The sequence below is a fragment of the Microcaecilia unicolor genome, chromosome 4 (genome assembly GCF_901765095.1).
Source record: "Microcaecilia unicolor chromosome 4, aMicUni1.1, whole genome shotgun sequence".
NCBI classification, from domain to species: Eukaryota; Metazoa; Chordata; class Amphibia; order Gymnophiona; family Siphonopidae; genus Microcaecilia; species Microcaecilia unicolor.
In genome coordinates, this window is record NC_044034.1 from 215,304,403 (window position 1) to 215,448,581 (window position 144,179).

General features: G+C 44.1%; 2 protein-coding genes and 1 long non-coding RNA gene across 3 annotated transcripts in view; 2 read left to right on the plus strand and 1 right to left on the minus strand.

Annotated features, from left to right (window-relative positions):
- Positions 1–1,038: 1,038 nt before the first annotated feature.
- On the minus strand, positions 1,039–77,312 carry LOC115469001 (synaptotagmin-2-like). The gene is made up of 9 exons (XM_030201234.1): positions 77,131–77,312; positions 34,333–34,491; positions 20,235–20,395; positions 19,380–19,475; positions 13,763–13,930; positions 12,114–12,281; positions 6,346–6,463; positions 4,811–4,944; positions 1,039–4,481 (listed from the first exon to the last, which is right to left on the minus strand). Exons 2-9 carry the CDS (start codon positions 34,442–34,444, stop codon positions 4,248–4,250), a joined length of 1,191 nt encoding a protein of 396 aa, XP_030057094.1. The 5' UTR covers positions 34,445–34,491; positions 77,131–77,312; the 3' UTR covers positions 1,039–4,247.
- A 15,804-nt stretch (positions 77,313–93,116) lies between these two features.
- Positions 93,117–129,077, plus strand: LOC115469002 (cytosolic 5'-nucleotidase 1A-like). Its single transcript, XM_030201235.1, has 8 exons — positions 93,117–93,220; positions 96,595–96,657; positions 96,693–96,831; positions 107,845–108,012; positions 108,597–108,726; positions 108,871–108,993; positions 112,042–112,223; positions 127,679–129,077. Exons 3-8 carry the CDS (start codon positions 96,754–96,756, stop codon positions 127,979–127,981), a joined length of 984 nt encoding a protein of 327 aa, XP_030057095.1. The 5' UTR covers positions 93,117–93,220; positions 96,595–96,657; positions 96,693–96,753; the 3' UTR covers positions 127,982–129,077.
- Positions 129,078–129,818: 741 nt separating this feature from the next.
- Positions 129,819–144,179, plus strand: part of LOC115469004 — a 21,476-nt gene continuing 7,115 nt past the window's right edge. Inside the window, exons 1-2 of the long non-coding RNA XR_003941946.1 lie at positions 129,819–129,986; positions 135,659–135,664. This is a non-coding gene — a long non-coding RNA (uncharacterized LOC115469004). The remainder of the gene's footprint in view (positions 129,987–135,658; positions 135,665–144,179) is intronic.

Below are 144,179 nucleotides of genomic sequence, written 5' to 3' on the forward strand. Positions count from 1 at the left end.
TTTAGAACTACATCAAGATGGAAGAAGCCCCTACTTTGGATCTCCTAGTGATTTAAAAAAAAAAAAAAAGTCAGACCTAAAATAAAAATGTAGTGTCTCTCTGATTAAAAGCAGAGATTGTTTCTGTGCCCAGAAAGAAAGAAAGCACAGATCAGCAGGTATTAGCCTGGAATTAACCTTAAAATGTAGTTTTAAACTCCATTATCAGATCAACACCCTTACTTTCATGACTGCTAAAGTCCTTCTTATAGAGCTTGGTTTCTCCTGTCTCAGCTATTCCTGCTTTTTACTACAGAAACATAGAATTATGTGAATTTTGTTGTCTGTTTTCAAGGGAAATGTTTATCCTATAAACAAAGGAGTGGAAGATGGAAAAATCCTATAGAGAGATGGAGTTAGTACAGGGCACTGTGAGGCTGAACAGGATGGGTGGGAACAACAGTGACAGGGAACAGGGTCAAGTGTGGAGAGGCAGATGAGTACTATGAAGAAGTGCCAGATTACTATGAAAGGATACAGTTTAGGAGGACACCAGAGAAGTTAATGGTTCTTTCATTATGGATAGTTATATTTTATGAAGCACTAATAATCATCCTTCACATCCAAACTCTTTGAAGGTGCTGTTCATGTACAGCATGCTGTCTTGATTTATTGACATCTCAAACTTCTCTTACTGTGCTCCACTCTGGCCTTTGTCCTCTTCCTTCTGTGGAGATACCACTGCCAAAGTTTCCCATGACCTCTTCGTGGCCAATGTCAACAGCCAGTACTAAATCCTTATCATAAGAACATAAGAATAGCCATACTGGGTCAGACCAATGGTCCATCTAGTCCAGTATCCTGCTCCCAACAGTGGCCAATCCAGGTCACAAGTACCTGGCAGAAACCCAATTTATAGCAACATTACATGTAGAATCTCAAACGGTAGCAACATTCTATGTTACTAATCCCAGGGCAAGCAGTGGCTTCCCCCATATCCATCTCAATAACAGACTATGGACTTTTCCTCCATGAACTTGTCCAAACCTTTTTTTTAAACCTAGATACACTAACCGCTGTTACCACAATACTCAAGGTGAGGTTGCACCATGTAGCTATACAGAGGCATTATAACCTGTATGCAACCTTTTGCATTCTTGATCACCACCTGCTTTTAAACATGCTTCCCCAATCTTTAACCATCACATTCTGTGTTAATTCAAATGCTGACTGTGACATTTAAATCTAAACTCAAATATTCAGCCCCAGGCCTTACCTGGATACTGGCACTGAATTTCCAAGTCTAAGGCAGCTGCTGGAAGTTATCTGAGTACTGTCATGAGGAGGAAGGCACAGATGACAGTTTTCTGGATACCAGTACTGAATAACTTCCAGCTCTGCTTTAACACAACTCCTGGACTGTCCCAGTGCTATCTTAGACAGTGCGAGGCGGTCGAACATGATTATCAATGGCATCCAGATAATGCCATTGAAATCACTGATTGCACCCAGTGAACACTAAGTTATCTGAATTGCAGGTGTTGCTCGCTTTGAATGTCAGGCTGACTGTTCTGACTTGGGTTCGTTGACTCTGTTCTGTCCTCGTTGTCTTTTTACCTTTCTATTGCATTTTCAGTGTTGCTTCTGGGGGAATTTCTTCCACACCTATCCCACTTTATCAGTATCACTTAGGCTCAATTCATGGCCCTTTTCTCTCTCTCTACACTTATCCCTTAAGGTTATCTTATCTCCCACTACCACTTTCGTGTTGACACTGTCCAGATCTACTTCTCTGCACCTGAATTCTCATTCACTGTCTCAGCTTGCCTGTGTAATAATGCTGCTTGAACATCTAGCAACCACAACTTGAAACTTGCCAGGGAAGAACTTTTCATAGCCCCCCCCCCCCTCAATCCTTCTTCCCCCTACCCTCTTTCTGCATCTCTGTGGATAACACTACTGTCCATCTTATTCATTCTGTTCCCTCAGCCCATAACCTTGTTTATCTTTGGCAACTCTCTGTCCTCTGCATAGATCCAATACAGTGCAAAATCATGTTTGCTCTTTCTTTCTAAGATTTTCAAAATCTCTCACTTCTCTCTGTGCACACTATGAGAACCCTCTTTCATTCCTCCTGTGCATACTACTGCAACTTGTTCTTTATAGGGCTCCCACTGAACCATTTCTCACCACGTCAGTCTATTCAAAAGTCAGCAGGACTCTGTGCATACAAAGCCCACTTCCCCAATATGTACCACAGTTCCAAATGTGGTCTGGCAAAGAAGACTTGTAGTCATGCTTTTTGGCAGCGTTCCACGATTGGAACGTTTTGGCTTGGGGTCACTAGATACATGGGACACATGTTGGGATGCTGTACAATGGTCTCACCAGTGGGGGTCCTATTGGGTAACATAGAAGCTGGTGGTATATGGTACAGAAGTGTGGTGGGGAAAAAGTATATCTTACAGGTTTGGTTGCAAGATGAAGCTCCTACACATTGACAATGGCATAGTGTTGGTGACATGTGTTGGTGACAATGGAGGCTAGGGATGCAGGGCTCACTTACAAATGCTGGAGAGTGTTTTTGCCAATTTGGAATTCCTATTTGACGCTCCTGGACCCCAGGGTGCATAGTTTGATCTTAAACACATTGGAAGGGGGAAGAAATAGTTAAGTTCATAGACAATCTGGTGCGTATAAGGGGGGTTGAGAGGGGTAACAGTGGGAAGAGGGTAAGTGCATTGTGACTTTTTTTTTCTACAATGGCATGGGAGGTCATAAGAACACAGACCTTACATGCCCACTGGATATGACTGACTTGACAGATTGGGGGGGAGGATATAATAATGATATGAAAAAGGTGAACTGTTATGTTTTGTATTTGTTCATATTCATAATTTTTCTGGAGGATTATTGTTTGCTCGTGGCAATGTTTCTTATCTAGTATGTAAACACTGGTTTTTGAATTCACTAATAAAAACTGTTTAAACATAAAAGTAAGCAGCACTGCTTAGATTTTGCCTGAATTGCTGTGACCATGTAATCCCTCTTCTCAAGTCACTAGGTTGGCTCCCTACTCCTTTCCACATCCCATTCAAGCTTCTTGTACTCATCTATAAATCTCTTTACTGTGCAACTCCCCAATTACCTGTCATCGTGCCCTATGCTCCTTCTCCTGAAGTTCATTCATCAGGTGAGTTGCTTTTATCTGTATCCTTCTCCATCATCAAATCCTTGCTCCTTGCCTTCCATTTTACTTCTACAAATGCCTGCAACAACCTTTCTGAATCAATGCATCTGGTTCCCTCCCTAGTCATATTCAAATCATGCCTAAAGCCCCATCTTTTACATACGGCTTTAAATTCCTAATCTGATTCTCCTCATCAATCCAAACAATTCCATGGCTGACACAGTTCATCTGTCTCATGGCCAAACGATGGGCTCCACAGGATGAAGGATGCTTCCTGACTGCAGATGATGATTAGCTACAATAATAATAGAGGGCAGCTAACTGTAGCTGGTTTGTTTTAATAAACTGTCCTATTACAGTTCTGTAAGGCTTCCGTTGCTGGTGCATGATTGTTGCAGGTGTCCAGGTCTTGCTACGTCTAAGTAAGTGGAACCAACGTTTCAGCCATCTTGCTGAATTGTTGGTTCCACTTACTCAGACGAGGCAAGATCTGGACACCTGCAACGATCATTCCTATTACAGATTCTACTACAACCAGCTAATTGTCAATGTGAGAAAGGGAAGAAACAGAATGCAGTCTTAACATCCGGGCTACACCTAGGAGTTCTATTTACTCCTCATTACCCATCTGTTGAGTAAACTATAAACTCCGCAGAGCAGGGACAGTCTCTTCCATTTGTCTGTACAGCATTGTGTAGAACTTGTAGTACTAAATAAATGTTTAGTAGTAGTTGGTGATTTTCTTATGAGCTGGCCTCGTTTCCACTCTGTTCAGGGTAAGAGTGATTTTCCCTCTGCTCTAATTCAGTCCTGAGTATTCCTTCACTCCCCCCCCCCCCCCCCCCATAGCTACAACACTCAGTAAGAGCACCTGACTATGTAGGGTCCTTAACACTCCAAATATCTACTGCGAAGGAAAACACTTATCTTTGTGCCGCTACCCCATGAAATCATATTCCAGGCGACTGAATGCCAATACATTCCATAGTTCTCGTATTCAACAAAGTCAGAAAGATAAGGACTTCTTCCCTTTTAGTTGGGGACTTGCATGTAGTCAGGCAGAAGAGAGAGCCTTGTGTTAGCTAGTTGGTAAAGGTAATTTGAAGCGAGTTTTCAGAGCCAGAGCTTGGTCAACTTCCTCCACAGGTTGAAGGCTGTGCCACTGGGCTATGGGTCTTCGGGGATTTGCCAGCATATCTGACCAGTGGCGCAGCTGGTTACCTGTGGCTCGGCAGCTCAGGAACACCTTGCCAATCTGTTCATTCTTTGAAACTTTGTCATGGTCCCATACCGAGATTACTAGGTCCACATTCTGTGAAGAGAAATGGAAAAAAGAAAGGAAACAAAGAAGAAGAAGAGGAAAAGACAAAGGAAGGGAAGATAGATGAACTCAAATGGCACAATAAAGGGTAATAACAAGGAAGAATGAACAGTGAGAGCAGAGGGCAGAAAGAAATGAATCATAGATAGACCAATATGTTACATTTACCTATCCTTTTGTTTTATATTTACTGTTTCTTTTTCGCTGTGGGCACTTCTATTCAGTTACCATGGCAATGATGCAGATAAAATCAACCTTTAAAACCAATCATGTGAATGTTAAATATAGTACAAAAATCTGAGCCTGGCTGAAATACTCACCTGGATCTGCTCAAAAGCCACATCAAAAGTGAAGACCTCATTGAAATATGGGCTCAAGGTATTCTTCTTAACACCTGTCCTCTTCTTCTTCCACTTCTTCTTATTCAAGATAAGCTGCACTTTAACATAGGGATCTGAAAAACACAAAGAAAGGAAGAGAAGGAAGGATGCAGATGACAGAAACAGTGAGGAGAAGAGGAACAAAAAAGGAATGTGGCATGCACACAGAGCAACAATGAGAAGGAGGAAGGATGGAGGTGATAGAAGGAATGTGACAAAGCAACAGAAAAAGGATGGAGATGACAGAACAGGGAAGACAAAGGGAGATAAACATAAGACACAGAGTGAAGTTAGAATGATTAAAAATCAAGACAGATACATAGTGAAATAAATAGGAGGAGGAAGGGAGACAGAAAATAAAAGAAAAAAGGATACAGGAGAAATGAAGACCAAGAAACAGAATGAAACCCAATAGCAAAAGTTACACAATCAGAGGAAAAATTGAAAGGGAGAATAGACGGATGGTAAAGGAAGTATTAAAGGCATGAAATATAGAACAGGAAAAAAGATCTCAGAATGCCTTAATCATGACAACTGGCTCATTGAATCTCTTTTATTGGTCTTCAAAATGAAACTCTTCTTCCAACTGAAAAGAGTTTATTCAATCATATGAAGTTGGGAGTTCATATATAAAAAAAAATTACTGTCAAACTGTAGTTGTCTCAAGAATAAGCTTCAAATTATTAAACAAAACAAGTAAATTACACAAGGCAACTTTACTGAAAAAGATGCATTGTGTGATTTACTGTCTAAATCATTTGAAATTTATGATTGGGATGACTACAGTCTGACAGTCAACATTTTTTTTCAAATGAACTCTCAGCTTCATACAATTGAATACACTTTTTTCAGTTGGCAGAGGCATTTTTTTGAAGATCATTAAGGGCCCTGTTTATTAAGGTGCGTTAACATTTTTAACGCGCCTACAGTTAGCGCGCACGCTAACCGTGTAGGTGCCTATAGGGATATTGTAGGTGCATACATGATTACCGTGCATTAACGATGTTAACACACCTATAGCGTGGCTTAGTAAACAGGGCCCTAAATGTTCTGAGGTCTTTTTTTTTCTTCTCTTTTTCTACTTCAGGAAAATGGTACTGTTGTCTGATTTTGGCAGTCTATTTATTGAAAAACAGTTTCTTTGTGATTGCTTGCTGTCCTCAATATTACAGACACAAAGTAGAACATTAGCTGACAGGATGTGCAAATCCTTCCTATAGCAATTCATGTATGCAAAACACAGTCTGTAACGAGACAGCTGCCATGTCTTCAGTATAGTGTCCTGGTAAGGAAGCACATTCTCTGCTATCAACAAATTAAGAACATCTTCAGTTCCCAGCTAGAGATTTTGAGACTTTTATTTCTTGTCTTCAAACCACAGATACCACTGCCGAGCTGAAAGGTCAGTCTCTGCACATGATAACTTCTTTTTTCCCCATCCCAGGCCCCTCCAGTGAACCCTTGCTTAATCTCACCTGATAATCCACCAGTGTCCATTCTCTTGAGCTTTTTGGCCTCCAGGATGACAACAGTTAACTTGCCAGTGCTGGGAACATACCTTAGCGAGAAACAGATCTCTCCTAAGCGATCTTGCTGAAATAAGAGAGAAAAATGTTTGCAGTGAAGCCCTCTTAATTCTTAACTCCCTGCCCCCCCCCCCCCCTTAAAAATTGCACTCTCTCAATCTGGGCCTTATAACCTAAAAATATTTTGTAATCATTTTGTGCTAACGTGAACGAGGGTGGGCCGGAGCCCAGGTAAGACAGCACCACACAGCAGTTGCAGGTGAAAGGAAATATGGTTTTATTACAAATATGAGGTATAGATCCTGTTCCATTCACAGGTAGGGGGAAGCAAATAAGCACAAAAATGTTCTTTAAATGTAAAACACAAAAGGGTTCTTAAATCTCACCGACCTTATTCAACTTAATGATGATACCCTTGGCCAAACTATTATCAAACCAAAACCTCAACCCACACATATACACAGACGACATAACAATCTACATACCATTTAAACAAGATCTAAAGGAAATTTCTAATGACATTAACCAGAGTCTACAAATCATGCATTAATGGGCGGATGCATTTCAGCTGAAACTCAAAGCAGAAAAAACCCATTGCCTAATACTCACCTCTCAACATAACACGAACAAATTCACCACCATTAACACACCAAAACTGAATCTTCCAATTTCGGAAACCCTAAAAATTCTCGGAGTTACCATTGATCGACACCTAACACCTGAGAATCACGCAAAAACCACAACCAAGAAGATGTTCCACTCAATGTGGAAATTAAAAAGAGTAAGACCTTTCTTCCCAAGGATCGTCTTCCGTAACCTGGTAAAATCAATGGTACTTAGCCATCTAGACTATTGCAACACACTCTATGCTGGCTGCAAAAAGCAAATAATCAAGAAACTTCAGACAGCCCAGAACACCGCAGCTAGACTCACATTCGGGAAAACAAAATATGAAAGTGCCAAACCCCTACGAGAAAAGCTACATTGGCTTCCACTCAAACCAAGGCGTCGCGTTCAAAATATGTACCCTAGTTCACAAAATCATTCACGGAAATGCCCCAGCCTACATGTCAGACCTGATAGACTTACCATCCAGGAATGCTAAAAAATCGTCCCGCACATTCCTCAATCTTCACTTCCCCAACTGCAAAGGCCTAAAATATAAACTAATGCATGCGTCAACCTTCTCCTACTTGAGCACACAATTCTGGAACGCTGTACCACGCAACTTAAAAATGATCTATGAACTAACTAACTTCCGCAAACTATTGAAGACCCATCTCTTTAACAAGGCATACCACAAAGAGTAACAAATGTGAACCCCTACACATATATCCAGAATTATCTTACGATATTTGCTTGTCAAACCACTATCATGCTTTATCATTATCATGTTAACCAAGATCATTATGTAATACTAAATGTCTATTTTCTTATATATTTCCATTATTCATGCTGTATTGTAAGCCACATTGAGCCTGCAAAGAGGTGGGAAAATGTGGGATACAAATGCAATAAATAAATAAATACATAAAATGTAGCAAGGTGGCCTGCGCCTGCAGGGCCACAGTGTACAATACTGTTTCTCAGCACAACAGTACACTTTACTTGTCTCTGGCCTGGTTCCCCAGAGTTACTAATATAGTCTCAAGCAGTTACTTGAGTCAAAGTCCAAAGTTGCACAGGTCCAAGTGGAATTTGGCCTACCTGACTGTAGCAGTTGCAGTTCACACATAGGTGGTGAAGGCAAATGCAGCGGGTCCTTGCTGCTTTCCTCTGGGACTCCTTAACCTAGCTATGGCCTCAGCTTATACACTTCCTGGACTATGCCCTCCTAGCTCCACCCCTCCCGTGTCACTACCCCCTTGAGTGGGGCTATGGCTTTTAAGGTGGCTCTGACACTGTGAGGGTGTGCTATTAAGGAAGAGGGGCAAAATCCTATAGACCTCCTCACATACCCTTCCCTTCAACTCAACCATACCCAGTTGAGCACCTGCCACTCCTAGTGACCTTCCAACTAAGGCAAGGGCTGCCATTGACACCCAGTGCTCCCAAATTGTTCAAGAAACTCAGAAGCCCCTCCCTTCCTCCAGACAGGCAAGGCTTCCAAGCACTAGGTGGGGCAATTAACCTGTAGTAGCTACTTGGCCCTGCCATACCAATGGCCTTGAACTAGCTGAATTCTAGGCATGTGACATTAGCTACAGTGGTAGGCAATGGGGTACAGGATTGTTATGCACCAAGTGGCAAAATGTCCCTTCGTCCTCTCTGACTACGAACTGGGTATCATCCAGGGCAGCCACTTCTCCCATGTCATCATCATCTGTTTCACCCTCTTCTCCAGTTCCATCATATCTAACATCCAGCTCCTGGGCCTGAATTCAGGACTTCCTGATCATCTGCATTGAATTCATCACCAGTGGCATCCTCATCCAACTCCTCTTCGTCTGTGACAGTTCCTTATCCTAAGGCTAAATGCAGCAACTCATGAAGGTCACAGGTATTTGAAGCTCAGCTCTAGGGTCTTGACATATTACCTGTGAGACATTAGGGTCCACAGCTGGCTCATTCTGTAACCTCCAGAAAACTCCTCACAAGTCAACCTGGATTTGCAATCCAAAAGGGATAGGATCTGACCACTGTGTGAATTGAGGCCACCCTGCTACTACTACTACTTATCACTTCTATAGCGCTTGGGGTAATGGCAGCACCCCCATCCGGGCTTTTAGGGCATCTGGGCTCATTACACTTGCGAGGGTCTCTCGTAGTCATTTGCAAATCTATGTGATCCACCAACCAGTTGGTTAAGCTTTCTGGCAGATCTGTTGTAAGTACCTCAGGGCATGCTCTGGACACTGACAGTCTGCCTAGGCTTTCTGGCAGTGATTATGCCTTTACTGCAGTATCTGCCCTTGACGCTCCTATCGATGGGTTCCTGTAATCGCTCAACTTGATTTGTCTTCCATGCTGCTCGCTTAGAAGTGTTTTCCCCATAAGAAAGTTGTCTGCAAGATGTCTTCAGACCACTGGGTTGGATGAACTTTTAGCAATAGGCAAAGTTTCTCCATAAGACTGACATTCTCAGAAACCAGGAATAGACTCACAGAACTGGTGGCAACCAGGACGTGACAGGTGTCCCACACACCTGCCCTCTTTAAAGGTGAGTACTCTTTCTGCTCCCAAGCAGTGGACCTCAAGTATTTCACTTCACACTCCAGGGTTTGCATTTCCATGCTGCAGCTCCATTCACCCAATATGTCCCTCCTCTGGGAAGCCTCCTTGAGCTGGGTAACTAAACCTTCCAGTTCCTTGTACATCTCTTGCTGGGACACTTCTGTTTGGGCCAGCTGAGCTTGGACCTTCTCCAGCTGTTTTCTCAGAACTCAGGTGGTATGGTCCAGGGCTGCTGCTTCCCCCAGTGTTCTTGCACTTGAAGTTGTAGTGCAGTATTCATGCTGGCCAGCATTTGGATTTGCACTAGCACCATATCATAACTCCACTTGGTTCCCATCAGTTGCCCTTGCAACTCAAAGTACTGCCATTGGGATACTACAAATGCCAGCTTTTGTTGCAGTTACTTGAGTCAAAGTCCAAAGTTGCAAGGGTCCAAGTTAAACTTGGCCTATCTGACTGTAGCAGTTGCAATTCACACATAGGCGGTGGAGGCAAATGCAGTGGGGCATCGCTGCTTCCCTTAGGGCCTCCTTAACCTAGCTATGTCCTCAGCTTAGATGTTATATGCCCTCCTGGCTCCACCCCTCCCGTGTCACTTCCCCCTTGGGTGGGACTATGGATTTTAAGGTGGCTCTGACACTGTGAGGGAGTGCTATTATTGGAAGAGGTGCAGTGTCCTACAGATTCCCTAACATCTTTCATTTTCTGGCCCAATGACCACTAGTCAGGCAATGCCGAGTCAAGCTGTGTTACTGTTTTCTTTAGCTAAAGTCACTAATGGTTACAGAAATTGGCAATTTTTCATCACTGGGGCAATGATAGAACACAATATTGACAATTCTCCCAGTTTTGAACATTGTATCTTGTGCCCTTCACTTCTATTAGCAATTTCTGGAAGGGAAAACATTCTGCAAGTGAAAACATGTGCAAAGAGCACTGGGTGTGGAGGGGTGGGGGGGGGGGGGGGTAGAATCATGCTCAGTCCTTAAGTTCAGGCATTCAAAGCAGAAGTCCTGCAGCTCTTTTAGTTCTGTACTTGTGTCTGTGGAACAGTTTCTCTGTTAGGCATTGCAGAAAATGAAATCCTTGGGCAAAATCTGAGCTGTTTCAGACTTATGCAGGAAGGGCCAGTACAAGAGTATTGAGTGTCCAGCCTTGTGTACCCACCCACCCTCCATCCCTATGCCAGTAGTTCACAAACCTGTTCTGGACAACCACCCTCTGTACACCACTGGTAGCCTAAGAATGTTTTATCCATTCCCCATTCTGAGGCACTTCCCTTTCTGCTATACTTATGATGTCCTCTATAGAGACCCAAAATGTACAGCTTAGGCTTTGCAGTAGCTGAGAACTCTCACTGTAGCATTGAGATACTGGCTCTGTTTTCCATATGTGCAGCCAGAACTGGAGGATCTGGATGCTCAGCTCAAGAACGAGAAGAGGGGTTTTCAGAATCAGGATATGCCTCGTGCAGTGATTCTCACACTTTCTAGGTTCATGGTGTCCTTAGCGTTTAAGTAATTTTTTCATGGTACCCCTAGACCATACATTTCCTCTCAGGTCTTCTTCTCCCCCTGCTCTCCACGGTAGCCTAGAGTTCTAACTTTGCTAGCAGGGATGCCCAAGCCCCACCTGTTGAAGCAGTCTGCTGCCTGAGACCCAAGCACCATACTGCCTAAGTAGCAAGGAAATCGGCAGCATGCCCTTGCCACCGATGCTGGCACTCCGTTGCATGCTCAGTTCAACATGAATCATGCCGCCAACCTCAGGCAGCATGGAGCTTGGGGCTTGGGCAGCAGACCGCTTCAGCTGGCGGGACTTGAACATCCCTGCCAGCCATTCCACAGGTGCCACAATTTTGAAGGGGGTCTTAAAATATCCCACAGCTCCCCTGTGATTTTGCTGTGGTGCACAGTTTGGGAAACACTGCCCTAATGAATATGCATTTGACAGATTTGCATATAATGGAGGTGACAGGCATGCAAATCTGTCTCATGCATATTCATTAGTGATAACCTGAAAACCCAAATGGCTGGTGGTCCCCTCAGGACAAGTTTGAGAACAGTTGCCCCAGACAGCCCAACCCCCCCCCCCCTTGTTATTTTTTTAATAACTAAACTCAACAATCAAGATCATATTAATGCCACTCCAAGAGCAATCCTGTAAAATATATAATTAGATATTGCACTTTTAAATCTTAAATTTTATTTCATTATATATAAATAGCGTTGAATATAAATGGTAAGCATTGACCACCGGAACTGCTACTAAACATATTCATTACCCACTTTGCAGTTGAATGTTGCTGCTGTATGGATAATTTTTGGTTGATGCCCTTGCTTTGCTTTCCCTGTGCCCCTTCACTACATGGATAGAGCCAAGGTGGTTAGATGCATTTTCACCTGGCTTTATCCTGGCTTTGAATATCTGTGGGTAAGAAGTTATAGTTTACCAACTGCTGGTGTATAATTTCCTTTGAAAATTAATCCCATAATCAATGTTCTCCCTTGCCCTCTCCCCACCCTTCTGTGTTGGGAACAGACCTCAATCTTGCTGGGGGTGCTAAGTTCTTGCCACTCCTCAATCACATGCTGCAGGTCACAGTCAGCCAGTGGCAGCCGCAGCTCTCCAATGCTGTCATGCTTGGAGAAACGGTTGAAATCATACACCTGAAGAACCACAGCAGTGTCCGCCACATCTGCCTGCGGCATCTGAAAGAGAAAAGGGGTCATGCCTGTGTTTGGTGCTTGAGCTTTAACAAGAAAAGATGGGGCATCGTCCCCAGGCTAGGACATTGTACTACGAGAGTGAAGGAAGCCCGTAGCCTCTGTCTCTCCTCCCTTTTATCCAGTATAGCCCTATCTCTCTATATCAGTCTTTCTCTCTCTCATCCTCCGAACCCATCCAGTCTTGCCTAATTTCTCTCTCGCTCTCTCTTTTCCCTCCTATCCACTGCGGCCCTGCAGCACAGTCTTGCTCCCTCCCCACCCCCAACATGTGCACCTCTGCCGGGCCCGCGCTAATAAACTACCATGGGAGTCACGCGGGACCCGGCTCTCTGCAGTGCCGCTAGTGCTTCCTGCACCAGTCCTAGAAGTTTACATCAGAGGATGCGGGCTTGGCACAGGAAGCACTAGCGGTGCTGCTGAAAGCTGGGCCCCATGCGTCTACCATGGTAGTTTATTAGCGTGAGCCTGGCAGAGGTGCAACAGAAGGGAGGAAGCAAGACTGTGCTGCAGGGCCATGGTGGATGGGAGGGGAGAGAGAGTGGGCCCTGCACACGGTGAAGGTGCAGTTCAGGCTGGGAAGGCAACTGAGCCTGACAACAACAAAGTAATAGCTAATCAACAGCTGTTCTGGGCAGGTGTAGAGGGTGGGGAATAAGGTTTCCAGTTTATGTCAGACCCTGGCTTGCTTCTGAGTGGGCCTGAACTTCTGGCCCCAGCTCAGCTGTTTTTTTGGAACCAGAGGTCGGGCCCAAATAGCCGCAATCCACATCTGACATTGCTTGGAAAGCCTGTAGAGAGGGAGAAGCAGAGAGACAGAAAATACTATTTTTTTAACTACTTTCCAAAATAAGCCCCATAGGCACCTATATATATATTTATAAAATATTAGCATTTGCAGCAGAAATCACATATTATTTTATAATCAACACACATACTTCCCATGCTCCATCCAGGCTACACATACTGGCAAAGTGCATACCTTCTTGCAAGGCAAGTGCATTTAAGCCATTCAGTATTTTATAAAAGGTCTTTGATGTGCATATATGGCCACACATGCTTGAAAAACACCTTATAAAATTATCCCTTTATTGACTATAAACCTCTTCTCTTCCTGCTGAGAGTAATGGAACCTAGATTCTGACCATGATTCCTGAAAAAAAGGGGAATTCATTCTCCATTCTCAGTCCGTCCGGAGGTGCCCCTTTCTACTATTCTTACAAAATAAGAACAGATTCATTTTCAGTGAGGATATACCACTGGGCTTGTTAGTTGCACGCTTGATTGTATCACATCAGCCATTACTGGGTTACTTTGCTCATGCTTCCACCACCATCATGACAGCAGAAGGAGCTGGAAGTTTGTGTGAGGGTCAAGGGACAGAGTTAGAAACACAGAACCAGTTATAACAGCTGTGAGGTCTGCAGAAATCTCTCAGCTCCCTGGTAGGACCATTGAACCCTTACTGAGAAGGTGAAGCTCTCATTGAAGACGGGATTCAGTGTCTTGCGGTAAACCTTTGTCTCATACTTCTTTTTCCTGTCGGACGTCAGGTAAACAATGACATATGGGTCAGACGTCCCCCCACTGTCCATGGCCTTTAGATCTGCAGCTTGCTTCACTCCAACTGTGATCTGGATAAAAACAGAGGAAAGAGACTACGAGTCAAAATTGTATCTTCGGTGTGAACCAAGGCTGCACCCAGCAGTAACATACAGTATCCTCATGGAGCATGGAAGAAAAGGAGGCATCAATAAGACAGAGACACAAACGGGGCAATTCTATAAATTGGTGCCTTGGGTTATGTGCCCTGATGCCTCGCACTTAGCGTCAACTCTATAATGGCACATTGGCGCAAAGATTCCATTATAGAATAATAACATATGTCAACATTGGTGGGTCCATTTTTAGGCATGCCCTAATATACTATGTTAATGGCAGGTATAAGTTGTCACCTATGTGTGCCAAGTGACACGTGTAATTTATAGTATCCTGTAAACTGTCCATAGCTGGGAGACATGCTCATGCTCTGCCCACATTCCATCCATATGTAGCCCCCCCTTGCAGTTAGGTGCTATGGTATTTAGGCGATACCTTATAGAATAGAGAAGGAAAAATTCTAGACCTAGTCCTTAGTGGAGTACATGATCTGGTGCAGGAGGTAGGGGTCTCTTGATAACAGTGATCATAATATGATCAGATTTGATATCGGCTTTTAACTTTCAAAAAGGAGACTATGATAAAAAGAAGAACGGTGAAAAAAAAACTTAGAGGAGCAGCTGTGAAGGTTAAAAATTTACATCATACCTGGATGCTGTTCAAAAATACCATCCTGGAAGCCCAGTTCAAATATATTCCATGTATTAAACAAGGAGGAAGGAAGACCAAACGACAGCCAGCATGATTACAAAGTGAGGTGAAGGAAGAGCTAAAAGAAAATCCTTCAGAAAAAGGAAGAAGGAATGACCGAAAATAATAAGAAACAGCACAAGGAATGGCAAGTCAAATGCAAAGCGCTGATAAAGAAGGCAAAGAGGGACTTTGAAAAAAAGATTGTGTTGGAGGCAAAAACACATAGTAAAACAATTTTTAGGTAAAGCAAGAACCCAGCAAAAAAATCGATTGGACCACTAGACGACCAAGGGGTAAAAGGGGCAATCAGGGATGACAAAGCAATAGCAAAGAAATTAAATGAATTCTTTGCTTCGGTCTTCACCAAGGAAGATTTGGGAGAGATACCAGTGCCAGAAATGGTGTTCAAAGCTGACGAATCAGAGAAACTGAATAAAATTTCTATAAACCTGGAAGATGTAATGGCACAGTTTGACAAATTGAAGAATAGCAAATCGCCTGAACCAGAAGGTGTTCATCCCAAAGTACTGATAGAATTGAAAAATGAACTTGTGGAACTATTGTGAGTAATATGTAATTTATCTTTAAAATCAAGCATGGTACCAGAAGATTGTAGTGTGGCCAATGTAACACCAATTTTTAAAAAGGTTCCAGAGGAGATCTAGGAAATTATAGACCAGTGAGCCTGACATCAGTGCCAGGCAAAATGGTAGAGACTATTATAAAGAACAAAATTATAGAGCATATTCAAAAGTATGGATTAATTAGACAAAAGCCAACATGGATTTAGTGAAGGGAAATCTTGTTTCACCAATCTATTATATTTCTTTGAAAGGGTGAACAAACGTGGATAAAGGTGAGCTGGTCGATATTGTGTATCTGGATTTTCAAAAGGCGTTCAATACAAGGTTCCACGTTAGGAGTCACCGACCAGGAAAGGGATCTAGGTGTCATTGTTGACACGTTGAAACCCTCTGCTCAGAGTGCAGCGGCGGCTAAGAAAGCAAATAGAATGCTACATGTTATTAGGAAGGGAATGGAAACAATGAGGACATTATAAAGCCTTTGTATTGCTCCATGGTGTGACCGCACCTGGAATATTGTGTTCAATTCTGGTCACCGCATCTCCAAAAAGATATAGTAGAATTAGGAAAGGTACAGAGAAGGGTGACAAAAATGATAAAGATGGTGGGATGACTTCCCTGTGAGAAAAGGCTAAAGCAGCTAGGGCTCTTCAGCTTGGAGAAAAGACGGTTAAGGGGAGATATGATAGAGTTCTATAAAATAAGGAGTGGAGTGGAACAGGTAGAAGTGAATCGCTTGTTTACTGTTTTCAAAAATACCAGAACTAGGGGGCATGCAATGAAACTACAAAGTAGTAAATTTAAAACGAATTGGAGACAGTTTTTCTTCACTCAATGTGTAATTAAACTCTGGAATTTGTTGCCAGAGAATGTAGTAGCAGCAGTTAGCTTAGTGGGATTTAAAAAAGGTTTGGATGGCTTCCTAAAGGAAAAGTCCATAGACCATTATTAAAATGGACTTGGGGAAAATCCATTGCTTATTTCTAGGATAAGCAGCATAAAATGTACTTTTTTGGGATCTTGCTAGGTACTTGTGACCTAGATTGGCCACTTTTGGAAACAGGATGCTGGGCTTGATGGACCTTCGGTCTGTCCCAGTATGGAGGTACTTATGTAAGTACTTATGTACACAGAGGCACCTGTCAATTAATGGCACCTTTGATCCACATAAGTGGCACGTTCCTCTAGGTGCTAGTTTACATAATTGCCCCATAAATAATCTAAAAAATGTATATCACCCTTTCATGTAGTAGAGCTGAGATTAATAGAATCATGGAGGGGCATTTTCAATACGACGTCTAAGTCGAGTTTGGACATTTTGCGCTAAACGTCCCAAATCTGAATAGAAAACATGACCATTTTTGAAACCACAAAGGACCAGATTCTATATATGGCACCTAAAAAAATCCACACGGAATTAAGTATATTCTATAAGATTTAGGCGTCATGTATAGAATACGCTTAGTCGATACCATAGCGCCTAAATCTACTTGTGCCCATTTACACCAATAAAAACCTGGTATAAATCCCTGTGCATAGATTTAGGTGCACTGACCTGTATTCTGCAATTACACATGAAAATTTTGGAATGCCCATGAAATGCCCATAAACACGCCCCTTTTAAGCTATGCACATGTATTTTGAACTGCATACTTTGCAATTTAGGCACAATTCTTTATAGAATACGCTTAGTGATTTCCATGCATAAATTGTGATAATTGCTTAGTGCGGTTAAAATTGCTGATTACCTTGTTGCATCAATTAAGATATGCGCATATCTCTGCACGGAATCTAGGCACCATATATAGAATCCAAGGGAAGACGTCTATCTTTTTTTTTTCTTCAAAAATACCATTTGTAACAAGGTTTTGTGCTCTGTGCGTTTATTTTTTCAGGCCATTTCCAAAAAAAGAAAAACATACAAATAAAAAACGTAAAAAAATCAAGCCATTGGGATGTAGGAGGGGCCAGTATTTTTAGCAGACTGGTCCCTCAGAAATCCCAGTAGAGCAATGGGGCATTCTAGGGGGCACTGCTGTGGACTTCATATAAATGCTTCCAGGTACACATCTCACTGTTGCTCCCTTATCTTGTCCACTGAGCTCTCCAAAACCCACTAACCCCCCAACTGTATATATGGGTGAAGGGGGCACCTATATGTGGGTACATTGTATCTAGGGAGTTTTGGAGGGCTCACAGTTTCCACCACAAGTGCAATCGGTAAGGGGAGGTATGGGCCTGGGTCCACCTGTCTACAGTGCACGTAACCACCACTACACTACTCCGGGGACCTGCATGCTGCTCTAATAGACCTGGTACCTCCTATTATATATATATCCCCTATTAGGATTAAGATTTTATAATATCTGAGGTCATAAAAGAGGCTGGTGAGTACTATTTTTATTAACATTTTTGAGGGGTGGAAGGAGGTCAGTGACCACTGGAGGAGTAAGGGGAGGGGTCATCCCTGATTCCTTCCAGTGGTCATGTGGTCATTTATGGCACCTTTTTGTGCCTTATTCACTTTGAAAATAGGTCTAGACCAAAACGTTGAAGTTTTCACCCTAGACATTTTCCTTTTGTTTCATTATGGCAAATGTCGAAGTGTTAGGAACATCCTAAACCCGCCCTTTGAAACACCCCCAACACACCTCTTGTGATTTGGACGCATTGCAGTTGAAAAGCATAGATAAACTCCACCACCAAGAAAATATTCTTCTCTTTATGGAAACTCAAACGTATAAAACCATATTTCCCTAGAGAAATATTTCGATACCTAGTCCAATCACTGGTATTAAGCCACCTAGACTATTGTAATGGAATATACGCAGGATGCAAAGAACAACTTCTAAAGAAACTCCAAACCGCCCAGAATACAGCAGCCAGATTAATATATGGAAAATCAAAATTTGACAGTTCTAAACCCCTTCGAAAGAAACTACATTGGCTTCCAGTAAAGGAACAAATTACTTTAAAATCTGTACCCTAGTCCATAAAATTCTTTATGGTGAAACCCCAGGTTACATGGATACCCTTATCAATCTACCTTCTAGGAATTCTTGCAGATCATCCCATTCATACTTAAACCTCCATCACCCCACCTGCAATGGTCTCAAATATAAGTCCACTTACGCTTCCACCTTTTCCTTTATTGGCACTCAACTATGGAATGCACTACCTAAACCTGTGAAAATTATTCATGATCATCTGAACTTCAGAAAATCCCTTAAGACCAGTTTATTTGGAAAGGCTTATCCTAAAGTCTTAAATCCATAACTCCTGGAATACAATTTATTTATGGACCTCATGGACTCTATTACCCTTCCCCTCTTTTCCCTCTCCCCTTGTAATTACTATCCTTCCCATTCACCTTATTTTACTTTGTTTGTTTGTTTACCGGATTGGCGATTGCCTTTACGGTCTGATGTCAGCCACATTGAGCCTGCCAGTGGGTGGGAATATGTGGGGTATAAATGTTATAAATAATAAATAATAAACCTGTGCAAAACAGGTTTTGAAAATACCAATTTAAACGTTTTTAGAAGAAATCTGTCCAAATGGTGCTTTATGACACTTTTTAGACGTTTTTCTCTTTCAAAAATAAAGTATACAGATGTAAATACACTATTCCTAAATCATTCCATACAGAAATCTGCCTAATTTAACAGATTTTACTATATTCTTAGGGGACATCTTCCACTGCTTAACTGCCCTTGTAGTTCAAAGTTCTTCCTAGTGTGTAGCCTAAAGCACTTCTAACAGTTTAAGCATGTTAAATCTTGTCCAGATCCTGGTGAAAATTGAAAACAACTGATTATCTTCTCCTCTTAACAAAATCCTTAGGTCTTCCAAAACTGGTGGCAATCCACCCTTCTTCTTCTCTACACTGAACAAACCCAGCTTCAATCCTTCCTCAGCGGTCATAGATATCATCCATACTTGTTTTCACTTTTGTTGCTGTCTTGCGACCTTTCCTGCAATGTCTTCATAGTCTTATTAAGTGTGAGAGCCAGAAACTGGACTCAGTAGTCCAGTTAAGTTTGACTGGAGTGTGTGTGGGGGAGAGGGTGAGTTCATGTGGCTTCTCCTATCTCCTCCAGCTCAGTATGGTGGATGACTCCTTGACTGGTAGAGTAGATTGGCTTACCTCCTGTCTGCGGAAGTTGTACTCCAGAGAATACTGCAGCCGCCCCCTCTTCTCTTCCTTGAGCTGAGCATCCAGATCCTCCAGGTCTGGCTGCACCTGTGGAAAACAAAGCCAGTGTCTCAGTACAATAGTGAGAGTTCTCAGCTACTGCCATGCCTAAGCTGTATGTTTTGGGTTTCTATAGAGGACTGGTCATAAGTATAGCAGAGAGGGACATGCATCAGGATGGGGAATCGATACAATTTTCTAGGCTAGCAGTGGCATACAGAGAGTGGGAGACACTTCCCAGACTAGCAGAGATATACAGGGAGAATGACATTTCTTAAGCCCATAGTGGTATATAGAGTGTGCATGATGTTGTTATGTACATAGGCTACGTAAAACATACTAGGTTGGTAAAGATATACAGTGAATGCATGGTAGTGATAAACAGGGGGGGGGAAGTGATAGGTTGGGTGACACTAAGATTTTTGTGATATTCAGAGCATGGGGTGACACTTTGATTTAGTGTTGTTGAGATGTTAATAATAATAAAGTGGGTGACACCAGTCTTGCAGTGATAGGGTGGTGGCTGGAGGACATTTAACAGGCTGACAGTGATAGGGGTGGCTCTGATGTACAGAAGGTAGGTAGCATCAGGCAGGCAGTGATAGGGTGGTGGCTGGAGGACATTTACCAGGCTGGCAGGGATAAGGGTGGTTGTGATGTATAGAAGGTGGGTAGCATCAGGCTGGCAGTGATAGGGTGGTGGCTGGAGGATATTTACCAGATGGCAGTGATAGGGGTGGCTGTGATGTACAGAAAGTGGGTAACATCAGGCTGGCAGTGATAGAGTGGGGGCTGGAGGACACTTACCAAGCTGGCAGTGGTGGAGCCATTGATGTTGCCTAAGGTGATCCTTTCCTTCTTCTTCTGCTTTCTCTTACGGCAGCAGCACTTGACAATGATACAGAGGATGCACAGTAGCAGGAGCAGCCCTGCAGCAGCTGCTATGGCAATTATAGCCCATCTCGGCACTACAGAGTCCGCCGGTGTGGAAAAGACATCGACAAGCAGACCCACAGACAGAGAGAACAAGTTACATTTAAGTCAATGCAAGACTTCTTATCCCACACGATTCAGCTTCTAGTATAATATCTGGTAGATTGTTCAAAACTTGGAATTAAGCCATGAAATAGAGACATGATATTGGATTAAGTATGAGAATCAATGAGGAAGACAGCAGTGCCTGAAACAGCATCTTGGCAGAGGTGGTGAATGCTGGCACTATAAGAGAATTATTATTATTATTATTATTATTTATTGCATTTGTATCCCACATTTTCCCACCTCTTTGCAGGCTCAATGTGGTTTACAATACATCATGGATAATGGAAATAAGAAGAGAATATACATTTGGTGTTACAGAAGGATTTTGGGTTGCATGGTAATGGAATACCTGATAGTGGTATAGCAGAATACATTATAAGACATTCCTGGATATATGTGGAGAATATTACATGTGTTGATCTTTGTGGTATATCTTATCAAAGAGATGGGTCTTCAGTAGTTTGCGGAAGCTGGTCAATTCATAGATTGCTTTTAGGTTGCGTGGTAACGCGTTCCAGAGTTGCGTGCTCATATAGGAAAAGGTAGATGCATGCATTCATTTGTATTTTAGACCTTTACAGTTGGGGAAGTGAAGATTAAGGAATGTGCGAGAAGATTTTTTTGCATTCCTGGGTGGTAGGTCTATTAGGTCTGACATGTAGGCTGGGGTATCACCATGGATGATATGTTTGTGAACTAGGGTGCATACTTTGAACGTGATGCGTTCTTTAAGTGGGAGCCAGTGTAGTTTCTCTCGTAGGGGTTTTGCTCTTTCATATTTTGATTTTCCGAATATGAGTCTGGCTGCCGTGTTCTGGGCTGTTTGGAGTTTTTTGAGTATTTGCTCTTTGCAGCCGGCGTAGAGTGAGTTGCAATAGTCCAGGTGACTGAGTACCAATGATTGTACCAGATTGCGGAAGACGGTCCTTGGGAAAAATGGTTTTACTCTTTTCAGTTTCCACATTGATTTGAACATCTTTTTGGTTACGTTTTTCGCGTGATTCTCAAGTGTTAGGTGCTGATCGATGGTAACTCCAAGAATTTTCAGGGTATCTGAAATTGGTAGATTTAGTTTTGGTGTGTTGATGGTGGTAAATTTGTTCGTGTTGTGTTGCGAGGTGAGTATTAGGCATTGGGTTTTTTCTGCATTAAGTTTCAACTGAAATGCATCTGCCCAGGCATGCATGATATGTAGACTTTGGTTGATGTCGTTGGAAATTTCTTTTAGATCTTGTTTGAATGGGATGAAGATCGTTACATCATCAGCGTATATGTATGGGTTGAGGTTTTGGTTCGATAGTAGTTTGGCCAAGGGTATCATCATTAGGTTGAATATGGTCGGTGAGAGGGGGTTCCCTATGGAACTCCACATTCAGGTGTCCATGTGGCTGATGTAATCGAATTTGATGTCACTTGATATGAGCGTGTAGTTAGGAACCCTTTAAACCACTTGAGAACGTTGCCTCTGATACTGACATGTCGAATTGTAGAAGTAGTATGCTCTTGCCGGTTGCTATCGTTTGTTTGAATTTGGCCATGAGCGTAACTAGTACGGTTTCAGTACTGTGATTAGGCTTGCTTGGGAGAGACATTGAGGGCACCGATAGTGGAAGAAACTTAACTGAAAGATTGTGTAAAGACATGCATGAGGGAGAAGGTGTGGGCTTAAGTGTAAGAGTTTATACACTCATAAGTGGTCCTTGTCTGTCCAATATTGTTCATGTTTCTGTGTTCATGCTGAGAGTTTACAAAGTCAACATTTCGCAACCTGATACAATCAATGGTAATAAGCCACGTGGACTACTGCAATTGAATTTATGCAGGATGCAAAGAACAAACCTTAAAGAAACTCCAAACTGCTCAAAACACGGCAGCTAGGCTTATATTTGGAAAAACGCGATTCGAAAGCGCAAAACCCCTCTGCGAAAAACTACACTGGCTCCCAATCAAAGAACACATTGCTTTCAAAATCTGCACCATGGTTCACAAAATTATCTATGGTGAAGCCCCAGGATACATGACAGACTTAATCGACCTACCAACTAGAAACACATCCAAATCAACACGAACATACCTAAATCTGCACTACCCAAGCTGCAAAGGACTTAAATACAAATCAACCTACGCATCCAGTTTCTCCTACATAAGCACACAACTGTGGAACGCATTACCAAAAGCCTTGAAAACGATGTACGACCACCTAAACTTCCGGAAAACACTAAAAACTAACCTGTTTAAAAAGGCATACCCTACCGATCCAACCTAAATGCCTGATCTCGGCAACACAACAAAACTAAAGTACGTAATGGACATAACACAACTCTTCCGCTGTTCAATTCCCTAATGTGGCTGTGCCACATGAACTTTATCTTACCACAACATCACTTTGTATTTGGTAACACCGGAGTCTGCAAACGCCTCTCCAGTACTATGTAAGCCACATTGAGCCTACAAAACCAACCTGTTCAAAAAGGCATATCCTACCGACCCAACATAAATGCCTACACTCTGCAACACAGCAAAACCAAAGCTCGTAATGGAAGCTATATAACCTCTCCTCTCTTCAATCCCCATTGTGCCTGAACCTTAATCGACCACAACATCACCATGTATTTTTTTCTCTATCGGACTTGGTGAACACCTTTACGATACTATCTAAGCCACATTGAGCCTGCAAATAGGTGGGAAAATGTGGGATACAAATGTAATAAATAAATAAATAAATACATATTGCAGGAAAAAGGAGGCTGGAACCCCTAGACATCCCTCATCTCAATCATGTTGTGTAAGCCTAATTAAAGAGCCAGGTTCTTACTGCAACTTTAAAGTTTTTGATAGAGGGCTCAACACGGATCAATACAGGGAGTGAATTCCAGAGTGTTGGGGCAGTAAAAAAGAAAGCACAGTGTTGTATAGTTTCATAGTGAGCCAAATGCAGACTGGGCAGGATTATTCTATTATCATTGAAAGAGCCCAGTGACCACAGTGGAGTAGAAGGAATGGTCAGATTATGAAAATAAGTAGGTACACCCATATGAAAGGATTTAAATGTAAAAAGTATAATCTTAAATTTAATCCTATATTCAACCAGTAACCACTGACGTATATTAAGTAGAGAGGTCATATGATAAAACTGATTGGCGTGACGTAGGAGTCTTATAGCACAATTCTAAAGGTCTGTAATCATTTCAGGAGAGAGCGAGAGATACCAGCATAAGCAATATTGCAGTAATCCAATCTGGTCATGAACAGAGCAAAAAGCAGAGAATAAAAAGAGTTATGGTCAAACAGATTTCTTACTGTTCTTAGCTGATGCAATATAAAAAAAAATTCTGATTTGCATAAAGCTAAAACCTGAGGCACAAAAGATAACTGAAAATCAAATAAGATGTCCAAGTAGCGAAATGAGTCAACTGGTGTAATTGACAAGCCCAAAAGATGGGGAAAAGAACCTGCAAGCCCTTTTAAGAGTTATTAATGACTGAGATGAGCACTTTTAGGACTCTGGTATATCTGGCACTTCCATCTCATGATGGGAATCTGAGCAAAGTGGCTAGTTCCTATAGAATGGGGAACGATAGGTGAGTATCGATAAGAGGTGTTGGAGCTTTTCCTCTAACTTGCTCTATTGGCATGAAGGTCTCTTGCCTGGGTTTGCTGGAAAGTCAGATTCTAGTTCCACTTCCTATATTTCTCATATAAGACAGCTTTGAAAACTTCTTCAATAGGGAGACTTATTAAGACACAAAAATAGAGGTCTAGGAAATGTTCTTGTTGGCATCCCGCTTCCATGAACAGTCTGCTTGTGATGAAATCCAGCAGCAAGAACCTAGGGAGAGAGCCTGTACCTATCACAGTTCCATAGCCAGAGCAGTTACCAAATGGGGAAGTCAGGGATGGTGATTTAGAATCTCCAGAAATGAAAATGTCTTCCACAAATTTCCAGGAAATTTGGCTGATGGTTATTAAACTGACGTTATAATTGCCCCTCATATTTTCTGATTCAGCTTTTCAGGAGAGGGATGACCAGCAGGAAAAAAAAGAGATGATAGTGCCCTTGTATAAGTCTCTGGAGAGGCCCCATTTAGAGTGCTGTGTGCAATTCTGGAGATTGCACCTATGGAAGGATATAAACACATGGAGTTGGTCCAGAGGGTGGCTACAAAATTGGTAAGTAGTCTCGGTCATAAAATATATAGGGACAGGCTTAGGGACCTCAACATGTATATGCTGGAAGAGAGACGGGAGAGAGGGGATATGATAGAGACGTTTAAATACCTCAGTGGCATTAATGTAGTGGAAGTGAGCCTTTTTCCAATGAAGGAGAACTCTGGAATGAGGGGGCATACAAGGAAGTTAAGAGGAAATAGGCTTAGGAGGAATCTAAGAAAATACTCTTTCACGGAAGGGGTGGTGGATGTGTGAAATGGCCTCCTGGTGGAGGTCATGGAGACGGGGACATGTCAGAGTTTAAGAAAGCATGGGACAGGCATGTGGAATCCCTTAGGAAAGAAAGAGCTGGTGGTTACTCAGGATGGACAGACAGGATGGGCACTTATCTGCCGTCATGTTTCTATGTTTCCTCAGCCCTTTTCATAGTTGTGTGTTAAAATGTTACCTAAATGTGGTAAGACAATGACCCCTAGTGGTCAAATTGGGTTAGTGCCAATTGCTCTTCCTACTTTTCTTCACATCTCTCTACTTTTCTTCAAGAAGTGCCCAATGTCCACTCATCCATCCACTGAATCCCCCTCAATTCTGTGCAGGCCAGATATTCACCCCTAACTTCCGCAGGTTTTTTTTTTGATCTGCCAGTGTCTCAGTTTCGGGTAGGTGAGCCTTGAGCCGCAGTCGGATTACACTGCCTATCCAACCTGAAAGCTAGGTGGGCCCCAGCTGGTGGCAGGCAAGTAGCTCTTAAAAGAACCCTTGGGGGCACCTCAACAAGTCAGGGTGGAGAATGGTTCTTAGGAGAGCCCTTCAGGGCTGGCCCAAAGGAGTAAAGGTCAGGAAGTAGCTGGAACCAGATCAGGAGATCCGAAGACCTGGGGCCAGGAACAACTGTAGACCCAAGGGCCAGATGACCAGGCTAAAACAAGGCAGGAATAAGGCTGAAGATGTAAATTGGAACAAGGCTGGAACAAGATTGAAGACACTAACTGGAACAAAGCTGGGACAAGGCTGAAGACCCAGAATGGAACAAGGCTGAAGATTCCAACTAGAACAGGACTGGAACAAGGCTGAAGACCCAGACTGGAACAAGTGGGGACAAGGCTGAAGACTCAGACTGGAACAGGACTGGAACAAGGCTGAAGACACAGACTGTAGCATGGCTGGGACAAGGCTGAAGACTCCGACTAGAACAGGACTGGAACAAGGCTGAAGACACAGACTAGAACACGGCTGGGACAAGACGGCAACTCCCACTAGACAAGGCTAGGTGACACACTGCAAAAGCAATGAGGAAGTGTTCCCAACTCCCTTATAAGGGCCCCGGCCCCAGACATCATCAGTGGGCAGCTCTTCAATTGTCCCACTGCTGGCCTCTGTAAGAAGAGTCCCTGTGTGTACGTGCCTAGGAATGCCGGAGGGAATGACTTGCAGAACCGTTGGCAGGCCCTAGGATGCCAGAAGCAGCAACGCTGGCAAACCAGTGCACCGGGAGAGCAGCTGGAAGTCCCAGGAGGTGCTCGAGAGCCTTGCCCCGATGCCCACCAGCAGTAAGAGATGAGCCAGGGTTCAGGAGGGCATGACCATAACCATGATTCTCTTGCTTCCATGTATTCAAAAGCTGGGATCTGGTGCCATGAGCAGCTACCTGAGCAATGTTACTGTTTTACTTCCTCCTCCCCCCTCCCCCCACACACTTAGTTTAGTATTATCATTGTAGCAACAGTCCTCAGCTGTAGGAAGGGCAAGAGGCATCATATACCAGGGCTCCTTCTGAAAACCTACATTTATAGGCCTTAAATCCAGTCAAACAATGATTGGTATTTCTTTCCTGCCCCCACCCCCCATTGGCTGTGAATGCTGCCTTCATAGTATCTCCAGACTTGGCCAACCCAGGGACCAGAAAAACTGAGCCAAGAATCAAACTCAAGACAAATCCCTCTAGTTGGCTGTGCATGGCAGTGCCACTGAGTCAGGCCAGGTCCCCCTGCACCTCCACTCCCTGACTTCAATTCTATATAGGCTACATCTTCTCTGACTCCCCTATTCTCTGTTGGCTACACTTCCCTCATGTCCTTCATTCTCTAGGCCACACTTCCACTTAACAACTCTTCCCCATTCTATGCAGGTAGTCAGTACCAGGCACTACCTTCATTCAGATAGTGAAGGATTCCTAATAGAGGCAATGCATGAAGAGCATGTTTGCGTGTCATAGCTCAGGTATAGATTTAGTGATGGATAAATCAAGGAGGAGAGATTTGGCACCACTGAGAAGACCAGAGAGAAATATTTGCCAGCAAAGAGAGAGGCCAGTGTGCATGCCACTGAGACATGATAAAATGTTGGAACTGTAGGCCTCTTCCTGTTCAGTAGGATGGCTTTTCACAACAATCAACACACACAACTGATAGTCCCATTCTAAAACTCAGGGAATGGAGTTAGGATTACCATAGATCCATACCATGAGGAATATAAGAAAAAGTCATACTGGGTCAGACCAAAGGTCTATCAAGCTCTGCATCCTGTTCCCAACAATGTCCAATCCAAGTCATAAGCGTTGCCATACTGGGACAGACTGAAGGTCCATCAAGCCTAGTATCCTGTTTCCAACAGTGGTCAATCCAGGTGCCTAGCAGGATCCCAGAAGATAGATCCAATCCTTCTTGCTCATGTTCAGGAATAAGCACAGACTTTCTCAAGTCTACCTGGCTAATAATGGTTTATGGACTTTCCTCCAGAAACTTGTACAAATCCTTTTTTAAGCCCAGCTATTCCAACTGTTTTCACCATATCCTCTGGCAACAAATCCCACACTTTAACTGTGTACGGAATGAAAAGAATATTTTCTATGGTTTTACCCCAATGCATACAGGGACTTAGAGTTCTGAATTCATGGTGTAGCAGGCTGCCAAAATGTGCTTTCGTAGGCAGTGGTAGGAAAAGCATTCTGGACACCTGCTCAGAAAGGTGCCAATCAAATCTGAATAAGGGATGGTCTATTCCTCAAAAGTAGCTTCAGGGCCAGTGCAAGAGTGCCCTAGGCAAACCTTCATCCTTACATCCCCCTCAATTAATTTTCAGGTTCCTAGCCCGCTGACTTTCCTCTCCAAGATTATGTTAATTAATGTAAGATTAATGTGTAACCCCATTGTCAGCAGAATTTGAATCTGCACTGGGAGACCCCAATGGATTTCAAGTCCATCACCTTAACCACTTGGCCATGATCGCCCTACAATAATTCTATAGAAAGGCTTAATTGGTCCTCATGCTTTTACATATTAAACTTTGTATTGTAGGTAAAGGTAGGTGCTGATGATTCTTTGAGTTTGTGAGACTATCAGAACTTTACTTACTGTTTTCCTTTGACTGCAACTACTTTTTGCTGCCACTCTAGTGAGTGCCAGTCTTGCCTAATAGCATTTAAACTTTAGCTTTTGGAGGGAAGTATGAAGCTCTGAGTTCAGGAAGAATCTTTGTCTCTCTCCCCCAGAGCAGGCCCAGCAAGAGGGGGAGGGGTCTTTATTAGAGGGCTGTCCAGCAAGCGTGGGATACCCACTCTGGGGGCTATCTGAGCCTTGACTCCCTACTCTAGGAGCTAAGGGGAAAGCACAGAGGTAACCAATCTGGTCCACAGGTCTCCCCTGGTAACATAACATAGTAACATAGTAGATGACGGCAGAAAAAGACCTGCATGGTCCATCCAGTCTGCCAAACAAGATAAACTCATATGTGTATACCTTACCTTGATTTGTACCTGCCTTTTTCAGGGCACAGACCGTACAAGTCTGCCCAGCAGTATTTACCGCCTCCCAACCACCAGTCCCGCCTCCCATCACCGGCTCTGGCACAGACCGTATAAGTCTGCCCTCCATTATCCTCGCCTCCCAACCACCAACCCCTCTAAAAGGAACGAGGCTTGTTCCTAAAGGGATTAAACTGATCAGGGGATACCAGTCTGATCTACAGCTGTCCCCTGTGGTACAGAGTGCTGGAGAAAAGAGGAGGAATAGATCTAATCCTGATCCTCAGAAGAAAAAGTAACAGAGTGAAGCTGTGGCTGGCTAGAGTCCTCAACAGGGAAAGGACTGGATGCTGGGGAGCAGTGGAGCTGGTGAGGGCTGGCAACCCTGGAAGACATGGGAGGTAGGGCCCAAGTTTTGAGTTTTGCCTGACTGGCCTGATCTAGAAGAAAGGGAGCACTGGGGAGCACAGAGTCCCAGAGAGATAGAAAGAGGACAGAAGTGTGATTGGAGCACAGAAAAACCTGCTTGCCTACCAAAGAGGTTGAGAGGAGTGAATTACAGGGCTTGTGCCCAGAAGCTAGAATATAACAGTGAAGGACTGATAAAAAGTAGGGATGGGCAGCCACTTGAAATGAACGACATTTGCTGATAACAGTGCGTTCTTTTCTTATAGTGTGCATACTATGTGGAACGAGCGCATGCACACACTGTCAGGAAAAAGGGTGCATTCCATGCACATGGGTAATTAATTCTCTATATATCGCCTAAAGTTACACACTGGGGTGATGTGTGCTAAGCATGCATTCTATAATAGCCATTGTGTGCAACTGCCATTATAGAACACTAGTGGAAGTCTGCATTTATGCATCTAACTTTAGTTGCAAGTACTTATGCTAGTTCAGCGGCTGGCATAAATGCTGTGCCTAACTGTAGACTAATGCATAAATGCAGGTATTCTGTAACCTGTGCCCCTCCCCCTCGGAGTTGCATGCTCTGTAAATTCAGCGCACAACTTATAGAATACAACTAAGGGCAGCTACATGTGTAACGACTAATTGGTGCCATTTAGTACCAATTAAGGCCAATTATTGCCTATTGCTCGTTAACACCAATTATTAGCTAATTATTAAGTTACGCATGCAACTGACCTTATTCTATAACTTGTCTGTGCAGATTTAGGTTTGCAACTCCTATTCACATGTTCAATATTCACTTCTGTTTTATCATTCCTACCTTAAGTAATTCCCTTATTTGTCCTGTTTGTCTGTCTTGATTAGATTGTAAGCTCTGTCGAGCAGGGACTGTCTTTTACATGTTCATTGTACAGTGCTGTGTTCATCTAGTAACACTGTAGAAATGATAAGCAGTAGTAGTAGTAGTCTTTGGGATTCCAGAATCTTGCTACTCTTTGGGATTCTGCATGGAATCTTGCTATTCTTTCTCCTTACCCCTTATTTGTCCTAATAAGATTTTAAGCTCTGTTGAGCGGTGACTGTCTCTTACATGTTCGCTTTACAGCTCTGCATACATCTAGTAGCACTATAGACATGATAAGTAGCAGGGGCGGACAGACCATTCGGGTAACCAGGCAGTGCGCGAGGGCCCAAAGGCTCTGCCTAGATACCCACCGCTCTCCCCACTCCCATCCAATACCCCCCTGCTACAGCCACCGCTGCTGCTGCTACAGAGAAAACAGTTGCGTGGCTGCACTGTTCCTGCTCACAGCTGCTGTTCCCGCATTCTTCTAACATAATTTCCTGTTCTGGGGCAGAGCCGGTCAGCCACAAGCAGGAACATCGCAACCCTGCAATCTTTTTCACTGTTTTTGCCGCCACTGCTGAAACAGAAGCAGCAGCAATGGTGGCCGTGGCAGGGGGGCATTGGGTGGGAGTGGGGTGTGCCTGGTGTGCCAGTGGCAGTGGAGGTGTCCAGTGAGGGGGAGAGAGGGGTTGAGTGTTGGGGGCTGAAAACAACACACACATGATGGAGGGGGACAGATGCTGGATGGAGAATGGAGGGGAAAGGGGGAATAGATGCTGGATGGAAGGGAGGAGAGACAGGACAGATGCTGGATGGAGGGGGAAGGGGGACAGATGCTGGATGGAGGGGGAGGGTGGACAGATGTCGGATGGAAATGAGGAGAGAAGTGACAGGTGCTAGATTAGGGAGAAGAGGAGGGTCAGAGGCTGGATGGAAGGGGAGATGGATGAGGGGTAGAGAGGGGTCAGATGCTGGATGGAAGGGGAGAGAGATGGCAGACAATGGATGTAGGGAGAAGAGGAGGGCCAAACACTAGATGTAGGGAGGAGGGCCAGATTCTGGTTGAGAGGGAGAGAGGGGACAGATATCAGAAGGAAAGTGGGAGAGGAGGGACAGACACTGGATGAGGGGGAGAAATGGGACAAATGCCAGATGGGACCAACACAATTAGAAAAAGTAAACAGCCAGACAACAAAGGTAGGAAAAAATACATTTTATTTATAGTTTAGTATAAAGTAGTGTGGTAACTGTGTTAATAAATACAGAAAATGGAAATAAGGTGACATCTTTATTGGACTAATTTTAATACATTTTTGACTAACATTTGGAGACCCAACACTCTTTTCTCATATCAGCACAGAATACCTTAACAGCAGTATACTATCCTAACCTGAGGAAAGAGGTTTTGGCCTCTGAAATCTAATTGAAAAATGGTATCATCATATTTTCCATTTTTTGTTTTATTGGTATTTGTTAACCTATAGAATAGTGATTGAAATATGTCAGTTTTTGAAATTTGCATCTGCTGTTGAGACCCACGAGACTACCACAGGATGTCACAGCCGCCATTTTGAAAACACAGCGGAGCCGGCTGGCAGGGGAATAGCAGCAGTGCAGCGGGCAGGAAAGAACATGCTCACCCCCGCAGAGGCCAGTAGACCACCAGGGCCCTTAAGGTAGGACCGGGTTGACAGGAGCAATCAGCTGCAGCAGTAAGGGGGACAGCAGCGCAGCGGTGGGGGGTGGGGGGTGTCAGGCAGCAGGGGCCCAGACCACTCTCAGTCCGCCCCTGAGAAGTAGTAGTAGTAGTCTTTGGGATTCCGGAATCTTATTACTCCTTGGGATTCTGCATGGAATTTTGCTACTCTTTGTCGTTATCCCATATTTGTCCTGTTTGTGTTGATTAGATTGTAAACTTTGTTGAGCAGGGACTGTCTCTTACATGTTCAGTGTACAGCACTGCGCAGGTCTAGTAGCACTATAGAAATGATAAGTAGAAGTAGTAGAATTAGGGGAATAATTCATACTCTTTAAGAAAAGTGTGCACTAGTAACAACATTTGTTCCAGAATGGACAAATGACATGAAAATGTCCTGGGTACCCATACCAAAGAAAACGATAGAGATGCTGCTGATCCCTTTAAGAGAAGTCAGGGGTTTCTAAGAGGTGTGAAAGACATAGGGTAAGAGAGAAGACAGCACAGACTAAAGCAGTACAATCACTGCAGTCTGCTTGAATGTGCAATATAGTTTTAGTTGTTCTGGCTGCTGCAGCTCAGGCCACTTCAGGGCCTGTGAGACATGCTGCTCTCTCTCCTTTTACACAGCTCAGTCAGACCACTAGAGAGGAAAGGGCTATTTGCACATTCAAGCAGACTGCATTGATTGTGCAGCTTTAATTGGTTATTAAAGATATGATATCTAAGGAAGCCCGTTCCTATTTGCCTATTTTGAGAAGAAAAACAAGTCTCGTGTCCCGATCCCTTATCCCGTGTTTTCAGAAAAGAGTTGCTGACTTACAGGTGTGAACTGCACAGGCTTGCACTGGTATCGAAAATACTGATGAAGTGATTATGTTGCTTGGACAGAAGAATTGGGATTTAGTGACCCTGATGCAGGCACTGTGTCGGGTCAGTAAGGAGAGATAAGTACATAAGTACATAAGTAGTGCCATACTGGGAAAGACCAAAGGTCCATCTAGCCCAGCATCCTGTCACCGACAGTGGCCAAGTTATACAATTAAAGGAACTGTGTCCCAACTTTCAAGGCTCTTGATGCTTCTTTTTGCTATTTAGACATCTATTACTGCCATTGCATTCCCAGCCAGGGCATATAACTGTATACAGCCCATCCCATGGCACAGGTCTACAACCAGTCATCATTTACTGACAGCATGAAAAAAATGGTTATAAGTCTATAAAATACTTTCATGGGCATAAAAATGGTCTGATGTTCCTTCAGCATTTTCTTCGTTGTGTACACAGTAAAGAAAATGTTTCCTGCAGTATTTGTGAAAATGCAGGCCAATAAACAAGCAGTAGGTGATCCCTTTTTATCTTACAAGCTGCCAGAACCTATCCTCCATTTCCACTGCCCCTTTCATCCTGTCCTTATCCCATAGTATTTGAAACCAACATTTATTTGTCAGGATATGAGAGAGTAGCCAGAGCCCAATCAGTATATCAGGTTTTGATACCAGAACATAAGAATTGCCCAAAATCCTGTTTCCCAACAGTGGCCAAATCCCGGACAAAAGTACCTGGCAGAATCCCCCAAAATAGCAAGATCAATGCTACCTACCCCAGGAATAAGCAGTGGCTTTCTCCATATCTATCTTAATAGCGATTATGGACTTTTCCTCCAGGAACTTGTCTAAACCTTTTTTAAACAAGCTACACTAACTGCTTTTACCATATCTTCTGACAACAAGTTCCAGAGTTTAACTATATATTGATTGAAAGAATATTTTCTATTTGTTAAATGTACTAATTAGAAACTTTATGGGGTGTCCTCTAGTCTTTGTACTTTCTGAAAGAATAACCAATTGATACATGTTTATCTGTTCCACTCCATTCAAGATTTTATAGACCTCTATCATATCCCCCCTCTGCTGTCTCTTATCCAAACTCAAGAGCTTCAATCTCCCCAGCTTTTCCTCATATGAGAATTGTTCCATCCCCTCCAAGATTAACACCCTAGCAGACAAGTCAAAAATGTAGACTCCCAAAGGTTTTATATTATATAGCATGTGAGGTCCATATTCAAAATACTGATGAGCAGGACAATTAACCCAACAACTTTATCCTGATATTCAGCCTGCAAAGTTAGCCGGATAAAGTCGTTGGGTTAATTTTAGGTCAATTGTTGGTGCAACCAAAATTTGTTAGGTAACTTAACTTTGCCCTGGGAGGAATGCCCCCAGTGCAATCTCTTTTTATTTGGGTAAAGCCTGTGTATGCTTTAATTTGCTTGCACAAAGGGGTCCTTTTACTAAGGTGCACCGAAAAATGGCCTGCACTGGTGTAGACACATGTATTGGATGTGCGAAGGTCCATTTTTCGGTGCACCTGCAAAAATGGCCTCTTTTATTTGGCCGAAAATGGACGTGCGGCAAAATAAAAAGTGATGCGCGTCCATTTTGGGCCTGAGACCTTACTGCCACCCATCGATCTAGCGGTAAGGTCTCACACATTAACTGGGCGGTAATGGTCTATGTGCGTACAATGCCGATAACTGCCTGGTTAGCACCGCACGCCGGAAACTTTCTAGCGTTCTTAGTGGACGTGCGTAAAAAATTAAATTACCACCAAGCCACGTGGTAGCCGGGTGGTAGTTCAAAATTGACGCTTGTAGGATGCACATACGCGCCTATGCAGCTTAGTAAAAGGGCCCCCAAATTTACATAAATAACTAGCATGACAGGGGAGGGGTGCAAAATTTTAACTAGCAACATGTGTTCAGCTACCTTACAAACTTAGCCAGAGAGGCCTAAATGAATATTGACTTCTATATGTCAGTAACCAAGTTAGGTTGTTAGAGGGAAAATGGGCATATGACAATGAAAACTAATTGTAATGAGTTGGCAACCATGCCCATGGTAGGGAGAACCTCTCTAGAGCCTGTGTACTGGCAGACAGCTGTCACCCCTCATGGCGTGCACTCCATGAACCTCTCCCCAGTGTAGGTACTCACACGGGATTTTGTTAAGGATGTTATCAATGAACCCTGGTGCAGTGGTGGTTATGGTAACGTTAGCTCTGACCGTGGTGGTAGATACATTGTACGAAGCTTCTTTGTCTGGCATGGCAGGACGGGGAGTAACCAGTTGCTGCCACACCGGGGATAAAAGCTCTACAAAAGAAGAAAAATAAGAGGGGTCATGTATGATCGTCACTGGTCCCATTTCCATTATGATTGTGGTAACTTCCTGTATTGGTTCCTCTGTCCCCAAGATATGTACGTTTATTTCATGCATACTCCTTTAGGTTCGAATGTTGTTCCTGGAGAAGAAGCAAAACCACCAGAGGGTGGAAAAGAACAGCAGTGTCCCACGAAAGATCATTGTACTGTCACAAGTATAAGTTGATTTTCAGTGTCAAATTTTATATAGTTATATTTACATGTTTGTGTATACATATTTTATATTTTATTTTTTATATAGACTCCTGAGGAAGGCATTTGTAGTGCCGAAACAGGGTACCTTGTAGAGTCTTCTTTCAAATAAAACGGCATTTTATACATTGGACGCCTTTGGTCTGCTTGTTGAAGAGCCTAGTTCTGTTCCCACTCCTGTTTCTGGAGGCTATCCCAAATGTATGCAGATTGGCTGTCTGTATTACAGTTGAATATCACTACCATCTGGATAGCTGCAGTGCTGTCCACAACTCCGAATAGCGAGCAGCTGCTATTATCCAGATACTGCTGCTGAATATCCAGAATTTTTTACCCACAGCAGCTGATGTTTCAAAACAATTGGTGACCATTGCAGGCTCAATATTACCCTCATTATTTATTTTTATTTTTTATGTAATTGTTTGATGTGCTTTACAATTAAAATATTAGAATCAACAGCCATAATATATTACCATTTTAACATAAATAATTACAAAAGTATTTCAACATAAAACATTTGTTAAAACTTTTAAAAAAAAAAGGAAAAAAAAAGTCTTACAAAATTTCCTAAATCTCAAATATACTGATTCAAGCCTCACATCTAATGGCAAGAGATTCCACAATATAGGAGCTTAACATTCAAATGTTGTTCTTTGTGTGGTTGCTGACTACATCTGGGTGTATAGGGCTGGATTAAAGTGCCAGCTGTGAGGAATGTAATGGATGGGAAGCAGTACCAAAATGTTACCAGCATTCTACATAATACAACATTTCTGAGTCAAATGATTAAACTAAATATAGGATTCCATTGGAAGCCAATGCAGTCCTAAAAGGGAAGCATGGTTAGATTTGTTTCTTGCCTGTGACTAGGGTTACCATATGGCTCCAGAAAAAGGAGGACGGATTGAGCCAGCCGGGTTTTACTTCCATTGCTTTCCATTGAAAGCAATGGGCAATTACTTCGATTGAAAGCAATTACTTCCATTGAAAGCAATTGCTTTCCATTGAAAGCAATGGAAGTAAAACCCTGCTGGCTCAATCCGTCCTCCTTTTTCTGGAGCCATATGGTAACCCTACCTGTGACCAGTTTTGCAGCCATGTTCTGACTATATTGTAATTGATTCAAAAAAAAAAAATTTTTGGTAGCCCCTAGAGTGGAGGAGTAGCCTAATGATTAGAGCAGTAAGCTAAGAACCAGGGAAACCAGTTTCAATTCCCACTGCAACTTCTTGTGATCTTGGGCAAGTCACTTAACCCTCCATTGCCTCAGATACAAACATAGGCCATGAGCCCTCCAGGGACAGAAGGATACCTACTATAGCTGAATGTACACTGCTTTGATAGCTTTCAGGCTTGCAGGTTGTATAAAAAAAATAGCATACATAAAAAACAGAGTTATAATAATCTGATAAAGTTCTGGAGATTTTAGAGGAAAGATTGTTAGCATTAAGGGGGAAATTTTCAAACTGCCTATGTTGATGTAAGATTCTTTTATTTCCAGACTAGTAAAAAAGCCCTGTTTCTGATGCAAATGAAACAGGGGCTAGCAAGGTTTTCTTCTGTGTGCATGTGGGAGTGTGTGTGTCCCTGCCCTCTGCCCTCTCTCCCTTCCCCTCTGCTCTCTGTCCCTCCCCCCTCGGAGTCGAGTCCTTCAGTGTTAAGTTTCCTGCTGTGCTGTGTTTGTGTTACAGAGATAGTGAGGGCTTCTGCCCTCTCTCCCCTCCCCCCTCTGAGTCCTTCACTGTTACAGAGAGAGCGATTTGATTTCGTGCTTTGCTGTGTTTTCCTTCACTGTTTGTGTTACAGAGAGAGCGAGGGAGGGGCAGACACTCATGGGGAAACCGGATATCTCTCCCCCTTCACACTTCCGGCTGGAGGCTTCATTTAGAACGTTGGTGATGCCTTTTATATATAGAGATGTTTTTTTTCCCTAACTTTAAATATTTGCTCTTGGCAGAGTCCCTAATGCCATAAATACATCTGTATATAAATAATGGCAATGACTACCGCTGCACAGTGCCCAGGGTTTCTTTCAGGGGCAAAGGGTTCAAGTTGTCTTCCACACCACATAGAGGCCACACAATTAGTGGGAAACCTAGAACTTTCTATGCAATCACACTGCTCTGCAGAGTCACCCTGTCAATGAATTTCCCAGAGGTTGGAAGAGGGGCTAAAAGCAATTATTCACCTCCAGGTAGGTTGGAGGGGTAGAATGGTATTAACGTGCAGCCAGGTGAAAGGAATAACTAAAAAAAAAAAGGTTCCTTTCTCTCCTTCCATGGCATCTGAGGTTGATACTCAAGTAGCAGAGATTAAGTATGTAAGGAAATGCTCTCTTTGGTGTTCACAGGGACACAATTCTCCTCTGAGAAGGTATGCAAAAATGGGCATATGGCTTTCTTTTCAGGTTTTAGCACTCAGGACAGGTAAGTCCTTTAGACTTTGCTCCACTAGTAATTCACTTCTAATTCCCTTCTTATCCCTCCTTATTTAGGATCTTGAGAAGCAAGCGTACATATCAGATAAATATCACCATGCTGTTATTGCTTTCACTTGAGACTACAGATCACCAAAGCCACAAGATCCCTTCCCTTAATTCGCTTTATCTTGTATATTATTCAGACATTGCTCCTAGGAAATTCTGTTCTGCTACTGGAACAGGAGTCCTCAACCCAGTCCTTGGGAAACACCCAGTCAGTCAGGTTTTAAGGATATCCACAATGAATATGCATGAGGTAAATTCCATTGTGTGCAAACAGATCTCATGCATATTCATTTTGGTATCCTGAAAACCTGACTGGTGAGGTGTGCGCCGAGGACTGGGTTGAGAACCACGGTACTGGGATCTTCTGAGTATATAAATGTACTCACAGTGCTGTTAAAACCAAGTTAAACTTTTGAAGTTCAAATCCGAATGTGTATGAATTGGTAACCCTTTATGGGGGTAACTTTAGTTGCATGATTTTAGATGGCAGGAACATATGTAAATGGTAGTTTCTAATAATTTGCAGATGTAAGTGGCCATTTACTCATGTAAATGGCCTCTTCTACAATCCCAACTAGCGAAAAAGTATATGCCATGTGTTGATGGCCAGTACTTTGCCTGTCGGCATGTGTCTGGGCAGAGCTTAGGCAGAGCACACAAATACACCAAGAAATTATAGCAATCTATAATTTATGTGTGTTCTTGCTAATATCTAATCAATCCCAAAGAACAGCCCAATGTCTAATGATTTCATTCCAAAACTAGTAAGTGCAACAATTTTCTATATGGTCTAAATTGGACCTCAGTGGCGACTCGTTTCATAAGTGCCAGAATATCTCTTAGCTCACCTTGTCTCTTCACCGGTCCAACATTTTAATCCAATTTTAATTTTATTTAATTATCTATTGCATGACTTTCATAAAGATTTTAGTAAACAAACTTAGCTTTGATTGCAGTTATGAACAGCGGGACCACTGGCCAACATGTGGCATGTTTCGCTAAGTGCTGCATCAGGGTTCGGTCCACACATTGAACGCCATAGTATTATCACTCCTTAATTGATAAGAGTGATAATACTATGATCTCCAAGGGAGAAACCTGCCCTCCACTTCCGCCTATGGGCACCAACATCTTACATCCAGCCTTGAGAACACCTTCCTTTTCTAACACAGTGGGTAATATTTACTTATGTATTAGGATTTATTTACATGCCTTTTTGAAGGAATTCACTCAAGGCGGTGTACAGCAAATGATAGCTTTGTCATCATTGTACCCTATTCAGATGCTCACATGAGACTTTCTTAGCTTGTCAGTCCATTGAGTTCAGCCTTCTATTACCTATCTACCATGGGGCAATTGTTCATGAAAAGCAACAGTCCTGCAGAATTGTAGTCATCATTATCTCTGTCCATTCCCCATCTCTCTTTGTTTATCCATCCATCCATTTCTGTTTCTATCCATTTATTGATCTGTCTCTCTATGAGTCCATATATTCATACTGTTCTCTCTCTCTGTCTCTCTTTTTCTCTCTCACACACACTGGTTAAAGACTCTGGAGATCTGCAACCCAAACATGCCCTAACACTGATCAAGCCAGAGGGGAGTCACTGAGTTCATTTGGTTTTTGCACCCTCAGCTTCTCTGTTGTGCCCATTGCTAAAAGCCTAGAAAGGAAAGTCCTGCCCTTAAGTGCTTGTATTCTGGAAAGTTTTGAAAACCAAGGACTGGGAAGGAGGTGTGGAGGGGCATAATCGAACGGGGCGTCCAAGTTTTCCTGGGGCCGTCCTCATAGGACGGATCCGTGAAGGGGCGGGGAAACCCTACTACTACTACTATTACTATTTAGCATTTCTATAGCGCTACAAGGCATACGCAGCGCTGCACAAACATAGAAGAAAGACAGTCCCTGCTCAAAGAGCTTACAATCTAATAGACAAAAAATAAATAAAGTAAGCAAATCAAATCAATTAATGTGAACGGGAAGGAAGAGAGGAGGGTAGGTGGAGGCGAGTGTTAGGGCATGTTTGGGTTGCAGATCTCCAGAGTCTTTAACCAGTGTGTGTGAGAGAGAAAAAGAGAGACAGAGAGAGAGAACAGTATGAAACCCGTATTATCAAAACAAGATGGGCATCCATCTTTCATTTCGATAATACGGTCGGGGACGCCCAAATCTCAACATTTAGGTCAACCTTAGAGATGGTCGTCCTTAGAGATGGTCGTCCCTGGTTTTCGGCAATAATGGAAACCGAGGACGCCCATCTCAGAAACGACCAAATCCAAGCCATTTGGTCATGGGAGAAGCCAGCATTGGTAGTGCACTGGTCCCCTTCACATGCCAGGACACCAACCAGGCACCCTAGGGGGCACTGCAGTGGACTTCAGAAATTGCTCCCAGGTGCATAGCTCCCTTACCTTGGGTGCTGAGCCCCCTAACCCCCCCCCCAAAAAAAAAACCACTCCCCACAACTGTACACCACCACCATAGCCCTAAAGGGTGAAGGGGGGCACCTACATGTGGGTACAGTGGGTTTCTTGTGGGTTTTGAAGGGCTCACATTTACCACCACGTGTAACAGGTAGTGGGGGATGGGCCTGGGTCTGCCAGCCTGAAGTGCACTGCAGTACCCACTAAAACTGCTCCAGGGACCTGCATACTGCTGTCATGGAGCTGGGTATGACATTTGAGGCTGGCAAAAATATTTTTTTTAAGTTTTTTTTTTTTAGGGTGGGAGGGGGTTGGTGACTACTGGGGGAGTAAGGGGAGGTCATCCCCGATTCCTTCCGGTGGTCATCTGGTCAGTTTGGGCACCTTTTTGTGGCTTGGTCGCAAGAAAAAATGGACCAAGTCGGCCAAATGCTCGTCAGGGACGCCCTTCTTTTTTCCCTTATCGGCCGAGGATGCTCATCTCTTAAGCACGCCCCTGTCCCGCCTTCGCTACGCCTCCGACACGCCCCCGTGAACTTTGGTCATCCCCGCGATGGAAAGCAGTTGAGGGCGCCCAAAATTGGCTTTCGATTATGCCGATTTGAGTGACCCTGAGAAAAGGACGCCCATCTCCCGATTTGTGTCAGAAGATGGGCGCCCTTCTCTTTCGAAAATAAGCCTGAAAGTCATCAGAAGAGACTCACGAGCCAGCAAACCATCTCAAAGTAAACATGCCTTCACTCAAACTTCAGTCTGCAGCACCCCCTCATACTCCAGCACAGAAGCTTTCCCTCAGCACCCCCTACTGTTCCAATACTGAGCCCTGACATGCATCTCTGCTAATACACCTAAGTCCTCAAGTTGTCACACCCAATAGTGTTCAAGCATTTCTCCCACCTCCATGGTGGATGATCAGAAAGTACTAGTATATCATTCATGTCTGACACAGGTCAAACAGAGGCTGAGATTTCTGCTTATACAAATTATTTCAGTGGTTTGTTTATCTTTCCTTTCACACAAGAAATTCACAAACAATAACACCCTCTGCAATGCTCCTGCAGCTGATCTCTCATTTCAAAATATTTTCAAAGCAGGACATTTCAATAAAATTTTAGCAAACCTCCCATTATAAATCATACTCCAAATATATTCCATTACATACATCATTAAGATCAACAAAGATATGAAACAAGCAGTTTTTGCTGCTCTTTGAGATGGAGATTGTGAATCCTTGACTAGTGTGCAGGGGTGTGGATCCTGTATTGCTAAGCCTGGGAGTGTGAACCATGGACTAGAATGCTGGGGGTGTGGATCCTGCAGTACTCAGAATCTGCAAATTTGGATCCTGGCACTAGTTCACTAGGGTGTGGATTTAGGAGTGCCTGAGTCTGGGAGGGTAAATTCCTGGCACTAGTGCACTGGGTATGGATCTTGCATTGCTCTGAGTCTGGGGGTGTAAATCCTGGCACTGGCACACTGGTGTGTTTATCCTGTAGTGTTCTGAGTCTGGAAGTGTGAATCTTGGCACTAGAACAATGGGGTGTCTATCTTGCATGGCTCTGAGTCTGGAAATGTGAATCTTATTTATTTATTTATTACATTTGTATCCCGCGCTTTCCCAAACATGGCAGGCTCAATGCGGCTTACATAGTACTACTACTACTACTTAACATTTCTAGAGCGCTACTAGGGTTACGCAGCGCTGTACAATTTAACAAAAAGGACAGTCCCTGCTCAAAGGAGCTTACAATCTAAAGGACGAAATGTCAAGTTGGTGCAGTCTAGATTTCTTGAATAGAGGTATAGTGGTTAGGTGCCAAAGGCGACATTGAAGAGGTGGGCTTTGAGCAAGGATTTGAAGATGGGCAGGGAGGGGGCCTGGCGTATGGGCTCAGGGAGATTATTCCAAGCATGGGGTGAGGCGAGGCAGAAAGGGCGGAGCCTGGAGTTGGTGATGGTGGAGAAGGGTACTGAAAGGAGGGATTTGTCTTGAGAGCGGAGGTTACGGGTAGGAACGTAAGGGGAGATGAGAGTAGAGAGGTAAAGCGAATGCTACATACCTGTAGAAGGTATTCTCCGAGGACAGCAGGCTGATTGTTCTCACTGATGGGGTGACGTCCACGGCAGCCCCCTCCAATCGGAAACTTCACTAGCAAAGGCCTTTGCTAGTCCTCGCGTGCCGATGCGCACCGCGCATGCGTGGCCGTCTTCCCGCCCGAACCGGCTCGTGTTCGTCAGTCCCGTATGTAGCAAGACAAAGACAAGGGAAGACACAACTCCAAAGGGGAGGCGGGTGGGTTTGTGAGAATAATCAGCCTGCTGTCCTCGGAGAATACCTTCTACAGGTATGTAGCATTCGCTTTCTCCGAGGACAAGCAGGCTGCTTGTTCTCACTGATGGGGTATCCCTAGCCCCCAGGCTCACTCAAATCAACAAACATGGTCAATTGGGCCTCGCAATGGCGAGGACATAACTGAGATTGACCTAACAACTTATCCAACTAACTGAGAGTGTAGCCTTGAACAGAATAAACATGGGCCTAGTGGGGTGGAGTTGGATTCTAAACCCCGAACAGATTGTGAAGCACTGACTGCCCGAACCGACTGTCGCGTCGGGTATCCTGCTGCAGGCAGTAATGAGATGTGAATGTGTGGACAGATGACCACGTTGCAGCTTTGCAAATCTCTTCAATAGTGGCTGACTTCAAGTGGGCCACTGACGCTGCCATGGCTCTAACACTATGAGCCGTGACATGATCCTCAAGAGCCAGCCCAGCCTGGGCGTAAGTGAAGGAAATGCAATCTGCTAGCCAATTTGAAATGGTGCATTTCCCCACAGCCACTCCCCTCCTGTTGGGATCAAAAGAAACAAACAATTGGGCGGACTGTCTGTTGGGCTGTGTCCACTCCAGATAGAAGACCAATGCTCTTTTGCAGTCCAATGTGTGCAGCTGACGTTCAGCAGGGCAGGAATGCGGACGGGGAAAGAATGTTGGCAAGACAATTGACTGGTTCAGATGGAACTCCGACACTACCTTCTGCAAGAACGTAGGGTGAGTGCGGAGGACTACTCTATTATGATGAAATCTGGTGTAAGGAGCCTGGGCTACCAGGGCCTGAAGCTCACTGACTCTACGAGCTGAAGTAACTGCCACCAAGAAAATGACCTTCCAGGTCAAGTACTTCAGATGGCAGGAGTTTAGTGGCTCAAAAGGAGGTTTCATCAGCTGGGTGAGAATGACATTGATATCCCATGATACTGTAGGAGGTTTGACGGGGGGCTTTGACAAAAGCAAACCTCTCATGAAGCGAACAACTAAAGGCTGTCCTGAGATCAGCTTACCTTCCACACGGTAATGGTATGCACTGATTGCGCTAAGGTGAACCCTTACAGAGTTGGTCTTGAGACCCGACTCAGACAAGTGCAGAAGGTATTCAAGCAGGGTCTGTGTAGGACAGGAGTGAGGATCTAAGGCCTTGCTGTCACACCAGACGGCAAACCTCCTCCATAAAAAGAAGTAACTCCTCTTAGTGGAATCTTTTCTGGAAGCAAGCAAGACACGGGAGACACCCTCCGACAGACCCAAAGAGGCAAAGTCTACGCTCTCAACATCCAGGCCGTGAGAGCCAGAGACTGGAGGCTGGGATGCAGAAGCGCCCCTTCGTTCTGTGTGATGAGGGTTGGAAAACACTCCAATCTCCACGGTTCTTCGGAGGACAACTCCAGAAGGAGAGGGAACCAGATCTGACGCGGCCAAAAAGGAGCAATCAGAATCATGGTGCCTCGGTCTTGCTTGAGTTTCAACAAAGTCTTCCCCACCAGAGGTATGGGAGGATAAGCATACAGCAGGCCCTCCCCCCCAATCCAGGAGGAAGGCATCCGATGCCAGTCTGCCGTGGGCCTGAAGTCTGGAACAGAACTGAGGGACCTTGTGGTTGGCTCGAGATGCAAAGAGATCTACCAAGGGGGTGCCCCACACCTGGAAGATCTGGCGCACTACTCTGGAGTTGAGCGACCACTCATGAGATTGCATAATCCTGCTCAACCTGTCGGCCAGACTGTTGTTTACGCCTGCCAGATATGTGGCTTGGAGCAACATGCCGTAACGGCGAGCCCACAGCCACATGCTGATGGCCTCCTGACACAGGGGGCGAGATCCGGTGCCCCCCTGCTTGTTGATGTAATACATGGCAACCTGGTTGTCTGTCTGAATTTGGATAATTTGATGGGACAGCCGATCTCTGAAAGCCTTCAGAGCGTTCCAGACCGCTCGTAACTCCAGGAGATTGATCTGCAGATCGCGTTCCTGGAGGGACCAGCTTCCCTGGGTGTGAAGCCCATCGACATGAGCTCCCCACCCCAGGAGAGACGCATCCGTAGTCAGCACTTTTTGTGGCTGAGGAATTTGGAAAGGGCATCCCAGAGTCAAATTGGACCGAATCGTCCACCAATACAGGGATTTGAGAAAACTTGTGGACAGGTGGATCACGTCTTCTAGATCCCCAGCAGCTTGAAACCACTGGGAAGCTAGGGTCCATTGAGCAGATCACATGTGAAGACGAGCCATGGGAGTCACATGAACTGTGGAGGCCATGTGGCCAAGCAATCTCAACATCTGCCAAGCTGTGATCTGCTGGGACGCTTGTACCCGGGAGACGAGGGTCAACAGATTGTTGGCCCTTGTCTCCGGAAGATAGGCATGAGCCGTCCGAGAATCCAGCAGAGCTCCTATGAATTCGAGTCTCTGTACTGGGAGAAGATGGGACTTTGGGTAATTTATCACAAACCCCAGTAGCTCCAGGAGGCGAATAGTCATCTGCATGGACTGCAGAGCTCCTGCCTCGGATGTGTTCTTCACCAGCCAATCGTCGAGATATGGGAACACATGCACCCCCAGCCTGCGAAGCGCCGCTGCTACTACAGCCAAGCACTTCGTGAACACTCTGGGCGCAGAGGCGAGCCCAAAGGGTAGCACACAGTACTGGAAGTGACGTGTGCCCAGCTGAAATCGCAGATACTGTCTGTGAGCTGGCAGTATCGGGATGTGCGTGTAGGCGTCCTTCAAGTCCAGAGAGCATAGCCAATCGTTTTCCTGAATCATGGGGAGAAGGGTGCCCAGGGAAAGCATCCTGAACTTTTCCTTGACCAGATATTTGTTCAGGGCCCTTAGGTCTAGGATGGGACGCATCCCCCCTGTTTTCTTTTCCACAAGGAAGTACCTGGAATAGAATCCCAGCCCTTCTTGCCCGGATGGCACGGGCTCGACCGCATTGGCGCTGAGAAGGGCGGAGAGTTCCTCTGCAAGTACCTGCTTGTGCTGGAAGCTGTAAGACTGAGCTCCCGGTGGACAATTTGGAGGTTTGGAGGCCAAATTGAGGGTGTATCCTTGCCGGACTATTTGAAGAACCCACTGATCGGAGGTTATGAGAGGCCACCTTTGGTGAAAAACTTTCAACCTCCCTCCGACCGGCAGATCGCCCGGCACTGACACATTGATGTCGGCTATGCTCTGCTGGAGCCAGTCAAAAGCTCGTCCCTTGCTTTTGCTGGGGAGCCGCAGGGCCTTGCTGAGGCGCACGCTGCTGACGAGAGCGCGCGCGCTGGGGCTTAGCCTGGGCCGCAGGCTGGCGAGAGGGAGGATTGTACCTACGCTTACCAGAAGAGTAGGGAACAGTCCTCCTTCCCCCATAAAAACGTCTACCTGAGGAGGTAGATGCTGAAGGCTGCCGGCGGGAGAATTTGTCGAAAGTGTTATCCCGCTGGTGGAGCTGTTCTACCACCTGTTCGACTTTTTCTTCAAAAATGTTGTCCACTCGGCAAGGGGAATCCGCAATCCGCTGCTGGATCCTATTCTCCAGGTCGGAGGCACGCAGCCATGAGAGTCTGCGCATCACCACACCTTGAGCAGCGGCCCTGGACGCAACATCAAAGGTATCATATACCCCTCTGGCCAGGAATTTTCTGCACGCCTTCAGCTGCCTGACCACCTCCTGAAACAGCTTGGCTTGCTCAGGGGGGAGCTTGTCCACCAAGCCCGCCAACTGTCGCACATTGTTCCGCATATGGATGCTCGTGTAGAGCTGGTAGGACTGAATCTTGGCCACGAGCATAGAGGAATGATAGGCCTTCCTCCCAAAGGAGTCTAAGGTTCTGGAGTCTTTGCCCAGGGGCGCCGAAGCATGTTCTCTAGAACTCTTAGCCTTCTTTATGGCCAGATCCACCACACCAGAGTCGTGAGGCAACTGAGTGCGCATCAGCTCTGGGTCCCCATGGATCCGATACTGGGATTCGATCTTCTTGGGAATGTGGGGATTAGTTAATGGCTTGGTCCAGTTCGCCAGCAATGTCTTTTTTAGGACATGATGCATGGGTACTGTGGACGCTTCCTTAGGTGGAGAAGGATAGTCCAAGAGCTCAAACATTTCAGCCCTGGGCTCATCCTCCACAACCACCGGGAAGGGGATGGCCATAGACATCTCCCGGACAAAGGCCACGAAAGACAGACTCTTGGGAGGAGAAAGCTGCCTTTCAGGGGAGGGAGTGGGGTCAGAAGGAAGGCCATCAGACTCCTCGTCAGAGAAATATCTGATGTCCTCCACCTCCTCCCACAAGGCCTCACCATCGGTATCAGACACAAGTTCACGAACCTGCGTCTGAAGCCGTGCCCGACTCGACTCCGTGGAAACACGGCCATGGTAGGAGCGTCGAGAGGTGGACTCCCTCGACAGCACCGGCGAAGCTCCCTCCGCCGACGTCGTCGGGGAGTCTGCCTGGGAGGCGGCCGTAGCTGGTACCGCAAGCGTACCGGTACCGGAGACCTCACCTCGGGCAAGGGGCAAGCCGGCACCTCACTCAATGGTACCGGAGGCGCAAGCATCCCCGGTACCGGAGGGGAAGGGCGCAACAGCTCTCCCAGAATCTCTGGAAGAACGGCCCGGAGACTCTCGTGCAGAGCGGCTGTGGAGAAAGACTGAGAAGCCGATGCAGGCGTCAATGTCAGAGTCTGTTCTGGGCGTGGAGCCTGTGCCGGGCTGTCCAAGGGAGAGCGCATCGACACCTCCTGAACAGAGGGTGAGCGGTCCTCCCGGTGCCGATGCCTATTGGGTGCCGACTGCCTCGGCGACCCAGAGTTCTCGGTACCGAGACGGGAAGGAGACCGGTGACGATGCTTCTTAGACTTCTTCAAGCGAAGCATGTCACCGGAGCTTCCCGGTACCGACGAGGAGGACGTAGAATCCTACCGTCGCTTCCGAAGAAGGTCGATCTCGGGGGGGGCTGTACCGCAGGAGCCCTCGAGGCAGGGGGAGACCCACCCGAAGGCTCACCGCCACCAGCAGGGGAATGGACAGCCCTCACCTGCACTCCAGACGAAGCACCACCGTCCGACGACATCAGCAACAGCGGAGGTCCCGGTACCACCGACATCGACGCAGCCTTTCGATACCTCGGTACCGACGATGCCGAAGGTAGAGGCCTCGATGCAATCGATGCTGAAGGTAGAGGCCTCGATGCAGTTGATGCCGATGCCGAGGTCGAAGACTTCGATGCTGTCGACGTCGATGCACTCGATGCCCGTGCTGTTGTCGTCGAAGAGCCCGAGAACAACGCGTTCCACTGGGCTAATCTCGCTACCTGAGTCCTCTTTTTTAAAAGAGCACAAAGACTGCAGGCCTGCGGGCGGTGCCCAGCCCCCAGACACTGAAGACACGAAGCGTGCCTATCAGTGAGCGAGATTACCCAGGCGCACTGGGTGCACTTCTTGAAGCTGCTGGAAGACTTCGATGACATGGGCGGAAAAATCACGCCGGCAAAATCAAAATTCGCGATGATGATGAAGGGCACCAAAAAGAAGGGAGAAAAACCCGAATCGAGGCCAAATAGGCCAGTCCCGAAAGTGAAAGGAAACTTACGCGGGGAAAAAGCTGGAAACACGGGAAAAGGGTAAAGACCGATCGGTCTCTTTTTTTTTTTTTTAAGCGAAAATCGCGAAGACGCGCAAGGTCAACTTGAGGGGCACGAAACGGCAGTAAAACACGACCGTCCCGAACGCGGACAAAAGAAGACTGATGAACATGAGCCGGTTCGGGCGGGAAGACGGCCGCGCATGCGTGGTGTGCATCTGCGCGCGAGGACTAGCAAAGGCCTTTGCTAGTGAAGTTTCCGATTGGAGGGGGCTGCCGTGGACGTCACCCCATCAGTGAGAACAAGCAGCCTGCTTGTCCTCGGAGAACAATGTATATAATTACAAAGGTGTAAGAAGAATATACAGTTAGTGGTAAACGCAAAAACTAATGGGGTTAGCGAAAAGTAAGTTAAACGTAGGAGGAATTGGGTTCAGAAGGAAAAGAGCGTTGGGAGGTAGGCACAGAAAGATGGCAAGGAATCTTAGCACTAGTGCACTGGAGTGTCCATCCTGTTTTGAGTCTGGAAGTGTGAATGTTAGCACTAGTGCACTGGGTGTCTACCCTGCATTGCTCTGACTCTAGAAGTGTGAATCCTAGCACTAGTACACTGGGGTGTCTATCTTGCATTGTTCTCAGTCTGGAAGTGTAAATCTTAGCACTAGTGCACTGGGGTGTCTATCCTGCATTGCTCTGAGTCTGGAAGTGTGAATCTTAGCACTAGTGCACTGGGGTATCTATCCTGCATTGCTCTGAGTCTAGAAGTGTGAGAGGAGAGATGAACCTATTTTTTTTTTTTTGGGGGGGGGGGGTCAGAAGGGAAGAGAGGTGGAACAGGAAGATGCTAAGTGGTGAAGGGAAAGGGACAGGGAGATATCAGGCAGTGAGACTGGGGTGGGCTACAAGAGTGGAAAGAGGGAGAGGAGATTCTGGAAATGATGGAACCATGTGGGAGAAGTCAACGGAGGAGGGTAGTGGTGGCAAGAAGGTGAGTGAGAGGAGAATAGGGGAGTAGATGGAAGGAGATAGGAGGCTGAGAAAGGAGTGAGATAAGAAACAAGAGAGTTAGAGACTGAGAAGAGATAGAAAATTCATAGGTAGCTGAAAATTAAAAAGGAGAAGGATGTGAGAGTCAGTTTGAGTGGACAGAGGCAGAAAAGGTAAAAAAAAAAAAAAAGGGAGGAAATAGCTGAGAGAGAAAAATCAATAGGTTAGAGACAGGTATAGTGGGGGAATGGAGAGAAGAGAGGAGAAAAGAAGATGGACAGCAGACACTGGAAAGAGTTAGCAGAAGACAGACAAGAATACAGAAAAAGAAAAAACTGAGATCACGATGATAGAAAAAACAAAATGTCCAGACAAAGGTTAAAAAAAAGTGTTTTATTTTGAATTTATTGACTGGAATAAGTTAGCTTTGGGATATGTGCATCACAGATGGTTTTTGTATTGTATTCAGTGGAGTAGGCAGATGGCTGATTTTTTTTTGGGGGGGGGGCAAAATGGGTGGGCACCATATTTTCTCCTCACCTGAATACAAAATATAAATACTTGAGCTGGCAGGGATCTCCAAGCCTCGCCAACTGAAGACCTCCTCCTCCAGTCCAGCAGCAAGAAATCTCTAAGCTCTGCAGCTGGGGAAATCGTCGGAGGGGCAATGAGGAGAGGGGATTGGGGGCCCCCTCCTTAATTTCTACCCTGGACCTCAGCATGTCTAAAACCGGCCCTGTGTATCTGCCCCTGTGTGTGCAAAGTCTCAGGTAGACATTCAGGCTTATTTTCGAAAGTGATCGCCGGCCATCTTCCGACATAAATCGGGAGATGGCCGGCGATCTCTCAAAAGCGGCCAAATCGGTATAATCGAAATCCCCTTTTTTTGACACCATCGCCGTTTTCCTGTCGTCGAGCCGGCGAAAGTTCAAGGGGGCGTGTCGGCAACATAGAGAAGGCGGGACATGGGCGGGCATGGGCGTGGCTACCAGATGGCAGGCTTTTGCGGATAATGGAAAAAAAAGCGGCGTTCATCAGTATTTCGCCGGGTTTACTTGGTCCTTTTATTTTCACGACCAAGCCTCAAAAAGGTGCCCCAACAGACCAGATGACCACTGGAAGGAATCGGGGATGACCTCCCCGTACTCCCTCAGTGGTCGCCAACCCCCTCCCACACTAAAAAACACAATTATAAACATATTTTGCCAGCCTCTATGCCAGCCTCAAATGCCGTACCCACCTCCATGACCGCAGTGCACTTCAGGCAGGTGGACCCAGCACCCAAAGTAAGGGAGCTATGCATGTGGGAGCTTTTTCTGAAGTCCACCGCACTGACCCCTAGGGTGCCCAGTTGGTGTCCTGGCATGTCAGGGGGACCAGTGCACTACAAATGCTGGCTCCTCCCACAACCAAATGCCTTGAATTTCGCCGGGTTCGGGATGGCCAGCATTTTTTTCCATTATCGCTAAAAAACAAACCCAGCGAACTCTGGCATTTGGCCGGCCTAAACCGTATTAGCGAAAAAAAAGATGGCCGGCCGTTTTTTCGATAGTACGGTTCCGGCCAGCTGTTGCACCGCCGCCAAAATAGATCGCCGGCGATCTATTTGGCCGGTGCCGTTCGATTATGCCCCTCATTGACACACAACATATTTAAATCCATGCTAATGAAGCCATTCAACACAGATTCAGAAAAGTATACAAAAGTCAAGAAGGCTGAACACAACACTAGGGCTGTAACACTCTGAGGTGGAGCATTAGATTAACTTGTTCTTCTGAAGGTAACATTAGTGAGGATTTCATGCCTCTTTACTACCAGCACAAGGACCCGCAGCTTTCTTCTGGCTTCCATGAAAAGCATGGTTTAAAAACTAAAAAACTAAATGTAAGTTGTCAGGATACAATTTACTCAAAAATTATATATATATATATATATATATATATTTTTTTAAATATTATTTGTATTCTGAAAACCAGTTGCCTAAAACAGAAAAGGCAAACATTCACCTGAGGGGTGCTTGCTTTGTGTGGAACTGTGTCGAGTATTTTCAGATGGATTGGTTACTAACCCCCTGAAGAAGAACAAGTGAAACCAAGTCTGTGTAGGGGAGATTGCTTTGAAACACATCTTGTCGGTTTTGCATGTTAGCAGAAAAGGATGACTGAAGATTACAGTTTTCCATTACATCAGAGAAGAAGTCAACTAGATAAGTCAAGTTAGATAAATTTGAACACCGGCTATTGCAAAGAATATTTATGGACACAAGTGTGCCATGATGGGGTGGATGGCCACCTTTTCTATTTTAGGCATCTGGCTCTGAACACACAAATAATATTAAAAAAAAATTTTAATACATTTTTGAGTAAATTGTTTTTGCTAATTGAATATCCTGACAATTTAAATTTTGTTGTGTATTGACTCAGTTTATCTAAGGAAGTAACCCCCAAAAAATTATTTCTTAAAAAACTAAGGGGCCCTTTTACTAAGCGACGATAGCTGTACCATCACATCACTGCAGTCCAATTCGGCCCTACCACCAGGATTACTCGGGAGCCCGGCGGTAGTTCCAGCTTCTGGCACATGGAGGGGCATAATCGAACGGCTCCGGCCAAATAGATGGCGCCGCAAAGAGCAGTCCCGAACCGTATTATCAAAAAAGATGGCCGGCCATCTTTCATTTCGATAATATGGTTGGGGCCGGCCAAATGTCAGAGATGGCCGGGTTTGAGATGGCCGGCATCTGTTTTCCCCAATAATGGAAACTAATGCCGGCAATCTCAAACCCGGCCAAATCCAAGGCATTTGGTCGTGGGAGGAGCCAGCATTTGTAGTGCACTGGTCCCCCTGACATGCCAGGACACCAACCGGGCACCCTAGGGGGCACTGCAGTGGACTTCAAAAATAGCTCCCAGGTGCATTGCTCCCTTACCTTGGGTGCTGAGCCCCCAAATCCCCCCCCAAAACCCACTCCCCACAACTCTACACCACTACCATAGCTCTTAGGGATGAAGGGGGGCACCTACATGTGGGTACAGTTGCTTTGGAGCAGTTTTAGTGGGTGCAGTGCACTTCAGGCCCATACCCCCCTAACTGTTACGTTTGTGGAGGAAACAGCAAGCCCTCCAAAACCCACTGTACCCACATCTAGGTGCCCCCCCCTTCACCCATAAGGGATAAGGTAGTGGTGTACAGTTGTGGGTAGTGAGTTTTTTTTGGGGGGGGTTGGGAGGGTCAGCACACAAGGTAAGGGAACTATGTACCTCGGAGCAATTTATGAAGTCCACTGCAGTGCCCCCTAGGGTGCCCGGTTGGTGTCCTGGCATGTCAGGGGGACCAGTGCACTAGAAATGCTGGCTTCTCCCACGACCAAATGGCTTGCATTTGGTCGTTTCTGAGATGAACGTCCTTGGTTTCGAAAATCACTGAAAATCAGAAATGTCCATGTCTAGGGACGACCATCTCTAAGGATGACCAAATTTCAGGATTTGGGCATCCTTGACCATATTATCGAAATGAAACATGGACGTTCATCTTGTTTCGAAAATATGGGTTTCCCTGCCCCTGGATCGGGACATTTTGCGAGGACGTCGAAATCGAAACGTGGACGTCCCTTTCGAAAATGCCCCTCAAAAGGGCCCCTAAGTTATTTATTATGTGTTATATTATTATTTGGTTATTTATTATGGTAATTTATTTATTATGCTTGTATTATGTATCATGTTTTAGTTATCATCAAGATTCATGCATAGTTTAATATTTATATATCCTGGTCAATTCATTAGAGGGTTTTATCAATTTTCCTATGCATTGGCATAAGATGTTTTTGTTGTTCATTTTTTTTACAGCATGCGATATTCTGCTTCATTTTAATTTATGTATGTGTTTTAGAGTGTATGCATAGACTCCTGATGCAGGCCTTATAGCCGAAACATGGCCATGTCGAGTCAATCGAAGATATGAAATACAGACATTTTTGTTCTCTTCGTCGCCTCCACTGTGGTGTTTTCTTGGCTTTGAACATGGAAAATTTTTTAATTTTTTTTTTATGGCCTGGAGAAATATTACCTTGGGCGGGCTGAAAATTGAAAGTGGGGTTTCTTTGTGGGTATTGTCATTGGGTTCTCTTCTTTATTATATGAGACTTTCTCTCTTTCTGTAATGTGGCCTATGTTTGGTTTGTACTTTGCATCTGTGATTCCAATGGTAGGATGTGGATATTTGGGATATATTTTTCTTGAATTACCTTGCTCTATTACATGTAATTGAATATGAAAATCATATTTAACAAATTAATTACATATTGGTACTTTATGCACAGAATAGCATTCCATCATATGTGTGCATGTGCAATCTGAAGAGCACTGATACAGTTTTTTTCTGTGGAAGGCATAGTTGCCACCACCACTGACCTGTGTGTGCAACATGTGTCTGGTATGCTCTCCTATGTTAGTACATGTTTTTTGCATTCAGTCTATTTGCATGCTACTCGTGTATAGCAGTGGGGAGCAAAATTTTGGAGTTACACTTACATAAGGAAACTGCACTGAGCTGAGTCAACGCAAGGTGACTGCATTAGTCCCTCCCTTTGTGATGCCTTTTTATAAAAACGTAGAAAAACGTAGGTAGATAAAGACCATATGGCCTATCCAGTCTGCCCATACATGCCATCTATTCTCCCTATCACTCCCTTAGAGATCCTATGTACTTGTACAAAGCTGTCTTGAATTCAGATACTGTTTTCATCTCCACCACTTCCATCAGGAGGTCATTCCATGAATTCACCACCCTTTCCATGAAGAAAGTATTTCCTCAGGTTACTTCTGAGTTTGTCCTCTTTCACCTTCATCCTATGCTCCATCATTTTAGAGCTTCCTTTGATTGAAAGAGACTCACCTCCTGTGCATTTAGGCCACATCAAACATATAAACGACGAGTGACCGTACTCACTCGCAAATGCGCAGTAGACTTCTCTCTCTGTCCTGCCCCCGCGTCAATACGTGATGATGGGGGGGGCGGGACAGAGAGGGAAACTGCGTGAAGAGGAGGGAACCGCCGAGGTCGCCACCGCTCCCCCTCCCCCCCCGAGGTCGCCGCCACTGGTACCTACCCCCCCCCCAGGAGTCGCCACCGCCACCCCTGCACCCGGCCCGTCTCTTCGCTATTCAACTTACATCTCCGGAGCAGGCAGATCAGCTGAGCTGCTGTTGGCCTTCCTTCCCTGCCTGTGTCCCGCCCTCGCCGACGTTACGTCACACGAGGGCGGGACACAGGCAGAGAAGGAAGGCCGACGGGAGCTCAGCTGATCTGCCTGCTCCGGAGATGTAAGTTGAATAGCGAAGAGACGGGCCGGCGGCGGCGACTCGGGGGGGGGGTACCGGCAGCGGTGAACTCGGGGGAGGGGCCAGCGGCGACCCAATAGCCCGTTTTAACGGGCTCAGCGGCTAGTAAGTATATAAATGTCTCTATCATATCTCCCCTCTCCCGCCTTTCTTCCAAAGTATACATATTGAGATCTTTAAGTCTGTCCCCATACGCTTTATGACAAAGACCACTGACCATTTTAGTAGCCACCCTCTGGACCAATTCCATCCTGTTTATATCTTTTTGAATGTGCTGTCTCCAGAATTGTACACAATATTCTAAATGAGGTCTCATCAGAGTCTTATACAGGGGCATCATCACCTCCTTTTTCCTACTGGTCATTCCTCTCCCTATGCACTCAAGCATCCTTGCAACTTTTACCGTCGCCTTTTCTACCTGTTTGGCCATCTTAAGATCATCACATACTATCACACCCAAGTCCCGCTCCTCTTTTGTGCATAAAAGTTCTTCACCCCCTAAACTGTACCGTTCCCATGGGTTTTTGCAGCCCAAACGCATGACCCTGCATTTTTTAGCAGTAAATCTAAGCTGTCAAATTCCAGACCATTCCTCTAGCCCAGCAGATTGTGATGGGATGGGAACTGGAGAACCTGGACCATACTGCATTTCATAGCAACATGGAGTTAGGTGTACAACCCTGTAGTTTCAAAGGGAGCTCACCTAGCTCTTCAGCTAGGGGTGAGACTCTAGCTGTGAGCATTCTGACTCTCCATTTAACCAGCCAACAAAGGGTGAGACATGCAGGTGAAGGGTGACTGAGAAATGTCAGAGCTAGTATGACGTGGTATAGGCTCACAGTAACTGGCTGCCGAGATTAAAACTAAATGAACTGCACCACCCTGCAAAAATACACATTCAACCCACACACTGACACATATCCACAAAGTTATGCCTGCATGCACACACACACACATCTACACCCTCATGTAGAACCACTGACACACACATACAGATCCTTTGACAATATTCGCTAACATTCTATATAAATGTACTTGTTTGTATAATCAGCAATAGCTACATACAGGTACACCCACAAATACATTTTCACCCAGAAACACACACAGCTTTCAATACCATTTTGACATATGCCCTGTAACAAGGGATTCTTCTCAAAGCCTTATTGAAACGTATTGGAAATGAAGGAGAGAGTTTAAAGAAATTACTTTTAGTTAATGATAACTATGGTCCATTATTCCAGATTCAGGACACATGTCATGGTTACACTGTAAGCTCCCCAGAACAGAGACTGTTTCTTATGCAAACAATAACTGTACTACCTCCCATACATTTCAAATATACCATAAACCTCAGCGGTGCCACTTACTGAACTTAGGTTTGCAAATCAGTAAGATTTATACACCCATCTCCTCATCAGTCTAAAGGTATGACCATTTTTAATCTTTTTTATATTCAACTTTTCCAAAACTTGTTAAAAATATGTATTACATTTTTTTCCTTAGCTCTTCAGCAAGATTACTTCAATAAAAATACTCACCTCTAGCCTCTTCATCAGTCTAAAGACATGACAAATTTTTATCTTTTTTATATTCAATTTATATTCAATTTTTCCAAAACTTTTTCAACTTTTTAAAAATATGTATTTCATTTTTTTCTTTAGCTCTTCAGCAAGATTAATTTAGTAAAAATATTCATCTCAAGATAAAGTTGACAACGATCTTGAGATGAGTATTTTTACTAAATTAATCTTGCTGAAGAGCTAGAGAAAAAAATGAAACACATATTTTTAAAAAGTTGAAAGGAGTTTTGGAAAAATTGAATATAAGCTGAATATAAAAAAGATAAAAAATGTTCATACCTTTAGACCGATGAGGAGGTGGGTATATAAATCTTACTGATTTGCAAACCTAAGTTCAGTAAGTGGCACCACTTATGTCTATAGTATATTTGAAATGTATGGGAGGTAGTGCATTTATTGGGTTAACAAGAACCTCTTGAAAGATTGTTATAGTACAGTTATTGTACCAAATAACAATTGCAACACTCTACTAGAGGGCCACCCTAACACACACCAGTATACATAGGTAAACTAACTCATATAGGGGGTGATTTTGTTTTGTTTTACATGCAGAAAAGGACTTGTATGGAATTACACGGCCGCATATGTGAATAAAGATTGTGCCTATGTTTGTACAATCCATGTGTAGGTGTTCCCAGGGTGGAGCAAAGGCAATGTGTGTGCATATTTCATACAACACGAAACACCAGAAGAGGAACGACATGTTCTGCAGTGCAAAAAGTAGTCCAAAGCAGAGCAGAACACACGTCTTAGTATGACAGATAGGTTTTATTTGTGCCACTCCGTAAAATGTCCCGACGTGGCCATGTTTCACCTCACTAGAGGCTGCATCAGGAGCTAAAACAGCTATTGTAGTTCCAAAGAGCACAAACACGCAATAGAGCTGAAATCCAATGAAAGCAGCAACAGTTAGCCTTGCAGCTCACAGGGTAGATAGAAACAAAGCAACTGTCTCCCTCATTCACAGGCAGATGATCAAAAGCCCCGCGCTGTTCCAAACAGCGCGGGGAGCTATTAGACCTATGATCAGAGATAATGCATGCAAATTTAAGCAGCGCAATTATCTCTGATTATGGGGTAGAAGTGTGGGAGAATTGTGCCTGAGCATGCGCTCAGCACAATCCTCCCGCACTTGTTTGACAGGTCTGGGCTGGAGACCAATGAAAAGAGAAGGACGTACATCTTTAAATCGGAAGATGGATGTCCTCAACTGCCCTGTTGCAGGGACGGCTAAATTTCAAGGGGGTGTCAGAGGTATAGCGACGGTGCAGTTGAGGACATCCAAAATTTGGACGTTTCTGCGATGGGCAGTTAAGGACGTCCAAAATTGGATGTTTCTATGAGAAAGACGTCTTTCTCATAGAAAGATCCAATTTTGGAAGTCCTTAACTGCCCATTGCCAAAACGTCCAAAATTTGCACGTCCTCAACTGCCCTGTCACAGAAACGTCCAAATTTTGGACGTCCTCAACTGCCCTCACTGGCAGGTTTCCTGTAGGGGGGAATGGGGGCCTGCCAGCATGCAAATGCATGGTGGACAGGGCTCACCATTCCTCCCCAATGATCTGCAAACCCTAACGCCAGCTCGGAGCTGGCGTAGGGTTTGTTGCGGCCAGCAACCCAATATTTGGCACGCTGGATGCTGATCATTGGGGATGGATGCATTAAGCGCTGATTAGCATGCATTTGCAGGCTACTTGCGCTAAGAGCCCTCAAGCGTGTTGTTTCACATGCTCGAGGGCTCTGATCATGGGGTGGTAGCAAACGCCAGCGCTAGTATGGTGCTAACAGCCTCTAGCGCCGGCATTTGCTTTTGATCATCTGCCTGCAAATGAGCAGATAAGACAAGGAGCCAGGAAGCTATTCTGCTCTGTAAGGCTGAAAAATTAACCACCATGAATAGAAAGTTTAAATTTAAGGTTACAAATGCTTTTCACGGAAGAAAGGATAGACACTGTGGAGTCCAAGAGATGGTTTAGAAAGATAAACTAGATTCTTAACTCAGCATCTCTACAGTCAACTCATGTACCCAGAATCTACTTAAACTTTCAGATTCCTTCACAAGGGCAGCAGAGTCACAGGACTAGAAATCAGCAACGACACAGGGTCAACCATGTCTTTCAGCCATGGATAGCAGGAAACCTTGCTTAATTATAAAAGGAGTAAAACTCCTAAGAGAAACATTTACCAAGCCAAACGTTATGAGAAATCCAGTGAAACTCTGTGACAGGGGGCTCTGTAGGACCCTCCGGACATATGTGGTCACTGATCTGACTCCTTTATTTCTGAATTATTAAATGTATCTTTGGCTTGGCAATTAGTTGTTCTTCATCTCTACTAGATAACCTCAGAAATTTCTCTCACATGCTGGCATAAAGTATTTATATATATATATATATATACAGTGGGGGAAATAAGTATTTGATCCCTTGCTGATTTTGTAAGTTTGCCCACTGACAAAGACATGAGCAGCCCATAATTGAAGGGTAGGTTATTGGTAACAGTGAGAGATAGCACATCACAAATTAAATCCGGAAAATCACATTGTGGAAAGTATATGAATTTATTTGCATTCTGCAGAGGGAAATAAGTATTTGATCCCTCTGGCAAACAAGACCTAATACTTGGTGGCAAAACCCTTGTTGGCAAGCACAGCGGTCAGACGTCTTCTGTAGTTGATGATGAGGTTTGCACACATGTCAGGAGGAATTTTGGTCCACTCCTCTTTGCAGATCATCTCTAAATCATTAAGAGTTCTGGGCTGTCGCTTGGCAACTCGCAGCTTCAGCTCCCTCCATAAGTTTTCAATGGGATTAAGGTCTGGTGACTGGCTAGGCCACTCCATGACCCTAATGTGCTTCTTCCTGAGCCACTCCTTTGTTGCCTTGGCTGTATGTTTTGGGTCATTGTCGTTTTGGAAGACCCAGCCACGACCCATTTTTAAGGCCCTGGCGGAGGGAAGGAGGTTGTCACTCAGAATTGTACGGTACATGGCCCCATCCATTCTCCCATTGATGCGGTGAAGTAGTCCTGTGCCCTTAGCAGAGAAACACCCCCAAAACATAACATTTCCACCTCCATGCTTGACAGTGGGGACGGTGTTCTTTGGGTCATAGGCAGCATTTCTCTTCCTCCAAACACGGCGAGTTGAGTTCATGCCAAAGAGCTCAATTTTTGTCTCATCTGACCACAGCACCTTCTCCCCAATCACTCTCGGCATCATCCAGGTGTTCACTGGCAAACTTCAGACGGGCCGTCACATGTGCCTTCCGGAGCAGGGGGACCTTGCGGGCACTGCAGGATTGCAATCCGTTATGTCGTAATGTGTTACCAATGGTTTTCGTGGTGACAGTGGTCCCAGCTGCCTTGAGATCATTGACAAGTTCCCCCCTTGTAGTTGTAGGCTGATTTCTAACCTTCCTCATGATCAAGGATACCCCACGAGGTGAGATTTTGCGTGGAGCCCCAGATCTTTGTCGATTGACAGTCATTTTGTACTTCTTCCATTTTCTTACTATGGCACCAACAGTTGTCTCCTTCTCGCCCAGCGTCTTACTGATGGTTTTGTAGCCCATTCCAGCCTTGTGCAGGTGTATGATCTTGTCCCTGACATCCTTAGACAGCTCCTTGCTCTTGGCCATTTTGTAGAGGTTAGAGTCTGACTGATTCACTGAGTCTGTGGACAGGTGTCTTTCATACAGGTGACCATTGCCGACAGCTGTCTGTCATGCAGGTAACGAGTTGATTTGGAGCATCTACCTGGTCTGTAGGGGCCAGATCTCTTACTGGTTGGTGGGGGATCAAATACTTATTTCCCTCTGCAGAATGCAAATAAATTCATATACTTTCCACAATGTGATTTTCCGGATTTAATTTGTGATGTGCTATCTCTCACTGTTACCAATAACCTACCCTTCAATTATGGGCTGCTCATGTCTTTGTCAGTGGGCAAACTTACAAAATCAGCAAGGGATCAAATACTTATTTCCCCCACTGTATAAGACTATTGTTCTGTGAAATGCATTTGAAAATTTTATTAAACAATTTTTTTTTAAGAAAAGGGGAAAAGCCTCAGCAAGAAGCCCAACCACCCACCCGAAAAAACGTTGAAAACAACATGGGTGGAGAAAACTCATGGGCTATTTTATCTTCAAGGGCTCCAAAAAAAACCCTTCTATTTCAAAGTGTGTAATATAGAAAATGCTGACTTCACAGAACTGACTTAAAGTGGATCCCCAAAATAAGTGAAAAAGATTTTTTACTTAGCTCATTTTTCAAATAGAACAGGCAATGAGCTAAGTAAAAAATCTTTTTCACTTATTTTGGGAATCCACTTTAAGTCAGTTTTTTGCCTTATGTCTGCTTCCCTTTTGTTGCTCCTATTTTCCCATCTGTATACTCCTATTTAGCTGCTTTCGTTACTGTATTTGTTAATTTTCTATAATTATTATATCCTGCTGTTTATGTTTTGATGTATTAACTTTGTTAGCCACATTGAGCCCGCACAAGCTGGGAAAATGTGGGATACAAGTGAACCAAATAAATAAATAAGAGCAGAAGAGACAAATGTCTGTCTTGAGTAATTCAGGAGCAGGAGAGATTGCCTGGAGATGACCCCTGAGTCCTCTCAAATCTCTTGGCAGCACAAGCTATCTGCTCCCATAGCCAGAGTAAGGGAGAGAGAGAGAGAGATCTCTTGAGGAACTTGCCTCAGGTAACACCTCTGACATTAGAACAAATGTCTCCAACTGCCTGTATAAATCTTCCACTCAGAAGCTCCACCCTTATTCGGTTCAACTTCACCTCATTTCCTTCCACTCTTCATTTTCTAATTCTGTTGGTGTGGTAGGTTTGCCTCATTTTTTGCTCTATAGAGACCTGCAAGAGGGACCTTCACACTCCAAATGTGTAAGGTCATAAGCCTTCAATTTTGAGTCATAATTATTCATTAGCATAGGCAAATCTGTGCACATATATTGGACATAATCCATAATAAAGCACCTATACTCTCCCATAGGTTTTGCCTGAGGAAGGTTTGACGCTGTTGGTTCCCTCTTCTATTCTCCCCTTCTCTCCTTAGTCTATCTTCTCTCTACTCTTCTGCTTAACTTGGTCCTTTCCCTTTTCTTCACCTATCTCCATCCCTACTCCCTTTAACCTTCTGGCCTTTTCCCCCTTGCTTGTATATTCCTTTGGTATGATTGATACTCTTTTCTATCAAATTTTATTGTAGTTCCTTTCCTTTTCTTATGTTTTTTAACCATTGTAAACCACCTAGATCTGGACTTCGAGGGAAGAAAAGCAGTTAGACTGAGGTGGAAGAAGAGGTTGAAATCTACAAGAGGGTGAGATTAGCAGCCTGACACCACTTCCACGGCCAACTGTGCAAGGTGTATGGGAGAAGAGGTCCATGACACAGGACAGCAGCTGAAGCAGAGTCTTCAGGGCAAAGCCAAGTCTCAGTTAGTGCAAGCAGATGGAGAGTATGAGAAAGAAAGAGGTCATGGCTGTAGGAAAACTTGTTGGAGACAGAGCGGGCATTACACAGGGTACATGAAAAAGACAGAGAAGGAGGGGAAAGGAAAGGAACATAAATAATATTGGAGACATTGTGCTGTGACCTGCACGAGTAGGGTGAGAACTGATTTGGAGGACCAGAATTGGAACTGATATCCCCAGCAGGAGCAGGAGAAGGAGCAAGAGAGTACGGAGAAGGGTAGGAGAGGCATGACAACAGTGATTAAGAGAAGATGCAGTCAGACAGAATGGAGATGGTTGAATAAAAGGAAGAAAATGTTGAAGTTTGAGGGCTGAGAAGAAAGGAAAAGACAAATGGGATGGTGAGGTCATGAAAGCAGAAAGTGGGCAATGTGGTCCTGAGGTATGCAGTGGTTTCAGATGGAGAAAGAGATTGGGACAGGACAGTATCAAGAGAAATTGTACTGGAGCCATTGAGAATAGGAGAAAAGAAAAGAAAAACCTGTAGAGATGGCATGTAGCACCTAGAGTGGAGGCTCTGAGTGGATCAGGGTGGGCCTGGGAGTCACCCATGAAAACACTGGAAGGAATATGCAGATAGGCTACAAGACCTCCACAGCACATGTTCAAAAAAAGAACAGTATCTCCCAGAATCTATATAGGTTGACCAAAGTTGGGCACCAGAATTTGTTCGTGGATCTGAGATCCGCGGGGAACTTAATGAGGAAATGGGCACTGCCACTTAATTGGTGCTTGATTGAAGTTGCATGCAGATCTCTCTGTGCTCTATTCTACAACTTGAGCCTAACGTTTCCCACACACAACCTGAAAGGGGACATGGCCATAGGAGGGGCATAGGCAGGTCATGGGTATTCCCAAAAGATAGGTGCCAACCACTGTTCCCTCTAAGCTGAGTGGGAGTCCTTCACCTACAGTCCTGCCAGTGGGTGGTGCTGTTTCACTATCACATTTTCAATAGTGAGGGACCGGCGAGTACTGCAGGACTCCAGGGAACCTGCCTGTCTCTATCTATTGAAAACACAATATTGAAACACCACCCCCTACTGGCAGCAATACAGTTGCAGAACTCCCACTCAGTTTAGAGGGAACAGTGGATACAGAATAGTGCCAATCTGTGCCTAATTTTGGGTGCCGGACTTACACCTGTTTCTATCAAGCGTAAGTCTGGTGCCCAAAGTCAGGCACAACCTGAATGCTATGCCAGTATTCTATAAAAGTTGGGTGCCCTTTATATTATAGGGCTCAGTGCAGATCTTTTCAGCACCTAACTTTCAGTGCTATATACAGAATTCCCCCCATCTGCATAAGCGGCAGATTATCTAAAACTGAACATATCGAGGAAACCAATTACAGAGCTGAGCTCCAAATCTCAGATTGGAATTCTGAGGTGGTTTTATTTTATTTTATTTTAATTTGTAGTTTCACAAATAAGAAGTGTAAACCAAATACATAACAGTGGTATGAAAGGAGCAGATCACACAGGAAAAGGCCCTTTGAAAAATACTTTATTCATGTGAGGTTTATAAAAAGCCCGACACTGGCTGTATTTCACCCATGCAAGGGCTGCATCAGGGGCCGCTAAAATAACTGACAAGTAAAACATATGTAACATTGATAAACAGTATTAAATAAACAATCATTAATATAAATAAGAACATAAATACCAATTCTAAAATACCATAACATATGAAGTCAAATAAATGAGTATAAAATTGATAAATGAATACACACTAATAAATAAAAATAAAACATATATATATATATATATAGAGAGAGAGAGAGAGAGAGAGAGAGAGATCCTCTGTACAAATGAAAATGTAAAACAAGAACACATACCCAAATGGTGTTTACAAGCTTCCTTAGTAAAAGCCTAAAAAAAAAAAGGAGAAAAAGCACCGTATAAAATATGATATGAATAAAGTATTTCTCAAAGGACCTTTTTCTGTGTGATCTGCTCCTTTTATACCGCCTTTTTGGATCTTGTGGATCCCTTGCCCTGCTGTTTCCTTGAACAAAATACATTCACACAACCTATGCACAAATACAAAAAGAAATCCTAACCAATAGAAAATGAAAAACATATCCCAAGCACATGAAAATCTAAGTCCACATAAGGGGGTGGATCTCCTCCTTCTCATATTTATCAAGAAAACAAAATAATAAAGTAAAACATAAAAAGTGTAGCAGCCCTACATAATGCTACCCAACAGTCAGATCAGCAAAACAGGAGATCATGGCATCATCATCATCGCTGAGGAAAACTCTTAAATGATCAGTATAAATGTACATACTCAGGTCCAGGGGCGTAGCTACGTGGGGCCACAGGGCCTGGGCCCCTGTAGATTTGGCCCTGGACCCCCCTGCCGATGACCCTCTTGACCCCCTCCTCCCACCGCCAACCCGCCGTTGCCTACCTTTGCTGGCGGGGGACCCCAACCCCCGCCAGCCAAGGTCTTCTTCTTCTTCCTTCGTTCTGTTTCTGAGTCTGACATCCTGCACGTACAATTTATAACACTAAAGAGGGTTTATTTAAAGAAAAAACTAAAGGAACTCTTATCTAATAAGAGGGCCACTGATTATTTCAGTGCAGATTTGAAAAGCCTTTAGAAGAGGTTTCAAGTAATACAAAATACTGCAATCCTTTTCTCTTTAAAGATGTCTACTCATATTGTACCATTTTACCAAATTACTCAGTAGCTCCCAGTTGAAGCTAGTATTTGTACCCCGCACTTTCCCACTCATGGCAGGCTCAATGCGGCAGGCAATGGAGGGTTAAGTGACTTGCCCAGAGTCACAAGGAGCTGCCTGTGCCGGGAATCGAACTCAGTTCCTCAGTCCACCACCCTAACCACTAGGCCACTCCTCAGTATTATGTTTAAGCTTAGTAGCTTATTGTTTAAGATATTACACAATGATACCTTGGTATTACATGGTGATACCTTGGTTATATGTCATTGTTGATAAGTAGGCCTACATCTACGAGATGTCATCTTATATGTCATTTTAACATGTTAACTTTTCCCAGTCCTAAGGGTATGCGTTATTGGGAAAAATTACAGACAGTAATTTCCTATCAAGCAGCTGTCCTTTGGTCATTATTTCCAGTCACGATAATATCTTTATTTAGTTTGACCTGTTCAAGAAAGCAATGAAAACTCATCTATTTCAAAAATATGTTTTGGGTATTATTAACAACTAATGTACTCTTCATTGGCCGCCCTGTGAAACTAACATTTAGTTAAAACTGGCTTGTTTTTTTGTGTAAGTAATTGTATGGTTTGGCTCCTAATTATCTTTATTCGTGTTTCCAGTTAGCCTCTGTTGTTAGAACAAGGAAGACCATTTGTAATTATATATTTGTTTTTCCATCGCCAAAAGGAAAAAAGAGATTGAAGATGTTAGAATTTACATTAGCCTGTCAAGCGGCCTGTTATTGGAAAGATTTTGCTGAGATATTCTTTTCCTCCCAGTCATGCATGATATTCAGGAGAAAAGTTAAGGCTTTACTTTTTCAAAACTTTATTTTATCAAAATAATTGTATTTGTTTTCAGCTCAGAGGAATGTTCTGGCTTGTATTGCTTTGTTATCCGCTTCGAACTTTTAATGGTATTAGCAGAATATAAGCTTGTACGGTATGGTACTCTTTTATGATTCTAGATACATGTTCTAGCACTCTTTATGCAATTAGCTAGGGGTCATTTTATTAAGGTGTGCTGAAAATGGCCTGTGGTAGTGTAGATGCATGTTTTGGGTGTGTGCAGAATTCTTTTTTAGCGCACCTACAAAAAATGCCTTTTTTGCCAAAAACGGACCTGTGGCAAAATGAAAATTGCCGCATGTCCATTTTGGGTCTGAGACTTTACCGCAAGCCACTGACCTAGCAGTAAGGTCTCACCCGGTAACCAGGCGGTAATGATCTATGCACGTCAAATGCCATTTGACGCGCGTAGCTGCCATGCACCAGAAAATAAAAAATATTTTTGAGATGCACGTAGTGGACGCACGCCAAAATTTTATTTATTTATTTATTTGGTGCATTTTTACCCCACATGTAAAATTGAAATTACTGCAAGGATCATGCGATAATCGGGCAGTAACTTCAATTTGGCGCATGTTGGGCACGCTTAGGCGCCTATGCGGCATAGTAAAAGGGCCCCTAAACTTGGTAAAAGCAGACTATTAGAACTGCAACTGTAACTGCTGAAGCATGCTTCAAGAGTGTTTCCTGGAAATATCACATATCATCATGATTACAGTTGTGCAGTTGCTGTGTTAGTCCACTCCAATGCACACAAAGAAAGGTGAACAAACAAAACCATAATATAAAGTAATGCTTTTCTTATTGGCCCGTAAAAAAGTATCACCTTTGTTCATGCTTATTTCTATGCATAGCATCATGTAATCAATGGTATGGGCAACTAAACTCTGAGATCTTTAGGGGGCCAGACTGCACACTCCCTGGATACAGGAAAGGGGTGCAGCATGAGGACAGAAGTGTCCATCATCTATTCTTGTTCAGCAGGGCCAGTGAGAGACAGAGCCGAGCCTGGGGCAGGGCTGTTGCCACTGGGCCCCCACCCCACTCGGGACTCAGCCTCCAGGCTTCCCTCACTCGGGACACAGCCGCCGCCGCCCTCCCCCCTCCCACACTTGGGACGCAGCTGCCAGGCTCCCACCCACACTCGGGATGCAGCCGCCATTGCTGCCCCTTATTTTCTCTCGGGCTGCCATGAGATCCCAGCGCCAGGCCCCCCTTTGAGGTTGGGGAGGAGCTGACACACTGACGTGGGGGGGGGGGGGTCCTTGCCTCCTATATCAGTGTGCCTGCTCCTTTCCAGCCTCCAAGGGGGGCCCAGTGCCGCTGTCTCTCACCTGCTCCAGTGTGCTGGGACCAGTTCCCAATAAGAGCAGGAGACAGACCCCGGGGCCCGGGCCCAGGGAATTTTGCCCCCTTGCCCCCCCCCCCCCTCTTGGCGGCCCTGTTGTTCAGATGTACCACCAGATTTATGCTACCAAAAACTACTGTGAATGGGAGAGAAGAGGCACTCTGCGATCAGAGAGCAAGAAGCAGGCTCTTCACCTACAAGATACTAGGAAAGAACTAGAAGACAGAGGCAAACGAATCAAGAGTGGGGAAGGTGGAGGCATTGGGAACTGGGAGAAGTGGTTCAAAATCTAGCCACTTTTTCCTGCCATATTATAGGACTTCCACTATAGTTCAGTTGCAGGTTGTGTGTTAACATTCAGATCGACGACGTGCGATACTTGCATCCGGTTAATGTGGAAGCACATGGCGCCTCCTATTTAGGAAGTAGTAAGTGATCTTGTGTTAACTCTTTATTAGGAAGTTAACAGGCGATAAATGCAGTACGTTAACTGCCAAATGCCTTCCATGCCCACTTTCTGCCCATGCCACAACCCCTGGCACAAAAAACCTCCGCTTAATGCATGGTTTACCAGCTTAACACTCAATCTGAGATGGCCATGCAAATTGAACTTTGGAGACTCACGGAAGTGAAATGTAAGCAGTTTCTTGTCAAATGTGTGTATACTGGAGGCTGGTTTGATTCTAAATCTGTACTCAGACATCCTTGAAATTGTATCCCACAACTATTCCAGGAGCATGTAGAGCTGTCGCCATCACAGAAGGCATGTGGCAAGAGGTGAAAACAAAACATTTCAGAATTCAGAAGCACACAAACAGAAACTCACATTATGCAATCTTTAGAGTTTACAAAATCAGCCACACACACACCAGTCATATTTAAAACATCACCAATCCCTCCCACAGAAAAAAGGCCTATATACACTCACTCACACACAAACACACACATACGCACATGTAGTATCACTGACCCAAAAGGGCACGCACAAATGCAGATATATATCATTGCAGACTCACAAGAAGACAAACATATCGTAAAGAGACATGTCTCCCTAGACAGAAAGGTGGTCATTTTAAAAGCTTTTTTTCATATGTAAAACCTGTTTTACATGAAGAAAAGGGTGTTTATAAAACTTCACAAACATATACATGCATAAAAAATACGCTCACAGAAAGTGTAGACATTCCCTGAGGCATAGTTTGAGTGGAGCAGAGGTGGAGTTGCTGTATTAATGCATATGGCAAAGAGATCTTTATATAAGGAAAGTAAACAAAAACAAGAGAAACAGGAAATCGATATGGTTCTGCAGGGCCACCAAGAGACAGAGACAGACCCGGGGCAGGGCTGCCGCTGTGCCGCCCCCCCCCCCCCCCACTCAAATTGCAGCCACCGCCCCCATCCCCACTCAAGCTATAGCTGCTGCCACCCCTTATTCAGGCCGCAGCCGCCCTCACCTCCCCCACTTGAGTCTCTAACTCCCCTGCCCCTCCCTGAGTCTGCTTCTGTCACTCTCCTGCTCCTGTGTGCGGGGACTAGTTATTGTGTTAACACAATCACCTGGGTCCTGACACACAGGAGCAGGAGAGAGACAGACCCCGGCACCGGGACCCCCTTGAAGGCTGGGTCCGGGGAATCTTGCCCCCCTCCCCCCGCTTCCCCCTCTCAGTGGCCCTGTGGTTCTCCAAACTAGTGGCTGGAAAAGTAAAGACAAAAGAGGTGATGTTCAAAAAATACAGAAGAACTCAACAAGAGAACCACAGAAAACATTACTGGATAAAACTCAAAGAAAAGAGGGAAATACAGCAAGCAAACACACAGGTGGAAGAAAAAACGGGAAAGATGTAAAGAATAGTGACAACCAGTGACTGGGGAGGAGGGCCTTGGGAGCCTGGGCCCCCCTCTAGTTTGGGTTCAGGCCCCCAAAATTTTCTGTTTGGCTGGCGGGAATCCCCAAGCCCTGCCAGCAGAAGTTTTCCTGCAGCGATATTCTCCACCATGCTGCCTGTCCTGCTTCCCCCTCCCTCATGCGCATGCTCAGTTTTAATGAAATTGAGCATGCACAAGCTTTGCGAATGCTCAATTTCACTAAAATCAAGCATGTGTGCCAGGGCAGGCAGCACGGCACCGAGTATCACTACAGGAAGGCTTCTGCTGGCGGGGCTGGGGGACCCCCACCAGCCCAGGTATGTAGGGTTGCGGCGGGGGTGGAGAGCGGTGGGGAGGCGGGGCAAAATGTGCCCCTCCCACTTTGGACTCCGCCCCCCCCCCCCCCCCCAAAATCGAGATCTGGTTATGTCTCTGGTGACAACACTTATTCCAGATATATTGCGGAAGGGATGAAGGCTAGAAAATAAATTATAAGAGTGAATGTTGCTGAGAACCATTATCTGCCTAATTCTCTAAAAGTCATCAAAAAATATGTAGGCAAATTAGCTAATTAGCACCAATAATTGGATTAACAAGCAATTATTGGCAGTAATTAGATTTAATTTGCATTTACATGTGATCTGAAAAAGGGGGTGCGGAAAACAGAAAGGTTATGGGCATAATGGGGGCATTCCTAAAATTAGCATGCATTATTATAAAATAAGATGCATACATTTGCACCGCGTTTCAGTTGGTGTATCTCTTTTTCTGTAGTGTGGGTTTATGTGACTGGACGGTGTTGTATTTTATTTTTTTATTTTATTGCATTTGTATCCCACATTTTCCCACCTATTTGCAGGCTCAATGTGGCTTACATAGTTTTGTATAAGTGTCTTTCCTATTTATAAGCTGGAATTCCCTTTTCTGATTTTATGTATTATTTTTAGATTGTGAATGCCTTGCCCTGCTTGTCAGATATGAGCAGTATAGAAAGTTTTAAATAAATGGCCATGCCTAAAGTAGGCACAATTCCCGGGCGTAAGCGCTATTCTATAAACCGTGCTTAACTTTAAGCACTGCTCATAGGCGGTCAGTGGCCCAACTGTTTGGGGAGGCTAAAGGGGGTGGAGCTTAAATCCATAATTGTCTGATAACACACAGAAAAAATAAATAAATAAAAATAAAAGTCACAATTAATACCCTTTATTAAATTTAGATATTAGATATGTATCATATGTCAAAGAATAAAGTGGTTGCTCAAAACATATTCTAAGCACAATCGCTCAACTGCAAAACACTATGCACAACTTTGTGCAAAAACGCACTCAGAACCTTACTGTACCATAAATATTATACTGGGCAGAACCTATTACACAAATATACCACCCATACGGAAAATGCAGACCGTCAACAATATGAAACAAGGGATCATATCACCACAATTCTCATGTAGAGCCACAAAACACCCTAATTAATGTGGGATAAAATGCCATAAATAAGTAAATAAATATAAACTTTTAATGTTGAGCACCTGATTCTCAAAGTGGACATATTCCAAACACTATAATGAAAATAAAATGATCTTTTCTACCTTTGTTGTCTGGTGACTTTTTCTGATCATGCTGGTCCAGTATCCGATTCTGCTGCTATCTGTCCTCAGTGCAGGTCCGGAAGTCATCCTCCTTAAATATCTCCATGGCAACCCAGGACACCTCCAGCCAACCCCCCCCCCCCCCCCCCCCCCCCCCCCCACTCTCCCAGCAGTAAGGTAAACAAACCATAAACCAATTTCTACAACTGATTCACAAGGCTAGAGGGCTTTCACTGCAGCTCCTGCTGTGAGGATGGAGGTAAATCAACAATTTAAACCCCTCAGAGCACAGCAGGGGAGGTTTAGCCTCTCCAAGCCTCTTATACCAGGCGCCTATGGCACTGCTCATAGAATAGTGTTTTTCAGCGCCACTTTTTGGCACCATACATAGAATCTAGCCCTATGTGGAGAGTGATGAGGACAACACGGATGTGCCAAACAAAAACTTCTGTGTTCACGGAGGTAAATCTGGGAGAAAGACCACAGTCATCTGCCAAGGGTATATATGGGAATGAAGTAGATATCACACTATTCATAGAAGAATGTGTTTATGAACAACTTGAAAAACTGAACGTAGACAAAACCATGGAGCCAAATGGGATACATCCCAAAATACTGAGGGAATGCAGAGAAATCCCGGTGGGACCTCTTAAGGATTTATTTAATAGATCTTTAGAAATGGGAGAAGTTCCATGGGATTGGAGACGAGCAGATGAGGTCCCTCTTTACAAAAACAGGTACAGGGAAGAAGTGGGAAACTACAGGCCAGTAAGCCTCACTTTGGCAGTTGGAAAAATAATGGAAATGCTGCTGAAGGAAAGGATACTGAACTTTCTAGAATTCAATAGTTTGCAAGATCCAAGGCAACATGGTTTTATCAAAGGAAAATCCTGCCAAATGAATATGGTTGATTTCTTTGACTGGGCGACCAAAGAACTGGATAAGAGACATGCACTAGATGTAATCTGCTTGGATTGTAGCAATGCCTTAGGTATGGTTCCTCACTAAGACTTTATCTTGTTGGCAGACTGGATGGACCATGCAAGTCTTTATCTGCTATCATCTACTATGTTACTATTGAGCTCATTTTCAAAACAGAAAAACGTCTAATAAGTGGCATAAAGCAGTATTTGGACGTTTTTCTCACAAAAACATCCAAATCAGTATTTTCGAAACCTATTTCTAGACCGTTTTCTCTGAAGTCCATCAGAAGTGCGTCCAAATCTCAAGCGGGTGTACTAGGGGTGTGTTCAGGGCAGAACTTGGGCGTTCCTAAGACTTAAACATTTTTCAGCCATAATGGAACAAAATCAAACCGTCCAGGACTAAAGCTTAAGACGTTTTGAGCTAGATCTGTTTTTATAACAAATAAGGCACAAAAAAGTGCCCTAAATAACCAGATGACCACTGTAAGGAATCAGGAATGACGTCCCCTTATTCCCCCAGTGGTCACTAACCCCCTCCCACCCACCCCAAAAATGTGATGAAAAACATTACTTGCCAGCCTCTGTGCCACCCTCAGATGTTATACTCAGGTCCATCAGAATAGCATGCAGTCCCTGGAGTACTCTAATGGGTGCAGTGAACTTCAGACAGGTGGACCCAGGCTCCTACCTCCCCCTACCTGTTACACTTGTGAAGGAAACTGCAAGCCCTCCCAAACTCACCAGAAACCCACTGTACCCACATATAGGTGCCACCTTCACCCATAAGAGCTATTGGGGGTAGTGGATTTTGGGGGGCTCAGCAGACAAGGTAAGGGAGCAATGGTGAGATGTGTACCTGGGAGCATTTTACAAAGTCCACTGCAGTGTCCCCTAGGGTGCCCTATGGCTTTCCTGGGATGTCAGGGGGACCAGACTACTAAAAATGCTGACTCTTCCTACATCCTAATGGCTTGATTTTGTGCATTTTGCACTTGGACATTTTTTGTTTGAATATGGACCAAAAAAAACCCATCCAAATCACAAAACCTTCTATTTTCAAAACAAAAGATAGACATTTTTCTTTTTTGAAAATGACCTTCTTTGCTATTCAGATTTTGGACGTTTTTTGCAAAACGCCCAAAGTCGAACTTAGACATCATATCGAAAATGCCTCTCTATGGCAATTAGACATCCATATTGCATGAATGTCCAAATCCCAATTATATAAAGCCAGGATATGGATGTTTAACACTGCAGTGCGTCCATATGGCAAGGGGTGTGTGGTCTGGGTGTGTTTTGGGCAGAACTACGGAGAGACCAAAATATGGACATCCAACTCCGATCGTAGAAGGGGAAGGGACGACCAAGTCTAAAAAGACAGACATTGTTATTGAGACCTGCTACTTGGCATGTCCAGGTTAACAGAAAGGTGCTTTCATCAAGCAGCTGTCCACTGGAAGGATTAAGGCTGTGCCTCTTCCTTTCCCCCAAATATAGCACCTATGGACATTCGTGACAGATCTGCATGTAAATCTGAAGAGTAGCCTAATGATTAGTACAGTGAACTGAGAACGAAGGGACTCACATTCAAATCCCATTTCTGCTCTTTTATTTCTTTTAATTGTAAGTCCTCCAGAGATAGAAAAATACCTATTGGTTGATATTCAAAACAATTTAACTGGCTGTTGACTGGTTAAATCACTTGTTTGGGGCTATCCACCGATTTTCAGTGGTACTTAATCAGTTATCGCTGCTGAAAACTAGCAGGTAGCACCTAAGTGACACCTGGCTATTTCGTGGATGTTCCGGGGGCGGAGTCAGCAGTTGGCCAGTTAAGTTCAGATATTCAGCACTTAACCGGCCAAGGTAAACTGCATAAACTACAGTCCTATCTTTATGTGGTAACCCCCAGACGCTTAAGCTCTGAATATCGATTTAACCGGCAATGCATTAGCCAGCTCCACATAAACTGCATATTCAATTCCGAAACCTGAACATGGCCTGGCACTGAATATCCAAGAATAACAACGGTGGCAGTTAGAAAAATGCTCAACATTGAAGGCAGTCAGCAAAACGCTCAACTCCCTGAATATATAAGACACCTGCAGCCTGAAGGCTACTGAACTGGTGTATATTCAGGTACAAGGTATTTTTCTGGTCCTGGAGGGTTCACAATTTAAAAAAATCACAAACGGCTGAAGTGGGATTTGAACCTGGGTCCTCTGATTCTCAGCCCATTGCTATAACCATTAGGCTACCCCTCTGCTCTATATAGTTTGATTTTTGAATATCTGCAATTAAGTTCCAGCTTTACCACCTTTTATCATTGTTTCAGGGTTAAATATCTCTTTTGTGTGTGTTGGAAATTCACATGTTTGCATTTCAGTCCTTGTACAATTGCTTTCCTTCTATAGGATATTCCACTGTGGAGAAAATTCAGGAGAGTCAGCAAGAATCAGCTGGTCAAATGATCAGGATGCTAGGCCACATGGCTTCAACAGTACACGTTACTCCATAGCATGTCTCCATGTGAGACAAGCTCAGTGGTCCTTATCCATCCAGTAGCCTTGGCCTACAGGAAATCTCCAGGATGTCGTCATATGTCACCAGTCCTCTACGAGTCTCTGTCCTGGTGAATGAACCAATCCATTCTGGCAAAAGAAATACTTTCCAAATTCCTCTGACTTAGGAAACTCTAAGCTTCTGGGAAGGAAGGGATCCCCAGAAGCTTAGCTGGTGGTGGGAGGCAGGACTGGTGGTTGGGAGGTGGGGATAGTGCTGGGCAGACTTATACGGTCTGTGCCAGAGCCGGTGGTGGGAGGCGGGGCAGGGATAGTGCTGGGCAGACTTATATGGTCTGTGCCCTGAAAAAGACAGGTACAAATCAAGGTAAGCTATACACAAAAAATGGCACTTGTGAGTTTATCTTGTTGGGCAGACTGGATGGACTGTGCAGGTCTTTTTCTGCCGTCATCTACTATGTTACATGGATATCTGTGTGACCAGTGTATAAGATGGATGTTCCTCTGCTGCCACACAGACGTCCATGTCCCTTGTTTTTCCTGTTTATAATTTGGACTTTTCAGTTCATAAAACGAATGTTCATGCTGGATGTTTCCAGGACATGGATGTTAGTCTCACATCTATTTTAGAACAGGCTGTATCCTCTTCTAAAATACATGTGAGATGGACATCCATTTGTGAGGTACTGACTGAGATTTCCACATTTGATTTGGATGTCCTTTCTAAAATGCCACACTTTATGTATGTTACTATATAAAGGGTTCACATATAGAGAACATGTACAAATTTACACTAACTTTGGAGTGGGTGTAAATGTGTGTGTCAGGGAAAGGGGATGGGATTTGATTTACCACCTTTCTGTGGTTACAACCAAAGCAGTTTACCAGAAACGTAGCCAGGTTTTGAAGTCAGGGTGAGCAGACCTTTTGTAAAATAGGTGTCAGTGTGAAGCTGAAAAGCTGATCTGCATATGTGCCATTTTATTCAAACTCGATCTGGGGGACCCCATCTAGCTGCTACACCTCTGCAGTTTACATATTATATACAGGTACTTAATTTGTATCTGGGGTAATGGAGGGTTAAGTGATTTGCCCAAGGAGCAGCAGTAGGAATTGAACTGAGTTCCCCTGTTCTCATGCTACTGCACTAAGCATTAGACTACTCCTCCACTTGGGTTAGCATTTGTGCACTGTTGCTGCTGGTTCTGGGAATGTGTTTCATAAAGATACGTGGAGGGGCATAATCAAACGGGGCGCCCAAGTTTTCATGAGGGCTTCCTCACAGGACAGCCCCATAAGGGGGCGGGGCAACCCGTATTATCGAAACAAGATGGCCGTCCATCTTTCGTTTCGATAATACGGTCGGGGATGCCCAAATCATGAAATTTAGGTCAACCTTAGAGATGGTCGTCCCCGGTTTTCAGCGATAATGGAAACTGAGGACGCCCATCTCAAAAACGACCAAATCCAAGCCATTTGGTTGTGGGAGGAGCCAGCATTCGTAGTGCACTGGTCCCCCTGACATGCCAGGACACCAACCGGGCACCCTAGGGGGCACTGCAGTGAACTTCAGAAAAAGGTCCCAGGTGCATAGCTCCCTTACTTTAGGTGCTGAGTCCCCTAACCCCCCCCCCCCCAAAACCCACAACTGTACACCACTACCATAGCCCTTAGGGATGAAGAGGGGCACCTACATGTGGGTACAGTGGGTATCTGGTGGGTTTTTGAGGACTCACATTTACCACCACAAGTAACAGGTGGGGGATGGGCCTGGGTCCGCCTGCCTGAAGTACACTGCACCCACTATAACTGCTCCAGGTACCTGCATACTGCTGCGATGGACCTGAGTATGGCATTTGAGGCTGGCATAGAGGCTGGCAAAAAAGTATTTTTAAAGATTTTTTTTAGGGTGGGAGGGGGTTAGTGACCACTGGGAGAGTAAGGGAAGATGATCCCCGATTCCCTCCGGTGGTCATCTGGTCAGTTCGGGCACCTTTTTGATACTTGGTCATGAAAAAAAATGGACCAAGTAAAGTCGCCCAAGTGTTTGTCAGGGACGCCCTTCTTTTTTCCATTATCAGCTGAGGATGCCCATCTCCTATGCACACCCCAGTCCCGCCTTCGCTACACTGCCGACACGCCCCCGTGAACTTTGGTCATCCCCGTGATGGAAAGCAGTTGAGGGCGCCCAAAATTGGCTTTCAATTATGCCGATTTGGGCGACCTTGCGAGAAGGACGCCCATCTCCCGATTTGTGTCGGAAGATGGGCGCCCTTCTCTTTCGAAAATTCACCTGATAGGCTTAATAGAAGTCTAAATCTATCAATTTTTAATATACTGCCTTCTATTGAAGCACAAATCAAGGCAGTTTACATATATAACTATTCAGGTACTTACACTGTCCCAGATGGAGAGCTAAGTGACTTGCCCAAAGTCACACGGAGCTGCAGAGAGAATTGAACCTGGTTCCCAGGAATCTTAACCCACTGCTGACTGTTAGGCATCAGTGGCAATTGAACCTGATTCCCCAGGTCCGCATCCCGCTGCACTAACCCTTGGGCCACTCCTCCACTCCATGTTCTTACAAAATCAGGTCCACTATGAACACACAGTCACACACTAGCAGGTCCATTTCTGCTTATGAGTAAATTCCACACCACTCAGCTGAATGTAAATTACTCAGCATTAACCACTCCAGATAAGTAGTTTGAAGAAAACATTTTGACAGATTATTCTAACAATGAGATTTGAGCCTGCACTGATACCCACACTGGGAGGATCTCTCATGCTGACCAGCATCCTACTGTGGCATATACCTTTATACATAGAATGACAGACATATTGAACCATGGATGTGCATTCAGAAAAACAGATGCAGGAGCTGCCTAGTAATATGTCACAAATGAAGGAAAACTCTGGAATGAGAGAGCATAGGAAGAAGTTAAGAGGAAATAGGCTTAGGAGGAATCTAAGAAAATACTATTCACAGAAAGGGTGGTGGATGCGTGGAATGGCCTTTCGGTGGAGGTTGTGGAGATGAGGACTGTGTCGGAATTTAAGAAAGTGTGGGACAGGCACGTGGGATCTCTTAGTAAAAGGAGGAGCTGGTAGTTACTGAAGAAGGGCAGACTGGATGGGCCATTTGGCCCTTATCTGCCATCATGATTCTATGTATCTATGTTTTCCTATGAGATCAGAGTCACAGACCTGGAGTGAGCCCCCCCCCCCTCCCCATCCACTACTCCCTGTGTGACCATGAACATCACTTCACCTCCCTCTAAGCAGCGACAGACAATGGCACTGTGAATGTGAATGATCTCTCAGTGCTCCATAAGGAATAAATCTGATAGGCTAAATTCAGAAAGGTGGCTTCATGCAGTCAAATTGTTAATGGTACATATTAAATGCAATAATATGTACTATTTGCCATTTTAGCTTGAAAATGGTTATTTTTCATGCACAATTTTATGCTTTATTGCAAATTATGCAAAGCAGCTCTTCAGGTATTTTGTTACAGTTGTACCCTGTGCTTTCCCACTCATGGCAGGCTCACTGCGGCAGGCAATGGAGGGTTAAGGGACTTGCCCAGAGTCACAAGGAGTTGCCTGTGCTGGGAATCAAACTCAGTTCCTCAGGACTAAAGTCCACCACCCTAACCACTAGGCCACTCCTGAACACAAAGCTATATAGTACATTTAAAAAAATCCTTCACAAACATCTTTTTCATCCAAGAACTAATGACATGTCAATGAGATGACATTAAATATTTTGAAATATTTTCTATTGAAAAACTGCACATGCCAGTTTGCTACTGACTTATTTGCAGTAAGTCCCAGGGACAGAATAGTGCATTCTAAAATGGAAATAATGCTCAGAGTCCCATGCATGAATATATTGCCCTCAGAGAGACAGCCACACAAATTTCAAAGAGGCAATAAGGACCATCAAACAGCACACTTTGCTTCCTCTGTCAGGGGGTCTTTTACTAAGGTGTACTCATGTTTTTAGCGCACGCTAAACATTAGAGATGCCAATGTATTCCTATGGGCGTCTCTAAAGTTTAGCATGTGCCTATTTTAGCGCGCGCTAAAAATGTAAGTGCGCCTTAGTAAAAGACCCCCTCAATGGTCTAACTTGCCACAAGACAGAATGTTGCACTTTGAAGATGTCTGTAAACCTTTTAAGGAAAGTCTTCCTTCCAGTCCTTGCATTCTAAAAATCAGGGAACTTGCTGATTTACATCCTTCATAGAATAATTTTTTTAACAAGTTAAGGAGAGTAGAATAAGTCTTTTCCAACAGTAGAAATCCTGTACCCAAGTGCCATACCCCATACGTCAGACGTGAAGCGTGCTGGTGTCTTTGTCACTCACCTCTTCATTGGAAGATTGCTTCCTAGAGTCTTGGGGGTTTCTCTCTTGCCTACATATTTCCTTGCCTCCCCCTATCTTGGAGATCTGAGTGGCAGCATTCTGAAGAGCAGCCGCTGTTCACTTTGTGATTTGCTAAGGGGCCAGATAATCCTGGGCTTCCAGTGCTGCGGAGGTGCAGAACAGGAAAGTCTGCCTCCTGAGTTGAGAAACCAGCTTGAGTGTACACCTTAGGTGTGGCCACACCTTGAGTCTGAAAAAAAATGCACCTGTAGACAGGGAAAAAGAGAGGCTACTCCCTCCACCAGTGGAATGTGAGAGTGGAATGAACAGAGACAGCAAGACACTGCGGTTAGGCCATGGAACGCAAACAGGTGCTAACCAGAGCCCGAGGGCAAAACCAGCTCTAATAATAGATGCAGTTCTAGGTATCAGAGCTAATCCAGACAATCCTTATTCTTCTCTCTCCAGCAAGAGACTAAGGGGCACTTCTGCTAAAGAGCATTAAGCACTTAACAGGATGGAGTCGGTCCAGAGGACGGCTACAAAATTATTAAGCGGTCTTGAACACAAAAAATATAGGGACAGGCTTATGAACCTCAACATGTATACCCTGGAAGAGAGGAGGGAGAGAGGAGACATGATAGGGGTGTTTAAATATATCAAGGGCATTTATGTACAGGAAGAGAGCCTTTTTCAACTGAAGGAGAGCTCTGGAATGAGGTGGCATACAATGAAGTTAAGAGGCTAAGGAGTAATCTAAGAAAGTATTATTTCACGGAAAAGATGGTGGAAGTGTGGAATGGCCTCCTGATGGAGATTGTGGAGTCAAGGACTGTGTCAGAATTTGAAAAGGCATGGGATAAGCGTGTGGGATCGCTTAGGAAAAGGAAGAGTTAGGGGTTACAGAGGATGGGCAGACTGGATGGGCCATATGGCTTTTATCTGCCGTCATGTTTCTATGTTTAAGAACATAAGACTAGCTATACCGGGTCAGACCAATGGTCCATCTAGCCTACTATCCTGCTTCTAACTTTGGCCAATTCAGGTTACAAATACCTGGCAGAAACCCAATTAGTAGCAACACTCCATGTAACCAATCCTGGGGCAAGGAGAGGCATCCCCCATGTCCATCTTAATAACAGACTATGGATCTTTCCTCCAGGAACTTGTCCAAACCTTTTTCAAACCCAGGCACACTAACCGCTGTTCCCACATCCTCTGGTAATGAGTTCCAGAGCTTAACTATTCATTGAGGAAAAAAGTATTTCCTATTTGTTTAAAAAGTGTTTCCATGTTATTTCATGGACTGTTCCTTGGTCTTTGTACTTTTTGAAAGAGTGAAAAATCAATTCACTTATACCCATTCCACACCACTCAGGATTTCAGGATTTTGTAGACCTCAATCATATCCCCCCTCAGCCATCTCTTTTACAAGCTGAAGAACCCTAACCTCTTTAGCTTTTCCTCATATGGGAGGAGCTCCATCCCCTTTATCATTTTGGTTGCTCTTCTTTGGACCATTTCTAATTCTGCTATATCTTTTTTGAGATACAGTGACCAGAATTGAATGTAATATTGAAGGTGAGGTCATACCATGGATCGACACAGAGGCATTATAATATTCTTATGTTTATTTTGCATCCCTTTCCTAATAATTCCTAGCATCCTGTTTGCTTTTTTGCCCGCCACCACACACTAGGCAGAACATTTCAGCGTATTGTCTACAACAACACCAGTCTTTTTCTTGGGTTCTGAATCCCAATGATTCAGGTATCTATGATTAGAATTATTCTTCCCAATGTGCATCACTTTGCATTTGTTCACATTAAATTTCATCTGCCATTTGGATGCCCAGTCTTCCAGTTTCCAAAGGTCTTCATGAAATTTTTCACAATCCGCATGTGTTTTGACAACTTTGAATAGTTTTGTGTCATCTGCAAATTTAATCACCTCACTTGTTATTCTGATTTCCAGATCATTTATAAATTTGTTAAATAGCAATGGTCCCAGTACAGATCCCTGTGGCACTCCACTGTTCACCCTCCTCCATTGAGAAAAATGCCATTTAACCCTACCCTCTGTTTTCTGTCCAATAACCAATTCCTAATCCACAGATGGACATTGCCTCCTATCCCATGACTTTTTAATTTTTTCAGGAGTCTCTCATGAGGAACTTTGTCAAAGGCTTTCTGAAAATATAGATATACTACATCAACCGACTCACCATTATCCACATGTTTATTCACACCTTCAAAGAAATGAAGCAAATTGGTGAGGCATGACTTCCCCTGGCTGAACCAATGCTAACTCTGTCCCATTAAACCATGTTTGGCTATGTGTTCTGTAATTTTATCCTTTATAAGTTTCCACTATTTTGCCCAGCACTGAAGTCAGACTTACCAGTCTGTAATTTCCCTGATCATTGGCCACCCTGCAATTTTCAGGTACTATGAACGATTTTAATGACAACAGATCAGCAATTTCATGCTTGAGTTCCTTCAATACCCTGGGGTGTATACCATCTGGTCCAGGTGATTTATCACTTTTTAACTTGTCAATTTTGTTCAGTATGTCTTCCAGATGTGCCTAGATTTCTTTCAGTTCCTCCACATCATCACCCTTTCCTGTACGGATAGATCTCTTATATCTTCTTCCAAAAAAAAAACTGAAACAAATAATTCATTCAATCTCTCCGCTATGGCTTTGTCCTTTCTGAGTGCCCCAGGTTGAGTAAATGGTACTCAGAATATCACATAGGTTGATGCTCATGTAAGTCCATATTAGTGCCAAGTAATGCCAATAAGTTATTGTTACAGCTCATTAACTAATTAATTTGCATGCACATCTGTCCTGGGTGCCCAAATTTTGGAGACCTATATAGAATCTGGGGTTTAATGTTCCAGAAATATTTTTTCATTCAACAAATAATTAAGTTCTGAAACGTTTTGCTGGAGGATGTAGTAACAGCGGTTAGCGTACCTGGGTTTAAAAAAGGTGTGGACAAGTTTCTGGAGGAAAAGTCCATAGTTTGCTATTGAGACAGACATAGGGATGCCACTGCTTGCCCTGGGATTGGTAGCATGGAGCGTTGCTACTATTTGGATTTCTGCCAGATACTTGTGACCTGGCTTGGCCACTGTTGGAAACAGGATACTGAGCTAGATGGATCATTGGTCTGACCCAGTATGGCTATTCTTATGTTCTTGTTATGCTGTATTTTGCGTAATACCTGACATAGCCATTTGGTGAAACATGGCCATATTGGGCAATGCTGTTGATACCTGGGAGTTTTAAAAGAACTAATAAAGATTGCTTTTCCAAAAGGTCTGCTTCTCTTGTGTTTTCCACGTTAAATACCAAGGTCTGTTTCCCTGAGCCGAAGCTCTATGTAGGACCTATCAAAGGAGAGGCCAGCAGGTTCATTTGACCTAGAACTAAGACAGAAAAGGGGCCTCCATTTGGAAATATTTGTTTAATATTTTTAACTGAACACTAAATTAATTGAGTTACTGGATTTTTCCTTAATTGTAAAGTCATTTGCACATTTCTCAGCTGCTTCTATATCTGTTTTAAAATTATGAGTTCCAGGACTCTAGAGCTTCCTTATCTGCAGCGGCCCATGCCTCTGTGGTTCTCTGAAAGGCCCTAGCTCCATGAACAGATGTACCATGGCCTATCGCTGAAGAGAAGAAGAAAACCAAAAGAAATCCCATGTAGAACATAGCACAGCAACGAAAGTGCAAAGGTGGAGATGGCTTGAGAAAAACCAGGTACGCAGATTGGTCATAAATCACTAAAATACTTTATTCATGCAATAACATGCAACACCCAACACAGCACCGCGTTTTGGCACTGAGTGCCTACCTCAGGGGTCAAGAGAGTTTGAGAATAGCGATAAGAAATCACTCCAATTAACTGTTGCTTCAATGAACGTGTAATCAGTCTTGGAAAAGACCTTTGTGGTTGTGATGCGCCTCTGGCAAACTTCAGTTTAGTCACTTTATTAAAAGTGGCCTATTGCTGCAGCAGGGCTTGTATCTGTGCAGCATCTCTGTTTTAGAAACAACTAGCCCAAAGTAAAAGAAGCTGAGCAGAAGATGGAGTCTCCCAAAACATCGTGGGGTACAGATTTCAGGGGCTAATTTTATAACAATGCGGAGAAGGTGTCCATTTTCAACCTAATTTATAAAGACACATAGATATCTATATGTGTTTACAAAATACAAGTACAAATCCTCCAGAAATCAATCCTAGACTCAAGTATATTTTATAACTTATAAGCATATATCCTGACTTCACCACAACGGGTAAAAAGGTGGAAAAAAGAAATGACTGTGTGGTAAGTTTGCACTTGCAACCCGGTCATTTCAGGAGGAGCACTTACTGCCACCCATTGAGGTGGTGGTAAGGTCTCCAGTGCTAACCCGGTGGTAACTGGGCAGCCCATGGCGCTGCCCGATTAACTCTGGGTAACTACTGTGGTAAAAAATATGGAACAATTTTCTGTAGCACAAGAAATGGCACACAATGCAGGTGGAACAACGTCAGCACCCGCGTTGGGCAGTGGTAATTCCGGGTTACGTATAGCAAGCTTTTAGTAAAAGGGCCTCTAAATCCATTAGTGCACTTTAGTAAAAGGACCCCCTAGGCTTTCTTTTTCATGTAAATAGTGAAAAAGTGACAATAGTTTAATTTCCTTTTTTTCTCAATATGGGTATGTGCTATTTTCTTGATCACTTTTCCTTTTCTGTACAGGTGTAATTCTTAGATGTATATGAAAATTGTCATAAATAACAAGATTTTTAAAAAAAGCATTATTTATATATGTTTTTTGAAAGTCTTATTATTTGATATATTTAAAACCCAGGTATTTGTATAATATATTGTTATCAGCCAATGATACTGGGATTGAAGATAGTAGGCTTTATTATATTAAGTTCTTCCTGTACTTTGGGAATTGTTCATACACTAACTATACCAGTTAATTGTAAACTCTGCCAAGCAGGAACAGTCTTCTTACGTGTTTCTGTACAGTGCTGCTTACGTCTAGTAGTGCTATAGAAATGATAAATTGTAGTTTTTTTCAAGGCCACTGTAGGGTTTTTTTTCCTGCTGTGTTACCTTTGTTGGTCTGAGGTCTAGTTAGGCTTGAACCATCTTTGCTGAACCAATATGGATTCTGCAGCCTGAGACCTCAATAGAACATGAACCAGCTTTTCATAGGAAAACTACTTCTTGGCACAGCTGGGCTGATGTTTTCAAGGACATATTGTTTATATACACTAGCCTTTCAGCTATCTCCTAGGAAGGTGTGTAGGAGTGTGTCTTTCAGAGAGAGTCTCAGGAACATGTGTGAACCCCTACATCACCCTTGCTTTCAGAGACCAGAACTTGCTTGTGATCAATATAAACTGATGTCTCAAGCAGGTGGACTGAGAGATGGTCAGCACAGGAATTTTCTAAGGGCTCCTTTTATAAAGCCGTGGTAGTGATTACCGTGTGCTGAATGTGACAAAGCCCATAGGAATAGAATGGGCTTTGTCACATTTGGTGCACCGTTAATCAATAGCGCAGCTTTGTAAATGGAGCTCTTAGTCTTGTCAAATTCTGCAAACAAGATCATAATTTACTTCTGCTGAGGTGATCAGACTCAGTTGAGGAAGTGAAATCCTTTCACTTTGAGTGTTCCAGGAGGGTCAAAGCAACGCCTTAAAGCACCAAGATTTGGACTTTGGATTTCAGCTGAAGATTGTGAAGTGAGTCATTTTCTTTTTGCATTATTTTTGTCTTGTCCTACTAAGGCTGGTAGATTCTCTTTACCTCCTAGAGGGCCAATCTGCGTATTTAGGAAGAATGTGCCCTGCCCACCTGAGCTGGGAGGGGTGAAAGAAACATAGTCTCTCTATTTACATTTGGTGGCTTGTTTGAAGGAAGGAGAAATATTTAATGCTGCATTGTTTTGGTAAACTCTAGTCAATATACTTGGCTAAATTTTCAGCACTTAATCCCTGTCCTGGGAGAATCTCTTCAACAAATCCTAATAAAACAAATATTAGGCTCCTTTTACAAAGTGGTGCTACTGATTAGGGGCACATTGAATGCAAAGAAGCCTATTCAATTCCCATGAGCTTTTTCACATTCAACGCAGGCTAATCAGTAGCGCACCTTTGTAAAAGGAGCCCATTGTGTATGTGCTTGAAAGGCTCCAAGAACAGGGCAGTGTTCGGACAGCAGGTACCAACATGCTCTGCGTTTGAACATCAGTTATGCACATGAACGTTTAAGTGAAATAGCAGTAGGGTGATTACCCCATGCATGTGAAAGTGTTTGTTTACGCTTTCTAACAATAATAGAACCAGGGGACACAAGATGAAATTAGAATGTGGTAGGTTTAAAACAAATCGGAGAAAGTTTTTCTTTACTCAGCGCGTAGTTAGACTCTGGAACTCATTGCCAGAGAAGGTAGTGATGGCAGCTGGCCTTGCTGAGTTTAAAGGGGGTCTGGACAGATTTCTGAAGGAAAAGTCCATTGATCGTTATTAAATTTTGGAGTTTTTGCCAGGTTCTTGGGGCCTGGATTGGCTGCTGTCGGAGACAGAGTGCTGGGCTTGATGGACCTTTGGTCTTTTCCCAGCGTGGCAGTGCTTATGTACCTGAATATATCTAATACATGTTCGGATGCCACTTTTTAGTCAGGTAAATTCTGTAGATATCTAAAAATTGACTTATATGCATCCAGATTAACTCTTATTTTTACTTGCTAATAAGGCACTGAGAGAAGTCTCCTTACAAACAAGATGTATGACTGCATGTCAGCAAATTTTGATAGACTCCTGAGTCCTTGATAGTATTGTCCTATGAGTAGACTACTGATACCATGAACTTAACCAACAACAAACTTCAATTCTTGCTTGTCACAAAGGTCCCATGTGTTTAAATAATAATGGGAAAAAAAGGTCTGCCACAAAACACATTAAAGCGATTTGAGGTAGTTGCATCTTAACGTGTTCTTTATTTAAAAAAAGAAAATTGGGGGAGGGGGTGTGTGGCATGGCCTGGGAATGGCAGTGGAAGCATTTTCCAGCCAGTGTGTTCTCATTAGCGAACACTAAGTAGATAACGTGGACTTAATGTGGGAGCACTTACCTCCAGATTTTTATAGCGCACCTAGAGATCCATACCGAAATTCAAGCAGATTCCATAAAAACGTGCGTAACTTAACAAGCTTATAAGCGCTGATAACAGCACTTAACAATGAATTTACGCACATTTTTATCTATTTATTTATTTATTTATTGCATTTGTATCCCACATTCCCCCACCTATTTGCAGGCTCAATGTGGCTTACATAGCTTTGTTAACATTGTCATTTCAGGATATCAGATCAGATACAGTTAGTAATGTGTAACGATTAGGAAGGGAAAAAGAAGAAGGAATAGAGTGATTAGGGTGATTATCGAAGGTAAGCATTCATAATTGAGTTCATAATTGAGCACATGACTTGCTAAGCATATTCTATAACGAAGTGCACTGAACTTCTAACACTCGTAGGCAAAAAGGGGCACAGCGATGGGCGGGTAAATGGGTACTCCAGGGGTGTTCCAAAATTTATGCACATATAGAACATGACACAGTATGCGTAAATCTACGCGCTGGGATTTATGCCTCATTTTCTTTGGTGTAAATGGATGCGCATAGTTTTAGGCACTGAGATACCAACTAAGCATATTCTATATACCATGCCTAAATCTAGGTGCCACTTATAGAATATGCTTAGTCGGCACTGATTTCCACGCCAATTTTTTTAGGCGCCTTATATAGAATCTCCCCCTTAGTGCCTCCCAAACAGGAGGTGGTAACTGCTCCTGCATTAATCGTTTTTCAGATAATACAGGCTTATGTGAACATTAGCTCACAATCTGAAAAAATGTAAAATACTGCTGCGTTAGAAATGGGCTTAGCAAGTGCGAATGTCCAGCATTGGGATGCACTAAGCCCATTTCATAGCCCACCCCTGTCGCTCACTGGGAGGGAGGGAGGGGGTTGACCGGCGGCCACTGGACCACCAGGGATTCTTTTTCTGGATTTATAAAGTTTGTTGCACTGAATCTCTTAAGAAGAATACCAGTTGGTGCGTTGTGGGTGTCGCGTCCCGCCGCGCTCCTACCTGCTCTCCCGCCGTGAGGGGCGGGAGTCAGCAGCCTCCGCGGGGCGGAGTGGCGTTCCGGGGGCTCCGGGGTGGAGGTGGGCGTTGTGGCGGGGGTGGAGGGTCGGCCCGAGACCGGCGGTCGGCGACGGCGACCGCCGGCCCCGCTATTGCCGGGTGTGGAGGCAAGCTTCGCGCCGCTCAAGATGGCAGCGCTGGTATGCGGGCACCGGGGTCTTCCGCGCTCCCGAGCCGGAGCTCCACCCACCAGGCACTGGATTGGAGGGCCGAGGCAGTGGCTCCACCTGGGAGGTCGGGCAGCACCAATCCAGGGGGCTCTGCCGACTCCCGGGGCCGGATTGGTGGTCTACTTCCACGAGGGCGGGGCGGCTAATAAGGCTCAGTATTTAAAGAAGGAAGCTAAGCTGACACTTCGCTTCCAGTTCTGTTTCCGTAGCCGCTATCCAAAGACTGTGCTGAGATTCTCCAGGATTGCTAGCCGCCTTGCTAGCCGCTATCCAAAGACTGTGCTGAGATTCTCCAGGATTGCTAGCCGCCTTGCTAGTCGCTATCCAAAGACTGTGCTGAGAATCTCCAGGATTGCTAGCCGCCTTGCTAGCCGCTATCCAAAGACTGTGCTGAGATTATCTCCAGGATTGCTAGCCACCTTGCTAGCCGCTATCCAAAGACTGTGCTGATATTATCTACAGGATTGCTAGCCACCCTTGCTAGCCGCTATCCTAAGATTGAGCTTGTTGATTGCTAGCCAGGTCAGTCCGACAACCCCGTGGTTCCAGCAGTCCTGCTGGCCGCCTGCAGCTGGGGGCTCAACCCTTGGTGAACGGCGGCCGCCGCGGGTGAAGAGTCGGGGTTGCACGGCTGTCCTCTGAGGTCCTTCGGGGCCTTGCGGGGCCTAAGGGCTCACCAACAAAAGACAAGACAGTGGGATTTGAGTGGAAGTTGTTTGAATTATTTGCTAGTGATTGGGTTATAAAATAACAGACATATGTGCCAAATTTAGGTGCATACATTTGCACCACGTTTCAGTTGGTGGAAGTAGCCACGCCTAAAGTTAGGCGCGATTCCTGGGCGTAAGCGCTATTCTATAAACCAGTGTTTCCCAAGTCAGTCCTGGAATACCCTCTTGCCAGTCAGGTTTCAGGATGACCACAATGAATATGCATGAAAGAGATTTGCATACAAGAGAGGAAGTATATGCAAATTAATCTCATGCATATTCATTGTGGATATCCTGAAAACCTGACTGGCAAGGGGTATGCCAGAACCATCTTGGGAAATACTGCTATAAATTGTGCCTAACTTTAAGCGTAGCTTATAGAAGAGAGAGTGCTTTTTTGGCACCATATATAGATTCTAGTCCTATACCTATAGGCTTTTACAATTTTTTTAAACATGTAAATTGTGTCAGCACATGCTAAGCTTTAGTAAAAGGGCCCAAAAGGGTGTTCAACACCACTGAATCAACAAGCAGTTTCAACACTTTTCAATTTTGGATCTACAAGTGAATTCAGCAAACACTTGATCAACTAGCAACTTTCAATAAATCTAAGCAAATGAGGGTCATTTTTGACTGAGCAATTTTATAGCTGATAACTGTTATCACTGCTAGCACTACTTAGATCATTGTTCACACTGAATTACAAATTTAGGGGCCCTTTTACTAAGCTGCACTAAAAAGTGGCCTGTGCTCTTTTTAGCATGCGAGTTTCCGGTGTGCTAAGGCCACCTTTAGGCTGGCAGTAAAATAGCCACAATTTTTTTTTCTGTTATTTATTCATTTAGATTTTGCTCACACCTTTTTCAGTAACATAGTAACTTAGAATGGAATAATGGAACGTCGCCGGCGAAATAGGTCGCCGGCGATCTATTTTGGCGGCGGCGCAACAGCCGGCCGGAACCGTATTTTCAAAAAAGATGGCCGGCCATCTTTTTTTCAATAATACGGTGTGGGCCGGCGAAATGCCTTGGATTTCGCCGGGTTTGAGATCGCCACTCTTGTTTTTCCGCGATAATGGAAAAAACTGCCGGCGATCTCAAACCCGGCGAAATCCAAGGCATTTGGCCGTGGGAGGAGTCAGCATTTGTAGTGCAATGGTCCCCCTCACATGCCAGGACACCAACCGGGCACCCTAGGGGGCACTTCAAACATCTTTTATAAACAACCAAATTAGCTTCCAGGTGCATAGCACCCTTCCCTTGTGTGCTGAGTCCCCTAAATCCCCTCCAAAACCCACTGCTCACAAGTGTGCACCATTACCCTAGCCCTAAGGGCTGAAGGGGGGCACCTACATGTGGGTACAGTGGGTTTTGGGAGGGCTCAACATTACCCACCACAAGTGGAACAGGTAGGGGGGGGGATGGGCCTGGCTCTGCCTTTCTGCAGTCCACTGCAACCAACAACAACTGTTCCAGGGACCTGCATACTGCTGTCAGGGTGCTGGGTATGCCATTTGAGGCTGGCATACAGGCTGGCAAAAAAGGTTTGTATTTTATTAATTTTAGTGTGGGAGGGGGTTGGCGACCACTGGGGGAGTAAGGGGAGGTCATCCCCCATTCTCTCCGGTGGTCATCTGGTCAGTTGGGGCACCTTTTTGAGGCTTGGTCGTGAAAATAAAAGGACCAAGTAAACCCGGCGAAATACTGCTTATCGCCGGGATTTATTTTTCCATTATCCGTGAAAGCCGGCCATCTGGTAGCCACGCCCAAGCCTGCCCATGTCCCGCCTTCGCTTCGCCGCCAACACGCCCCTTTGAACTTTCGCCGGCGCGGCGAAGGGAAAGCGGCAAAGCTATCACAAATGTAGCTTTCGATTATACGCTTTTCGCCGCTTTTGCGAAATCGCCGGCCATATCCCGATTTGTGTCGGGAAATAGCCGGCGATTACTTTCGATTATAAGCTGGATAGTAACATAGTAGATGACGGCAGAAAAAGACCTGCATGGTCCATCCAGTCTGCCCAACAAGATAAACTCATATGTGCTACTTTTTGTGTATACCTTACCTTGATTTGTACCTGTCCTTTTCAGGGCACAGACCGTATAAGTCTGCCCAGCACTATCCCCGCCTCCCAACCACTAGCCCCGCCTCCCACCACCAGTTCTGGCACAGACCGTATAAGTCTGCCCAACACTATCCCCACCTCCCAACCACCAGTCCCGCCTCCCACCACCGGCTCTAGCAAAGACTGTATAAGTCTGCCCAGCACCATCCCCACCTCCCAACCACCAGTCTCGCCTCCCACCACCGGCTCTGGCATAGACCGTATAAGTCTGCCCAGAACCATCACTTAACCCTCCTCCCGCCACTGGCTCTGCCACCCAATCTCATAAACTTCATAAATTTCATAAACATTTATTCACTCCTTACACAAAATATTCTCTCTCTCACCCTCTATATTTTCCCTCTATATATACAATCATGCAATTAACATGCTGGAAATAGGCAGAATAAACCCGCCACCATACCTTCATCATCTCAGCATAAGAAAAATATAAAATTCTATTTTCTAGAAAAATTAACTTGGTTTACATGATATTCAAAATTCTCTTCAATAGAAACAGAAGACACTCAAATCCAAATTATGTATTTCAAATATCTTAGTAGCTCAAGGTGAGTTACATAGTAACATAGTTACATTCAGGTACTCTGGATATTTCCTTGTCCCAGGAGGGCTCACAATCTGTTTGTACCTGAGGCAATGGAGGGTTAAGTGATTTGCCCAAGATCACAAGGAGCAGTGGTGGGATTTGAACTGACCTCCTCTGGATTGCAAGACTGGTGCTCTAACCACTAGGCCACTCCTATTAATGGCCATGTGCTAATTTCCCAAATAGCACGTGGCCATTAGTGCGTGAGCCTTTACTGCAACCTATTTACTAGGCGGTAAGGACTCCCGTGCTAACCCCAAGCTAATTGGGCAGCATGCGGCAATTTACCCAGGCAACCCGATGAGCGCAAGGCATGCCTACTCTCCGCCTCCAAACATGACCCCACGCTAAAAATAAAACCTATTTTTTAGCGCGTGGGTAGTGCGTGCTGATTCCAAAACTACCACGGGATACCTGAGCACATCCTGCGGTAGTACCTTTTAGCATGCGGTAAGCATGCGTTAGTGCTTACCATCGTTTAGTACAAGGACCCCTTAAGGTACTAGAATAGTAGTTTGACTCACAGCAGCATGATGTTTACAGTAAATTTTTTAATGGACATTGTGAAAAAGGGGATGAGACAAACTTTTGGACTATATAACAGGAAGAAGGATATCTTACTTTTATTCTACGTTTTGGAAAAGGTATTGACATTGTACTAATTCTGAAGATGATTCTATCTATGATTGAAACACAGAAGTGCTAGTTATATCGACTTGCGATTTTGCTTAGGCTCCTTGTCTGAGGATCTCGTCTACATTTTTGATAGGGGGGAGTGTGTGTAGAGGGGGGGGGGTAATCATTTTATATTGTCCTACCAGGGTTTTTTGTTGTGTTTTTATTTTTTAAATTGAAGTGATCGTTTTCTTAAAATGCAGGGAGATGGCCCCTGGCCTACTGCAGTCCACGCGTGGTGATGGTGACAGCAATGTCACTCCCTCCGTAAGTGTGAGTGCTGTGAGCTAGCACACATTCATCAACTCACAGTAGCTACTTTGAAAGGGAAACTTGCATAGAAGCAGGAAGAAGCAAGGTTGTTGCAGGGACCATAGTCTGTGCTGGTTCACAGTCCTTGCACACAGGGAAGGAGGGGAGAGACAGACAGAGAATGATGACACTACCAGTACTGTGCAAGGATAACAAAGCAGACACAGTGAAAGATGAATTTACAAGTCTTTATTGTAGAGAGCGGGTAAAAGGATGTCCGGCACAGCCATGTTTCACCCATCAAGGCTGCTTCAAGGGTGATATAATACCTCAAGGAGTTATCCTGTCACTTTCCCCAATGTCACAATCCAGGAAAGGTGAGCCCTTAGGTTGCAGCCAAGTTGGCACTACTTGGTCAACTCAAGGGTTAGCCAGGCCCTGACTGGTGGCAGGCAAGTCACCCGGGCTAAGCAAAGGACAGGCAGAGCTAGCACCAGGCCCAACTGGCTAGAAAAGAAGACTCGGCAAGAGTTAAGGCAAGACTGTGCTGGAGCTGAAGACTCGGCAGGAGCTAAGGCAAGGCTAGACCGGAACTGGAGACTTGGCTAGAGCAGAAGCAAGGCTGGACTGGAGTCAGGCAGGGCAGGACTGAAAGACAAAGCGAGGCTGCTACTGAAGACTATGTGACCCGTTGTGAAGGCAAGGGAAGAAGTCTGGGGGAGCCTTATATGGCCCTGTCTTGATGACATCATCTCTGGCCACAAGTGCTAAAAAGAGACTGTTCGGTGTGCATGCATGCCTAGGAAGGCTAGCTCTTACTGACACAGCTCCGCAGACAGAATGCCAGACTGGAGGACTGTCCTGAGGTGCCACACATGCAGCCTAACCCCACTACGAAACTGTCAGAGGTCCGGGGAGGCGAGTTGGGAGTCAAGCACAGCCATAGCCATTACACCCAAAGCAAGAGAATTAGGGTGTGGTATAACCACCTCCCAGGAAACACAGAGCATCAAACACACAGATAGGCACATGCTTGTGAAAGAGCAGAGACTTTCTGTGTGTTTGATGCTCTGTGTTTTGTGTTTCCTGGGTGGTGGCTATACCACACCCTAGTTCTCTTAACTTGGGGAAAGTGACAGGATAACTCCTTGAGGTATTATATTGCCCCTGGAGCAGCCCCACTGGGCGAAACATGACCATGTTGGGCATCCTTTTGCCTGCTCTCTACAATAAAGACTTGTAAGTTCATCTTCTACCATGTCTGCTTCTTCATCTTCCATTCTACTGAGACTAGTGGTCCGCTTGCCCATCTGTTTGTTAGGACTGTGCAAGGATAACTGCAGGTCCATCCTGCTACTTTGGAAGACAGAAGTGATGCGGAACATGGAAAATGGCTGAAAGGAGTGAGACACTCAGCATAGATGACTGTTCTGTGGGTGCTCTGAATGTTGAGCACCTCCAATACTGAGAAAAGCTCTTTACTGTGACCAGGTAATATCAACTTGTGTTGAGTGTAGCACCCCCAAATAATTTGGGGAGTGAAAAGTTGGCTCCTATGACATACTGGAAGTCTGGTGAGGGAGAGATACAAAATTTTGATGCCACCAAGTGTAGCAAATCGTGTAGCAAATCTCCATGCATTGTCCCTGCGCTTGTGTTCATGGTTTTGCTTTGTTAGATAGTAGTTATCTTCCTGAAGCTTGAAATTTATCATAGGTCCAGCCTGGTGGCTCACTGTATATGGATGGACTTGGGTTCAATTCCCAGCCAAAGTCTTCCATTCCCTGGACTAACCATGAATGGGAATACTGCAGAGATGGTGCTCACAGTTACTGGATAGAAGGAAATAGCCATCTTCACAATTGCTTCTTGTCTCCCCTCACTCCCTTTGAGCCTCATTTGCAAACATCTAGTGGCTGGATTTAGGATCCAGTAGTACTTCAGAGTCCTGGAAGGAGCCTTGATTCAGGGCCTCAGCCAAATTCAGTTATGCAAGGACTGGACCACATTGAGAGGGATAATAAAACAAGAGAAACACCTCCAGGAAGTGCAAATGAAGGTTCAAATCTCAGCCCTGATTTGACTGAGCTGGAAACCCAAAAAGCAGAAGGAAACTGACAAATCAGACTCAAATCAAAAGAAATAGTGAGACCACTGAATGAAAGTCCTCAAAAAGCCTCAGGCAGGCCACTCTTTCTAGTAACTTCTTCAGGCTCCCATCCATTACCCAGGTGACTACCAACAGCACTGTCACTGCCTTCAAAAGGGATCTTAGTACCAGGGCCAACTTTGGATAGGACACAGTGGTTACCCAGGGCGCTGTGCAACAAGGGGTGTCACTGAGAGCCCTGAGCACACATGCAAGCAAAGTACACTGCACAACCTCTCACCAAGCCAACCTGCTCCAACTGCATGCAAACCAGAGCTGCCACATGGCACAACCTACCTCCTCTCTGCAAGTGTAAAGCACCATTGACTCTAGGGCCAGGGGGTGGAGGGGCATCAACTCCTTCACCCAGGTCACCATGCACCCCAAAACCAGACCTGATTAATAATAACACCAAAATTTGTCCCATAAAACTCTTAACTTAATGCAGCTGTCAGCCATTTTATAGGCTTGCCCAGTCAATATGTTTTAGTATGTCTGCATTAACCTCACAAAGCATTTGCTTGGTTGATGCCCATGTTGAGCAGGGATGATATGCTAACATCCCAGGGAACAGCAACGCTTTTATATTTATAGCCTACCAGTGTACCCCATTTACTGCTTATTTGAAATTCAGGGCAATAAGAGTGATCAATGTTGAGATTCCGTGTGGTTTCACCAAATTTAAACCTGGCAGATAAACGGCTTTTACGTAAAGAGATCTGAAGCCAGGACAGCGCTGGATAATGAAACAGAACATCAGTAGAAAACGCAAGAAAATAGTTATTTGACGAGCCAGAGCCAAAGTGCTCTTGCTATCTTAGTCGTAATCGTCCTTGATTACAGTTTCTGGAAATAACAAGTACAAGTTAAACCAGGGGCACCGCCTCAATGTGTCCTTTCATTTCAGGAGCTATTTTGGAAACTGGGGTTTATCTGAGCCCCGTCATTAGCGCGCAGTGAGCGCCACCCTAGCATCTGTAGGAGTCAGAGCGCTCCGCTTGGCATTCTGGGAGCTGGAGTTCGCCCACCATCCACCTTACCGCGAGTCATGGAAGCCTGGACTCCATGTCCTACAGTGCACTGCTTCCAAATACTGCCCTGCTCTTCTCCCCCAGGGCGGGAACACCAGAAGGAGACGGCGTGTGGTTTGACTTAAGCGTTTTGGCTGATACAGCTCCGGAGCTGTCAGACTGCAAAGGCGTAAGTTTTTGTATTTAGCGATCCTTTGTTCTTGATTTTTTTCCCCTTTAAAACCCACGTTGCTTTGGCTTGTCTTCTTCGAGCTGCATTTGCATTCCTTTGTTTTTCTCTAGAGCACTGTATTGTTACATTGTATCTCGGGACGGAAGCGGGAGCATCTCTAGGGTTCTTTACAGCGTGATCGGGCTTGTTCTGCTTTGAAATTGTGATGAGGAAGTGCATGCGTTTCGCTTTGCTACAAGTCAAGAACTTCTTAAAAGTTATGGCTGGGCCCAGATGGCTGGGTCCCAGTAAATACAGATCCAGTCCTTTCTGCCGTCTGCCCTCCTGCTTATTTGTTGTGGCGCCCTAATCCATTTAGTAGTACAGCACTTTTCAGGAGCTCTCTTCCTGAAACAAATGCTTTCGGTTGGGCCTGGCAGCTAGAGATCTTATTGGAGTTAGAGTGTAATGGTGACAGCTCTTTTGGATGCTGTACAAATTAAAATTATTAGTTACCTATGGTGCACACCTTGAAATTTGTCTGGGCTTCACTATGAATTATTGAATGCATAACATGGGCTGAGAAGATGTTTGGTAAGATCTGTTGCAACAGATATAATATTCCACCTGTGAAAAAAAGCTCAGTAGTCAGAAAAATTCAGGCTATGGCAAAGACTGAACAAGAAAAGCATACAGATCTATGCATCTAAAGAAAGCCAGAGATACAGTAAACCTTAGGGATGAGATACTGATACTGAAGGACACTTTGGGAACAAAAGAGGGGGATCTTGAAAACTCTGATTGACCTTTAGCCAGATTGGTGGTTTATCAATTTTAAGATGAAATGATTGCTGATGTGACAGTAGAGTGGACAGAGGGAGAAGTTGAATGGTTAAAGTTGATAATGACCTTTCTATACTTCATGAGACTGTGTTATATCCAGTTCTAGAGGCTGTTTCTCTAGTGAGATACCAGCTATAATATCAGTGATCTGGAATCTGTTCCAAAAACCTAAGGGAAGGGGGAGGCTTAGGGACCAAATCTCTGTAACATGAAGAGGAAAGGAAAATATGATGAAAACATTAAAATACCTCACAAAAAGTCTTGTAGTAGAAAGAGAATTATGATAGAGATGGAGATGGTAGAGTTTTAAAATAACAGGAGCTTACATACTATGTAAGATAATCAGGCAGTGGACATAAAGGACTAGTTATGAGCTTAGTTTTAATCAGAAGATCCAGCATATGTTTAAGCTTGTGATGTAAAGGGCACATGCAACAATGAATTGCATTTTCAATTTTGACCAATTTTTATAATGCACATAAAAGTCCCAGATTAAATATTTTCTACAGATGTTCTCTCAAAATATACAGTGGCTCCAGCCTCCAGGCACATGAAATGAAAGCAAATACTTTGCCAGAGCCCACGGAGCAAAAAGGTCTGTATGCAGAACTATCACTGAAATCACTTCCAAGTCCACTTGCTGTTCTACAGGGAGAATCAGAACAAGATCCCAAACACAACTGACAGATGCCATGTGCATCGGGGCGTGTTCAGTTATTTGAGAGAGCTCCTTGCCACATGGACACTTCTGCCACCACCCTGGACTGCACATACAGCTTAATGGTTGTGCCATTGAGTTGTTGAGACATCTGCCTGACCATTTTACATATTGAGAACTTGAAAATATTTTTTGAATTATCTTTTACATACTACTGAATTTTGAATATTTGGATACACCACTAGTCAACATTTATTTTACATTTTTAGGTTTCTTTACGAGCAGTGGTTAACAAAACAGCTATAGCCTAAAGGTCATGTGGACCTACCAGAGCATTAGAAAATGGCTAGGAGTAGGCAGCCTCCATTTTTGGAGAGTAAAGGTAGTCTGCTGGAGGTTTAGTTGGGTTTACATATTCAATATTAAAATACATTCAGAAATCTAGAGGTGGCAAGAAATTGCTGGCTCCCATTTATAGTAATTGATTGAGCCAGGGTCACCTATTGTTGTTTTCATGTTCAGTCCAAAGATGATTGAGGGGACAACAGGCTTTTCAGTTTGGACACCTAGAACTGTCCCCAAATTAGGCAGGTGATCTGTGCTTAATTGGAAAAACAGAACATATGAGTTATACCCCTGAAAGCATTTCTTTGAAATGTGTGAGACTATTTAGTGCTCCAGACACTTCCATGAAGGGGTGTTTTATCATTCTTTGGGGCCCTTTTTAGTAAACCATGTGTTCAGTTCTGGTCGCCACACCTCAAAAAAGATATAAAGGAATTGGAGAAAGTGCAGAGAAGGACGACGAAAATGGTAAAAGGGATGGGAGGACTTCTCTATGAGGAAAGGCTAAGACGGTTAGGGCACTTCAGCTTGGAGAAGAGGCGGCTGAGGGGTGCTATGATAGAAGTCTGCAAAATAATCAGTGGACTGGAGCGGACAGACGTGAAGCGTTTGTTTACACTTTCTAACAATAATAGAACCAGGGGACATAAGATGAAGCTAGAATGTGGTAGATTTAAAACTAATAGGAGAAAGATTTTTTCTTTACTCAGCGAGTAGTTAGACTCTGGAACTCGTTGCCGGAAAATGTAGTGACAGTAGTTGGCCTTGCTGAGTTTAAAGGGGGTTTGGCCAGATTCCTGAAGGAAAAGTCCATTGAACATTATTAATTTAAATTTTTGTTTTGTTTTTGGGTTTTTGCCAGGTTCTTGAGGCCTGGATTGGCCACTGTCGGAGACAGGATGCTGGGCTTGATGGATCCTTGGTCTTTTCCCAGTATGACGGTGCTTATGTTCTTATGATCTAAGTGGCCTGCACTATTTTAAGCACATGAGTTTCCAGTGCGGTGGGGCCATTTGTAGTACAGCAGTAAAATGGCCGCAATTTCTATTTTACCATTCATGGCCACATGCTACTTTCCCAATTAGTGTGTGGCCATTAGCATGGTGTAAGGGATCCCGCACTAACCCCGTGCTAATCAGGCAGCATGTGACAATTATCCACACTACCCGATTAGAGCAGGGCATGCCAACTCTCCACCTCCAAACACCCCCCCGTGCTAAAAAAAAAAAAAGATATTTTTCAGCACGAGATTGGCATGTGCGTATCCCAGATCTACTGCAGGATGTCCGAGCGCGTCCCACGGCACTGCCTTTATAGCGTGCGGTAAGCACTCATTAGTACTTACTGCCACTTAGTAAAATGACCCTTTTTATTGTAAATAGCTGAAGGTGTTACTGGCTGTTTGATTCTTGGGAGGTTTTGTTGCTTGATATCAATGTGAGTTTAAGTTCCAGTTGTAATGTTTTCTTTAGAGTTACTGGCTTAGTAGCTGTTCAATAAAAATGTCTATGATAGAGAAAAATAATTGTGGTAATTCCTTTCACAGGAGCACTTGCAGGGCACTGTGTAATAATATAGGAACCTTCTGGATACACAGTATCAGTGCGTATGGTACATCCAGCTCCTTTGTGAACGAGAGCTCTGCAAACCCCTTTGGAGGAAGACAGGGAAACAGCCACCTGTGCACTCTTAGCTTTTTTTCTGCATGCAAGACACATCCTCAGAAGTTCCCCACATGGAGAGAATGGAAGACAAAGTCATTGTGAACACAGAGGTGAAACAGGTAAAAAAAAAAAAAAAATGCCTGGATTCCTACACAGAAACTGACCTATAAGAGCGGTTAATCTGTCTTTCTCCCTCCAATAACTAAACAGTTCATCCAACTTCAGTCAAGTTTGTACCATCAGCAGTAGAGTACCCAATGCTCCTCCTTACACACACCCCTCCCCCATCACACTGTTTATCCTTTGATCCTATATTGTAATTTTTTTCCCATTTTCGTTGAAATCTGAGGGAGAACAAAGCACTTGAATATTTTGAAGCTGCCCTATCATCAGTCAGTGTCCATGGCATCAGATGACTCCAGCTCTTGACAGCTATCTCTGATGGCTAAGAATGTGCACGTTACAGAGAAATTCCCAAAATGTCCAATCATAACCATGTGCACATTTCTGTACCAAAGAAGGAAACTAGGCTTCATGAAAACTTCACATATCTCCTGGTTTATTTGGATACCAGAGTCATTAGCTGCTTCTACCACATCCATGGCCCTTTACCCTTTAAACATAGTATCAGCAATAACAGCCTGAATGCTAAACTGGAAAATTAGAGCATATAGCTTCTCCAGACTGTCAATAAGGAAAGTGCTTTGGTTTCTACTGATATTTAAAGAGTGCATGGAATTGATTTTCCCATTGGCTTATTTTTCACATCTTACTGCCTGCCACCCTTTGTAGCTCAGGGATCTAAGTGCTAGACTACATCTCCTCTGATGGAGAATAAGTGTGAAGTAGATATGGAGTGTGGAGGCCAGTGAAGGCTGCTGAAGAGGGAAAAGGCCTGAAAGATAACTGGAAAAGGCAATGGCAAACCACTGCATTAATAGTCTGCCAAAAAAAGTTGCACAATTGGTGGCCCTTATTAGTCATTTGTTACTCATGTATAGGAAGAGTACCTCTATCTTTAACTCTCAATCCCACCCCTACCATCTCTTCTCTGCTACACTGCCTTGTCTTCTTTATCATCTTTTTCACACTTCTTACTCTCTCATTTACTCACTGCTCCTCCATGAAGTTTACAAGCTCTCAGTCCTCTCCTCTTAAAACATTACAAAACTAGGGATGGGTAGTCCTTAACAATGGCATTTCCTCTGTTATTTCCTTTTATTGGAAAATGGGCAGGGTTTTATTAAGCTGCCCTGTAGAGGCTGACCAAATTTTGGTTTCGGTTACTGTGCTGAAATTGGCCCCAAATCCTTTTTCTGCCCAGTTTTGGTTTTGGCTGAAAAGCTACAGCCATGGTTTTGGTTTCATCTGACATTACCGTGTGTTTTCAGTGGAAGCTGAAAATTTGTGCTTCGTCCTGTTTGTCTCACTCCCTGCCTCTCCTCTCCAAACAGGAGTTGCTTATCCCCCTTCCTGCTCACCTGTAGATGCCCACTTCGGGCCTGTCTTGCAGTCCCTGGTGGTCTAGGGGTATAGTCGGGACAAGAGAGATCTCCATTTGCTCCTGCCCATGCTGGTTCTCTCAAAACTGTTGCCTTGACCTCTCGTGGCAATCTCATGAGACTGCCGCAGGAGGTCATTGCTGCCGCGACCTCACGAGACTGCCGCAAGAGATCACAACAGCCATTGAGAGAATAGAGCTGACATGGGCAAGAGCAACTGGGGATCACTCTGCCCTGACTATATCACTAGACCACCAGGGATTGTTAACATTAACAGTATAACTTATATTCCACTAATACCTCACCGTTCAAAGCAGATCACAATATACAAGAAACTGGACATTTTCTAGTAAATTACTAAGATTAATTACTAAGGTGCGCCGAAAAATGGCTTGTGGTAATGTAGGCGTGGGTTTTGACGTGTGTGTGCTAATCCAGTTTTCAGCGCGCCTTTTTATTCTTGCTGAAAATGGACTTGCGGGAAAATCAAAATTGCCGTGCATCCATATTGGGTCTGCGACCTTACCGCCAGCCATTGACCTAGCGGTAAAGTGTCACGCGGTAACCGGGCGGTAATGTCCTATGTATGTCAAATGCCACTTGGTGAGCATCCGATACGCGCATACAAAAAATTATTTTTCAGATGTGCGCCAAAAATGAAATTACCGCAAGAGCCACGTGGTAACCAGGCGGCAGCTCCATTACGTGGCTTAGTAAAAGGGCCCCTCTGTAAATTTAAATTTTCATTACAAAAAGTCTTATTACTACTAATCCATACTTATTAGATTGCAATATAAATTTCTGAAATAAGTTTTTATAAGCTCCGAAATTGAAAATAACTCTGAGTAGTGAGTAAAGAGGCCTGAACATCTGTACTAAGGCGAGCAGCTTGAAAAGGAAAAAGACAGTCTAATAGTCTAAATTTTTCATAGTTTTTAAAGAGGGAAAAGTAAATAAAACTGATGACCTTGTAACCCTAAGATGTTTGAGAAAAAAACCCAAAATGACCTAACAAATACAGTGGAGCTAGCCTGTAAATTACTTTATGAAGTAAGATGACAACATTTAAATTGAACTCTAGCATAGACTGGTAACCAATGACTTTTTGCATAATACGGAGTTACACTGTCAAATGTTTTTCAAAGAATATATCAAACGAAGTGCAGTATTCTGGATAGTCTGCAACCATTTAATTGGTTTTTGTGAGTCATACCCAAGTAAATAATGTTACAATGATCCAGCATACTCAAAATCAGAGATTGTACTATCAAATGAAAATAATCTTGTTCACATAGTGAAAAAAAAAGGCTCTTTAGCAGTGTATTTACATGAGAGTCAAAAAAGTTTAGAATCTATCAAAATACCTAACACTTATGGAATAAGAACATTGATACAAAGTTTGATTAATTCTAACACTTTTTTCCTCTTCTGAAATTGAATGACTAATAGGTAGAATTTTGTTTTTATCAGGCTTGAACTTCATCCAGGATACAACCAGTGAAATAATGGGGGCCATAACTGTTATGTCTTCAACATAACTATAAAAATGAACCCCAAATTTCTTCAAAGTATAACCTAGGGAATGCATATACATGTTAAAAGCAAGTGGGGACAACGGGTAACCTTGTGGAACACCATAAGGGTTGCTCCACTTTTCTGAAAATTTCTATCCAACTTTACTCTATAAGAGCGAAATTTCATAAAACCTGAAAACCATTTATACACCTTCTCGGTAACTCCCACGTTTTGCAATATCTGCAATAGAATTTCATGGTCCATAAGATCAAATACACTTGATAGGTCAAACTGAAGGGTCCTTTTACAAAACTGCAGCAAAAGGGGGCCTGCGCTGGTTTTGGCACGTGGTTTTGACATGCGCCAAGGCCCCCTTTTTTTACCACAGCAGGTAAAGTGAAGCACTTGCCATTTCGGGGTGTGGCGGTAATGGCTCCCACGGTACCCCGGCGGTAACTGGGCAGCGCATGGCACTGCCCGATTACTGCCAGGTAAATAAAAATATTTTTGTAGTGCCAGAAATGGCATGCGCTGGGGGTGGGAACTACTTCCTGACTGCTGTAGTAGCCCGGCAGTACTTCTGTTTTAGAGAGCAGTAAGCCCTCGTTGGGCTTATCCCCGCTTTGTAAAAGGGCCCCTGAAGCACCAAGGCTTTCTTAACCTTCACACAGTAATTTGCGGATGCTATCTATTAACGAGCTGATGACAATCTCGGTACTGAAGTTTGACCTTAGCCCAGATTGTGTATAGTGCAAAATATTATAGCGATCTAAATAATCAAATAGCTGTTGGGCTACCACCCCCTCCATCAATTTACAGAAAAGTGGGATGGAGGTTATTGGTTGGAATTATTATTATAGAAAACTAACTAGTAACATCTAATTTGCTACTGCAAAAGGAGGAAAAAGGACTTCAGTGGCTCAGGTCACATCTGTGATAAAGCTTGGACTAATGACCCGCCCTACTTCTTCATTGGTCCTTAAAAAAAAAAAAAAAAAAAACCTCCTCTGCTCTTGATTCCATATTTATTTAATTTTTTTTAGCAATTTTTTTCTTGTTTCAATATTAAAGTCCAGATGCAATCAAGTACTCTCAGATACTTATCGGAACCAAAAGCTGCTTCGCTCTACAGCACGGCTGTTTCACCCCGGCTCTGGAACTCTTTGCCGGAGGATGTGGTAACAGTGGTTAGCATATCTGGCTTTAAAAAAGGTTTAGACAATTCCTGGAGGAGAAGTCCATAGTCTGCTATTGAGGCAGACATGGGAAGCAACTGGCTTGCCTTGGGATTTGTAGTATGGAATGTTGCCACGATTTGGGTTTCTGCCAGGTACTTGTTGCCACGATTTGGGTTTCTGCCAGGTACTTGTGACCTGTCTTGGCCACTGTTTGGAAAACAGGATACTGGGCTAGATCAACCATCTGATCCAGTATGGCCACTCTTATGTTCATCAGGAGCGTTATTATAATGCAGCACATTCATAAGTACATAAGTAATGCCACACTGGGAAAAGACCAAGGCTCCATCGAGCCCAGCATCCTGTCCATGACAGCGGCCAATCCAGGCCAAGGGCACCTGGCAAGCTTCCCAAACGTACAAACATTCTATACATGTTATTCCTGGAATTGTGGATTTTTCCCAAGTCCATTTAGTAGTGGTTTATGGACTTGTCCTTTAGGAAACTGTCTAACCCCTTTTTACCTCTGCTAAGCTAACCACCTTTACCACGTTCTCCGGCAACGAATTCCAGAGTTTAATTATGCGTTGGGTGAAGAAACGTTTCTCTGATTTATTTTAAATGTACTACACTGTAGTTTCATCACATTCCCCCTAGTCCTAGTATTTTAGAAAGCGTGAACAGACACTTCACATCCACCTGTTCCACTCCACTCATTATTTTATATACCTCTATCATGTCTCCCCTCAGCCGTCTCTTCTCCAAGCTGAAAAGCCCTAGCCTCCTTAGTCTTTCTTCATAGGGAAGTCGTCCCATCCCCGCTATCGTTTTAGTCGCCCTTCGCTGCACCTTTTCCAATTCTACTATATCTTTCTTGAGATGCGGCGACCAGAATTGAACACAATACTCAAGGTGCGGTCGCACTATGGAGTGATACAACGGCATTATAACATCCTCACACCTGTTTTCCATACCTTTCCTAATAATACCCAACATTCTATTCGCTTTCCTAGCCACAGCAGCACACTGAGCAGAAGGTTTCAGTGTATTATCGACGACGACACCCAGATCCTTTTCTTGGTCCGTAACTCCTAATGTAGAACCTTGCATGACGTAGCTATAATTTGGGTTCTTTTTTCCCCACATGCATCACCTTGCACTTTATCACATTAAACGTCATCTGCCATCTAGCCGCCCAGTCTCGTAAGGCCCTTCTGTAATTTTTCACAATCCTGTTGCGAGTTAACGACTTTGAATAACTTTGTGTCATCAGCAAATTTAATTACCTCGCTAGTTACTCCCATCTCTAAATCATTTATAAATATATTAAAAAGCAGCGGTCCTAGCACAGACCCCTGAGGAACCCCACTAACTACCCTTTTCCATTGTGAATACTGCCCGTTTAACCCCACTCTCTGTTTCCTATCCTTCAACCAGTTTTTAATCCACAATAGGACATTTCCTCCTATCCCATGACCCTCCAATTTCCTCTGTAGCCTTTCGTGAGGTACCTTGTCAAACGCCTTTTGAAAATCCAGATACACAATATCAACTGGCTCCCCTTTGTCCACATGTTTGTTTACTCCTTCAAAGAATTGAAGTAAATTCGTCAGGCAAGATTTCCCCCCACAAAAGCCGTGCTGACTTGGTCTCAGTAATCCATGTCCTTGGATGTGCTTTGTAATTTTGTTTTTGATAATAGCCTCTACCATTTTTCCTGGCACCGACGTCAGACTCACCGGTCTATAATTTCCCGGATCTCCCCTGGAACCTTTTTTAAAAATCGGCGTTACATTGGCCACCCTCCAGTCTTCTTGTACCATGCTTGATTTTAAGGATAAATTGCATATCACTAACAGTAGCTCTGCAAGCTCATTTTTCAGTAATCTAAAAAAACACATTGAGCAAATTCTTCAAAACTAGTAAAAAAAGGCCCGTTTCTGGAGCAAATCAAACAGGCGCTAGCAAGGTTTTCCTTCCCAACCCCCCCACCCCTTCGTCGTTCTGAAGCCACTGACGCCATTGCTCCGCCCTCGATGTGTGACGCCATTGCTCCGCCCTCAACGTCGTCATGTTTGACACGAGGGCGGGGCCCAGAGACTTGGTGATTTCGGTGGCTTCACCACCACGAACCCTTCATGAAGGAAGTGACGTCAGTGTCTTCAGAACGTTGAGGGTGAGTTTTATTATATAGATAGATAGTGTCTACTTGGCTGCAAGCTTAGGGATATAACATTAGTAATATCATAAAAAAATATATATCTTATTTATATTTCTTACCTCGCTGTTTAGTACGTTTGATCTTTGAGAGTATAAGCTTTAAAATGTTGCCTGGGATTTAAAAGGACGCCTAAAGTTAATAGCCAATAAGAGGAAACAATCCCTAATTGGTCCAAAAAAACAAAACCTGAAAAGGTCCAAATGTGATCAGTGTTCAAACCATTAAATCTTCAAAATTGCAACAATCATATTAAAAAAAGGCTTTCCACTCTATGGCTATAGAGTCACATACATACATACATACATGTAATTGAATTTATAGGAGAGTTATCCTGAATCTGATAAACTACAATTTCTAATTCAGGTGAAACATATGTTTCCAAAGTATTTACTTCAAAAAACCTTGTATAGGTAAAGGCTGTACTTCCACCTCTTCCCCCCCCCCCCCCCCCCCACCTTACAGGTTAATTTAATTTTGTAGCCAGGTGGACAAATTTCATTAATCATTGGGTCTGCTGCAGATGTTAACCATGTCTCAGTTAACCAGAAGCATCCTAGCTGCTTTTTCTATAATGTGTCTTGTTTCCCCACTGACCTTTCATTAACATAGGAACAAGGAATAGGTAGATAAGAAATTGTTTGCTCCTGCTTAGGGTGATGGTTCAGAATAGAAAGACATATAGGAACTTCTCTGTTATGGGAGGGGGGGGTGACGCCCTATTTGCACTTCAGTATTATGTCACTGGGATACAGAACAGTCCACCAAATTTCAATTAAAAATGCTCTGCTGACGAGGACTATAATAATAAGAAAACTTTATAACCTGCTGTATCTATAAAAATCTAAACGGGGAACAAACCACATACACAATACAATAAAACAATAACAATTATTTATTTCCTCAAGGCTATACATTAATTTGCTGTGTTACTCTTAAAGCATACTGCAAATTAAATTCAAAAGCTATTAACAGCAAAATAATATACATGAAAGGAACCAAAAGCCTGAAAAAATAAATGTTTTTAAAGCTTTTTTTTATAAAATGAACCGCATTCTGTATTGAATGAAGTTCAATGGGCAGTGCATTCCATAATTTCGGACCTTTGATGTAAAAAATAGAATTTACATTCTAATTTAAGCTCTTGAATTGTAATCAATAGAAGTAGCATTATAAAGATAGAAATTCCAGTCCCTTGTTAAAATTAGCCAAATTAAAAATATAAAACTTTCCATGATAAATATTTTATGATGAACAATGCTGAGTAAAATCTAATTCAAGAAAGCTTAACTGAAAAAAAAATACTGTTCTCAAATCGCTGCAAGGTAGTCTTGAAGGAGGGAGCTGCTGTGTGTGTGTATTTAATGCGATTGCAGTTATGATCTTGCATAGTAGTTTAAATGGTAAATAGAGTGCTCCAAATAAATGCTTTTGATACAAAAGTTTAGCAGGAATTTGTAAATGTGGGATGATAAATTCCTTAGGAATTAGCTTCTCTATGGAGATATGACATCAGCTATCACTCCAAATGTGGCACTGTAAAAGCACTGTGGTTTGTAGTTTCAGTTTTCATTAGCAGAGGTCCCTGTATGTGGAGGCTATTTTGCTTGGAGGTAAAATATGGTCTTTCATTATTTAAATTATAATATATATTCTGGTTTGGATACTAATTGGGTGATTTTTAAAGAACTTCCAGGCTCTGTTGGGTATAATGCAGCATTTTAATCAAACTTGTGACGTGCAGAAGCTAGAGATTCTATGAGAGAGGAACCTGCAGGGATTGTTTTCGAGCACAAGTACCGGTCAGCTTACAGTGTTAATAGGGAAATGATATTTATATATTAGAAAATAATGTGAGAAATATATTGCTCTTGATTGTAATTTTTCAGAGCATATAGTCCTCACTTTCAGTGGCATCAGTGTGCTTTTTTTATTTAGTCTGGATTGTGCATTAGGCTGGCATAATATCCGCAGTGCAGATTAGTATCTGGACTCCTATGCCCTATTTTAGTAAGAATCTATATCATAATCAGTTTTATAGCTAAATACAAGACTGGAAACATCTCATTGCTACTTTCTGTTGTCACTTGTGTATAGCTTGGGTAAGCACAAAAAGTTGGAAATCGCTTTTTTTTTTTAAACATGTTCTCCCAAAGTTCCTGTGTCTGAATTTCTTAACTATATCTGCATTGACTTGGGAACCTAAACGTGCCAGACTTGTTGATATCCTTGTTAAAATAGCTCGTCACCTTGTCAACCTGTTCTTGCAGTTCCTGGGTCTGGAGGATAATTTCCTGTGGGTTCATCAGAGGGCTGCCAACTGCAAGCTCTGACAATCCCCAGTGGCCCTCACTAGCTCATGTTCACACAACCAATCTTTAGTTTTCAGCAGCCAAGCAGTTTTGCTCAGCCTCTACTGCCTAGTGATCCAAGCCTCCCCTCTAGTATATTGCAATCTGTGGTGGTCTAGCAGGGGTCTGTTGGGGCAGGTATGATGCCCATTTGCTCCTGCCCATGGTTGCAGCTGCATCCTAGGAGGGCCTTTGGTGAATAAGTGGGAGTTGCAAGGAAGGTAGGGAGTTTGTCTGATCTTGGTGGGGGGAGGGGCTCAAGGGGGTCTTGAAAATTTTCATTTTGCTTATCCTATGGAACTTTGTAAGCCTAAGTGCTTTGAAAATGAGCCCCATTGTCTATCAAACCTAGTAACATAGAGGGGCATAATTGAACGGTGCTGGCCAAATCGATGGCCGGCCATCATCGGGGCCGACTCAGCGAGGGGGCGGAGCCAAGCATATTTTCAAAATACGCTTGGCGCCGGCCAAATTATTCGCTGGGTTTAAAGCAGGATCGCCGGGTTTACCTGAGATGGCCAGCTTCGTTTTCCAGCCGTAATGGAAACCGGGCCCGGCCATCTCAAACCCGGCGAAATGCAAGGCATTTGGTTGTGGGAGGAGCCAGCATTTGTAGTGCACTGGCCCCCCTGACGTGCCAGGACACCAACCGGGCACCCTAGGGGGTCACTTAAAAATTTAAAAAAAACAAAACAAAAATAGCTTCCAGGTGCATAGCACCCTTACCTTGGGTGCTGAGCCCCCCAAATCTCCCCCAAAACCCACTCCGCACAACTCTGCACCATTACCATAGCCCTAAGGGGTGAAGGGGGGCACCTACATGTGGGTACAGTGGGTTTTGGGTTTTTTTGGAGGGCTCAACATTAACCACCACAAGTGTAACAGGTAGGGGGGGGGGAATAGGCCTGGGTCCACCTGCCTGAAGTGCGCTGCACCCACTAAAAACTGCTCCAGGGACCTGCATACTGCTGTCAAGGAGCTGGGTATGACATGTCAGGCTGGCATACAGGCTGTCAAAAAAAGTTTTGGTTTTTTGTTTGGGTGGGAGGGGGTTGGTGACCACTGGGGGAGTAAGGGGAGGTGATCCCCGATTCCCTCCGGTGGTCATCTGGTCAATTGGGGCACTTTTTTGAGACTTTGTCCTAAAAATAAATGGACCAAGTCCAGCTGGCGAAATGCTCGTTTGTGCCGGCCACTTTTTTTACATTATAAGGCGAAGCTGGCCATTTCGTGCCCTCCCCCCCCCCCCCCCCCCCCCGTCCCACCTTCGCTACCCTACCAACACGCCCCCTTGAAGGTTGGCCAGTGCCGCAACGAAAAAGCAGTTGGGGCCGGCCAAAATCGGCTTTCGATAATACTGATTTGGCCGGAAATTTGTGTCAGAAGATCGCCGGCGATTACTTTCGAAAATGAGCTGGATAGTAACATAGTAGATGACAGCAGAAAAAGACCTGCAAGGTCCATCCAGTCTGCCCAACAAGATAAACTACTTTTTGTGTATACCTTACCTTGATTTGTATCTGCCATTTTCAGGGCACAGACCGTAGAAGTCTGCCCAGCACTAGCCCCGCCTCCCACCACCAGCTCTGCCATCCAATATCTTTTGCACTGCACTGGCGTCTCCCCCCTCTTATTTATAGTTTCACATTCTCCTCATGTTTCCTTTCCATATACATCTGTCACTTCTCCCATTTTCTGACATTTTTTTTTTAGTTGTTCCATCTTTCTACCTCCTTCCTTCTCCTCCCATCACTACTACTACTACTATCACCTTTTTATCTCTCCCCACCTCTTTCATGTATCTCATTGCTGCATCTCTCATTTCTCTATTCTTACCCTCCATATCCACATAAATCTCCTTTTCCTCCGTCTCTTCCTTCTCAACCTCTCCTCCTCCCCTTCCACCACATTGCCTATCTTATCCTTCCATCTTTCACTTCCCTTATCTCTCGTTCCTCCCCTTTGAGGGCCGTATTTTTCTCTTTCACCCATTATCAAACCTTCCCTCTCTCCCTGGCTCAGCAACCCTCCAGCCCCATTGTTCTGTCATGCTTCCTCCCACCCCACCCCCACAGACACAAACTCCTGAGTCAGCACCAAGTATTTAATGGCTGAGAGTCATCCTCTCTTGTGAAACAGGATCTGGGTACATTTGATCTACTTGAGCTGCCAGATATGTTTAGCTTCATGTGGGCTATGTTCACCATAGTGACCTGGAATCCAGGGTTTTAGCATTATGTCTCCAACTTACAGCCATATCTGGACCATATCTGCATTGTTTGAGCCTTGCTTTCACTCGTCTTCACTTATTTTATCTTCTTACTCTTATTATCCTTTGTTTTTGATTTTTATTGGGTTCTTGTTGCAGAAAGACCCCAAGGAAGCCCTGGTGATTGCAGTAACAACCAGGGCAATCTTTGACCTTGAGGAGGAGCACCAGCTATTCCTGGCCAAAGGGAAGGAGGAGTACACAAAGCACCAGAAAACCAATGAGGACAAGCCTCTTGTGGCAGGCACAGCCTTTGGCTTTATCAAGGTGAGGCAGATTTTGGGACAGCAGGCGGGTTAATGTCTGAGGCCACCAGCTTCTGAGGGAAGAATCTCTTGAAGTAGTCAGATAAGACTCTGGGGAGGAGAGATGCAGAAGGGATCAAGTTGATTCTTTATATAGTTACTAGCCGTTGAGCCCATAAAAACGGGCTAGTAAAGGAAGGAGGGGGGGGTTGAAAGGCCCCTCCCCCCGGGGTCTGAATGCTCCCTCTGCATCACCCCAGCTTCTGGCTGGCCTGAGGTGTAAAAGGCAGGCTTGGGAATCAAACTTAGACCTCCCACCTGCTAGTCTCTCTTCTTTGAGGTAGTCACTGGGGATAACATGCTCAAGTTCAGGGAATAAAGATGGATAAAAATTGAGCATGTCTACTGTGGCAGCTCCTATTGGCTAAAAAGTGGTGCTGAGGGTTAGTTTCAGAGCAGACTTTCCTTGAGACCAGTGAGGGTTCCTGTGTAGGGCAATGGGTACAGAGGATATATAAAAGGGACTAGGAGATGAGAAGCCTTGAGCTGAGAGTAGCTATTGGAGGTCCACAAAACAAGGTGTAATTCGCTCTCTCTCTATCTCAGGCAGTGCAGACTGTTAACAAGAAGCTTCTGGAAAAAAACCCGGAGGAGAAAAGTCTGTTTGATGTCATCGTCCTGTCCAACAACAGCCCAGAGAGCGGCATGCGCATTGTGAATAGCGCCAAACATTATGGTATGGTCCAGCTTGTCTGTCTCAGTATTTTTATCAGAACAGTATGGGACTATGCCACACACATTCTGTTGATTGGAAAGTCACTGCCTATCTCTTCATGCTGTGCTGTTTTCTACATTTCCTTTGTTGTTTTCTAAACCCAAGGTTTGGAGATATCCAGGTTCTGCTTTGTTAGTGATGAAGACTCCACCCAGTACTTACAGTCCCTCAGTGTAAAGCTGTTCCTCTCAGCTGATCGGACAGATGTATGCAACGCTTTAAAGAGAGGTGAGCTGTCTCCCCTCCTCTTATTCTCCCACCTCCTCCTCCTCTTATTCTTTCTCCTATTTCTCCTCCTACTACTATTTTCTCTCCCCCTCCTCCTCTTATTCTTTCTCCTATTTCTAATCTTCCTCTTATTCTCTCTCCTCCTCTTTTTATTCTCTCCCCCTCCTTCTCTTATTCTTTCTCCTATTTCTAATCTTCCTCTTATTCTCTCTCCTCCTCTTCTTATTCTCTCCCCCTCCTTCTCTTATTCTTTCTCCTATTTCTAATCTTCCTCTTATTCTCTCTCCTACTCTTCTTATTCTCTCCCCCTCCTTCTCTTATTCTTTAATTTCTAATCTTCCTCTTATTCTTTCTCCTATTTCTCCTCCTACTACTATTTTCTCTCCCCCCCCCTCCTTCTCTTATTCTTTCTCTGATTTCTAATCTTCCTCTTATTCTTTCTATTTCTCCTCCTACTACTATTTTCTCTCCCCCCTCCTTCTCTTATTCTTTCTCTAATTTCTAATGTTCCTCTTATTCTTTCTATTTCTCCTCCTACTAGTATTTTCTCTCCCCCTCCTTCTCTTATTCTTTCTCTAATTTCTAATCTTCCTCTTATTCTTTCTCTAATTTCTAATCTTCCTCTTATTCTTTCTATTTCTCCTCCTACTACTATTTTCTCTCCCCCCTCCTTCTCTTATTCTTTCTCTAATTTCTAATCTTCCTCTTATTCTTTCTCTAATTTCTCCTCCTCTTCTTATTCTCTCCCCCTCCTTCTCTTATTCTTTCTCCTATTTCTCCTACTACTACTATTTTCTCTCCCCCTCCTTCTCTTATTCTTTCTCTGATTTCTAATCTTCCTCTTATTCTTTCTCCTATTTCTTCTACTACTAGTATTTTCTCTCCCCCCTCCTCCTCTTCTTATTCTCTCCCCCTCCTTCTCTTATTCTTGCTCTGATTTCTAATCTTCCTCTTATTCTTTCTCTAATTTCTCCTCCTCTTCTTATTCTCTCCCCCTCCTTCTCTTATTCTTTCTCCTATTTCTCCTCCTACTACTATTTTCTCTCCCCCCTCCTTCTCTTATTCTTGCTCTGATTTCTAATCTTCCTCTTATTCTTTCTCTAATTTCTCCTCCTCTTCTTATTCTCTCCCCCTCCTTCTCTTATTCTTTCTCCTATTTCTCCTCCTACTACTATTTTCTCTCCCCCCTCCTTCTCTTATTCTTGCTCTGATTTCTAATCTTCCTCTTATTCTTTCTCTAATTTCTCCTCCTCTTCTTATTCTCTCCCCCTCCTTCTCTTATTCTTTCTCCTATTTCTCCTCCTACTACTATTTTCTCTCCCCCCTCCTTCTCTTATTCTTTCTCTGATTTCTAATCTTCCTCTTATTCTTTCTCTGATTTTTAATCTTCCTCTTATTCTTTCTCCTATTTCTTCTACTACTAGTATTTTCTCTCCCCCCTCCTCCTCTTCTTATTCTCTCCCCCTCCTTCTCTTATTCTTTCTCTGATTTCTAATCTTCCTCTTATTCTTTCTCCTATTTCTCCTCCTACTACTATTTTCTCTCCCTCCTCCTTCTCTTATTCTTTCTCTGATTTCTAATCTTCCTCTTATTCTTTCTCCTATTTCTCCTACTACTACTATTTTCTCTCCCCCCCTCCTTCTCTTATTCTTTCTCTAATTTCTAATCTTCCTCTTATTCTTTCTCCTATTTCTCCTACTACTACTATTTTCTCTCCCCCCCTCCTTCTCTTATTCTTTCTCTAATTTCTAATCTTCCTCTTATTCTTTCTCCTATTTCTCCTACTACTACTATTTTCTCTCCCCCCCCTCCTTCTCTTATTCTTTCTCTAATTTCTAATCTTCCTCTTATTCTTTCTCCTATTTCTCCTACTACTACTATTTTCTCTCCCCCCCTCCTTCTCTTATTCTTTCTCTAATTTCTAATCTTCCTCTTATTCTTTCTCCTATTTCTCCTACTACTACTATTTTCTCTCCCCCCCTCCTTCTCTTATTCTTTCTCTAATTTCTAATCTTCCTCTTATTCTTTCTCCTATTTCTCCTACTACTACTATTTTCTCTCCCCCCTCCTTCTCTTATTCTTTCTCTAATTTCTAATCTTCCTCTTATTCTTTCTCTAATTTCTAATCTTCCTCTTATTCTTTCTCCTATTTCTCCTACTACTACTATTTTCTCTCCCCCCTCCTTCTCTTATTCTTTCTCCTATTTCTCCTACTACTACTATTTTCTCTCCCCCCTCCTTCTCTTATTCTTTCTCCTATTTCTCCTACTACTACTATTTTCTCTCCCCCTCCTTCTCTTATTCTTTCTCTAATTTCTAATCTTCCTCTTATTCTTTCTCCTATTTCTCCTCCTACTACTACTATTCTCTTTCCCTCCTCTTCTTATTCTTTCTCCTATTTTTCCTCATTCTCCCTCCCCCTTCTCTTATTCTTTCTCCGATTTCTCATTCTCTCCCCTCCTCCTCTTATTCTCTCTCCCCCCTCTTATTCTTTCACCTATTTCTCCTCATCCTCCTCTTAGTCTCTCTCCCCCTCCTCTCCTCCTCTTACTATCATTAATTCAGTTAATAACACAGTTCTGTAAGGGATTTTCGGAAAGGTCTTTTACGAATTGGCCTCCTCTATATGCTGGACCATAAAATAAGCACAGAGATTTCACTTGGAAATGCCCCTTTGCTGCTTTTTGCAGGTTTACCCTTCACACATTGCACTTGAAAGATACACAAAGTAAGAAATCCCCGTGGAGTGTTTTCCTTATCAAAATCAGTTTGCAGGACATTGGGTGCAAAGTAAGCACATCAAAAATGTGTCTTCCCTGTTCGTCTTTTGTGACCAAATCACAGCCAACTAAGACCAGGCAAGATTCCTTCTAATCTCATTATGATCTACATCATGGTCATCTGCAAGCAAGAGATTTCTTCATATACTCCCACATTTGACAAATCATACCCACCCCCTTAGTCCTAGCCTTCTTAGGCTCTGGCACGAAGCAAAGTGAAATTAATTGTTTCATTTGCGCTCTCTCATCTTTTATCTTGGCCCTGCAGGTGTGTCAGCTGCTCTGATCTTTCAGCAGGAGGATGTTCAGGCCACCAGCATGGAACTTCGGGTGGTATTTGATGGAGATTCTGTGCTGTTTTCAGATGAGACGGATCAAGTCTTTCGGTCAAAGGGGCTGGATGAGGCTGTGAAGTATGAGAAGGCAATGGAGGCTATACCAATGGGGCAGGTGGGTGCAGAGAATTCCAAAGATTGTATAATGGGACCGGTGGATACTGGAACTCCCTGGTGCTGTGTATAGATAATTCAAGCTCAGAACATGCATATATGAGAAAGGGGGAAAGAGCTATACATGCTGTCTGCGTATCTCATGCATATTTATTACTCTTACAAAAGACCATTATTCCTTAGCGTCCCTCCGGACCGGCCCAGGATTGGACTGATGGGTTGTGCACGCCTTCCAGCAGGTGGAGACTGAGAAACTTCTGACTCTAGAGAGCCAACAAGAGCCCTGGCCATGTGACCCTAGCCTCAGTATTTTCTCAGTCTCCAGCAGGTAGGAGGTGAGCCCATTACTCTCTCTCTCTCTCTCTCTCTCTCTCTCTCTCGCTCTCTCTCTCGCTCTCTCTCTCGCTCTCTCCTTGAAAAAAAAAAAAGGGGATTGTTACCTTCTGTACCTGGGGAATCTTGTTGAGAGGCTAGGAGATAAGGGTCTTTTCTTCTTCAGCTTCTAAGGTGGTAAACTCGGGAGTTTCTGGGTCCCTTCTCCCTTCCTCCCCATCTCCCTTGGTTGTTAGGGAAGGGCCAACCCTTTCGGAGGAAAGTGTTTTAGCCTTTGGGAGAGGTAGCCACTTCTTTAGTTGTACAAAAAAAAGAACTCCCCGAATGAGCAGTCAGCTTTGTCGTACTCTACTGGTTTTAGTTTTAAAGAATATATTTAAAGATCATACTTAGGTATGTTTTTAAAAAATACCTAACGTTCTCTTATCTATCTCTTATTCCAATAGCTACATTTAAAATCTCACCAAACAAGTTGACAAATAATATTAATTTATACCATAAATTAACAGTTAACAATTGCGTCCTTAGTCTCCTCTTATATATTGAGGTTCCACATACCCCTTTAATGAAGATGAACAAATTTGCTGTTAAAGAACAACTCAACTTGATGGTTAAGCAGATTATAAATCAAGAATTAAATTAAATTCAACATCACTGAACATCCATATAAGTCTTGAACAGCAACTCTGTTGGTGAAGTCAGTTTCACTGGACATAGAGACACTCCACAAATATTTCTTCTCCAAACTTCATGATTAATTGCACTGCATATCTTAAATCGTGCCTTCAGTCCACTTGTCTTACACTCGATGCATATTTATTAATGGATATCCTGAACACAAGCCCAGTTCTTGTACTCAAATCATGACTGTCTGCAACTGATGTAAGGACTCCTGAAGGCTAAAGGACTTATTCAGTGGATCCTTGTATCCCATTTTGATTTTCCCAATTGAAAAGCAGCATATCAAGCACCAGTAAACCATAGAAACTACAGGCTTGCTAGATTCCTTGCTGGAGGAAAAATCGAATAGACAGACTTTCTTGAGGGAAAGGATAGACAACTAGTTCCAAGCCAGTGGGTTGCAGGATTTATGGAAGTAGGACTTTACCAGAGGGAGATTGTGTCATGTGAATATGATTTATTTTTTTATTTGGTCACTGCAGAATTAGATTGTAACGTCCACTGCATGTGGTTTACTAAGGTTCAGCAAAGCTTCTGATAATGTCCCAGAACAGAGGATCATAAATAAACTGAACAGTCTGCGGCTGGGTCACAGTTTATATATACTGTCTACAAGCCCGAAAGCTATCGAAGTAGTGTACACTAGGTATTTTCCTGTCCTTGGAGGGCTTACATGGTAAACGTGTACCTGAGACAGTGGAGGGTTAAGTGACTTGCCCAAGATAATGAGGAACTGCAGTGGGATTTGAACTGGGCTCCCCTGGTTCTCAGCCTGCAGTGCTAACCACCAGGCTACTCCTCCACTCTGTTTATTGTACTTGTTGCTTGAGTGATAGAAGGCAGAGGGTGGTGGCAAATGGAACTCACGCTGAGGAGAAAAGAGTGATTAGTGGCATGACTTAGGGATCAGTCCTATGCATCTTTGAGCAATAGAAGGAAAAGTTTGTCTCTTCTGCAGATGATATAAAGATCTGCAGTAGTGGACACCCCCAAAGGAGTAGAAAGAATGAGAGGAGACCTTAGCTATCAGAAGGAATGGTCAGTTGCTCGGAAGTTAAGATTTCAGGTGTAGAAATCCAAAGTTGTACGTGATAGGCAGGTGGAGGAGAGGCTGATGTGTACCTTTTGGGTGATAGTGTCTGATCTCATGGTGGAGGTTGGAGCCAGTGTGTTACACAGAAAGTATAACGAGCAGATAAGTGTTCCGTATAGCAGTGTTTCCCAAGTTGGTCCTGGAGTACCGCCTTTCCAGTCAGGTTTTCAGGATATCCACAATGAATATGCATGAAGAGATTTCTATACAGTGGAGTCAGTGTATGCAAATCAGTCTCATTCATATGCATTGTGGATATCCTGAAAACCTGACAAGCAAGGGAGTACTCCGGGACCAGTTTGGAAAGGACTGCCGTACAGGTCGTTAGTGATGCCTACCTCACAATACTAAGTGCTGCAGGCTGCTTCTCATAAAAAATAAAGGTAGACAGCCACAATGGTGAAGGATCTACAGCAGAAGTCCTTTGGTACTTAATTTATACTCTAATGTAGGGAAGTACTGTCCTTTCATTTCATTTCTGGAGGGAAAGTGGTCATTTTTTTTCCTTTTTTTTTTTTTTTAATAGTGGTTCTACATGTCTGGGCCCCATTCACCCATGCAGCTGCTGCAGAAATTTAAACTGTCACGCCCACCCAGATAACTCTCATCCTATGTAGCCTTCTCAAGGTGGCAGTGATCCCTGTTCGCTGTTGCCTCACCACTGCTGTTTCTAAAGATGGTGCCATCTGTACAGTAAAATGACACAGGCCTCACTGAGCTGGCACCACTTTGAGAAGCTGTATTGGTGAAGCAGCAGCAATCGGTGATCACTGCTGCCTAAAGAAGACTACAAAAGGCAGATTGGTGGGTGGAGGGTCCGAGGGTAGAGTCTGTGAGGGCTTTTTCAAGTATATCACTGGCTCCAGCATAGGCTGGGGGGAGAGACCATATACCTTGTTTTGTTTTCATTTGTTTGAGTAGGTATTTAAAATAATGAACTAAACAGAAATATTAACCAGTGCCAGTGGTATTCCTAACTTGTTCGCCAGCCGGGGCGGTTCGCCGGTGCCCCCCCCCCCCCCCTCTCCCTTGAAGCGCATCATCGTATCTTTCTTCCCATCAAGGGAACAGGAACTGGATCAGGAAGTAACGTTAGAGGAGGTAGGGGACCAGCAGAGCCGACAGCTGCGCGCCTGTTCTGCGCATCCCCTTGCTGCCTGCACACAGAGCAGACCGCCCCAACCGTCCCATCCTTGGTACACAGCTGACCAGTGCACACTTCTCTCCTAAAGTGGGGTTTCCAGTACGTAGCTTCCCACTATTCTAGAACCTGTGGGATAGTTGTGTCCATCAACCAGCAGGTGGAGATAGAGAACTGAAAACAGAGCTGAGACGTATCTCTCTTGGCATCTAGTGTTTTCTTTCTCCAGCAGGTGGATGGACACACTTTTCAGCCTCTGTTTCTGAGAGCTTTGCTCCTGGTCCAGTTGGTCAACTAGTCCCCCAGTTGAGCTTTGCGAGTGGCTTGAATCTGCAGAGTCATATCTGGAGGTCTTCAGATCCCTGTCTGTGGTGACCTGTGAACTTACTTCTTCCCTCCCTTTACCTCTCCTGTGGAGCTCTCCCTTTCCAGCCCAACAACCTAAAAAAAAAAAAAGGGAGAAGGAGAAGGAAAGAAGTTTCCTGGAGAGCTTGGGACAGAGTATCAACACTGATACTCTGATACTTTCTCGTCTGTGGTAAGACTTGTGGAGACTGTGAGCTTGGGGGAAGCAGCCAGCAGTGGTAAGTCCAACTAAAGCTTGGAGGGCTGCAAGTTCTACTTGGTGCAGGGGAGGGATCCTGACTCACTGCTTGGGTCACGTTGTGCTGCGCTTGTGACTGTTTGGGTGAATGGTGACTCACTGAAACACTTAAGCGGTGTTCCTGCTGTGGGACCCACCAGCTGGTGTCGGGACATTGCAGTGTGTGCAAGCCCAGAATCCCATGGGAAACGGTCGGCAGCAGCACATCTTTGGATTTGGACATCAGCCAAATATGCTGGGGTCTTTGGGCTCTCTGGTAGCCGGTGCGCAGTTTGTTGCAGGAGAGCGCAGGAACAGGCACCATTTTGTTAGGGCCGACTGACACTGAAGAGCAGCCTGTGTCTGATCACACATGGAGCACAGCCACCATTTTACAGCCTGAGGGCCCGACAGAGCATTTAGCTGCATCGGGATCTTTGTTTTCTCCAGAGTTTATATTGCTCTTACACCAGGCCTATTCACTGAAGCAGGGACAGTCAAAGTTGCTTCAGTTTCTTCCCCCACTCCCCCTTCAACTTCTTAAACAACTCATTTAGACCTCTGAGAGTGGGCAGATGAGGCTATCTCTGCTTCTCCGTCCTTATCTGATGTAGCAGTCTATTCAGAAGAGCTATCGTTGAAAGAGTCATTAGAGAGGGAGCGCTCCCTCCTGAGCAAGGAGATGATCCGAAAGTACTGAGGTTGTTTCATAAAGAAGAGCTCAGTACTCTTCTTTCTGAGGCACTGGCAGAGCCTTCCATCTTTGTCAATCATGAGGGAGATTAGAGGTCCTAATAAGGCCTTCCCAATGCATCCAGACACTCAGGACCTGGTTACAGCAGAATGGGACTCACCAGATGCAGGGTTGAGAGCAGGAAGAGTCATGGCAAAATAAATAGATTGAAGACTAAAATAGTATGGTTTGGGGCTTATGAACTTTTGCCTAAGAAGGATCTTGATTTAGTGTCAGAACAGAAATTATTAATCGAAAATCATTCTAACGTACTTAAGGTGATTGTGGACTCTAAATTGTCCTTTGAACCTCATTTAAAGGTTTTGGCTAAGAAATTTTTTTCAAGTTAAGACAGCGAAGAGCGATACGATCAGTATTAAGTCCTCAAAGTTTTCGTAGTGTAGCACAAACCATTTTCCTGCCTTATTTAGATTATTGCAATTCACTGTATAGTGGGATTACTAACAAGCTACTTGGAAAATTGCAATTCTTGCAGAATATAGTTGCATGATTGATTTTTCAGGTGGGAAGATGTGAGAAAGCCTCTCCATTGTTGACTAAACTGCATTGGCTTTCTGTTTACTCCAAAGTAAAGTTTAAATTAGTCTGCTTAATATTTAAATCATTACATAACGATAATTTTAGTTGTTTAGTTCATAATCTCAAATTGTCATCATCCTTTTGCTCAGCCCGGAGAGAGCATTATTAAAGTTAAATTATCCATCTGTAAGAGCGATTTGGTGCAAATCTTTTTGGAGTCCTCATTCATGTACCAGGGAGTGAAAGTCTGGAATATGTTACCATTGAATATTAGAGAAATTTATATAGTTTTTTGAAAGGCTTTAAAAACGTACTTCTTTAATGAGAGGATGTGAGTTTTAACCGATTTTTTTTTATGTTTAAATTGCTTATTGTAACTCTCCTAGAATGTAGGGCTTCTTATAGCTGTGAGCCACTTTGAATCTGAATTGACTTTAGCAGAATCAAAGAATTATATAGGATAGCATTGGAATTCCTTGGTGACAAAGAAGATCAGCTTGCTGGTGGAAGGGGACATTGCCCTAAAAGACCAACAGGATAGGAAGCTAGAAGATTCACTAAAACAAGCCTTTGACGTGGCCTCTTTGGGTGCAGCTGGTTCATGGCAAGAGCATGCCTGGCATTAACAGCAACACAAGACGGGTACCATAACGCCCAGCTGGAAGCGGAGTTAACCTACTTGGCAGATGCTATTTATGACATGTTAAGGATTATGGCCCTCAGTATATCTTTGGCTATCACGGCATGTCAGCAACTCTGGTTGATGCAGTGTCGGTCAAGTCTAGCTAAACTGACCTTTCAGGGCAAGTGGCTATTTGGAAAAGATTTCAGTAAGTTGATGAAAGAATTTTGGGAGAAACTAAGCCACAGCAGTTGCCGTAGGATAAGCTGAAAGCTTCTGGTCATCCGTCTTCAGGAGGCTATTGATCTTGATTTTGAGACAGCAGATGATACCATCCTTGTCGTCATCAATATGGTCAGAAATCCCGCTTTCAGGCATGCCAATCTTCTTTCTTGCGGCAGGAAGAAGTCCTCTCAGTCAGCTAGCGCACCCAGTGCCTCCAGAGCTTTGCAATGATGCAAGGCTGGGCCACCTCTTCCTCCAGTGGGAGAATGTTTTCAGGAGAAATGGGCCAAAATCAGAAGGTTACAAGTTGGAGTTCTCCTGCCCGGTCACTCCTCTCTTCTTGCAGTTTCCATTTCAAAAGGGGGAACCAAGGTGGTCAAAGTTTGGGCTACCACAGATTCCTTGCTGGTGCTCTGTGCCAATGTTCCTGTTCCCCAAGCCGAACAGGAACAGCACAGATACTTCATCTACTTCATTGTCCCAAAGAAGGAAGGCACCTTTCGTCAAGTCTTAGATCTCAAAGGTCTAAACTGCTTTCAGCTACATCAGAGTGTCCCACTTTTGCATGGAGACACTAAGAGCAGTCATAGCCTTGGTTCAAGTGGGAGAATTTCTCACTGCCCTTGATCTTGAGGCATCTTTGCATATACCCATATGGCTGCTGCATCAGAGATTTCCACGTTTTGGGGTACTGGGCTGTCACTTCCAGTCTAGCACTTTTGCCCTTTGGTCTAACCATGGCTCCAGGAACATTTACCAAGGTTATGTTTTTGGTGGCGTCCTTCCTCAGAGTTTACCTGTATCTTAATGACATGAGCCTATTTGGACAGAATGGTGGTGACAAAGTTGTCTGTCTTCTGCAGTTGTTGCGTTGGGTGATCAACTTCGAGAACAGCTGAAGTATCTGGGCATGCTATTCGACAGAGCATTGGAGAGGATCTCCCTCATGGAGTGTAGGAGGTTGAAGCTGGTTCGACAGATTTGTCTTCTTCTCAGTCAAGGCAGATCCAGGGTCTGGCACTACATCCAGGTTCTGGAGGAATGATGGCGGTGATGGAAGTGGTGCCATGGGCAAGGGCTCATATGCAGCCGTTGGAGGAATCTCATCTCAAATGCTGGTCTCTGGTGGTATAGAAATATGACCATCTTCTTTGGATTCTGGTTGCCAGATGAAGTATGCTTTTGTGGTTCTCACCCATGAATTTTATCTGAGCTTCCTTTCTGATAACACAATGGTATGTGGTGACAGGTTGGGGAGCTCATTACAAGTCCCATCTGGCACAGGGGACCTGGATAGAACAGGAATCTCAGTGGTTGATAAAATCGCTCTGAGCTCAGGGCAGTGCAGAATGTCTTATGCGGCTTCCCTCCCTTTCTGGCAGGGGGCCCCTGTCTGAGTTTTTTCTTACAGTATGACAGCGGTGGCTTATATCAACAAGTAAGGCGGGACCTGTAGTTGTCCAATGGCAGTGGAGGCAGCCAACCTCATGAGTTGGGTGGAGAAAAATCTTCTCTGCTTGTCAGCAGCTCGCATCACTGGGTCCTTGAAAGTGGAGGCGGACTTTCTCAGCAGGCAGTCCTTGGACCCGGGAGAAGAGAACTATCCAGCCAGGGGTTTCAGCTGATAGTGGACTCCACTACTGGACTTGATGGTGATGAAAAGAATGCCAAAGTGCCCAAGTTCTTCAGGTCAATGGGGATCAAAGCCCTACTGCAGCCCTGGCTGAAGACACATCTACTGTGTGTCTTCCCTCCTTGGTCCATGGTAGGCCACATGTTGAAAAGGATCATATTGCACAGGGGTCAAATAATTCTTGTAGCCTCATATTGGCCACGGAAGCTGTGGTACGCTGACTTGATTCAGCTGCTAAACAGGGGTCCTCTCCGTCTTCCACAGGTGCACAGCCTACTGAAGCAAGGTTCAGTGCTGATGGAGGATCCATGCCCCTTTGATCTTACAGTTTGGCCAGTGAAAGGGCTTGGTTAAGATGAAAAGGTTATTCTGATTCAGTCATTGCTACCTTGCTTCAGGCTCAGAAATGCTCTGCATCCATGGCATATGTGAGGGTGTCAGACGTTCAAGGGCTTATCTCCCTTCTTTGTTTGGATCATACACATCCTAGCATTTCTTCAAGCAGGTCTTCAGAAAGGATTGGCCCTGAGTTCTGTAAAAGTTCAAGTTGCAGCTTTGGCCTGTTTCAGAGGCCGACTACAGAAAACTTTTCATGTGGCTCACCCAGATATCGGTCAATTCTTATGGGGAGAAGACCGCTTGTAGCCTCCCTTTCGTATACCATGTCCAGAGTGGAACCTTAATTTAATCCTTCGAGCTCTTCATAAGCCTCCTTTTGAGCCACTTTGAAAGGTATCCTTGAAAGATCTTGTGCTAAAGACAGCATTGCATCGGCCTTTTGGGGTTCGGAGCCTAAGGCTCCCTCTAGTCGGGATTGCTTTCTTCGCTTTTCAGAGGCGGGGTCTCCCTGTGCATGATTCCTTCATTTCTTCCAAAAGTGGTATCAGCATTTTATCTCAACCAATCTGTGGGAGTGTCCATCGTTTCGCAGAGAGGACAAAGATGCTCACTATTCTTCCTTGAAGTTTCTCGATGTGCGTAGAATCCTCATTAGATATCTGGAAGATATGAATGAATTTCACAAATCAGACAGACTATTTGTGCTTTGTAATAAACAGTGGCTTGGTCTTATGGCTTCCAAACCCAAAATTGCTAGATGGCTGATGGAGACTATTGTGTCAGCTTATTTGCTTGTGGGGTATACAGCAACATTCTGGTTGGAGACTACCTTGCTGTCTCCCAGCAGAAATTTGCAAGGCCTTCACTTGGTCGATGCAGCATGCCTTTGCCAATCCAGTTTTGGGACTTCAGTCCTCCGGGCAGCAACAGCAAAACTACACATAGTCTGGGGATTGCTTTTGAATATCCCATGGGTTCTGGAATAATGGGAAGCTATGTAATAGAAGGAGAAATTAGGTCTTACCTGATCATTTTCTTTCCATTAGCCCTTCCTACTATTCCAGAAGCCTGCCCAAAGTTTCTGAGATGTTTAGTTGGTGCAAAGTAATGGGTCAAATAACTGTCACCTTGCATGATGCTTCCTTCATATCTCTTGTTCTCTACAAGTTGTCCACAAATTAGAGAGGTCCGCACATGTTTGCTCATCTGGTTAGTGTTAGGTTAGCGAGTTGCAGGGGGGCCTGGGCCCCTGCAAATTATGTCTGGGCCCCTGGTTTGGCTGGCGGGGGTCCCAACCCCCGCCAGCCAAAGCCTTCTTCATCGCCATCTCCGGTGCAGCCACGTTCCTGCCCTGCTCTTCTTGCTCCTCCTGTCCTGTGCATGCTGATGCTCCTTTACGTGAAACTGAGAAAGAGTGTCGGGGGGGGGGATGTGAGGCAAAGCAAGTCGTGGCAGGGGGGGGGGGGGTGGCGGGGCGGCACTCAAAATGTGCCCCCAACCTCGGGCTCTAGCCCCCTCCCACCATAAGGTCTGGCTACGCCCCTGATGAGTTGTTCTGAGTTTGTCTTTACTGCTTGTCTATGTAAATACTGAGGAGCTGGACTGGATACCAAGAGACAGATGTCTCAGCTCATTTTTCAGTTCTCTATCTCCACCAGCAGATGGACACAACTATCCCACAGGACTAAAGGAAAGAAAATTATTAAGTAAGACCTAATTTCTTCTTCTTAAAATAGTCATAAAACAAGCTTGTTTTTAAGATATTTACATTGAATATGCGTGACAGAGACAAAGTTCTCTCCTGTCTATTCATTGTGGATATCCCAAAAACCTGACTGGCACAGCTGGAGAGATGAGGTGGCATGATGCAGATCAGGGGCAGCCCAAGGCAATCTAGTGCCTGAGGTAAAGATTGAGATGGCTCCCTCCACTGCCCCCTACTCCTCCTCAAAACTTCAACCGGGGAGTAAGGGACTTGGGAGCCAAAGAAATAAACTAAGCAATTAAGTTTATTGTGAAATCATGAAAATACACATACATTATATGCACAGAAATCCAAAGTCATACAGCCTGATGCATTGAACCACACACAAAAGAAAAATGTCTAGTGCATTCTACTAGGGTTAAGCCCTCTGCTGCTGGCAGTTGCCACAGCCTGGCTGGGGGATCGGGGTGTTGGGGGGTGTCTTTTATTAAGGAGAAAAGGTTCAGGAGCTCTTTAAGATAGACTGCTTCAGATTCCAGTACGGAACCTATATATCAACAGAATTCCTCATCTATTTTATACAAGGATAACAAAGGCCATCACTTAGTGAAAATAAATTAATAATAATAATAGATTGTAAACTAGAATCAAATATGTAGGTATAAAATTAAATAGAAAACAAAAAAAGAAAACAGAGTGGATGCAGCAGAACCCCAAAGAAGGAGAAACGGAGATGCATTTGCTGCCGGGCCAGGGCCTATGTGCCCCACCCCCACCCGTCCACCCATTATGAATGAATACAAAACCTGAAGAAAATTCAAACTCAATATACATTTAGCAAACAAATCATACAACAGTAGCACTAATGCTATAATACAAACAGCAAGAACTGTACTTATTACTCAGGGGGGAATTCAGCACAAACTGACAATTTCTGCTTAAAATATTTTGGGAAATTCTCCCCCCTGTTTACTAAGCCACGCAGCAATGCCGACAGCCCATTCAAAGTCTGTCAGCATTAGCACACTGCCAACCCTAGCACGGCTTAGTAAACAGGGGGTTCTTTGTGCAATATTTTAAAATTCTGCATTATTTGTGAATTTTTGTGCAGAATTTCCCAAATCATAAGGCCTGACCACTCTCTCAGCTTCTTCCTTCCCTAGTAATAATCAGGCTCTACCCTCTCCATTTCTTTCCTAGCTTGAACCCCTTCCCTTCCCTCGGCTTCCTATTTCTTTTTCTCCTGTTAGTCCCCAATGCCTACTTTTTTCTATTCCTTCTCTCCTTGCCCCCCACCTTACTGTGCCTTTCTCCTGGATCATGTGGCATAAGATGAAGCAAGCAGTTGCACATCAGACCGTTTCCTCTTCCTCTACCAGCCTAGGCCCTCTGCTTATTTGAACCACACAGTTCAATTAAGCAGTTGAGCTCAGGCCAGCAGAGGAGGAGGAAATGGTCTGATGCAGCTGCTTGTTTCTTCCTTATTTCACATAATCCGGGAGGGCAGCACTACAAATATTACAATAGACCCTAAAACACCAAAACATCTATTCAAGTAAAACAGAACAACACCAAAGAAACGCATTTCCTTTTGTACTGAACACAATACATAAACATCTGCAATGCACATTTCCCAAAGTCAACACATTCCAGTTATAAAATTCAAAATAAAATCTATTTTTCTACCTTTGTGTGTCTGGGCCTTATCTTTCCATCACATTGTTCCCAGTTTCTTTTTTCTTCTTTCCTGTCTTCTAAATCTATTTCCAGCAGGCCGCTGTCCATTTGTTATTTCCTCCTCTCTCCTCCTTCCCTCACTACACCTGTCTCTGTTACATCAATCTTTCTCTCTCTGTAAGCTCTCTTCTGTTTTTTTCTTTTCTGCCTTTGTCCACTCAAATTTCGCCCTCTTGCTCTATTCCTTTTCACTTTTCATCTATTTACCAACTTTCTTTGTCTACTCAAATTTCACGCTCTTGCTTTATTCCTTTTCATTTCTAATCTACTTATCAACTTTCTATCTCCTTCTCTCTTCCCATAGAGCTCACATTTCCCATCCTTCTATTCCCTTTTTATTGTTCATCTGCTGTCCATTGCCACATTCTACCCTCTATACTCACAATCTTCTTTACACTCATCTCTTGACATCCCTCCTATGGCCTCTCCCACATGGATCCACCATTCCTAGCATCCCCCCTCCTTACCCCCCACCCTGCCCTTATAACCCTTCCACCCCCTGACATCTGTCTCCCCCTTCTGCCACCAAGGTCCATCTCCCCTCTACCTTTCCTGTCCATGTCCCCCAAGTCCATATTCCCTTTTCCCCCATCTGATATCTCTCTCTCCTCTTCTGCCCCCCAAAGTCTATCTCTCCTCTTCCTTCCCCCTCCAGCCTCCCCCAAGTCCATCTCCCAATTTGCCCCCTTCCACCCGTACCGAGTCCATTTCTCCCTCTCCCCATTCAGCCCCCTTTGCCCTCTCTCATCCATCTGTTTCTCTCCTTTCCCTTCTCCCTCTGTCCCTGCTCCTCTATCCTCCCTTTCCCTCTTACACACCCTCTGCCCTCCCCGTCCATCTCACCTTCTCCTGCCCCACCCTCGCCATCCATCTCTCTCACCCCCTCCCATGAATCTGACATCTTCCCCTCCCTCTGTTCCATTACCCCATCATCAAGTCTTTCTTCTCTCCCCCAACCCTATTCCCTTCCTGAGTTCAACATTTCTCCCTCTCTCCCTTCCACCTCTCCCCCAAAGTCTGAAATTTCTCCCTTCCTCCCTTCTCTCTAGTACCCCGAGCCCAACGTCTCTCACACTCTCTCCCTATTCTCCTCCACCCCACCCAGAATGCCAGCATCTCCCCTCTTCCTCTCTCAACTCTCTTTCCCAAGTCTACCTTTAATTTGTTTCAAAACTCTCTGGCCGGTGGCAGGGTTGCAAGTGTGAGTCGCTGCCACTGCCGTGCAACGTTTGAGGCAAATTAAAGGTAGACTCGGGGGAAGAGGGTTGAGGGAGAGAGGAAGAAAAAGGGGAGATGCTGGCCCGGGGGAGGGGGGGAGTGAGGGATAGAAGGTAAGGGAAGGAAAGATGCCAGAGAAGGAGTGTGGCAGAGTGCTGGCTTGCGGCAAGATTCTGCTTCCTTGTAGTGCCTCTTGAGGTTGCCTATAAGGCCACCCCTGATGCAGATCTTTAAGTACCTGAAAGCTTATTAACGTACAGCCTTCTCTTTTCTAAAGGAAAGGTCACAGCAGAACTAGTGGTCGGGATATGCAGCTGCAAGGAGATAGAGTAAGGGACAACATCATGAAACAGTTTTTTTTTTTCATGGAAAGAGTTGTGGATGCATGAAATGGACTCTCAAAAGGCCATGGCGGGATAAATATGAAGGATCTCTTAATGGCAAGTAGATGGAAAGAAAGAAATGAGAGAACCTGCCTAGAACAGCATGTCGGCCGAAAACAATGGTTTTATTGTGCTGTGCTTCTAATTGGCTCAGGGAGTAACCTACTTAGAGCAGCATACAGCCCTAAGCGACATGTCTCCTGTTATGTGCTTAAGAACGTCAACTCATTATCTCATATCAAGTCTCGTGTCACATTGTTCTGCTTCACTGAATGACATGTTATGTCTTCTGTCCCTGTCCCTTCATGATTTTGTTCCTGTCAGTAGATTTTTGCTAGTGTTACCATCTGAGGAACAGTCCTTTCACTGTACTGATTTGCTGATTCAGGTATATTTATATTTAAAAAAATGTCAATAATTACTAACGGCTGTCATTCAGTATAATTGATTACATGATGGTCATTGGATGGTGGTGTATATCCGTTTCAGACATTTCAGCTGCTTCATTGCACTAAGAGGCGCTTTTCAAGATACTGCATTGTTCCATTTAACAATATTCATCCAGGGCAGTCGGCATTTTCTTAAATGCTGACCTCTGTCTGCTAAATTAAACCTGAATATTCAGTACAGACTGTTTTCCAGCTACCAGTACTGAATATTTGGGTCATTTATGGCTTCTAAACATTATTAGGATACCAGTAATATTCAGTGCCGATACCTGGAGATCCACTTGTATGGCCAAGATCAAACTATATCTAGTAGCGGGGGTAAAAGTATTCTAACAAAAAAGGGAGATAAATGCCCAGCTCTTAAAAAAGATTTTTCCACTTAATTGGATCAAACAACATTGATGATCTCTCAACTGCATTTATAAATATGGGACCTCAGTAGTAGTGGCTAAAATAACAAAAGATATCTTTACTCTTGTATCACCCAGTTCTTCATTGGTCCAACAGTGCTTTATTTTAACAGCTCAACTTTTTATGCCTGTTTTTACGGGGTTTTTTTTCTTTTAAAATCTTGCTCCCAAATCAATATCTTATGAAGTATTTAACGCAACTTTCATAGCTCCTAGGATCATTCGCCGACATGCGGCATGTTTTACTTAAGCTGCGTCAGGGTTGGTCCTCACATCACGTATCGTAATCATTCTGAAATTGAAAAAAATATATGAAAACAAGCTTAAAAATTTGAGTTGATAAAATAAAGCATTGTTGGGCCAATAAAGAGCAATACAAGAGTAAAGTTATCTCTTGTTATTTTAGCCACTATTACTGAGGTCCCATATTTTATAAATGAAGTTGAGAGATCATTAATGCTGTTTTATCCAATTAAGTGGAAAAATCTTTTTTGAGTGCTGGATACCTGGATATCCAGCACATTAGGACTACTTTTTATGTGATCCTTTGCCAAGATATTATCTAGGCAATGGCCCAAATAACTCCTGGCTCTGCCCCTGTACCACCCTGGCACTAATCAGGTAGTAACAACCTAGAGCTCCTAGAGTAACACACTGTCTTCTAGACTTATCAAAAAAGATGATCTCTATATCCCTTTAATCTGTGAAGGTACTAGTGGGTTCTCTTTACAGGAGGAAAAGCCTCAAGCAATGATGGGGAACTCCTTTGTTGATCAGCTGTTCAACTTAAGGGAGCCCGTATCATTCATCATTGGCTGAAAAACCTCCTATCTTTTATTCAGAACTGGTTCTTTTGAAAACAACACGTTTAATCCGGCTAAATGCTCATATTTGAAAGAACACTTATCTCTCCAGTTGATCAGTCACATTGCACTATCCACGGCCCAACTTCGGCCAAGGTTTTGGTTCCTGCATCAGGGTTCGTGGTGCCCATCGACTGAAATCTGTAAAAGAGCATAGATCTTATACCTCACAGTTCTTTGAACTTAACCTCACCCCTTTTCCATATACAAAGCCTCACTGTAAGTGCTGGTTCCTCGCTCATCCGTGTCGTTACACAGTCAATATGGCCTGTGGCTTATAAACTCTTGACGTCACACGTCTTCAGTTCAGCCACTCCCCTCGTGAGTCAATAGGCTCTGTTCTTTGTTGATGGCTAATTGGTTCATTGGCTCATTACAGGGAAGTAAGAGACCCAATCGCTATATTTGTATAGTACTCATATGGTTATAGTCAAAACATTAAAAAGATCAAAAAAATTGGTTCCACAGATTAAAGGAATATAGAGATAATCTTTTTTGACTAATCAGGTAGTGCCATGGCAGTCTGTGTGACATTTCAGCAGCAGCACTATCCAGTTTTGAAGATGAATAACTGTAGGGGAGTCCATCAGTGGGATTAACTGTGTAGGAAGGCTGCTGCCTGGTTCCATCCTGCTAAATATTGACTCTTAACATTTTCAACTCTTTCCATACATGTGTGTATATTTTTATAGAGAGAATCAATTTATCTCTGTCCTCCATTTCTCATTCTCTAATCACATCCTTACAATTTACATCTGTGTGTTCCAGGGCCCAATTCTACAGTTTGCAATCCAGCTCGGGAAAATACGAAAAAAGTTTGGGCAAGAGGGTAGTCCCATCCGCACTTACCTGGTGACAGCTCGCAGTGGCAGAGACATGGGCGTCCGTGCAATCAGGACCCTGAGACAGTGGGGGCTAATAATTGATGAGGCCTTCTTCATGGATGGAGCCCCCAAGGATGCCATCTTGGCTCAGATCCAGCCCCACATTTTCTTCGATGATGGTGTCCATAACATCAAGGGAGCCCTGGATATTGGGATCCCATCTGCCTTGGTGCCCTGTGATTGTTGATGGACAAACTGGCAGGAGCGTGAGGGGAGCAAAGGGCATGGTCATCTATGGGTTGGTGGGAAGGACAGAACCAGAAGCAACCAGAGAACATTGAGCATGAGCTTAGATCTAAAACTGGTGGGAGAATAGCAGAGTCTTTGGTATCCATGCCAACAGGCCACTTAACAAGATGGAAGCCAGGACTCTTTTTATTTTCTGGCCCATTATTTTTATAGGTCTGGGCATGAGCTGCCATTCCATTCCTGCCCTATACCAATGTCACAAGGATCAAAAATCTCTCCTTTACAGCATTCTCCCCACTCTTGTTTATTAACACAGGCAGGAGCATCCCAGTACAGTTAAAAAGACATCGTATCCTAAATACAATGTGGCTGCCCTACACAGGCCTATTCTATCAGGGTATGTGGGGAGGGGGAGGGTATATGATTTCAGTGGTGAGGCCCTGCCATGATATGAAGGTAGGGCCAGCTTGTAGGGTGTGGGAAATGAATGACCAAACAGGGTGCTATGTCTAAAAAGGTGCACCTCCCCACATAGTTGTAGTCCTTCCTTTTGCTGACTGGATGGACCATTCAGGTCTTTATCAGCCGTCATTTACTATGTATATGTTATGTTACCCTCCAGCATTCTTTCCATATCTGGCTGCTTTCTGTAATTTAATAGGACCTAAGCAGCCACACAGCTGCATATGTAGAACATGGCACCCCCTACAGAATGCAGGCAATGGCCTGTTCTGTGCTGCCATATCCAGAAGAGACTCGCTCCTGAGGAAGTGTCAAAGATGGGAGAATGTATGGGAGCCACTGCTGACACCATCAGAGCGGCTTGGGGGTGCCACAGGAAGAGGGACGATTGACGAGGGGGAAGAGAGAAGAATGCAGCTGGGCAGAGGCTTTAGGGCAAGGGACGCTGCTGCTGAGCACTTTGGTAATGAAGAAGGGGCAAGAGGGTAAGGGGAAGAAAGAGATGGGGATGGAGCAAAGGGAGAAAGGAAGGGGAAAACAAGGTAGAGAAATAATTGGAAAAAAAATCAAAATGAGTGGTTGCTATATTAGTCCAATAGAATGCACTGAAATAAAGGTTAATAAATAAAAGAGGTGATACTTGTTATTGGACTAAGTTATCATAAGTTACTCCAATATGGAGGTCGTTTTCAAAGGCTTTTGTGGCATTTACATACGTAAACAGCCTGTGTATAAATAAATGTTTTAGAAAGCTGCTATTTACATGTGTAGATCCATAACAAGCTAGGATGTGAGATATTTCATCTTCCATCATAAAGGGGGTGTGGCAGGAGCAGTTTCACATTGGTGAGTCTTGTGTGCTTTAAAATAGCTGGATGTTTGGTAACTTCAGCTGCCCTGGGGCAGGCTTAAGTGTCGGCTAACTGCTCATTTGGACCTGGGGTTAAACCCACCTTAAATTTTTTTTTTTTTGTAATGGTTTAACTAAGCTCCTAAATTGCCTGTTCCTGTGTAGTTTTGTAAAATCTGCTACTTAAGCATTCCAAACCGAGTTAATTTTTGGACATTAATTGCTAAAATGTCTTCCTGCTGTTTCTGCCAAAACTTTCATGTGAATTTCCTACTATCCTTATATGTCTCTTACAAAAGGCTCTTGAATTCATTGCCAGAGAATGTGGTAAAAGCTGTTAGCTTAGCGGGGTTTAAAAAAGGTTTGGATCTCTTCCTAAAAGAAAAGTCCGTAAGTCATTATTAAGATGGACTTGGGGAAATCTACTGCTTATTTCTTAGATAAGCAGCATAAAATGTATTGTACTGTTTTGGGATCTTGCCAGGTACTTGTGACCTGGATTGGCCACTGTTGGAAACAGGATAAGGGGCTTGATAGACATTTGGTCTGTCTCAGTATGGCTCCGCTTATGTTCTTTTGTTCTTATTCTGTAAGCCTTTTGGGAAATACCTAGGAACTTATGCATGTTCTGACCTGGACATCCTGAAGCCTGCCTAGATACTGTTTGCCAACTTGGCTGTTAATGTATTAAGTTAGTGGAGGAGTGGCCTAGTGGTTAGAGTGGTGGACTTTGGTCCTGGGGAACTGGGTTTAATTCCCACTGCAGGCACAGGCAGCTCCTTGTGACTCTGAGCAAGTCACTTAACCCTCCATTGCCCCAGGTACAAATAAGTACCTAAGCTGCATTGAGCCTGCCATGAGTGGGAAAGCGCGGGGTACAAATAAAAAAAAAAGTATCACCTTATTCCTTTTTTCTCTTTAACTCTTTTTCTATATAACAAATTGTACAGTAGGTTATCTGCTCCTGCTTTTGCCTCTTTGGTTGACCTGGAATGAGGTGGCAACTTTAGGTGGGATCTTGGCAAGATCCCTCTGTGGAACTGTGACCTTTTGGCACAGGCATGAACTACAGGGAGGATCCTTGTCAAGCCTTCAGTACCCACCACAGTGCACTTATTCTGGGAGTTAGGGGAGACAGTGAAGCAATTAGCACAAAACCCTGCTCCTGAAGACAGCTACCTTTTAAACAACGGTACTGATTTTTGTTTTAAAGTATATTTTGTAAAAGCGATTAGAATCTTGTCTCTCCTGGGGTGAAATATTGGCTGTATTTCCCAGATACACTCTCAGAGGAAAGTGCTAGGGAGAAACAGCTGGACGGTGGATAACAATCACTCTAATTCTGGTGCTGATACAGATGTTAACTTCTACTGCAAACGTAATATCGCGTGACATGCAGAAAGCTAAGTCTGTGCAAATTGGGAGGGAGCCTGCTGACGAATACCCACAAATGTTTTGCAGTAAGTGCAGTTTCTTGTGTGCTTGTCTGAACAAAAACTGAACTGTTTGCACACAGAGGCACCTGCTCTTTGGCATGTAAATATGAGCCTTGTAACAATTTCTAGCATATAAACATTTTGTGAGATTAATATTTGTACACAGTAGGATAGACTTTGATTTGCGCGGATACTTTCATTTTTATTCCAACATACGCCCAAGCTCTGTTACCTCCCGTCAGTCTTTTAAACTTACAAATACTCCTGCTTGTGGAAGTTGACAAGGATTTAATACCAGGTTTTAAGATTTCTCTGCTGACCTTTCTATGCTACCCTGGACCTGGCAAAAACTTTCTTGCATTGTCCACACTGCATGCAAATCTCTCATGAATTTTCATTGTAGATTTCCTGAAAACCAATGAGATACCTCCAGACCAGGTTTGGGAACCACTGGGTTAGAATGTCCAACATTTAAAAGCACTGAGGAAGAAAAGGATGGATGCATCTTGACCTCTTCTGATTCATCTGATGCAGAGGTTTTTTTTTTTTTTTTAATAGTTTTTCATACCCATGCCGTTATTTTATACATGTGGAGGGGGCTGCCCTGCCCCCTACTAAAGGCAGGTTGTAGGCTGAGTTTTATATTACTAGGGGCCGTGTGCTTCACAACTTACAGATTTAAGAACAATTGTTAAAGAGGGTTTGTGAAAGCAGCTGACTTGGTGTGTCAGTTGGATTCATTCATACTCAGGGACTCCACCAGGGGGCACTACGACTTCATGAACTATTGCTTCTCCTCCTGACATATGGAATGGGAGCCCATCCTGGTGTTTTGCTTTCTGGTTTAGAAGCAGCTACTATTAGTACAGCATGAAAAAAGGCCAGAGCTGCAGTAAGGACATTGTAGAAACAGCAAAATAATAATAAAAAGATACAGCCACCATTTTATCATGTGAAATAAGTATTCATATCATAAAAAATGAAAGGGTGTAGAAGCCTGTGTTTTGTGGACAGGAGGTAGGGTGCTGGAGACAGCTGCTTTTGGAGTTCTCACCTAGGATTTTGACCACAGGCATAAGCTGTTCTAGGCCAAGCCGCTGTTAAGTGATAGTTTCTTGGCAGACGGGTGAGGCCTGTACACTGTTTACAAAGTCAGCATAGATCCAAGGGAGGTTAATACAGCACGCAACCATGTATGAGAACTTGTATTGCACTTTTGAGCAGATCAGTGATTTTCAAAGCCAGTCTTTTTTAACTTTCCGGGCCTAACTCTTAGACCAGATAGATGCAAATATATTCATTAACATTCATTATAGATGTTTATTGCTTGTGAAAGGTTTTGGACTAAAAACACAGACTCTACCAAAGACTTCCAGATCCAAAGCACAGGCAGCAGCAGTAGTGCAAACTGGCCAGCCCTGCTCTGGAGGGACCACCTCCAGAGTTGAAGGAGTAATCATGAGTTTCTCCTAGGACAAGCAGGATACGTCAGCCACATATAGGTGATGTCATCCAATGGCTCCCATTGGATGGAAAAAGCTCTCAGATAGCTCAGAGGGTTTTTTTTTTTTTTTCAAACCCTCTGAACATGTGTGGTGTTCCCCACCCCCCTCCCCTGTAGCTAGGAATGCCCAGGTACTTCCCCCTCCTTCCTCAGTCTACGATTTCCACCATTCCCAACAATCAGATTTTTATTTAGAGCTCCATTAACTACTGAAGAAATCCATCTTACCTGAACATCATGCCGGAGAAAGAGAAATCTAGATTTAAAAGGTGCCTGGGCTGCAACAAGAAGATTAGTACCTCAGACCCACATGATTTGTGTGCTTGGGACCATCCCACGAAACACAGCCACACTTGCAGCCGCATGTCTCTCTGCATGCACGTAAACAAAGAAATTTCACCCTCTGGGATCATCTAAAGAAGAGAGGAAGACTGGAGCTACCAACCAGATCACCACCGTCGGTGCGTCCTCTTTCCCTGCTCCAGGTCAACCAATATGTGCCGCTACCCTTCACCGCCCCAGCACAATGCAGCGAGCCGGGATCTGCTGACCTGCTCTGGGTCGCACTACAAATGCTGCCGCCCTTCAGAGCGGCGGCATGTGTAGTGCAACCCAGAGCAGGTGCCCACAGTGCAGCAAAATGGGACCTATCTCCAGCACGCCTCCTCCAAGTGTCTCGGCTCTCCCCTTGGCTCCAGGAAGCAGCCGCGCTCCAGGCGCCAATCCCCGCCATGCTCCTGAGCCTCGCGATCAGCCCCGCTACGACCAGGATGGCTCCTCTGCTCTTGGGCCTTACTGGCAGCCCCATCCCATTCAGAGTGGCTCTCTCCACTCAGGGCCTCACTACCAGCGTCGTTGTAGCTGCAGCCCTTCTTCAGGCCCCACCCGCGCAAGCTGCACAAGCAGGGCAGCCACAGCAGCAAATCCAGGACCAATTCATCACTACTCTTCCTACATAGGGGCTTGCCCTTTGCGTCAGTGCTGACATCATGACCACACCCCCTGAGACAGCTCCGGGGTTCCCAGCCGGGGAAAGAAGCCCTGATGCATGACAGCCCACGGTGCACCACTCAAAGGAAGACAGAAGGAGGCACAAACACTACAGGAGGAGCCGCCACGACTACAGGCACAAAAGAAATACATCCTTCTCCCATTCTACCTCCACACACAGGGACATGAACACGGGGGGAATCCAAGCGCCAAAGGAAGTGCCACCTCAGACACACTCCACCTCTGGCTTGCATTCAGTCCCCTCACTGCTCAAGAAGTGACAGAATGCTGATGAAATTCATTGGTCAAACTGCAAGTAATGTCAAAAGCTTTTTCTGGTGTTCCTCATAGATCAGACGTAGACAAGGATGGCTCTACCAGAAGGGTTTCCTGTCCGAGGGATTGTGACCGAGAGAATACAGATGAATATCGTATGATTCTACCATTACTGTGAATACACAACAGTGGATGAATCGTGTGAGTACATCGCTGAATCACAGTGATTTATAAACAGCTCCTGAAGATGCCATCGACGAAACACAGCACTGTGTAAGAACTGTGAGAACTTTTTTATATAGATTGTTGGAAAAAGTTTTTGGGCATTACTTGCAGTTTGACCAATGAATTTCATCGAATTTGGTTTATGATGGATATATATGGACTGATATAACACAGCACAACGGGACTTATTACTTCTCATCATCACATGAACTTGTGTTAACGAAACAATGGTTTCATATTATTTGAAGAAGACACGGATAATGTAGGTTCAAAAAGGATAAAAGACTTATTATTATCATTAACAATATTTAGTTGCCTACATAACAACCATTGTATTGATGATAATGTAAATGTACATATGAATGTTTGAAAACAGCAATATGAGCAACATAGAAGCACTATAGTAATAAATAGAAAAAAAATTTGATAAAGAAACACAAACCTATTCTTAATTTTTAATATATACTTTTTGAGGAATAGCGCTGAATAATTGTCCCTTATTTTGTTAATTTCTAAATGGATCTCGTAGACCAGGGATTCTTTACTAGCAGGGAATGGGCTTTTGTTTTAGTTGGTGGGGAGGAAGGGAGGTCATGTGGGGTGGGGGTGCCCTAGACACCAGGAATTTTTTTTAATGAAGCCAGAGGGCAAGGAGGTTGAGTCAGTAGGGTGGGAGTGCCGCTAGACACCAGGGAATGCTTATTAAGTCGGATTGAGGGAGGGATGGCCGACAGGGCGGAGTATCAACTAAAACGCAACAGTAGGGTGTGGAAACCTTAGTTCGCCATAAAATTCAAAAAGAGACAATTTCCACTAACCAAAAAATGACCACTTACAGGAAGGAAAAAAGGCCTCAAAGAGCTCCTAGATACTTTTTAAATCTATACAATGGCCAGCATTTTGCGCTGCTGCTTCAGGGTCTTGATCTTGGGGCTAATCTGCTGACAAATCAAAAACACATGCCAGTACAGAAAAAGTATCTCTAGATTAATTCATTCACAAGTATATAAGCGCCAACATTAACAGTACTTGGTGCAGCCGCAACTCCTCTTTACTGGCTTCCCCTCAACATCTGATCAAGTGCACTGGATCTGCATGATATAGCTATTGTGATGTCAGACACCGTCTGAAAGTCTGCTAATAGGCAACTCAGAAAACGTGCCTATCTGGAACTCAGAAAAAATGGCACCACTCTATGTGGGAGCTCAAACCATCTATTAGATTGTAAGCTCTTTGAGCAGGGACTGCCTTTCTTCTATGTTTGTGCAGCGCTGCGTACGCCTTGTAGCGCTATAGAAATGCTAAATAGTAGTAGTAGTAGTAATAATAAGGTTCCAAAGCGCCTAATTTAAATATCCATTTTTGTTCTTGTTGTAAAAGGACTCAGTGGTAATCTCCACATGGGGAACAGTAATCTACTTGTAAAACCACACATCTGAAGTCTTCAAATCCATGATGATATTGATTATAATGCGCCACTAAGGGCAATCCGATTTTTGCGGTTTGTATAGAACTTTTATGCTTAGTAAGGCAAGTTGATAGTGCCCTGGATGTCTGGCCCACGTAGATCTTGTGGCAGGGACATCTCAAACTATAGATCACATGACTTGATTTACAGGAGGTGCTAGCTGTGAGACTATAGTTCTTCTGATCTAGTGGATTAATGAATACCGTAGTCTCTTCCATAATCGAGCAAAAAGTGCAGCTGCCACATTTAAAGTGGTCTAAACTGCAATTCAATTGATTTGTTGCAACAGTGGCAAACGGTAAAACTGCAGGGCTCAAAAATTCTTTGAGATTTCTGCTTCTACTGTAGGCAAAGCATATACGTGCATCCTTAAACTGTGGTATAGTTTGTACCAATGCCCAATGCTTCTTCAAGGTGGATGTTATTCGTGAAGTAGTTGAATTATACTGCATAGCATAGGTCAGTGTAGTGTCCTCTTCTGAAGTAGTGATCGGTTTAGGTGTGAGGAGTAGATCACGAGGATTACACCTTGCTTTATGCACAACTTGATCTGGGTACCCACAAGCAATCAATTTATCTAATAGGGTCTTAGATTGTCGCCTAAAATCTGAATAGTTGGAACATGTTCTGCGATATCTTACAAACTGGGAGAACGGCAGACTATTCTTCAGAGTCGAAGGGTGACAACTCCCATAATACAAGAAAGTGTTTCTATCTGTCTTTTTATGGAAAACAGTAGTAATAAAGCCTTCTACCGTGTTCTTAATCAAGACATCCAAAAAGGTTATTTCAGAGACATCATAATGTAATGTGAACTGGATGCGCAGATGACAGCTATTCAAGTCTGAAGTGAATTGGCGCAACTCGGATTCATTGCCTGTTCACAATAGAAAAATATAATCGATGTAACTGACCCATAGAGGCATATTTTCAAAGCACTTAGCCTCCCAAAGTTCCATAGAAACCTATGGAACTTAGCCTCCCAAAGTGCTTTGAAAATATGCCTCATAGGCTCACAAATTTATAGAGCTCCGTGGTGTACACAAATCTTTGTTCAAATGCTCTCATGTAGAGATTTGCCACGGAAGGAGCTATCGTGGCTCCCATCGCAACATGGGAGATCTGTTGAAATAATTTGTCCTCAAACAGAAAAAAATTCCTCTTCATAGCCAGATTTGCTCAGACTAAAATAAAAGAAGTAGGTATGTGACCCGGTTCCCTAGTGTCCAAGAACTGCTCTAAAACTTCCAAGGCGTCATCCTGAGGGATGACTGTATACAAAGAGGTCACATCAAGTGTTGCCATAATAGAACTATGTGCTTTGTTTTCTTGGGTTGTCAAGATCTGTAGAAAATGTGTGGTATCCTTCAAATAAGATGTTCCCTCCTTCACTAATGGTTGTAAAAAAACAATCCACAAACATGGATAACGGTTCTAAAATGGAACCTCTACTGGAAATGATTGGTCTTCCAGGAGGATGAACCAGAGTCTTGTGGATTTTACGGAGAGTATAGAAGACAGGGATCTTAGGATGTGTGGTATTCAAAAAATGGAGTTCCTTTTGGGTTAACACCCCGCTAGCGTACGCTTCACTACTCAGCCTAAAAATACGCTCTTGAAGTTCCAGGGTCGGATCACTTGTTAATCGTTTATAATGCTGTCTTCTCTATATTCTCAAAATCTTTAAGCACTAAGAGACGAAAGGAGGTCAAAACAGGATCAAGTGGCCCAGGTGGGGACCACTTAGATTTTCTTTTCACATATGACAAATCAGGAACATTGTCTCTGTCCTCAAAAAAATACATCTTCAAATGCAGGATCCTCAAAAACTTTTCTAACTCGACTCTAATTTGGAAGGAGTCGAAATGACTCGTGGGGTCAAACGATAAACCCTTAGAAAGCAGTCGACTTTCTTCAATGGAGAGTACGTGGGAGGATAAGTTCACAACAACAGAGTCATCTATTGCTGCCGGGAGCGTGTGTGGCTGGACACACTTGTTGAGCAGGCATCGGGTTTTGAGGACCTCCTCCTCTGCTTTGCCGTGGTCTGCTCCCTCAAGTCCTTCCTCGCCTTCCTCTGCCTCATCCTAAAAAAGATCTTTCTACACTTGAGGAACTGTCTTCTGTCATGCTTTGCTCGTCGTCCTCAAATGGCAAGGGCATACTTTCAGTACTCTTTTCCAACCAAGGATACACAGTTCTAGTCTCATTGTCTTTCTTATCTCTGTGAAACTTCTTTATTTTCAACTTCTGCAGATCAGCGTGGAACTGTTCAATCTTATATTTAAGATCATCATGCTGCCTTTGGAAGGTCTCCAGTGTTTCCTTTGATTTCAATCCTTCACTGATTATATGCATTTCAGTCTTAATGGTAGCTGAAACCTCAGTGGTTTTATCAATAATGAGGACCATCAAGTCCAATGACCATTTGTTCAGGATGCCCGCCCATCTTTCCAGGAACTCCTTGTCGTCCAGAAATATCTTAGGTTCTTTGGAAATCAAGTCATGTGATCTATAATCTGAGGTGTCCCTGCAACAAGATCTACGTGGGCCAGACGTCCAGGGCACTCTCAACTCGCCTTACTGAGCATAAAAGTTCTATACAAACCGTGAAAATCGGATTGCCCTTAGTGGATGGATTTGAAGACTTCAGATGTGTGGTTTTACAAGCAGTTTACCGTTCCCCACTTGGAGAAGACTAACACCGTGTCCTTTTACTACAAGAACAAAAATGGATATTTAAATTAGGCCCTTTGGAACCATATGGTTTGAACTCCCGCATAGAGTGGTGTCATTTTTTCTGAGTTCCCAATAGGCACATTTTTTTCTGAGTTGCCTATTGGCAGATTTTCAGACGGTGTCTGACATCACAATAGCTATATCATGCAGATCCAGTGCGCTTGATCAGATGTTGAGGGGAACCCAGTAAAGAGGAGTTGCGGCTGCTCCAAGTACTGTTAATGTTGGCGCTTATATACTTGTGAATGAATAAGTCTAGAGATACTTTTTCTGTACTGGCATGTGTTTTTGATTTGTCAGCAGATCAGCCCCACGACCGAGACCCTGAAGCAGTAGCGCGAAACGCTGGCCATCGTATAGATTTAAAATGTATCTAGGGGCTCTTTGAGGCCTTTTTTCCTTCCTGTAAGTGGTCATTTTTTTTGGTTAGTGGAAATTCTCTGTTTTTGAATTTTCTGGCAACAGGGCAGAATGCCAGTGCAGAAAGTTAACAGGGCAGGGAGATGGTTGGGCTATGCTGCCCTGGACCTTGCCAACAAAAAAAGAAAAACTGATAACTCATGCTTGAGACTTCCATTTCCTTTCCTAAATTACAGCGACATACTTAATGACCTTGTGTGCATTCATCTGAGTGCAATATGCGGCCATGAATGCCACGTGAGTTAAACCACGCTCAAGCCCATTACTGCATTGCTGGCCAGTAATTTGCATGTATACCCCATGGTCACCGCATGGCTGAGCTAGCAGTAACTTTCTGCTTTGGTCTCTGGTGCGACCTGGACTTTGCTGCAGTACTTCCCACCATCTGATGGCATGGGCTCGGGCCCAGACACTGAACAGATGCTCTGTCCTGGCTCTTTGCAGACCACGGGGATTTCCAAATGTTCAGTCTCAATGGAATTGGAGTCAGGGGCAGAGTTCAATGCTGCTGTGATGGAGGTGAGTGGGACTGAGAAAGCTGCTGCTTAGCTCTCAGAGGAAATTTTCTCTCACATAAGTTTGCTGATGGCAGCATCTGTGCACACACCCATCTGGGGAAGCTCCTTCAATTGAGGCGGATGTATTTCTTGTGGGAACTGCCTTGAAAAGTGATTGTAGCCAGACTTTGGGATCTGGGCTATTGGAGCTGGTAGAGTGTCAGACAATGGATCAACCTTGAATTAGTACCATAAGAGTTCCAGGACACTGGCCTGGCTTTCAGGAAGAGATTTTGGCATGCCTGGGTGTTGCTGTCTAACCCAGTTACTGCTGTTGGTCTCTGTTTGTTCTTCTCCCTTGCCCCGATTGGTCCAGGAGGGGTGAGCCCAGATTGGTTACAGGGTTGGTGTTCAACATGGTAGGGCCAGGGCAGAAACACAGGAGGAGGCCCCAAAGACCACCCGCAAGCTAGGCCTCCTTTAGCTTCAGGCAGACTTTGGACCCCTGTGATTGCCTTTGTCGCTGCCCCCTAACACAAGATATGATTGGGGTATTTCTTCACTGTCTTTGGCTGTGCTTTCTTCTGGTTTACTTAAGTGATTTTGTGCTACCCATGCTTCTATCTGCTGTGCTGCCTGTTTCCTGTAGTGCTAGCGATCTGCACCAGTCCTTCTTTTTCTTGTGTTCATGTTGCCTTGGGGCTTTTTGGGCCTGGTGTTTCCTGACTTTACTTGTTTGCTTTTCCCTTGAACTGTGCCCTATAAGTATTAATAAGAAATTAATTAATCTAGTTCTAGTCTGTGGCTGACGTACTCCAAGAGTGAGCCTTGAGGATCCCGTTTCATGGAGGCTGCCTACATAGGAGCCAACTTTTCAAAATGATTAGGGGTGCTGAAATTTTTTTTTTTTACAGGTGGTGCATTTCCCCCCTCCCTCCCCCCTCCATGTCCAGTGATTTCTCTTCCCTCCCCTCCATATCCAGTAACTCGCCCCAAACACCACCTGCCCCTTTTCAGCCCCTTCCCCCCGAGTTCCAGTCCCAACCCCAGCCCGACCTCTTCTCCAACAACAGTCCTCGTCCTCGCCTTCCTGCTGCCCAGAATACTCATTTTACCTCGGGTCCCGGCAGCAGTGAAAGGCGAGCTCGCCTTCAGCCTTCCTAAGTTTTGCACTTGAGTCAATAGAGTTTTAAGTGATTTGCCCAGAGGCACAAGGAACTGCTCCTACCTTTTGGCAGTTGTCCAGGAAACGTTGGAGCAGGGGTGTAAACTGTAGCAAGCACTAGGGAAAAGATCATGTGGTGTTCCTTCTGTGAAAGTGCAAGGGTTGGAGTGAGTTTCCTCTGTGTCCAGCTAAAAGGCTCCACCTTGCCAGGGTGATGAGTTAGGGCCACATATGTTTTTATCTTATGTTATCTTTTTTTACCTGGACTGGTGAGGGTAATTCCAGCCATTAGCCTGTACTTGTGTGATCCTTGTTCATGGCTATACCTAGAGCAGTGGTTGTCACTAATTTTTAAGTTGAGGCCACTTTGGATCCAGTGAGCTGAAAGAGAGCCCGAATATCTTCCCATGTGAGATCATGACACTGCTGGCTAGTGTATATCCTTCCACTTACAGTGGTGGAAATAAGTATTTGATCCCTTGCTGATTTTGTAAGTTTGCCCACTGACAAAGACATGAGCAGCCCATAATTGAAGGGTAGGTCATTGGTAACAGTGAGAGATAGCACATCACAAATTAAATCCGGAAAATCACATTGTGGAAAGTATATGAATTTATTTGCATTCTGCAGAGGGAAATAAGTATTTGATCCCCCACCAACCAGTAAGAGATCTGGCCCCTACAGACCAGGTAGATGCTCCAAATCAACTCGTTACCTGCATGACAGACAGCTGTCGGCAATGGTCACCTGTATGAAAGACACCTGTCCACAGACTCAGTGAATCAGTCAGACTCTAACCTCTACAAAATGGCCAAGAGCAAGGAGCTGTCTAAGGATGTCAGGGACAAGATCATACACCTGCACAAGGCTGGAATGGGCTACAAAACCATCAGTAAGACGCTGGGCGAGAAGGAGACAACTGTTGGTGCCATAGTAAGAAAATGGAAGAAGTACAAAATGACTGTCAATCGACAAAGATCTGGGGCTCCACGCAAAATCTCACCTCGTGGGGTATCCTTGATCATGAGGAAGGTTAGAAATCAGCCTACAACTACAAGGGGGGAACTTGTCAATGATCTCAAGGCAGCTGGGACCACTGTCACCACGAAAACCATTGGTAACACATTACGACATAACGGATTGCAATCCTGCAGTGCCCGCAAGGTCCCCCTGCTCCGGAAGGCACATGTGACGGCCCGTCTGAAGTTTGCCAGTGAACACCTGGATGATGCCGAGAGTGATTGGGAGAAGGTGCTGTGGTCAGATGAGACAAAAATTGAGCTCTTTGGCATGAACTCAACTCGCCGTGTTTGGAGGAAGAGAAATGCTGCCTATGACCCAAAGAACACCGTCCCCACTGTCAAGCATGGAGGTGGAAATGTTATGTTTTGGGGGAGTTTCTCTGCTAAGGGCACAGGACTACTTCACCGCATCAATGGGAGAATGGATGGGGCCATGTACCGTACAATTCTGAGTGACAACCTCCTTCCCTCCGCCAGGGCCTTAAAAATGGGTCGTGGCTGGGTCTTCCAGCACGACAATGACCCAAAACATACAGCCAAGGCAACAAAGGAGTGGCTCAGGAAGAAGCACATTAGGGTCATGGAGTGGCCTAGCCAGTCACCAGACCTTAATCCCATTGAAAACTTATGGAGGGAGCTGAAGCTGCGAGTTGCCAAGCGACAGCCCAGAACTCTTAATGATTTAGAGATGATCTGCAAAGAGGAGTGGACCAAAATTCCTCCTGACATGTGTGCAAACCTCATCATCAACTACAGAAGACGTCTGACCGCTGTGCTTGCCAACAAGGGTTTTGCCACCAAGTATTAGGTCTTGTTTGCCAGAGGGATTAAATACTTATTTCCCTCTGCAGAATGCAAATAAATTCATATACTTTCCACAATGTGATTTTCCGGATTTAATTTGTGATGTGCTATCTCTCACTGTTACCAATAACCTACCCTTCAATTATGGGCTGCTCATGTCTTTGTCAGTGGGCAAACTTACAAAATCAGCAAGGGATCAAATACTTATTTCCACCACTGTATATGAAGTGGAGATTTTATTCTCTTCACCTATTGAGAAATGCCTTGCCATTCTAGCATGTGGCTCTCATCCACTTTCCCCTTTCTGTCATGAACTTGGTTAGAAGGCAGAAAAAAAGCCAGAATGATGAGGAGGGCCACCCCAGAGGTCTCCAAGCCTTGCATTGAAGAACACTGACCTAGAGGATAACTTTCTAAAGGGCATCTAGTTAGAGAAATAACATCTAAGCCCATCCATCATAAGACTGCCAGTATTTTTTTTTTATAAAAGGCTTGGTGAGCACTGAGCCTTTGCAAAATATATAGAGAGCAACTGAAGATACATGTTGAAATGATGCCATGCACAAAAGAAAAGGTTGTTTTAGAAATCTAAGCATTCAGAAAAAGCATGGCATTACAAGGGGAATATATATGTATATATATGTGCATTCATCTGAGTGCAATGTGTGGCCATGAATGCCACGTGAGTTAAACCTCGCTCAAGCCCATTACTGCATTGCTGGCCAGTAATTTGCATGTATACCCCATGGTCACTGAATGGCTGAGCTAGCAGTAACTTTCTGCTTTGGTCCCTGGTGCGACCTGGACTTTGCTGCATTACAAGGGGAATATATATGTATAAGTGGTGGCATCCTGATATAAATATAATGATTTTGCCACATATACATGTATATGCTTCCACTTACATATATGTGATGGATTTGGAAAACCATCATGCTGAACAGCAAGTAATTAAGGAATTTGTTCTAAGAATCATGTTAGGCCAGATTCAGTGAGTGGCACTCAAAATTAGGTGCCGGAAAAAAATCCATACCAAGTGGAAGAGTGGAGGAGAGCCTGATGGTTAGTGCAATGGGCTGAAAACTTGGGGAACTGGGTTTAATTCCCACTGCCCTGCAGCTCCTTGTAACGCTGGGCAAGTCACATATCCATCCCCAGGTACAAAAAAATCTTACCCACTTGTTTAGTAAGCCATACCAGCAGCTGCCGCACGGCAGTACCAACACAGTCCATTCAAAGTGAATGGGCTGTGTCGACATTAGCGCACGGCAGCCACTAGCACAGCTTAGTAAATGGGGGGGGGGGGGATAGATTGTGAGGGACAGAAAAAGTACCTGCATATAATATATGTAAACTGCTTTTGTTGTACCCACAGAAAAGTAGTATATCAAATCTACAACCCTTTTACCTTTTAAAGAGTGCTCCAGGCTGAGTACCCTTTACAGAATAGCGCTTGGTGTTGATTCATGCACCCAACTTTGGGTACAAGGATTTATGCCTGCTGAAACCTGATGTAAATCTTCATGTGCAAGTTGAGCATATAACCCCATTTTTCTATAATACTGCACTGAAATTTCTAGAATGCTCCTGACCCGCCAATGCCCCCCTGAGACACTTTGGACATGCAGCGTTATAAAGTGGTGCATAGGAAGATTGGCATCTAAGTCCAAATTAGTGCTAATTAACATAAGTAATTAACAGCTCATTAAGGGCCCCTTTTACTAAGCTGCGTAGGTACCTATGCACGCCCAATGCGCACCAAATTGGAGTTACTACCTGGTTACCGCATGGCCTTTGTGGTAATTTCAATTTTGGTGCATGCCTGAAAAATAGTTTTTCTTTTCTGGCATACGTAGTGGACACGCGCAAGTCATTACCTCCCAAATTCTTTACTGCTAGGTCTATGGGTGGCGGTAAGGTCTCAGACCCAAAATGGACGTGCGGCAATTTTGTCAAAAAATAAAAAGAGGCATTTTTTATAGGTGCGCTGAAAAATAATTCTGCGCGCACCCAAAACACGTGTCTACACTATCGCAGGCCATTTTTCAGTGCACCTTTGTAAAAGGACCCCTAACGGATTAGTTTGTGTGCAGATCTCAGATCTGTGCCCAAATTTTGATGATGTATATAGAATCCAGGGGTTTGTTTCTCAGGGGTGCTTGATTTTTTTTGTCACAGTGGTGCTCAAATCATCCCTCCAAGCCCCAGGTCTGAAAAACAAACTTTGTCGGGCTTAGGCCTGATTTACAGCAGGCTTAAATGATAGCTGGGGAATATCTTGAAGTATACATGGATTGCCGTTCTACCTTGAAATAAATGTTTACTTTGAAAGCCACCC

Coding starts and splice junctions, on each gene's coding strand:
- LOC115469001 (XM_030201234.1), bottom strand. CDS start 34,444: ATGCCAGACAAAGAAGCTTCGTACAATGTATCTACCACCACGGTCAGA. Junction 6,464..12,113: donor GCACCCCCAGCAAGATTGAG/GTCTGTTCCCAA, acceptor CTCTTATTTCAG/CAAGATCGCTTAGGAGAGAT. Junction 4,945..6,345: donor GGACACTGGTGGATTATCAG/GTGAGATTAAGC, acceptor TGTGTTTTTCAG/ATCCCTATGTTAAAGTGCAG.
- LOC115469002 (XM_030201235.1), top strand. CDS start 96,754: ATGCAAGACACATCCTCAGAAGTTCCCCACATGGAGAGAATGGAAGAC. Junction 96,832..107,844: donor TGAACACAGAGGTGAAACAG/GTAAAAAAAAAA, acceptor TTCTTGTTGCAG/AAAGACCCCAAGGAAGCCCT. Junction 112,224..127,678: donor AGGCTATACCAATGGGGCAG/GTGGGTGCAGAG, acceptor TGTGTGTTCCAG/GGCCCAATTCTACAGTTTGC.